Genomic DNA, 144,179 nt, shown 5'->3' with positions numbered 1-144,179 from the left:
CCAAGAATATATTCATAGACATTTAGCTGTTGGTAAATTAGTCTAAGATGTTAGTATTATCTAACATAATTAAGCAAGGGAGAAGTTTAATTCAACAGCAATATAAGAGGAAGTTTTAAAATGAAGTTTCTTTTTCCCATTGGGGTTACAGGAATGAAACATTACTATATATCTTGTATGAGTATAGTGCATACTTTACTTGGTGTATCATATAAAGGCTCAAATGTTGAAAAATAAAATTGGTTAGCTAAGCACATGATGGAACCACATGACTTGCTAAACAGAAAAATCCTTGTTACTTTTAATGGGGTTTCAAAGAACCGAAATAATTAAGTTTGATAATGAAGAATTGGTCAGATAATGAAGATTGGGCATTTCTTTGTGGTTTGGGAATGTTACTGTTTTCCATAGGCTTTACAGTATTGAGAATGAGTCCAGTAATTTAACTTCTAAAAAACTAGAAGCATCTTGATAATTCTGAAAGCTGATAAGACTCTTCCCTTGATATAGTTGACAAGCAGTGTAAGGAGCTATAACAAGGAGAGATTCAAGCTAGAAATAAGGAGGAATTTTCTGAAAGTGACAACAATCAACCCATGGAACAGCTTGCCTTCAGAAGTTGTGGGAGCAGAAGTGGTATTCAGCAGGGTCTGACCAGTTCTGGAGAACCAGTAGCAGAAATTTTGAGTAGTTCGAAGAACTGGCAAATACCACGCTAACTGGCCCCACCCCCATCTATTCTCTGCCTCCCGAGTCCCAGCTGATTGGCTGGGTCTTTTTTTGTTGCCCTGCACAGGAGAACGGAGCTGGAAAGCAGGTTAGTGAGGTGGGGAGGGGCTTTTGCAGTAACCTTCCCCCAGAAGTGGGGAGGGAATGGAGATTTTACAGTATCCTTCCCCTGCCACACACACCAAGCCACCCCCGCAGAACTGGTAGTAAATTTTTTTGAATCCCACCACTGTGTGGGAGCTTCATCAATGGAGGCTTTGATGAAGAGACTGGACTTCCATCTGACAGAAATGGTGCAGGGTCTCCTGCTTGGGTGCGGGGGTTGGACTAGATGACCTACAAGGTCCCTTCCAACTCTGTTAATCTGTTAAAGGTGCTATCTAGGATTTACATATTTATTTCTTCTTAGAAATCTATCCTGCAGGCAAAAAGTAGCAAATAACATTATAGTTTCCAGTGTGGACTCCTCCCGATTGACTTATTTTGGACGATCAAGGTTTCATTTTATGATGCAGAAGATTAAAATAGTGCTATCATCCAATGACTAATGTGTTATTTAGCTATAATGGATTTTTAACTATAATGTTTACTGGGCTGATTCCTAATATTTCATATTTACATTTTAAGACTCTTTCTGATTACTGTTAGAGAGATTTCATGCAGATGAGCACCAAGTAAATGGAAGATGAATGACTTGCTAGCTCCTGTCTTCATTTGTGCTTTCTGGTTTTGATGCTAGAAATACAGGTAACCCTTGACTTACGACCACAATTGAGCCCCAAATTCCTGTTGTTAAGCGAGATATTTGTTAAGTGAGTTTTGTCCCATTTTTATGACCTTGCTTGCCGCAGTTGTTAAGTGAACCACTGCGGTTACTAAGTTAGGAACACCATTGTTAAATGAATCTGGCTTCCCCCATTGACTTTGCTTGTCAGAAATTCGCAAAAGGTGAGCACATGACCCCTGGGACACGGCAATCACCATAAATATGAGTCAGTTGCCAACCTTCTGAATTTTGATCACTTGACCCTGGGGATGTTCCAGTGGTTGTAACTGTGAAAAACAGTCTTAAGTTACTTTTTTTCAGTGCCGTTGCAACTTTGAATGATTGCTAAATGAACTGTTGTAAGTTGAGGACTAGCTGTTAGTAATTCTGTGAGTTTCTTTACAGAGCTATTGTCTTCTTTCAGAAGCTGTAAATATGCGAGCTCCCGTCTAAAGAATTGGAACAAACCAGGTATGTTTTATTTCCAGGGGGAGCCTGATGGACACGGAGCAAGGAGCCCACCGTAGAGCATTAGCGTTGTCTTAATGGTTTGTCCCATTTGTTTGCATTTGCATTGTAGCAATTACATTGGAACTTGTCCCTTTGAGGTTGTAAGCGTGTCCTCCAGAACTGCCAGAGAATCTGGCCTCCTTCCAGTTGACATTCTTGAAATGAATTTCCTAATGAACAACTGGTTACAAGTTGCCTAAGAGTCCTTTATTCATCATGATATGTTTTTAAAGATGTATTTTTTTAAATTAAAAAAAGGAGATTAACTCATAGGCTTTAGTGGGATATCATATAATAGCTGGGAGGATACTTTGGAAGCCTGGTAACATGATTCAAAATCAGCACAGCCCTACCGTGGGATTTAAGGTATTTATTATCTCACGGTAATGTTTTCCATTCAAATACTGAAGTTAACACTGGGTTAAATTGTTATTCCCTCTGATACCCTTGTATCCCTAGTTCCTGTATGGGACTATTATTCAGTCATTTCTTTGCAAGAGAATGACTATTATTCAGTCATTTCTTTGCACCAATGCTTTAAAAAAACATGCATTCATTATTCATAATACCTTGATATGAAGGATTACTGTTTAAGTTAATTGTACAAAACTTTAAATCAAATCTCAATTTTAAGAGTTTTTGTTCAAAAGTCTTCCTCATAATCTAGGTGGATTATTTATAAAATCAAAGAAGGCTGGACTTCTATTTGGGGTTTTTAAACAGCAAACCTGTTTTCCGTGAGCAGGTTTGGATTTCTAGCAAGAAAAGGAGAAAAATTCCCTACTTTCATACTCCCAAGTAAGCCCCTAATCCAAAGTGGCCCCTGCAGTAGTCACTCCTGGAAAAAAAAAAACTTTGCACTTTGGGGTACATGGTTAACGTAATAGGAATATGTCTTGCTAATATTTTTAAATTTTTCATGTTTTAAATGCCTGGATTTGGACCAATGATGAGATTCATTTTTTTTACTACTGGTTCTGTGGGCATGGCTTGGTGGGTATAGCAGGGGAAGGATACTGTAAAATCTCCAGTCAGAGGTGGTATTTGCTGGTTCTCCGAACTACTTAAAATGTCCACTACTGGTTCTCCAGAATTGGTCAGAACCTGCTGAATATCACCTTTGGTTTGGGCCGAGAGATATCCACTGAAATATTATAACTGGCCATGGGATGTTCTGGCAGGTAAATCAAAAGTAATGAAGCAAATTACTTAGGCAATGAAAGAAAAGAGAGAATTGGTGCATATGAAGGAGCTAGAGCAGTGATGGCTAACCTTTTTGGCACCAAGTGACCAAAGCGCATGCATGCGCACTGTGCTGTCCAGCCAGAGTATGGGAATTGGATAGTTAGTTAGCAATTGTGAGCTGTCCCCTTAAGGGAATGCATCATGGTAAATGTAGTTAAGGTATCCTGGGAAATGTAGTCCACGTGACCACATCTGTAATCCTGATTGGTCACTAAATTTACCCTCGATGGGTTGGGGTTGTGGCTCTGAGGTTTGAGCCTGCATTGTTAGAGGACGAAGACTCAGACAATGGGGAAGAGGAGGATTTGGAAATGCCTTCCTCCCCAGGACCTTCCTCTTCGGCAATGCCTTCCTCCCTGATTGTGCCTCAGGTGTCGGCAGATAACTGAGAAGGAAAACCTGAGGCTAATCAGGAAAAGGAGGAGAGCATATCAGAGTCTCTAACTGAGAATCAAGCAGAGGAATGCTGGCTTGATGCGAGGCAGCGTCGCAGGCAAAAGTGTGAGCTGCAACACAGGAGGAAGGGACGAATCAGAGACTGAGCTGAGGGACTGACACACCCCACAGGGAATAAAAGTGGGTGTGTTCGCTCTGAGAGTTTCGTACAGGACAACGTGTGACTTATTCAGAGGAGCTTTGGATTATTCTGTGTTGTGATAGCTTGTGTGATTTATATTCCTGCTTTCTTGTTGGACTTGGCAGACAGCGTGTGTGAGACTGCCAAGAACTTTATCGGCTCAAGGAATTAACTCTATAATTACTGGATTTGCTTGCTTGTTTGTATTCAGTTGGAATTTGGACTTCTCACCTCCTTTGTAAAGGTGAGACATAACAGGTTGGGGGAGGTTTCTTCACTCTTGCCTAAACTCACGGACTCGTGGTAGCTGCTCTAACTCTACCGCTACGAGATGGAAGGGATAAGGAGATAACCATCTTTTTACCTACAAGACAGATATGCAAAGGATTGGACATTAAGAAGAACTTCATCACAAATATGAGCTTTGAGGATACCTGATGAACCAATAATAAAGACTTTGTATGAATGTTTGGTTGAGTTTATCTATCTGCATCTGTACAGAAGACAAAATCTACCACTGTACAGAATACAGAACACGCACCCCCAAAATGCAATGCATGTGCATCCCCTGTGCATGCACCCCACCCCGTGCATGCACGTGCCCCCTGCATATGCACGCACATCTATGCATGTTTGCATGCCTCCCGTTCATCCCCCATGCATGCATCCACCCCTTGTGCATGCACCCCCACCCTCATGCATGCACACATGTGTGGCAGAGCTGAGCTGGGGTGGTGGCTCGTGGACCCACAGAGAGGGCTCTGCGTGCCACCGGTGGCATGCTTGCCATAGGTTCACCATCACAGAGCTAAAGAAATAAGCCAGGCCACATAATGCTACTGGAAATCTGATAAAAATCCACAGTCCAAACAAGACAGGAGACAATGGTGGGAAAGAAAATACTGGAGCATCCGTGGGAATTGATTCCCCCAAAGAAGTGAACTTTTTTCTTAAAGCAAGCAAAATTAAAAACCCACACAGAATCTTTTGAGCTTTGCCAAGACAAAAGAGAATTGTTTTGTTGACTGATAGTTGGATGAAAAAATAAAACGGGAAAAACAAGGGCAAGAATGGGAGGAAAATTTTTGAGTTGAGTGCACTCCTGGTAATTACCCGAGTGGGATTATATTGTTTCCTTGACAAAAATATGGACTTGATTTGCCCTTCTGCCTGTCAAAATCTCTCCCCCTTCCCTATGTAGTCTACAGTCTTCCATCCAAGCTCTAAGGCTGTAATTAGTTTTTTGTTGTTGTTGTTAGTCTACTATTTTTAAGTCCAGGCAAGGTGGATTAGGAACCAGTGTAAAAGGATTAGAACATCCACTCCTGACTGACCAGGTTTTTTTTTTTATTAAAAAAAATAGAAATCTCACCTGTACCAGCCTAAGTTCAGACACCAATCAGGGAAAGCTGATTCAGAAAATGGCTATTTCTGTCTGCACCAATCTTTGGCATCCCTTGTTCCCTTTTTTGTTAAAAGGGTTTACGGTCAGATTAGCTGCTGAGGTGGGAGCCTGCTAAGCTTCCTCTAATGCTTTGTCTTTCTCCACTTACCTTCATAATTAAAACTTGGGAAGAGATGCCCAGTGACCAGCATCGGTATCACAAAAGCAAGTGGAAGAAAAAACAAAACCAAAAACAAAACTGAAGGTAAGAAATGAAAGGCTCGCTGTGCTTCTGAACTTCTCGCATGTATGAGAGAAGCGCCTGGATTTCATGATCGATAAAGTGTTGAAAAATAAGCCCTCTGTGGCAGTCGATGCTTAATCATCACAAGGAAGACATGCAAGGGCAAAGTATTTTGTTGAATGTTTATAATCTCAGTGTGAAAGCACCACGTTGGGATCAATCAGCCTTTATCTTGCAAGAGAGGCTGGTTGAAGGCAACACAGCAGCTAACCCAGGTGTGGCTGCCCTTCAGACCTTCTGTTAACTTCATTCTTTTTGTAGTTTGCCCACGGCTGAACCAACGGGAAAATTGTCCTGTTGCTGGCAGGACATTCAATTAATCTGTAGTGGTGAGTTTCATTCTGTTTAGGAAGTTATAAAGATGCCAGAACCTCTGTTATTCTTCACATCCATTCCTGCCTCGCGTTTGGGACACCTGCGTGCTTTTAATCCTCCTTACGTTTTGCAAGCATCAGCACCGATGATCAGTATAGTTTTCCGATACTGCTACAAAAGCAAAACTATTTGAATTAATTATGTCTTTCATGTAGTCCTCAACTTATAGTAGTTTGTTTAGTGACTGTTCAAAGTGACAATGGCACTGAAAAAAGTGACTTATGACCGTTTCTCATGATTACGACCATTGCAGCATCCCCATGGCCACATGATCAAAATTCAGAGGCTTGGCAACTGACTCATATTTATGACGGTTGCAGCGTCCCAGGGTCACATGATCCCCTATTTGCGACCTTCTGATAAGCAAAGTCTCAGTGGGGAAGCCAGATTCGCTTAACAACCAGGCAACTAACTTCACAACTGCAGTGATTGATTTAGCAACAGTGGCAATGAAGGTCATAAAGTGAGGCAAAAGTCACTTAGCAACCGTCAACAGAAATTTAGGGCTCGACTGTGGTCGTACGTTGAGGGCTATCTGTATTTCAAAGACTTTCGATTGCTTGATACTTCCTAAACATCCCAATACTTTAGGATGAAGAGAAACTACAAGTGACAGGAGTCTGTTCCTAGGATCTAGATCTAAAAAGCCTAAATTATCTGTCTAGCACAGGGATGTCAAATTTACAGCCCACGGGCCGGATGCATTACACGACGGCCACGCCCACCTCTGGTTTAGCAAAGCGGGGGGAAAAAATCATGATTCGTCACGTGATGACAACGGGATGCTGTGAGTTTGACACCCCTGCTCTTGCCCCTAGTTTCCACCCTTCCAATTTGGAAGGATTCTGGAGGAGTCTTGACTCTTTTTCCATCAGATTTCAGGATGAGTTGCAACACTGAGGGAGCATTGATTGCATTTGTTCATGACCAGTTGGTAGGCATGGAATGGGGACATTGCATCTATCAGGACCCTCCTTGTTTTCTTGGTGGCTTTTGGTATCATTGACCTCAAGGCCATTGACCACGTTCTGGACCTTTTCAGGGGGGGTGAGAAGCACAATATTAAGGTGGTTCTCTTCCTTGGTCCATGGCTGGTCCAATTTGGTATTGGTTGGTAGGGAGAAATCAAGCCCAATTAGTTTAGTTGGTTTACTTTATTATCATTGCACCTTGCACAATGAAATTAAATACCATCTTCCGTGTACATTATGACTATGAAAATAAACACATCCTTCACATTCTATACACTGAATTGAAAACCGCTGATATTACATTAATATTGCACTATGCAGTAGCATTCAATAGAATTACTGCCCTGAGATAGAAGCTGTTTTTCAGCCTATTTGTCCTTGTTTTTATTATTCTGTACCGTCTGCCAGATGGTAATAGTTCAAAAAAAGGGTGCCCAGGCTGAGATGGATCTTACAAAATGTTTTGAACTTTCTTAAGGCAACAGGATCTATAAAGCTCTTCCAAAGAGGGGAGAGGGCAACCAATGATCCTCTGGGCAATGATGTTAACCCTCTGGAACACTCTCCTATCTGCCATTATGCAGTTGGCAAACCATACACAAGTGCAGTAAGTTAAGATACTCTCTATGGTGCAGCAGTAGAAGATCACCAGTGAATGCTCTCACTTTACAGGGGTTTCTTAGGAGTATACTCTTTCCCCATCCTTTTAAACTCCAATATGCAGGAGACAATTAGGCTGAGCCCCAGGGCGGGATCAAATACATCATCAGTTTGGAGTGTTTACACCCACACAAAAGACTTAAGTCCAGCCTCCCTTGAAATCCTTTGATTCTTATCTGGCATCAATTCCCCTTGACCATTAGTAGTTCAGATTGCTGTGTATAGGTAGCCTGAAATAAACTTGTAGAACTTTTGAACTCAATCCTGGCTCCTGGTTTCTTGCACCTGACCACTGCTAAGAGTAGGCATCCACTCATATAGAGCAGTGGTTGCCAACCAGTGGCCCTCGGCCCACTGGTGGACCATGAGAAAATTTTGGTGCGCCACAGAGAAATCTCACCCCCAGAGCACCCCCCCCCCAAAGCTATTAATCCAGGCTGCACAGAAACACAAGGCTGTGCCACCCACATGGCCCGTAGGAACCCTCCCTGCCCACTCATTCCTTATCTGGCAAGCTTGCCTCCTAAATTGCTATTTTTCCTTTTTCTGGCCGTCAGCTGTTCTGCTGTGCCGGGAGATTTAGATTAGCTAGGAAGCAGGAAATGGTTGGATTTCTTGCTTTCTAGCTAGTCTCTAGCTAGCTTTTAAGCACAGTCGAATCTCCTGTAGGACTAAAGGTTCTATTATTCAGTGCAGACTCACGGCAAGCAAATTTGAGAGCTAGCCAATGGCAGATAGATAGATCATTGAATGATTCTGTGAGCAACTGAATCTGCCTGCCTGCCTTATCTAATTTTGGATAAAAGTTGCTCTTTTTTAAAATAAAAAATTCAATATTTACATGCATGGTGTGTTGTGAATTAATTTTATGAGTTTGCTTGCAAGCAAATTTTATATGACAGACTGAGCTAACCGATGGCAGATAGATAGATCTCTGAATGAATCTATGATTCTGTCAGCAACTCAATCTGCCTGCCTGCTTTGCCTGATTTTGGGTAAAAGTTGCTCTTTTTTATAAAAAGTTCAATATGTATATAAATATTTATATTTACATACAAGCCATACCCAGCCAGTCACATGACCACCAAGCCACACCCACAAATTAAGCCATGCCTACAGAACCAGTTAGTGGTCCCTGGGATTTAAAATTATGAGTTTGGTGGTCCCTGAGGTCCAAAAGGTAGGCAACCCCTGATATAGAGCAATTATATATCTCCAATATTGCACCAGTGAAGTGATGTTGTTGTGATTTCTGAGCTTTATCTCTGAAATCTGAGAGTTGATGCACAGTTTGAGGGGTCCTCTGGCCACAGGGCTCCTGCTTGAAGAAGAGCAGGGGGAAGCCATGACCAGGAGGGTCTTTGTGCAGATCTTATGTGCCAATTGTGCCTGTTCTTAGAACAAAAGGAGACCTTCCCCTCCATCCTCATCCTTGATTTGCCATGTTTGTTAGTTGTCAGGAAAAAAAGCCACCCTTGAGGTCCATCAGAGGGAAAGGGGGGAACTGTATCAAGGGTCCATTTTCTCTGTAGCAGACACTGGACAGAAGTTAATCTGGTCATTTGCAGAACACCATCCCAAGGCTGTCAGTATTGTGGAGAAATTCTAATTCCAACCCTAGTTACTCTGTTTTCCTGAAAATAAGACCTAGCACAGTTTTTTAAAGCGTGAGCCTAATATAAGTCCTACCACCAAAATAAGGCCTACTTAGGAATCTGCACAGTTGGCTTCCCACCCATTCTGTCTGGTTGCAGGCGGTGCCACGACCATGAGGCAAGGTGGAGGGTGGCGCCGCTCCACGCCCCCGTACCAGCTTACCTCAGTGCTCCCTCAGCCAGGCCATCCATGCCCTGACACCTGCCTCACAGTGGCAGCACTGGCAGCATGTGCAGCAGGAGTAAGCAGAAGAAGTGGGCCAGCAGCCACGAGGGGTTCTACTGGATGGGGCTGCTGGAGCTGCCATCATGAGGTGAGGTAGGTGTTAGGACATGGGTGGCCAGACTGCAGGGAACCTGAGGTAAGTCGATGCTGGGTGCATGGAGCAGCTCCACCCCCACCACCTCGCGATGATGGCACTAGTGTGCCACATGGCCTCCTGCCCCACCACGAGCAAGCAGAAATGGGCCTCCTTACATGGACAAAAAAGATAAGACACCCCACAAAATAAGCCCTAGTGCTTAATTTGGGGGCGCAAAAGAAAATAAGACCTGGTCTTATTTTCTTTTGGGGCTCCAAAATAAGACCTGGTTTTATTTTGGGGGAAATACAGGTAATTCCTAGATGTGGAAGGCACCACCATGTATGTTCTCTTCCAGCCCTGCTTTTCTTTTCTGCTTGACTCATGTTTTCTTTAATCCTCTGGCTTTAGTGCCTCAGCCATTGCTATTGTTACTGAGTCATTTGAACATCCTTGCGCAATCTAATCCTTATTTTCCAGTAAGGCATTTGCACAACATGGTGAATGTGAAACATTACGAAACCATCTCCTCTCCAATGGAAACCTGCTGCTCTGAGAGTAAAACGAGCAGTTTCACTTTGAAATGCTTCAAGCACGCTTTTGATAGTAGCCTGTTTCCTTTTCAGAATGACAGCAGTGCGCTCAAGGCTGCAAAAAACTCAAAAAAGTTTCCAGATGAGGCTGTTCTGCCCACCCTTATTCTGCATTCAGCCACAGCCTGCAGCTCCCAAATCCGTTCTTACCTGTCTTTGGATCTCTTTCCAGTTGTTTACTCATCACTGATTAATGTTTAATCCTATGCTTCTTAGGGACTCTAATCCAAACAAGTGAAAAATTTCCCCTTGTCTTTCAAGTGTCGGTCTGTAAGGACTTAGCAATTGAAATGCCACAAAGCAAGGCAGCTGGAGAGTTTACCACACAAGTGAATTACTTTATAGATGGCTGAAGAGTAGTAGGGATTGTAGAAGGAAAACTAATATACTGCACGAATCACTCATAGTTATTGCATCAGAATCAGGGATGAAATTCAAAATTTTTCCCTACCGGCTCTGTGGGCGTGGCTTGTTGGGACTCAGTCTCTAAAAAGAAGGCGGGTGGGCAGGGGCGGGGCCAACCGATTCAAATCCTCCTTACCGCCTCTCCCGAGGTGGTTGAATTTCACCCCTGATCAGAATCTAGGGCTCCCATTGGTTTTTATTTTTTGGTTAATTGAGTAACGAAGGGTCAAAGTGGTTTAAATGAGCTTTATTTGCTGAAGCCCATGTGTTTTTGAAAAGAATGAACACATACAAGGTGATTAGAGTTCTCGATTTATGACCACAATTGAGCCCAACATTTCTGTTGCTAAGTGAAACATTTCTTAAGTGAGTTTCGACCCATTTTTATGACCTTTCTTGCCACAGTTGTTCAATGAATCACTGCAGCTGTTAAGAGAGTAGCACGGTTGTTAAGTGAATCTGGCTCCCCCCATTGACTTTGCTTGTCACAGAAGGTCACAGAAGGTGATCACATAACCCGGGGACATTGCAACCACCATACATACATGCCAGTTGCCAGGTGCCCAAATTTTGATCACATGACTATAGAGATACCTCAGTGTGAAAAACAGTCATAAGTCACTTTTTTCAGCACTGTTTTAACTTTGAACTGAGTCAGTGAATAAACTGTTGTAAGTCAAGGACTACTTCTATATGTCCCAATCAGTAATATCACTTCCACTTTTTCCAGCCTTCTCAGAAATGTTTTTGTTCTACAATGTTATCACTACATACGTATAGGCATGCATAAAATGTTGACAAACTGTATAATATTTTAAGTGTAAGATACGATATTCAGATCACATCACCTTCAGATAACCTTTGTCTTACCGAAAAGAGCATTCAAGTGTTCATTTGTTTCCTTCTTTCAGTTTATTTGTGCTTTTTGTATAGGAATAAAAACCGCAGAGGATTTGCAGGATGTCTTCGTGTCAGATCAACTATTAGTTTGGGAATGAAGTATCATCAGAATTGATATTAATAAGTGCATCCATTGTTTTCTTTTCCTTTAGTTGCCTGTTTCAAAGTTCCTATTATTGCTCACGATAAAATATATTTCTGTGCCCCTCTCAGGATAATACTACTGTCTGATTAAGCAATTTGTGGTTCTGGTTTTATGTTAATGTAATTTGATTGGCTTTTATTGTATTGCTCTCTGCTTTTAAATTATCTTACCGTGTAATAAAAAATTGGTATCAAATCTAGGATGGGAGGGAGAGAGGAAGCTTATGCCATCATAAATGTGTTAGTTTACATTGTGTCACAAAGTTTTTTTGTTGTGCTTGTCCCATAGTTAAATTCCATTGCTGATGCAGCCTCATATATTCATCCCACTAACTATGAAATGATTGATTAGTTGGGATCAAAGGTGGTATTCAGCAGGTTCTGACCAGTTCTGGAGAACCGGTAGTGGAAATTTTGAGTAGTTTGGAGAACCGGTAAAAACCTCCTCTGACTGGCCCCGACCCCATCTATTCTCTGCCTCCCGAGTCCCAGCTGATTGGCTGGGTCTTCTTTTGTTGCTCTGCACAGGAAAACGGAGCTGGGAAGCAGGTTAGTGGGGTGGGGTGGGGGAAATGGGGATTTTACAGTATCCTTCCCCTGCCACGCCCACCAAGCCACGCCCACGGAATTGATAGTAATTTTTTTTGAATCACACCACTGTTTGGGATGAGCATCTGGAGGAAGAAAGCTCAGATTTTTGTTAATGGCATCTAACCATACATAACAAGTTGAAGATAGAAATATCAGAGGAATACTTAATCAACCCATATTAGGTCTTGTGAATCAAATACTGTTAATACAAGTAGTCCTCGGCTTATAACCATTTCTTTGGTGACTGTTCGATGTTACAACACCACTGAAAAATGATTGTTTTTCACATACCATTGCAGCATCCCCATGGTCACATGATCCAAATTTAGATGCTTGGCAACTGTTTCATGCTTACAACGGTTGCCCTGTCCTAAGGTCATGTGATCACCTTTTGCGACCTTCTAACAAGCAAAGTCAACGAGGGAAGCCATATTTACTTAACATCTGTGTTACCAAATTAACAACTGCAGTGACTCACTTAACAACAGTGGCAAAAAAGGTTGTAAAATGGGACAAAACTCACTCAACAACTGTCTCACTTAGCAACATGAATTTTGGGCTCTGCCAAACTATTAATTTCAGATTTCCAACTGAATTATAATGACTTTAACCCGGTCAATTATCAATTATCTCTACATTAGAACCGCTGTGGCACATTGGCTAGGATGCAGTGCTGCAGGCTAACTCACTGCTCACTCCAGGAGTTCAAGTATCACTAGGCTCAAGGTTGACTCAGCCTTCCGTCCTTCCGAGGTTGGTAAAATGAGGACCCAGATTGTTGGGGGGAAATATGCTGACTCTGTAAACCGCTTAGCACTGTGAAGTGGTACATAAGTCTAAATGCTGTGGCTATTGCTGTTTTCCATTTCTGAAATATAGCTTGCATTTTTAAAGAGCTCAAATTCTATATTTGAAATGCAAAACACCAGAACAAAACAATTTGATCCTCTTGGGAGTCAGTCAGATATGTTTTCTGGCTAAGCTATTATCATTCGGTTAGGAAAATAACAACAAGGAACCCAAGAATCTGCGGAGGGAATGAAATATGCATTGTCCAGCTCTGTGTTTTTCTGTTTTATCCCACAAACCTGACATTAGTAATGCTGCTTCTCCGCAGACTTAGTAGACCAAATGCCTTTTAGTTGTGAAAAGAAATGGTAAAAAATGTTGGTGGAAATCAGGTCATCTTTCTGTAGGTCAAGGGCTTTCTTTATCAGAGCTAGCAGTGACTGAAAAGGAAAGTGACCTCAAAGTAATGGTAAACATTACTTCACAAGGGAAGTGTCAACACACAGTGTGTATCTGCTGTAAAAAAAAGGCCAACACCATTATGGGGATAATAAGAAACATGATTGAAAATAGAGATGCCAGTATCATACGCCCTTACATAAGTCAAAGGCGTGATCACATCCGACATATTGTGTGCAGTCTTGGTCACCATGCCTTAAAAAGGATATAATGGAGCTATAGAAGATTCAGAAGAGGGCAATTAATAGGATGGAGAGGCATTTTCCTTATGAAAAAAAGGTTGCAACATTTGGGCTTTTTGGTCTGGAGGCAAATGAGAGGATAAGATTAAGTTGTACAAAATTATGCACAGTAGTGGTGGGATTCACATTTTTTTACTACCGGTGCTGTGGGTGTGGCTTGATGGGCGTGGCTTGGTGGGCGTGGCTTGGTGGGCGTGGCAGGAGAAAGTTAGTGCAAAATCCCCATTCCCTCCTCATCCCACTAACCTCTTTTCCAGCTCCGTTTTCCTGTGCAGGCAACAAAAGAAGACCCAGCCAATCAGCTGGGACTCAGGAGGCAGAGAATAGATGGGGGTGAGGCCAGTCAGAGGTGGTATTTGCTGGTTCTCCGAACTACTCAAAATTTCTGCTACCAGTTCTCCAGAACTGGCTAGAACCTGCTGAGTACCACCTCTGATGCACAGGGTGGATAAAGTGGACAAACAGAAGTTATTTTCCCCTTCCTAAAATACTAGAAATAGAGGTAACCCAGTGAAAAGGAACCTTCCAGGAATTAGATTAGATGATAGGAAGGGTTTTTTCATTTAATACAACCAAGTAATTCGACTTTCAAATTTGCTATCATGGGATACGTGAGCTTGACTGGAATGAAAAGAGTTGGACCAATTCATGGAAGTCTTGGGGATGAATGATATCTAGCTTTGATGGCAGAGTGTGACTGCCTCTGAGGGCCATCAACTGCTGAAGTTGTCCTTCTTATTGTAATTTTTTGGCCACTGTGAGAACAGACTGCTGAACTAGACAGGCCGGGGCATGTTCTTATATGTGGACCCTGGATGTTTACCAGCCACAGCATGGCACTCAGTAGCAAAATGCATGGCTATCACTTTATGTCAGGATTGAAAATAACCAAAACCACATGGGCAGGTAGGTCAATTAGCTACTTTATTTTTCTATGCCTATTATATAGGAATCTCCCCAGATTCCCATTCTCTCCCCACTCCACTAAGCTGCTTTCCAGCTCTGTTCTCCTATGCAGGGAAACAAAAGAAGACCCAGCCAATCAGCTGGGACTCAGGAGGCAAAGAATAGATGTGGGTGGGGCCAGTCAGAGGTGGTATTTGCCGGTTCTCCAAACTACTCAAAATTTCTGCTACTGGTTCTCCACAACTGGTCAGAACCTGCTGAATACCATCTCTGATATGTGTGTGTGTGTGTGTGTGTGTGTGTGTGTGTGTGTGTGTGTCAGACTCGCCCTCTTCTATTTACATAATGAGTCCATGCAAATTCCCCAGCTGGGATGGTTGCTCTCCCAAGATTTTGTATAATCTATGTGCCCTCTTTCCAGACCACTGTGAGAAACTAAAATTGTATTCCTGGTCCTAGAATTCCTGACAGATTGGCAATTGCCCAAGGATGCTAGATATCCTAGACCAACATGGCATTTTCCAATTTTGATTATTCCCTTATATCTGGATACATGTATCTATTCAGAGTTATGTTTTGTTAGTCACAGGTAGTTCTCAACTTATGACCACAATTGAGCTCAACATTTCTGTTGCCAAAGGAGACAGTTATTGAATGAATTCCCCCCCCCCTCTTTTTATGACCTTTCTTCCTATAGTTGTTAAGTGAATCACTGCACTTGTGAAACTAGTAGCATGGTTGTTAAATGAATCTGGCTCCCCCATTGACTTTGCTTGTCAGAGGGATCGCAAAAGGCGATCGTATGACCCCTGGACACTGCAACCGTCATAAATATGAGTCAGTTGCCAAGTGCCTGAATTTTGATCCTGTGACCGTGGAAATTCTGCAATGGTCCTAAGTGTGAAAAAAGGTCATAAGTCATTTTTTTCAATGCCATTGTAACTTTGAACAGTCGCTAAACGAATTGTTATAAGTTGAGGGCTACTTTTAGTTCCGGTGAAATGTGAAAAATGTTTTGAGTCTCTAAGCAATTTTGGGCTCTCATTTGAAGATTGACTGCCAAAGATGAAGTTTTTTTTCTCCTAGGCATTTTTGAAATGCAGATGAATTTTTTAATTCACTGAGCTGTTTTTCCGAGTCTGGGATGGAGAGCTTTTGGCTTCTCCCTCGCTTTTTCTTTTTTTTCATTCAAATGTTGTGTGCAGCCAAAGTTTTTTACCCTGTCCTATTATTTTTCTACCCCTCCCTTCATGTAAGGCCAAACAGCTTCTCTCAGTCTGCTTAACAACCTTGTAGATGGAAATGAGTCTCTCTCCTTGGAGATGAAGAGATTAGCTTTCAGGTTTCAGGGCAATCTAATTCATCCCTGGCATTATATTCAGAGTCCTCTGCCTTCATCCATCCTTATGGATGACCTTTTAGAACTGTGTAATTAGAATTAAGGAAACAAAATATTTGGCTCAGGCACCAGATGTGAAGCTAGGAACAAAAACAATTACGTTCATAAGGCACTTGGCAATTGACAAAGAGGACAGATTTAGCACAGATGTGCCACCCTTTTTCCTGGATTATAGGAAATCACATTGCGGGTGATTTTCGTCTGCTTTTAGCTGCAATGGATTAGAACTGGGATTCCTCCCAGTCTTGGGGGAAAAAACAACAACAACAGTTCTTGCTTCTTCTGGAAAGGCCCTGAAAGTAACTGAAATGTCAAAGCCAACAACACACTTTGAAACTGTCTGTACAACAGCTTCTTTTTAAGCATTTCGTTTGCCCTTTTTTGTGTTAACCCAAGTGTGAAAAGCTCTCTTTGGCCACAGGCATCTTCTGTTTGTGTGTGTAAATGGGAGTGAGCCATTTCTGAGAGTGAACCATTTTGTAATCAGGCAGGTGTGACTTAACATGCTGAGTGAAGAAAAAGCTATTTTTGCTGTCAGTGCTGATAGGCGGTAGAGCTTTCTGTCCGTCATCTGTCATGGAGTTGGATCCTGAGGCAAGGTCCATCATGTCAGATGATCATCTAAGGAGCAGAAGATGACGAGGCATGCCTGTCTTGAATTCAAGAGCTTATATTCCTCTCCATGGCATTATTTGGTTCTTTTGATTTTAAACTACATTTGATTTTCCTGGGCACCAGAGCCAAATCTAGGTACTCATGTTATAATTCTTTTACTTCGCTGTTATATTACAGGTAGTCCGTGACTTACTGCCACAACTGAGCCCCAACATTTCCAGGTCTAAACAAGACAATTATATAGGTATGTATATGTATATGTATATGTATATATATTTGGTTATTCGGGTTTTCTCCCACGTAAAATTGGAAGTATCTAGGCGACGTTTCGATGAAGTCTCATTCATCATCTTCAGGCTTGTGTCTTCGACTTTGTGCTTCTCAGAGTAATGTGAGCTTGCAGCTGCTTCTTCCTTTTAACTGCTAGTGGGGCTGTTACTTGATTGGGTGGGGGCTTGGCTGTGTTCTGATTGGGTGGGGGGTGTTCTCATTGGTTGGGGGTTTGGCTGTGTTCTGATTGGTTGAGGGGTTGGCTGTGTTCTGATTGGTTGAGGGGTTGGCTGTGTTCTGATTGGCTGGGGGTGTTTGATGCAGAGATGGAGCCAGGACCATCTGGGAGTGGGGTGCTGATTCTGGTGCCTCCAGAGTCTGGCAGCAGTGAGGCAGAAGAACAAGTGGAGCCTGTTCCTACTGCGGGTGTTCACAGAGCTGCTGGAAGGCAAGAGCAGCTAAGACCCTCCCCTTAGGTATAAAGAAGGTGCAAAGGTAGAGAAACATTTGCAGGAAGTAAAGTCGTTCGCTCTGTTTGGATTAAACCTTGAAGCTCTGTGTGGATTTTGTACTTCGGTTGGTTTTTTACAGTTAATTTGGCAGTTGTTGGCAGCAATTCAAAGGAGATAAAGGTGGGTGCTTATCTTGGGGGACTCATTATGTGAATCAACATAATTCCCAGCGTTGAAATAAAACAAGAGTTCTTTGGACTAAGTGCATGCTTAATTACAGTCTCAGGAAGCCTTGGTCAGAACAGTTTCCATCCATTGTTTCTTGTTTTCTTGCCTTCTGGTGCTTTGGAGAATAGGTTGACTCCCTCTTCTTTGTGGCAGCCCCTGAGATATTGGAACACTACAATGTCTGACCTCTCTGTTCAAGTCTCTGTTGACAGCTGGGGGATAATTTAACTGCAATTATGTATGCAGGAAACCTGGGGGAAATGTGAATTAGCCTGGTTCTGCTCAATGACGATTGCGGGACTAAAGCATGATGGACAGGCACTCCTCAGATCAATATTTTTTGGCAGGCGGCTCTGGGGTCTTGGAGATCGGAGCTGCCAAGAATCCCCTTTTGATGAAGTGGCAGGCAGCCTAACAAGGCTTGCAGGGGGCAGAGACAGGCCAGCGAGGTGTCTTGGAAAGGCATTACTTTCTGGATAAATAGGCACTCTGCGTGCCAGTACATTTTGTTTCCTCTTTGAAAGTTTGTTTCATTAGAAAGACTTTGCAGCTTATTTTTGGCAAAGCTGGGGCCGACTGATGTCGTAACTTCTGTAGACATTCGCATCTGGATAGGTCTCAAGGGGCGTCGCAGTGAACCCGGCTGTGCTGGGATTCCTTGAATAGGCAATGAGAAACAAAAGGCTAATGAGCCATAATGGAATGCAGATTTATTCTACTAGGAATTAATACAAATTTCTACTTTAAACCACAACAGTGATATTGTGCCAGCAACCACAGTGTCATCTTTCCTTTCCTTTCCTTTCCTTTCCTTTCCTTTCCTTTCCTTTCCTTTCCTTTCCTTTCCTTTCCTTTCCTTTCCTCTCCTCTCCTCTCCTCTCCTCTCCATTCCTTCTCTCACTTTTCGTTTCCTTCTTTACTTTTTTCATTTGATACTCGTTGAAGGCCAGGCCTCCTGTTGGGTATGATTTAAAAGCAATGAAAAACCCTCTTAAACAAAATAACATTGAAACCAATGGCTATTTTCAACCTAGATGTAAGAACAGCTTTAATGAGTGTGGAAATCTAATTGATAAAGAACTAGGGAATAAACGTGTGGCAGGAAGTTCATCCATGCATTTTCTGGGTTGTCTCATTAAAGCATTATATTATCTCCGTATTGTATTGTCTCTTCAGGAGGTTAATCTCTGCAAATGTTGCTGGACTTTAATGTTGCCCTGTTAGGTAGGGGATGCTCTAATTATTACCAGTGAAAATTGTCCTTGACACTATCTAGGAAAATTGCACATTTTATAAAGTTTAAACTGTTCAGTAATTTAGTTCTGTATGTCTGACTTTTACTATAATTCAATAAGTCAATCAATAAGTATGGACATTTTTGTGAATGCTGCAAATATTTTTCTTGTACAGGTAATCCCCGACTTACGGCCACAATTGACTGCAAAATTTCTGTTGTTAAGCAAGACATTTGCTCAGGGAATTTTGCCCCATTTTACAACCTTTCTTGCCATAGTTGTCAGTTTATATGCCATAGTTGTCCCTGCAGTTTGCACGTCAGTAACACGGTTGTTAAGTGAATCTGAATTCCCCATTGATTTTGCTGGTTCGAAGGTTGCAAAATCACATGACCTGGGGACACTAATTCAATATGAACCAATTGCCTAACATCTGAATGTTGATCACATGGCCATGGGGGTGCTACAAAGGTCGTAAGTGTGAAAAATGGTCATAAGTCACTTTTTTCAGTAACTTTGAACGATCACTAAATGAACTGTTGTAAGTTGAGGACTACCTGTATTTTCTGCCACAGAGTCGTCTGTGTCACATCAGGGCTAGATTCAGCAGTCTCATCTGCATTTAAAAGACTCAAGCCACTGTTTTGAAGACAACAAAATCCACATTTTGGACATAGGATCGCTGGTTTGAAAGAGGGGTTGAAGAGACCATCTATATCAAAATTGAGCAGCCCTCTTTCAACAGATGGGGAGGGATATGACCTCATTATAGATAATAGAGCCTCGGTGGCGCAGTGGTTAGAGTGCAGCACTGCAAGCTACTCCTACTGCAATTTGGCAGATCGAATCCCCTCAGGCTCAAGGTTGACTCAACCTTCCATCCTTCCGAGGTGGGTAAAATGGGGACCCAAATTGTTGGGGGCAATAGGCTGACTCTGTAAAGTGCTTTGAGAGGGCTGTAAAACACTGCGAAGTGGTATATAAGTCTGTTGCTATCATCTATCTCCAATCTACAACACAGTCCTTTCAACAGTTCCAAGAAGGCTCAATTCCAAGAATCCATTTGCACTACTCAGATAACCCTGATGACACAGGTAAACCTCCAGGTGACCTCAACAACCTGTTAAAAGGATGCAAATGTTCAGCTGTCTGCAAGGAGTATAAATCCTTCCATTCCCCACCATCCAGTCAGAACTGAAGAAGATTCTTGGATGAGAAGCAAAACGGCTTCAAAGAAAAACCAGAAAGTCCAGCTGCCTCCTGAAAAGGCACCTTTGGGACGACCATGACCTGGATGGCTGAGAATCTCTAAAGACAACCCCAGTTTATGATTTTCTTTTAATCCGGTGTATATTTCCAGTTTCCCAGCAAAAAATGCCCATTGCAGACATTGGATTTGTTTGGTGATTGCCATATTCACTTAATGACCATGTGATTCAATTAGCTACCGCTACAAAAAAAGTCATTAAAATCGGACACAGTCACATGGCATCCCAGTTACTGACCAGCAGGCTCAATTCGGGCCAGGTAGTCCTCAACATATGACCACAAAGAAGGCCGGCTTTTCTGTGGCTACGCAAGATGGTTGTTAAGTGAGTCAGGTCCCATTTTACAACCTTCCTTGCCATAGTTGTAAAGTAAATCACTGCAATCGTTAAGTTTGTAACATGGTTGTTAAGTGAATCTGGCTTCCCCCTTGACTGTGCTTGTCAGAAGTTCCCAAAATTGAATCACATGATCTTGGGACACTGCAACCGTCATAAATACATGCCAGTTGCCAGGCATCCTAACTGTGATCATGGAGATGCTGGCAACGGTTGTAAATGTGAAAAGCAGTCATAAGGCACTTTTTTCAGTTCCATTATAATTTCAGTCACTAAACGAATGATGGTTAAGTCGAGGACTACCAGTATCTGTACAGGATAATTTTTATAGCCTGGGGGCTGTTTTTAAAATATTTTTTTTAAAATCAGGGAGTTTAAATAAGAAAGAATATAAAAATGTTTCCATTCCCTCCCACTTCACATTTGCAAGAGATAATCTATCCAGAAAATCATGGGGAGAGGAATAAATCAGAACAAATATGATGTCTATGCAGGATTTTTTTCCCCATGACCTCACGACAATGCCAGTTGGGATTTTGATAATAAATCCAGCTGCTTGGAGTCAGCATTATTCCGAGTTTTTCTCTATGGATGCTGAACAGTGGACCAACTCCTAGTCAGACAAGCATTGTTTTATGTTACATGAACAATGAAACATTTTATGTCAAATATTTGCACTAGAAACCAGATGGTACTGAGCAACGGCCTCAAATTCTTTTGGGGCTGGTGAACACATTTGGGATTTTGAGCAAATGGAGTATCCCAAGATGGCTGCAAAGGTGGCCAAAGGTTAGGAGAGCCTCAAAATGATAATTATTTCAGAAAAAAAAACAATGGGAAGAGAATAGTAGAATAACAGAGCTGGAAGGACCTTGGAAGTAGAACATAGAACAATAGAATTGTAAGGGACCTTGGAGGTCATCTAGTCCAATCCTCTGCTCAAGCAGGAGAGCTTATGCCATCTCAGACAAATAGTTGTCTAGTCTTTTTTATGAAAGTCTCCAATGATGGAGCACCCACAACTTTCTGAAGGCAAGATATTCCATTGGTTACTCTAACCATTATGAATTTTCTCCTTAGTTCTAGGTTGCTTCTTTCCCTGTGTAGTTTCCATCCATTGTTTCTTGTCTTGCCATCTGGTGCTTTGGAAAATAGTTCAATCCCCTCATTTTTGTAGGAGTCCCTCAAATATTGGAATACTGCTATTATGTCTCCCTGGATCCTTCTTTTCATTAGACCAGACATACCCAATTTCTGTAACCATTCTTCGTATGTTTTAGCCTCCAGTTCCCTAATAATTCTTTTTTTTTGAAGATTTTTTATTGGTTTTTAAGACAAACATAGACAAACAAAACATAAAAACATCAAGCCATCTTCCATATATATACATACAATGTGCCGGTTGGTTTACAAATTGTTTTATGCTTCCATTTCGTAGTCTTCAATTACAATTACATTGTATATATTCTCATATTTTCAATCAAGTATTAAATACATTAATATCATTATTAATCAATCATTTGACTATACTTTTATTCATTCATGTTTCATGAAATAATCATATTTTACTTAATTTGTTTTATGACATATTATCATCTCAAATCTATCCTACAATCATTTTGTAGATATAACAAGAAAAGAATACATCTTTATATATTTATTATTTTCTAAGAATCTACATATTTCATTACCATGTTTTATTGTCTAACCATTGACAGAATAGATCCCAAATTTTATAAAATTGTTTATCATCTTGTTCTCTGATTTCAAATGTCAATCTACTCATTTCAGCACATTCTAACATTTTCTTCATAATTTCCTCCTGTGATGGTATTTTCTCATTTTTCCAGTTTTTGGCAAATACAATCCTAGCCACTGTTAATACATTTACAGTCAGATATTTCAATTTGTTACCATATATTTCAGGTAAAATTCCCAATAAAAATATCTCTGGTTTCAAATCTATATGCTTTTTTGTCATTTTTTCCAACCATGTGTGGATTTTAGTCCAATATTTTTTAATATCCGCACAAGTCCACCACATATGGTAATATGAGCCAGGTGTCTGATGACTTTTCCAACATTTATCCGATTTGTTCTTGAACATTCTTGCTATTCTTGTTGGGGGAAACTGCCACCTGTAAAACATCTTATACAAATTTTCTTTATATGCTATTGACATTGTCATTTTATAATTTTGAGACCACAGTTTTGTCATTTCTCTAGATCGATCCCATATCCAAAATTCTTCCCCCAAGCAATCATTGTTTCTTTAACTTGTTCTTCCTCTAGTTTAATTTCTAATAAATATCTATACAATTTTTTAATCACCTTTTCATCAGTACCTGTCAAAATCTTATCTAAATCATAGAAACCTTCTGTTTTAGAATCTTTATCATACCTTGAATGTATTTGTGCATATGAAAACCAATTCATCTTTATACCTTGTTCCTCTAATTTTTGTATAGATTTAAGTTCACCCTTTTCATTCAGTATTTCACCATATCTAACCGTTTGTTCCTTTTTATACATTATAGGATAAGAAAATGCTTCAATAGTCAATAGCCAGACTGGAATTTTCAAATAACATTGTCTTTTACTCTTCTCCCAATTTAACCACAGAGACTCCCGTATATAATGTCTTCTAAAATACCCCTGTGTTTTAGTTCCTTTATACCATAGAAAAGCATGCCACCTCAACAACAGATCATGTCCTTCTAATGTCAACAATCTAGTATTTCTTAATGTTATCCATTCCTTAACCCACATCAAATTTGTGGCTTGGTAATACAACTCCCAATTAGGCAAACCAAATCCTCCTCTTATTCTGGCATCTTGCAAAAGTTTTAACTTTATTCTCGCTTTCTTAACTTGCCATATATATTTCAACACAATTTTTTTTATATCTTCAAAGTAATCTTTTCCAAGCCTAATTGGAATTGTTTGGAACAAATATAAAATTCTGGGTAATATATTCATCTTGATTGTTGATATTCTCCCTATTAATGACAATTGTAAATTCTCCCATTTTGCCAAATCTAGCGTTATCTGTTGCTTAAGTTTGATACAATTATTCTCTTTTAGTGTACTGCATCTTGCTATCAAATGTATCCCCAAGTACTTGATCTTATTCGTGACCTGAATTTTCAATAGATCTGCCAGTTCTTCCTTTTGTCTTGATAGCATATTCTTTGTCAAGATCTTTGTCTTATCTTTATTTATTTTCAAACCAGCCACCTTTCCATATGCCTCTATCTTTTCTATCAATTTCATCTATCAGATCATCTATCAGATCATCTGCGAATGCTTGCAACTTAAATTCTTCCTTTTTAATTTTCATCCCTTTTATATCCTTTTCTTCTCTAATATTTCTGTTTAGAACTTCCAAAGAAATGATGGTGGGCACCCTTGTCTTGTTCCTTTTCTTATATCAATAGAGTCTGTCAGTTCTCCCTCTATCATTACCTTTGCCGTTTGCTTATGATATATAGCTTCTATTGCTTGAATAATTTTTTTACCAAAACCCATCTGTTCCAGCTGTAATAACATGAATCGCCAATTCACATTATCAAATGCCATCTAGAAATATCAAGGCCATTTGTTTTTCAGGGTGTGCCTCATAGTATTCCAAAGTATCCAAGATTACTCTCATATTATCTTTAATTTGTCTTTTTGGCAGAAATCCATTTTGATCAGGATGGATAAAATTGTTTAAGTATTTTTTAAGTCTTTCTGCCAATATTGAAGCAAAAATTTTATAATATGCATTTAGTAAGGAAATAGGTCTATAGTTCTTAATTTGTAATAGATCGGTCTCCTCTTTTGGGACAAGTGTAATATAAGCTTCTGACCATGATTTAGGTATCTTCTTCTTTAACATAAGTTCATTCATAACTTCTAGCAATGGAAGGTTCAACAATTCTTGTAGTGTTTTATAAAATTTTGCCGGAAGTCCATCTGGGCCTGGTGCCTTTCCATTATTTTGCTTCTTGAGTGCTTCAATTAACTCCATCATTGTTATATTGCTTTCTAACATTGTTTCAATCTCTTTTGGTATCTGGGGTAAATTAGCATTCTGTAAATACTGTTTAACTCTTTCCTCATCAATATTCTTGTGTGTATAGTTTCCCATAATAATCTCGTATGATTTCCTTCTTCTCTTTACTACAATAGCAAACTTGGCCTTGGTCATCTATTGATTGCAATATTTTCCTTGATTCTTTCTCCTTTCTCAATTTATATGCTAACCATCTACCTAGTTTATTTGCATCTTCAAAGTAGTTCTGTTTAGCACCTCTGATTTTCTGTGCTAATTCGTCTTTTTCTATTAGACCCATTTTATGTTTAATTATATCCATTTTTAACGTAATGTCCTTTTTCTGTGGCATTCTCTGTAGCTCTTTTTCAAGTGCTTTATACTCATCCTCTAATTCCTTAGAGGCTAGTCTTTTCATGGTATTTCTTTTCCTTGTATAGTCTATTATCAGGCCTCTAGCGTATGCCTTCATTGTATCCCATACGTTCTAGATTGATGTATCTTCTTTTTTGTTTTCTCTAAAGAAGAAAGCCATTTCTTTCTCCATCCACTGTGTGAAGTCTTTTTCCTTTAATAACGTATTATTTAACATCCATCTAGATCATCTTCTTTGTCCTTTCAATTTAATTGTCATTGGATTGTTTTCTGCCCAAGTACTTGTTTCAATATTTATTTCTTGAATATTAGCTAACAATTCTGTTGACATCCATATCATATCTCTTCTGGACCATGATAAATGTCTATTTGAATAGAAGTTATATTGTTTAGTCTTAGCATTTCTTTCCCTCCATGTATCTTTTAAATTTATTTTATCTATCATTTAAAAAAAAGATTTAGGGAGAGTCTTTCTGTTTTGCTTTATTGTTTTCTGTGCTGTATAATCCAGTTTATTATCTACAATTCCATTAAAATCTCCCATCATAACTATGTTAGCATAGTCCAGTTCAATTATTTTCATATGTAATTTTTTTATAAAATTCTTGATTGTCATTCGGGGCATAGATTGCAATCAGGAGTGTTTTCATATTATTGTCCATTGTTTCCGCTGTTAGTATTCTTCCATTGTCATCAGTATAGATCAATTTCGCTGGGATAATATCTTTAATATATAAGAACATTCCTCTTTTCTTGCATTGTGTCAAAGAAGTAAATATTTTCCCTAATTTTGGCTGTATCAACAATTGTTCATGTTGCTTTTTGATATGTACTTCTTGTAGGCAGATTATATCAAATTTTAATTTCTCTAATTTATGGAAAGTTTTCCTTCTTTTAACAGCTGAATTAAGTCCACTTATATTAATTGTAATTAGTTTGGTCTCTTCCATGGTTATATTTTGTAGTTAGGTTTAGCAGCTCCCGTAGATCTTGGTTCACATTGTTCTTTGGCTTCCACCTTTCCACCTACTGCACCTTCTTCTTTTCCAGTCACCATTTGCAGTCCTCTTGGAATTCAATTAGTGAGATTTCTTTTTCTGCCTCTTCTTCTTTCCCTCCAAAAAATTCTGTGTAAAATGATTCAGCTTTCTCAATTGAGTCAATTCTATGTCTCTGTTCTTGCCATGTGAACATTAAACCTTCAGGAATCAGCCATTTATAATTCACCTCTTTTTTAAGTAGCATTTTGGTCAGAAATCGGTCTTCTCTTCTCTTCTCTTCTCTTCTCTTCTCTTCTCTTCTCTTCTCTTCTCTTCTCTTCTCTTCTCTTCTCTCTCACTCTTCTGGGTACTTGTTTCAGGACCACAATCTCCTTGTCTTTGTATTTCAATGTTTTCTGTCTTGCCACTTGCAATATTTGCATTTTAATGGCTTTCTTTGTAAATCTGATGTGAACTTCTCTTGGTAGGCTATTTCTCATTGCATATGTTGTGAAGACTCAATAAATCTCATCTATTCCATCCATCATCTTCTCTTTAGTTATTTCCAAAGCTTCAGCCAAAATTCCTATCATTATCTCAGCTAGGTTTTGTCCCTTTTCTTCCTCTATGTTTTGGAATCTGAGATAAATTCTGATCTATCCATCTCCCATCTCAGCATCCCACTTTTATCTTGTTCAACCACGGTTAATCTGCTGTCAATATCTCCAATCTTCTTATCTCTTTGTTTGTCTTCTTCTTCAATTTTTTGGAATCTCTCATCATACTTCATCATCATTTGTTGAATGTTCTCCACCTTTTCATCAGTTTTCCCTGTTCTTTGTTCAATGCTCTCCGTTCTCTTTTCAATATTCTCTGTTCTTATTTGAATATTTTGAATTCCTTGCATAATCATCTGCAGGGTCTCTTTTTCTTGTTTTTTTTCTTGCTGTAACATTATCTGTATTGAACGTTGTCCTCCAGATGGTGAAGAGGAAGAAATAAAAGTTGAGGAAACAGGCTGTTAGTTTCCTGCTCATTTTGGACAATTCAAAATCTTCAGGTTCTTCTAGACCTTAATCCACTTGTAAAATAACCAATTGCAATTCCAAATAAAAATAGTAAGAAAAAAGAAACCAAATAGCAGCAATAATAATAATAATAAAAATTCTTCAGGTTCTTGTATACCTTAATCCAATTGGTTGGCTAGATAGCAGTAAAAACTTGAAAATGGAAGAAAAGACCATAAACACACAGAAAAAAGGAAAAATTGTAAAATCTTGAAAAAGGTGGAAAAGTAAAAAAGTAAAAAAGAGAAAAGGAAAGTTCTTCAGGTTCTTCAACACCTTAATCCAATTAAGAGGTCTCAGGTATAAAAAAATGCATAAGAAAAAAAAGAAAGCTACAAAAAAAAATACCCACGTCAATATGGAGGGTAAAATAAAAATACAAGGGAGGGAGAGAGAAAAAAGAAAAGAGACTACTCCCTTAAAAAGAAAAGGAAGGAAGTGATTAATACTAAAGCTTTTCCTTTAAAATAAAATGCAAAAGTAAAAAAATTTGACTTCAAAAGACAAAAAGAAAGACAAAAGCAAGTTCCAAAAGGCCAAAAATCCAAATAGCTATTACGAAAAGTAAACTAGTAAGGAGGGGGTTTGTTAAAGTAAGAAAAAGCGCAGCTTAAAAAAAATACAAAGAGCACACTGCACCTTGTTTGATTATCCAAGGCTTTTGTTAAAATTTATAACTTTCTTCTCCAGAGTCTTATCACCATTTTTTTTCTATAAGCTTCAACACCAGACTCCAGCTGTTGATAGAAACCCAGAAGAGCACCTGCAATAATACTCTCCCATGCTCTTCCCTCTATCTTATCAAATAGCAATGTCCTTGAAAAAGAGTCTCAGTTCTTTCTCAGCTTTGTCTGGTCAAGAAAAAGAAAGAATATTTCCAAGCCTCTAGTTGGCAGTGTTACAAAGTTTCTTTGCTTTCACTTTCCCCCTCCTTTTCCAAACAAAATATAATAAAAATTAATTAAAAAGGGAAAAAGATATTTAAAAAATGACTAAAAGGGAGTCTCTAGCCTAGAATATTATAAAGTCAAAAAGGAGAGAAAGAATAGGTGAAAAAAAAAACACTCCAGTTTCAAAATATAAAATCATGTGTAGAAAATCCAGAATGTATATGCACAAATGAAAACCAATTCATCCTTATATCTTGTTCATCTAATTCTTGTATAGATTTAAGTTCAGTAATAGTAATACAATCATACTATATGGGTAAATTTCCTTAGACTTAAGACAGAAGTGTGGCAATTCGGTGTTCAGCAGAGTGATGGCATGGGGGGGGACGGGAATCTGTCTCTGTCTCTGTGTCGAGTTGTTTTGGCATGCAATGCCCTGTGACAGTGTCCTGAGGGGAAGAGTAGAAATAGTTTATGTCCAGGATGTGAGAGGTTTTTAGATATTTTCTCAGCCCTCTTTCTGGTTGCAACTGACTTTTCTGAAATCTTAATTATCCGTTGAAATCTGTACCTGTCCTGTTTGGTTGCTGTATCAAACCAGTTATAGAAATGCAAATGACAGACTCAGTAATTCCTCTGTAGAATTGTGTCAGCAGCTACCTGGGCAGTCTGAGCTTTCTGAGTTGGCAAAGGAAGAACATTCTTTGTTGTGCCTTTTTAATGATCATGGTTCTAATGTAAGCTTTCCGTTTCAAATCTGCTCTTGAATGCAATGTCAATTTTTAGCTTCCTGGTGCAGATCAGAAAATTGGGCTCCCAGCTACTTTGCTTTGATGTCTACCTGTCCAACACTGTGAATCTGGATACTTTGGCTCCCTCTTTCCACTTGTTTTGGAGAACACAGTTACGGGGCTCTACTTGGAAAGATATAGGAATTGATCGGAAAACCTGGTAATAATACATTTATAAAAGTTTCCATTTATCTTGCTGGGGTAGCAGTGGTAATTGCCTTTTCTTAAGCGGGAGTTGGAATCTACATGTCATACTGTTATGTAACATGGGGTTTCTCTCCACCCTGTTCTAGCAAATAGTAGCTTAAGAAGTCATGCAGCAGTGGAACATGTGACCTCAATGCAACCTATGAAGGGCAAGCATTGTGCTAACAATGAGACTTGTTCTGCTATTCCTGGACAGGTCCTAAGTCAGCTGAGAAGTTTGTTGGACAGACCTCTTATTCACTTCCATAAGCATCTCTTCTAACCACACTTTATAGCGTGCTATCTCTATTTTACAAGGAGTTGCCATTGGTACCATCGCACGATACGCAATGCAAGTTCACATCCCAGCATTGTGGTATACACCCCTGTGTACCACCACTGTGGTTACTTCAAATTTTGCTCTGTTTTTCTCTGCCAAGTTGAGTTGCACTTATCCTGGGTGCAGTTCTTGCTTCCTTGGACTTCTTCTGTTCCATCAGGAGTGGCCCTGCTGCAGATGACAGTGCAAGGTGCAGACTTTCCATGAACAGGTGCAACGAATCAAAAATAGAGGGGCAGCAGAAAGAGAACATCTACAACACACAGTTTGCCACAGTTTGCAATCTTTCCTGCCACCGCGGTTAAGTGAATCACTGCAGTTGTTAAGATAGTAACATGGTGGTTAAGAAAATCTGGCTTCCCCACTGATTTTGTTTGTCAGAAGGTTGCAAAAGGGGATCACAAGACCCCGGGACACCGCAAAGTCCATATATATGAGCCAGTTTCCAAGCATCTGAATTTTGATAATGTGACTGTGGGGATGCTGCAATGGTTGTAAGTTGAAAAACAATCGTTTTTTTCAGTGCCTTTTTGAATGGTCACTAAATGAATGGCTACAAGTGGAGGATGACCTGCCCAAGATCAACAGTTTGTTGAATATGGAATTTGGGGGAAAATGGTGGGGAGGGGGGGAGGAAATCAATCTCCACCTACTTAAACTTCAACCTGCAGTCAGTACAAACAGGGGAGCCTCAGGCGTTAGTTGTGACAAGCGATATTTGAGTAGCACACTAGTTTTATCAACAGGCTGAAGCATGCTTACTCTCACTTTGTTTCCCATCATCTGAATGCCACCGTCTATGCCAAGGGTGTCAAACTCAATTTCATTGAGGGCTGCATCAGGGCTGTGGTTGACCTGTGGGGGGCTGGGTGGGAATGGCTGACTGGGTGATTGTGGCCAACTGGGTGGGCGTGGCCAGCTTGACACCACTCCCCAAACTGCTGGCCTGATGTTTCCTCTTCACATTGGATAGACCAGGCCGAAGTGATGCGGGCCAGCTCCTTACATTTTCCAGAATGGCCCCGCAGGTCGGGTCTGAGCACATCCGGCCCGCGGGCCTTGTGTTTGACATCCCTGGTCTATGCCAGTCACAATGGTTGGTGGGATGCAGCTGTGCTGAACTAGCTGTTTGACAGCCTGCAAAACTGCTAGCCCGCTCTCTCGAACTGTCAGAGTATATTCATGAACTGAAATAGAGCATGGTAACAAGGTCAGCCAATGAATAGGCATAACAACTAAGTCAGTCAATGGGGACTGTTTGGAAACTGAAACTAGAAGTAGCCTAGGTGTGGCTCTATATTAAGCTCTGCAACTCTGCAGCTATGTTAAGCTCTGAGTCTGTCTATTGAAGATGAAACAGACTTGCTTGCTTGCTTGCTTGCTTGCCTGCTGAATTAAAGTGAAACTGATGTCTGTTTCTCAGCTCCTGAGTTGCTACAGAAGTTACTGGCAACATATTTCTGTCTGAGTTTGCTCCATGTTGGAGAAATCTACAACTGGTTTGTAAAATCTACGTATTAAGTTTATAAAGATGTTAAATGAAGCATCAGCCATCTGTGTTTATTTTTCTGGCACTGAAATAACGCTGTAAAACTCTGAACATGAACCAGAAGGAAAAACAGAATGTATGATGAGAAAGGAACATTAGCAGACAAGTGTTTTCCCTTGGTCCTGTGCCTTCTGCCAACAATGTTCAAACAGAAACATTCACTTCACACCACACTTCTGCAGTGGTTAAAGAGGCAGATGTCATTGGCCCCTTGGTGCCCAGATGCCCGTTGAAGGACTGTGTAAGCTACACTTGCAGCAGATTAGCCAGTGTGAACTCAGAGAGTTTAAACACCATTGATCAGGACAGTGGAATTAATGCAAGCAGAAACTTTGAGTTCCACTGCCTCATGGAGGAAAGACAAGCTGAATGCAAAGCAGTTACATTCTTCTCCCAGTAACATCTGACCTCAACATTTGCACAACAGACCAAATGAACCCTTTAAAAAATCCCTGAAAATCCCTTCCAGTTTATCTCTGCGTATCCTTGCCCTGTAGGAGCAAAAATGTGGCAGGGATCCAGTTCCAAGAACATTGGAGAAACCCATCTATCTTAAGCCATTTATCATCTGTACCGAGAAGTTGAGTAATCTAGGGAAGGGCAATAATTTTTTGTGCAGACATAAACATTTTGAGTGGAGAAAATATTGATGCAAGAATAGTGAGGCATCTCTACTCCATTCAAAGTTAAGCTGTGCTGGATAGAGGAAAAGTGGAGACGAAATGGCTGGGCTGCCTTGTCAGCAAGATGGGGTGATAGAAGGCAGGTCTGAAATGCAACCCTTGAAAATTTTGTTTGGCGGGGATAAATGAGGACTATGGAAGAATTCAAACACCAGAGTTCTTAATCATTTTGATTCAAGATAGTATTGGCCAGGTAATTATAGTTTATATGACTGCAGTGCACTCTCCATTAGTGTCCCTTATCAGTCATGTGGTCCAGGTCTTCTGGAGAATAGGGGAGGGGGTAAATAAACCAAAGTGAAGCAGCAGATATTGTAACTCCTGCTTATTAATCTCTTTACTTGGACTAATAACACCATTCCAGGTTCTTTGTTCAGAGGATCAGAACAAGATGGTGGGAAAAACAGTGCCGTGAAAAGGCAATCACTTTGGTTTAGTGATCTAGGGGCTAAGGCACAAGGCTAGAAGCCAGGAAACTCTGTGTTCTAATCCTGCCTTGAGCATGTAAGCCATCTGGGTGACTTTCATCCAGTTACTCTCTTTCAGCCCCACTCACCACACAGGATTGCTTTTGTTGGAAAAATTGGAGGAGTATGGAGTATGGTATGTGTTTGCCACCCTTAGTTATTTATAAAAAGGTAGGATATAAATCAATCAATCAATAAACAATAAACCTCTCCCCACAATCATCACTCATGTCAGGACATGGGTGTGTGTATGCAGCATTAGCGAAGGGTTGCAACAGTTATGAGTCAGTCTTGCTAATGAATTCCTCATCTCCATAACAAGACACTTTCAATAACTATTCAGCAAACCCTGTCTTTACCATTTTTAAACTATCTGTTGATAACTTTTGACCATCAAAGAGTGAGCAACCTCCTGGTGGCCTTCTACACATCAGGGACAACTCAACATCGTACCAGGGTGAAAGTGATTGTAGGATTACTAAGTTCAGAGTAACGTGGGCAGCAATGCCTGATACATTTTGGGAAACATCAATTGCTGGGTCAAGGGCCATAGTGGGAAAGATTGCAGGGTTTGTGGGGAGTTAGGGGAAGGGGATGTTGAATAAAAAAAAAGAATGGGTAGTGGTAGGAAGGACATGGATCAGATAGTGATAGGAAGGAAATAAGTGGTGGGATTCCACATTTTTTCCGACCGGTTCTATGAGAGCGCACTTCACACATGTACTCACAAACTACTCCCTGTGTCAGTGCTAGTGAGGTGAGCTGTTTTTTTAGCTCAACTGAGATGCAGCAATCCTCTCTGCCGCGTGAATCAGCTGAGCTAAAAAACAAGGCAATATAGGCCAGAAAAGGGCAGAGGTAGGCGGGTGGGGCCAGTCAGAGGTGGTATTTGACGGTTCTCCACACTACTCAACATTTCTGCTACCAGTACACCATAACTGGTCTGAACCGGCTGAATACCGCCTCTGAAGGAAATGTCAGAAACCTCTGTTTTTCTTATGAAACACCCCTGCACCCCTCTTGTTCTTCCGATCTAACTTAATAATAACCAGCTGACACAGGGAAAAAAACACTCTAATAAATGCGAAGGGAAACCTGCTTGGAACATAAAATTGTCATCAGTGAGAACATCATGAGGCACTATAAGGCCAGCATGGGAAGAGAGCTGCAGTGAAACCAGCAGCCATCTGGAACTGCCCTCAAGCCATTAAAATGATTCAATGTGAAATAATTTACTTTGTGGGGAAGGATGCCAGAGGCAGCCAGGGGAGCAAAACAGGCAGGTTGTTTGAGGGCAATGCTGCACTCTGGAAAGTTCCCAAGGACTGATATTATCTGGAACGCAATAAACATTGTCATCCAATCATAGGCAGCATCAGCAGTGCATTTAGCGTTAACTAGGGGCAGGAATTGTTGGATTGCACTTGACTTCCAATCCTGAAGAGGCCAGTATCATCTTCTTATTCAGGATGGCACAGAATGTTCCTTCTAGGACTTGTAACTGGGAGATGCTTCTCATCTCCATTTGGACTGCTATCACTAGGAAGTCAGGAGAAAGAAAACTTATAGTAAACTTCAAACTTACAGTAAACTTCATTTACTGTAATAAATGAAGCAAAGTAGGACCCATGAGGAAACTTGAGTGAATCTTTCTTAATGAAGAAGCATGTTCTTTCAAAAGAGCTTTTGCCTCTTTATAGAATGGAAATGGTGTAGAATGGAAGAGTAACTATTTCTAATGAATGGATGGAGGGTGATGATGACAGCAGATATTCAAAACATTACATGTGGTAATCCTAACTCTTTTAGGAGCAGTAACACCAAACACTTCAGTGTGGGAGTTGCCTGAACAATGAAGAGCCTTGTTAACAATTAATTTTCCAGTACCTTGAAATGCAAAGTAAAGTCTAAAAAAGTGATTGTCCTGTGACCACCTTTTCTCTTTAATTTCCCCATTGTTCTTTTTGTTTCTGTTTAGTTTATGATTTATTTCTCTTCTCTGCACAGATGAACTCATGAGGCTTTGGATAGCTCCTATTGTTTCCTAGCAAGATTGTGATTTTCACTTTTTAAATGGGAGCTACTCAACAAAAAGCCTGCTGTGCAAGACCTACATTAACTATGAAGAAGCCTCGGGTTCCCCCTCCCGCCTTTAGTTCTCTTTCTTTAAAAAAATATGCAAGGTTTGATTTATATCTTACCTTCATCTTGGAACTCTCCCCATTGTTGATAATGAGCCCTCTTCTCATTTATATCTAATAGAAACCTTGGTCTTTCTAATCAATTAGGCCATTTTCTAGGTTTCTATGCTCAGCATCGTTCTACTTGAGGAACATCTCTCCAGGGAATGATTTGAATGAATGCATGTCATGTACCTGTTTGTGCTGAATCTGTAAATTTAAAAAAAGCAGCAGGATCATAATAAAGGGACATTATCTGATGTGGTAGCCCACTCATCCTACTAACTTCAGCTAATGTAATATTTAAACTAATGCAATCAAGGCCAGGACTGAAAAAAAATAATCAAATCATTCAAAATATGGATGGTGCAAAGAGGCAGAAGAAACAGTAGATAACATATTTAGCTTGTACAACAAGATTGCACAAACTGATTACAAACAACATAACACAGTCGCCAAAAGGATTCATTGGAACATCTGTCAAAATTATCGTGTGCCAGTAATGAAAAATTGGTGGGAACACAGTGTTGAAAAAGTAGTCAAGAATGAGCAGGTTGGAATATTGTGGGATTTCCAAATACAAATGGATAAAGTCTTGGTTCATAATATACCAGATATAACTGAGGTTGAAAAAAAAGAACGTGTGGATAATTTATGAGGTTATACCAGGACATATACAGATGACAAGGAATTGGAGAAAATCACAAAGGATCAAGATCTGAAAATCGAAGTTGAAGGATTTTGGCATAAACTGGCAGTGGTGGTCCCAGTGGTTATTGACACACTGGGTCACACCAAAAAATATTGGGTGGCACTTAGAAAATCTGCCCATTGACAAAATCTTCATCTCATTACAAAAGGTCCCATGTTTGCCCATCTGCACATATACTACACCAATACATTATGACATCTTAGGTTCTTGGGTTTTCTCAAGATGCTAAGTCCTAGGTTCTCAATACATATGTAAGCCAACAGCAGCTAGAAGAACTGGCAACTATGATTTCACATTTTTGTGATGATGATGATGGTGATGATGGTGATGATGATGATGACAGCAACAATAATAGCCAAATCTAGTTGAAACATGTAGCTATGTGACCAACCATTATAGTAGCAGAATAGTACAGAAGTGGGAAAGTCTGGCAAATAGAAGTAGAACGACTGTAGCAATAGAAAGCAACAATAATATCTATAATAATATCTTGGTTGCAATCCCAAAACAACTTGAGCACTACTTGGACACCATCGGCATTGACAAAATCACCTTCAGTCAATTGCAAAAGGCAGCTTTAGGTAGAATAGCTTACATACTGTGATGATATCTGTAACACCATCAAACAACAACATTCCTCTTTCCCAGGTCCTAGGGAAGGTGGACCAAAAAGCCAAATCTAAACATCTGGTGGACTTGGCAAACAACAACAATAGTAGAGAAATACTAAGTCCACTAAAAGAACTGGATGCTGGCCAAGAAGCTTCACTACTGCACAAAACCACTTTGAAGCTAAATTGTAAGCAACCATCAAATGGGAATCAAAAGTTATGTCAGTGGTCTGAACCAGGCGGTAAAATCAGCTCAATTTCGGGGTTGCAGTTTTTTAATGTGCAACTGCCCAGCTTCATTCATGCAATTTGGATGGGGTGGTAGATGTAGAGAACGGCATTTTCTGTTAGTAACCTTCCTGCATTTTCCATAGCCAATTGTGTGTTCCTATGATTCTGACTGGCAGCCGAGGTCTATTATCAGTGCCAAGGAAATTTATCATTGGTTTTTGATTTAACATTATGCATGTTTGGGGGAAGTTTAATCACCCATCAAACATTGTTGATTGAAGAAAAATGTTTAATTGACCTCCTAGACAGCTAGCCCCTTCCAGCTTTCCTTGGTGGGGGGAATATGTTGCCATCTCAGAATGAGTCGCATGATGTAGTGGACTTACGAAGCTCTAAATGAAGCAACAACCTCATAAAAAAGATGGATTACTGATGGCCTGTATATTTATGAAACCTCCCGTTACAAAACGGTGCTGGGAATACTGTAAATTTTGTGGATCACTGCTGCCAAGTTTGTGAAAGTTTACAACTTGAATCTCAGTTAGACAAACTTGACAGCGCATTAAAGAATTTATGGGAATGGAATTAAAATATCTCCATATTTAAATGCTGTCCATCACTCACATCATGGTGTCACAGGCAGAAGCTGGAAAGAGTTACAGCGCATCTGACAATTTTGTAAAATAGAGGCCAGATATCTTATTTCATAAAAAAATATTTGTTGTTGTTTGTGGGCCTGAACAACAATTTTTTGGGGGGGAGGGGAGAAAATACAAGAAAAGATAAGAAAAGATCCCTTGTGGTTCATCTCTTCAGAGAAACTCATTCCAGTTTCATATTATACAATTACATTATTATTAATTGGGTTGCCAGTCCTATCCAATCTAATTGTTATTCTTCGCTATCTTAAATTGTCAAAGAATTATGCTTTATTTTTATTGCAGTCTGCAGACAATGTGTACATCCCAATGAAATCACTTCTAATATGAACTCTGTTTTCATTAGTGATAGGGAAATAATATGTTCTTAAGAAATTATGTGCAGAAATGTGTGCTGCAAAAACATTTTTGCAGCATTTACTTCTAACAGTTTCTAGTTATGCCCGCAGATGCTGAATTCATTAGTGTCAGTGGCAAAATACATAAAGGAGAAAATACTGCAAAACATCTGTCTGTGTATTAGAAAATCATCTGATGATTTATACACTATTCTCTTTCTGTTAATTAAAAATGCCTTTTTGTTTGTTTGTTGTTTGGAAGATTCTGAATTCTTGTGCCTTGGGACTTGCTGCTGTTCAATTCTGGAGGACATCAATGGATAGCTATTTCTATCAGCATGTCATTTCCAAACAGGGTAGGGGGTATGTCTTTGCAGAAATTGCTGAGCTACAATTTTCTGACTGACTCACAAAAGATCACAACAGGGGCTGGTGACGACTGTCAGTCAACAAAATAAAGAAGGTCATGTGTCCCCCAACTCTGCAGTCAAGTACTCTACTCCAACATAAGCCATGGAAGGAGTATTAGGTATGTTCCCTGCTTTGATGTATTTATAATATAAATAAATAAATAAATAAATAAATTCAGATTTATTTGAAAGAGAGCCAACTGTTCTTTTAACAGGTTATGAAATCCAGTTTGCATCAAGGACAATTTTCACTGCTCCAGCATAGCAATAGCACTTAGACTTATATACTGCTTCACAGGGCTTTTACCGCCCTCTCTAAGCAGTTTACAGAGTCAGCTTATTGCCCCCAATAATCTGGGCCCTTATTTTACCAACCTCGGAAGGATGGAAGGCTGAGTCAATCTTGAGCCTAGTGAGATTTGAACTGCCAAATCGGTAGTCGGCACTCAGTAGAAGTAGCCTGCAGTACTGCACTCTAACCACTGTGCCACCACAGCTCTTCAAAAATGCTGACTTTGGGAGGGATTCTACTAAGCTAAGCCAAGCCAAGCAACTTCACAAATATTAATAGGCCAAAGTACTTGGAGGATAAAATAACATATATCTGGAAATATATAACATATTAGTCCAGAAATTGCAGGCTGAATAACACATTCTCTGCCCAAAACCACAGGCCGGAAGCACCAGTATGGTCTGAATGATGATGCTGAGAGGTGCCATTTATGGCAAGTCTCCTTGACTAATTTACTGAGACATTTAGAGCAGGCTAGAGAGTAGATTAGAAGCAGAGTATTCCAGGAATTAATTAATCTGAATCTTAAAACACAATTTCCAATTTTCTGCACTCTTTCACACTTCAAGCAAGTTTTATTTTGATTTTGCTGAAATGTATAGTTTATAACTTTCCTATCTCAAGACACTGATGATTTGATTAAGTACTGTCATTGTTGCCGACTCTTTTTAATGTTTCAATTAATAAATTTAATGTAATTAAAAAAGCAAAACACAAAAATAATAGTGAAGAGGATATATACATTGCAAAAGAGAAGGGAAAAAAACCCATAAAATTTGCTATAAAAATATATTCTCCTATATTCTATATTCTCCTGTATAGTTTATGGCTTTTCTATTTCAGACATGAGGGGGTTTATCTAGCAGACTTCTTTAAACCGGTTGGCACCTGTAATTCACAGGTTGGCATTCACAATATAATTAGGCATTGCTAGTAATGTTTTGTAACAGATACTTTAAAATCCCAGATGAAAACTGATAGTTTACGAGCACTATTAAAATCCTGCACAAATGTATCATGGTAGTTTTAAAAAAAAACATTTGCTCATCTTTGCTGGAAGATCTATTTTATATTTATATTTATATATTTTACAACTTTTTTTCCTTTTGTGCAAAGAACAAGTTTCACCCTTAACTATACAAAATCAGCATTTGGTACTGTGGGAGATATGTTCAGATTTATTTTCGATAGCTTTCTTTTGGGACTTCTTCCTAAGCTGCCGTGATGATTATCATTTTTTAAAAAGTGTTATAGATTTTAACCACAACATGTTAGATTTTGATCTGCTTTTTCTTCAGTATTATACTGGCAGGTTTGCTTTTCTAGACATTAATATGACTTTAAATTACTTCCTTCTCATATTCCAGTTTAGATTTTGTAATCATTAAGACTCTTATCTTCACAGATTGTTGTTGTTGTTGTTGTCCTCTACCACTTCTGTTTCTGGGTATGTTTCATTGGTGAATATTGGTGAATATCACTCCTCAAGCATGTGGTATATGACAGTCAGTCTCCTTGTTTTGTAATCAATCAGCTTGTGTTAAGTCAATTGTTTTTGCAGTATATCTAATTACAGGGACTGTCCATGTGTTTATTGCTTTAACAATATTTCCATTTTTTAGTTTAGATTTTAAAATTATCTGGGTTTGATTGATATGATTTGAACTAATAGATTTTCTTAACTTGGCATGAACTAAATCAGCTTCCATTAATTCTAAGTATTTGTAGCCTTCTTCAGGTACCAGATGTTTAATGACATTTCCATACATTAGCTGTAGCCCAGCCTCTCCTATAATCTAACCTTCTACAACTGCCAAATTAGCACATCTGTTCAGGCCAAATTTCATTTTTATATCTGTCCTGAATATGAGGACAGTGCCTAATGTGTCCAATAGTACCTAATTTCAGCTTTTGATGTATCATTTTAGATCATCCATGTAAAGCAAATTTGGGGGCTTTTTGGGGTGTGTGTGACTTGTTGCCCATAAAATACTTGGGGTGGAATTATACCAATACTAGAAGTGACAATAAGTTGTCTTTTTTTTGGCTTCACTTTATTTTTGCTTTCCCCAAATCTTTTCTACTTACTGTATCCTAAATTGGTTTTTGTTTTTTCCTGGAATGTACAGGCATTTCGAGAAATCTGCTAATATTCCTGCTTCTTTCAAAAAATTTCCAAGCATTTTGGAAGGCAACTATGCGGGAGTGAATCAAATGCTTTTTTTAAAAGACTCTATGCAGTCCATTAAATGATTCATTTTCGTATGTGTTTTTAAAGGATTGCTTTGTCAGTTAGTCACTGGTCTTTCATGCCATATGAACTTTTGCAATCCTCTTTTGCTCCCCTGGGAAATTTTCATTTTTCTTCAATTTTATTAAATTTGGTATAATTCCAATAAACTTATAACAAATTATAAGCATGGCAATTTTGATGCTTTGGAAAATAGATTGACTCCCACATTTTTGTAGGAGTCCCTCAAATTTCCTGACAGAATCAGTGGAACAACTTGCCTCCAGAACTTGTAAATTCTCCAACACTATACATTTTTAAGAAGAGCTTGGTTAACTATTTGCCTGAAGTAGTGTAGGATTTCCTGCCTAAGCAGGGGGATGGACTAGAAGACCTCCAAGGTCCCTTCCAACTCTGTTATCCTATTCTAAATATTGGAACAGTGCTATTCTATTGTGCTATTTTATTGTGAGTTGGACTAAGGAGAAATTTCCTAAGGGTGAGACCAATCAAGTTGGCCACACCCACCCAGTCACATGATCACCCAGCCACGCCCACCCAGTCATTAGGACAGAGAACTGGTTGTTAAATTATTTGAATCCCATCACTGAGCCTCACCCAATGATATTGTTTTATTTTTAGTCTGTTTCTTTGTCTAAATAGACAAATGTGCCCCTGCATATGTCATTTGGTGTCCATTTTAGCTGTGGGAGATGCTGTTTGAATACTTCTTTAGGGAGGAATGCATCCTTTTAGATGTTATCATGGAGAGTTATGTAGTAGTCTTGCATTGACCTATGAGTCACAATATAATTATGATGTATAAAGGATACTGAACACCATAAACAGCTGGAAAAATAATGTGGAAAAATAAAAGGAAATGAATTGTTTTGAGAAGAAACAAATAGCTTAATATGTTGGAATTAATCACTGGGTCTCAAACAGCCACCTGAAAATTTCCAAGGAAATGAGGCTACATAATCAGAAGTAGAAAGAATAAATTGGGTTAAAATGATGGAGTTAATGATCCACCAATGTTCAGAACAGCTCACAGGCAATGTAAAGTACTACCAACTAAATAAACAGGCTAGATTAAATACCATGGGTCATTCATTAGCTTTCTATTTAAATATACTCTTCACATTTGACTACAAAAAAGAATAGTGGGTTGGTATGTTCTCCTACAACAATAGCTGAATCAAATAAAATATGTTGGCAGAACAAAGCCTAATAGCAGGCCAATCAATAATCCAGAAGAAGCACTATAGTTTTTGAGAGATCTCAAGTTCTCCTTTAGTGGCTATCAAGTTATCAAACACACACGCACACACACACACTTTCATGAAGTGATATCAAGCTGATGTTGATTCTTAGTGACCACATCGCTTCAGAATCAAATAGATCACACAGGTTGATTTGCCTCAACCTGACCTTCTAGGTTACTCAAGGATGCAGTCGCTGTTCATTCATCTTTCTAGTGGTAATCCTTTCCCCCGCTTTTCCTGCTATATTTCCCAGCATTGTGCACTTCTCAAAGGAGCTTAACTATTTTTGCTTAATAGTTCCAAAGTCTGAGTCTAATCTTTGTGCCTCAAGTGAGATATTGGTATTGATTTGTTCTATTATCCATTTGTTTATTTGCTTTTGGCTATCTATGGCATTCTCAAGAATCTTCTCCAGCACCCAGGTCCAAAATCGTCAAGACACTTCTATCCTGTTCTTCAAAGTCCAACCTTTACTTCCATAGAAATTTTTTCAACAGGGAAAAAAGTTGCCTACAAGATCTATTTTTTCCAAATATAGATGTGTTACACTATCTGAATTTTTCCCCAGGGTCTTTTGTACCACCCTATCAAGCTCTAGTCTGAGGCATAGTTCTTGGTTGCTAGTTCATGTTTTACTGATAGTCAATTCCAAAAGGCAGAAGATATCCATTATTTCAGTGTCCTCGTTATCTATTTTAAGGCTGCTTGCTTTACCCATTATCACTACGGTAGTTTGGTTTTTATTTTTAATCTTAGTCCCATTTTTTGTTATGCTGCTTGATGCAGGATTTAGATTAGAGCGAGATCGAAGGTTCTATATCAGTTTAGCCACTCTATGAGGTGAGATGCAACTCATAAAAGCATATGTGATTTTAATTAAATGTGTCAGTTGGAAAAGGTACTACTAGGCTTCTTCTGATTATTTTTGCCACTATACACTGTAAGGCTGCCTTCTTCCTCCTAGGAAATTGCTTAGTGATTTAAAATTTCAGAATCTGAGCCAATTGCCTTGAAAACATATGCAATCCTCTAATTCAGAACCATTTCTAAGTGCTAGATAATGTTGGCCTTTTGATTAGATTATATGGCAGGGGTCTTCAAACTTGACAGCGTTAAGACTTGTGGACTTCAATTCCCAGAATTCCTCCTCCAGTCATGTTAGCTCAGGAATTCTGGGAGTTGAAGTCCACAAGTCTTAAACTTGCCAAGTTTGAAGGCCCTTGTTATATGGGATGGTTGACAGCACAAAGAAAAGAAAGAAGGCTGACTTCTGGCATGAGAAATATGCAAGAATATGAATAGATACGTGTGCAAATGTGTGTGTTTTTTAAGTACCTTCAAGTGAATCTTAACTCCCGCTGGCTGTCTAGGCTAGTCCTTGCAGTTTTCTTTACAAGATTTTGAAAGAGGTTTTCCAATGCCTTCTTCCTAGAATTGAAGAAGGGAGTCAATAACCCAAGGTCACCCAGCTGGCCTCATGCCTTATGAAGGGACTAGAACTCATAGGCTCCCAGTTTCCAGCTCAGCAACTTAAACTACTATAGCAGACTAGCACACATGCAATTAAACAGGCCTTTCAAAGAAATAGGGTTCCCCTGCTGAATTTTGTTGGTGAGCCAAAGTTTTTAATGATCTATTTATGTAAATTATTACTGGAAACGTTGATCATTTTCATTTTGCAAATGGTTCACAGTCATCATTTGAATAGCAGCAGCCATTCCATCAGTAGGTAAGCCAATAACTCTTTCTGAGACATGTTGACATAGTATAACAAGTCATCCTATGGAACTTTCAACAAAACCATTTCCTATTATGTTACAAGCCCAGCTATTGGATGAGTCAATAGACAGTGTTTGCTATAAAGTCTAAAGTCCTTCTGGAACAGAACCATTTTTTTGTATAAAGGTGCATCAACCCATAATTCTTCATGTGAGGCCAGGTCAAAGTTAAATAGGTGGCTAGAATGTTTTTATTTGTTATGTCACAGATGCAGAAAGTCATTCCTGGTTGCTGAAGTTGGTTGCTGAATGAACACTGTTTTCTATTTGGTCAGGCATTCTAGTAGGATTCAGTCCACTTCTGTTGGATTGCTGTGCATTACTCTGCAATGTTATAGTGTGGTTTCTGTCCAGTGTTATAATTTGATTTTAAATATATTGCTCAAATTTATTTCTATTGTATACTGCATGCAATTGTCTTGTGAATTCTGTTATGGACAGCTTATCATCTGACTAAAGAAAAAGAGAACAATTTTTAAAATAAAAAAAATTAAGAGATACCTTATGCCTACCCAGATCATTCTTCTCCAGGCTAATTATCTATGCAGATTCTCAGTCATCCAGGTCATGTTGGAGCATCTTTCACAATCTCAAACCAAGACAACATTAATCTGGAAGGCAAACAGCTGAAGAAGTGTGGCCCAGTTCAAGCTATTCTGTAGGAATCTTCATACTCAGAAGTTTTATCAAAGTAGCCTACATCGTGCTTACTGCTTTTCCTTTTTAATATTACACAATCTATAAATAATTCACAGACACTTCTAGGCAGCAGCTTCTGTCTTTCCTACAGCCCGACACCAGGTACCTGAATAAATAGGTAAGTCTAGGGATCAAAGCAAGGACCATTGTTTTCACTGAATATACACCCTGGGTGGTATAAGTAGAGAAGCACATTGAGGGTAACTATGGAGAGGGCTGATGAGAAGACGTTGCAGGTTTGAAATATGCAGGTACAAAGTTTCATTCCTGCTGCAACGAACACCTGCAGACCTCTAGTTATATAGGGGAGAAAGTGGTGAAGGTAGAGTATCATCAGCATGTGGCTTTTTCCAAAGTTTTGTTTTATTTAGTCATGTTTCTGGGCCAAAAAAGAACCACTGACAAAAACCAGACTAGCCTCAGATTTCTAAACATCTCCTGATGTACTCATTCTGCCTTAGAAATGAGAAATATGAGGCAGATAAGACTGTGGGAAGACAATTTTTAGAGAGTTGAATGTAAACTATGTGACACAATTTATTTATACAGGTTTAAAACAGGTACCTTCCTTAAAAGGTGCATCCAGATGTGGTCAGTTGCTGTGGGTAAATTTAAGAGATGACTCAATTTTTGTTTGAAACGCCACTTTCTTACCCTCACCAAAGGTTACTGAAAGTTTAATTTTTGTTTTGTTTTCCATATAAACAGGATGTGGCTACTTAAGCACTAAGTAGCCCCACAATCGGATCAGTCATGTCACCAAGTATAAAAACTCTGCACATGCGATCGGTCATGTCTCCAAGTATAAAAACTCTGCACATGCAGAGTTTGTCACCACTAGATTCTTAGGATTTGTTAGACCCGGTGCAGATTAACTGGGCCCATGAACGTTCTGTGAGCAAAGAAAGAGGCAGAAGGTCAAATCAATACTAAACATTTTCATAAATACACATTGTTCAGAACATGAAATGTGTATACTGTACCTCCGAGAATAATTACAATGTTGGTTGGCAATGTTCAGCCTTTCTTGGCCCATTTCTCCTGGTTGCTGTTCTTATCTTGCCTCCCTGCCATTGTCTCACCCAGTTAACCTAAGAGCCAAAACAGCAAACCACAAATTATCTTTCCTTTCTCTTGTTTATTTGCATCCTGCCTCTATTATTTTTACAAATAACTCAAGGCGGTGAACATATTCAATCAGTGGTGGGATTAATTTTTTTTTACTACTGGTTCTGTGGGCGTGGCTTGGTGGACATGGCTTGGTGAGCATGGCACGGGAAGGATACTCTAAAATCTCCATTCCCGCCCCACTCCTGGGGAAGGATACCTGCAAAAATCCCATTCCCTCCCCAACCCACTAATCTGCTTTCCAGCTCTGTTCTCCTGTGCAGGGCAACCAAAGAAGGCCCAGCTGATCAGCCGGGACTCAGGAGGCAGAGAATAGATGGGGCCGGGGCCAGTCAGAGGTGGTATATGCCGCTTCTCTGAACTACTCAAAATTTCTGCTACTGGTTCTCCAAAACTGGTCAGAACCTGCTGAATACCACCTCTGCATCCAACATATATTCCTCCTCCCATTTCCCCACAACAACCACCCTGTGAAGTGAGTTGGGGAGAGAGAGAGAGAGAGAGAGCCAAAGTCACCCAGTTTATTTTCATGGATCAGGCAGAACTGCAGCTCACATACGCCTGATTTCTAGCCTGCAGTTTTCAGCTTCTGTTCATTGCAATATAGAGAAGATCCTTTGCCAACTGAACTTACGATAGCCCTTATTTTAACATTCTAAACTTTACTTAAGTGATACCTTAGAGAATATCATGTGGTTTGTCTTAGTGTTATCACTCTTTGTTTTCAATATGGCTGTATTATTAAAATAACTTTTAGGCTGTAAGCTTCACCAAATATTATGACATTTACTTCTGAATAAGTCTGAATGGCTACATATTTAAATAGGTCTGAATGACTACAGATTTAAATACAGATACTAAATGTAAGATCACATTCCGGCTGCAATCATTCACTCTGCTTATCCATTGCTCTTCTTTTTAATGGCAGAATCAATACAATTACACAAAGGCCAAGTATAAATTACTTGGAAAATGCCCATGCAAGTACAACTAAGTAAGATCAATAGTTAAGTGGAAAGTAGTTACATAGATCTGCTTTAGCCATAGCAATAGTACTTAGACTTATATACCACTTCTCAGTGTTTTATAGCCCTCTGTAAGTGGTTTACAGAGTCAGTGCATTGCCCCCAGCAATCTGGATCCTCATTTTATTGACCTCAGGAGGATGGAAGGCTGAGTCAACCTTGAGCCAGTCAGGATTGAACTCCTGGGAAGAATTAGCCTGCAATACTGCTTTTTAACCACTGTGCTCTTTACTACCTAATTTCCATATGAATGGCCATTATATATCTAGAATCAATGAAAGAAATGTTTCTATAGTTCCCAGAGGCCTAATTACACAATAGAAGCTTCAATGACATGATATGCATAATGATGCAATTGGGCAAATGATACAAATAAATTAAAGGTAATTTATTTCTATTTATTACCGGTGCTTAGCAACCATTCAAAGTTACAATGGCCTTACTTTGGGGCCACTTACAATCCAAATTTGATGTGTTGACTGTCTTTCTCTCTCTCTCACACACACACACAGTCAAATGACTGAACTTCAGGGACTTGGCAACATGATCACATTTAAGGGTGTTTGCAGTATGCTGTTTTATTATGTTTTTTTGCCAAAATCTGGCATTTACTTCTGGTTTTCTGGCAAAAACCACACCCATGACAAAACACTGATCCACAACAAACATAATAAAATTGAGTCAGTCCCATTTTACAACTGTCATGACATGCTAGTGCTTGGCAGTCTCCATTTTAATCTTACGTTGAGCACTCCCTGAAGATAATTTGTATCATTTATGCAATGAAGTCATGACAGAATGGCATGCTTCCCCTTACACTTGTCCTTCCACCTACCTTTTTAAAATACCCGTCTTCTGGAATATAGAATGAAAGATGCAAAATAAAAATCTATTTTTAATTTTAAAAAAGGGAAAAAAAATCAAATTCTCTGTATCTTTGCAACAGGCGTGGAAAAACTTTGAAACAGGGAATTTCATGATCCTTTTTTGATGGATGGCTGCTAAAGCTACTCTTCAAACAACAACATGGCAGGTTCTCTGCTATTTCCCTCGGCTTCTGCCTCTCAGAGAAAGAGAAGAAAGGGAAGGAGGAGGAGGAGGAAGAAAAGAGAGAGATGGGTGGAGGAGATGCAAGAATATGGGACTTTTTAGGCTCGAAGGTAGCTGGTAAACATGGAGAAATATAACTCAGCACTTCTCATATGTATGTGGAAAGCTTAACTGAAATCTGAGTAAATTGTACCTCTGATTAAGCTACTCATTAAAGTACTGAGGAGAAATTTCAGTATATTTAGGAATATAGCAGGAGGCAGGTAGAAAATTATAGTAATTTGAACTGCATTTAAAAAGAGGATTGTGCATTACCCCATGTGTCCTGATCAGCACCTCTTACATTTAAACTAAGGAGCAAGGTTTTACCATGTCTATATTGTGACATACAGTACATCATTTGTGATTGGGGTTGTCAAATGTCAAAGGGACCCAGTTTTACTGATGACATCACCATTATGTCATGTGATCATCTCTCCTGGGAGATTTTTTTAATGCTTCCCTTAAGTCTCACTAAACAGATATTTCATGTTATTTTATATCACAAAACTGTCAACTTTACATAGTAATGGGAATTCTGGGGGTTGAAATCCACAGGTCTTAAAGTTGCCATGGTTGGGAAGCCTTGCTTTAAAAGCTCCTTCAACCTGCAGTGGAAGAATCAACGGCTGCATTAACTGGATGGAAGTAAAGTGTTAAGTCATCCCTGCCTTTTAAGGAAGATGTGTAGAAAGGGAAGAGAACTAGGGAAGAAAAATAAGGGTTACCAAGAGGCTGCCTGTTGGCATTTGGACAGAGGAAAACAGGAAGAGCAATAGGAGAGAGTGTAACCTACATGTAGCAAAGCAAAAGAGACACATATCAAATGGCCCTTCTGACGCATGTTATAATTATAGAATTGCAAAAGACTTTTCAATTGATGTACCTTTTTAATGAGAAGGAATTTATATCCTAATGTCTGTTATCTGTTGATCCACTAGGATTCATCTGTAGTTTTAATGAGAGAGAAAATATATCTCGATCAGAGAAAAAAAAAACCTGCAAGGAGAAAAAAAGAACCTCTTAATGTTATCATTCTGGAGGTAAGAGACAACCAGATCTTGAAGCACATTTGTTGAACCTAAAAATAAATGTAAGGAAAAAAATTGATGTCACCTTTGACCAAATAGATCTGATTTCACTGTGTATCTCCTGGTGCCCGCAGAAGATTATTGATCCGCTACACAACAAATGGATTTTACTGGCTGTTTCTCACTGTCTCTAATTCTCATCCCAAAGTATCTGATGGGGACTCTTTGTAAGAAGCAAAATGGGATGTGATTGGCATCATGTGTGCCACAACGCTCCTTGGGCAGGAAAATAGAAAAGAACAAATTTCAAAGCACTGTGTGGAAAATAACATGATGCTCTCCAGAAGAGCAGCCTGAATGCTGAGAGATCCACTGTGGGAGATGGTTTTAAGTACATTGCTTGGAGCAGAAAAGACTCAGCCTTGTCAATATTTGAGTCTTCCCGGTGAAATAAAGAACATTATCTGCCCTTTTAATGACAGTTGAACGTGCCAGCTTAGCTGTCATCCAGACGAGCTCCCACAGTTACTACAAACAGTGCAAATTATCTGATTTATTTATTTAATTTTTTCAACATTATGAACACACTAATTTTTCTCTTCGGCTTCCCCCCGCTGATTCAACTTTTCGTCCTAACAAACAACAGCCCTGAGTGACAGCCAAGGTGACCTTCAACTCTGGAGAGAGAGAGAGACAGAGAGAGAGAGATAAAATTAGTTAATGAAAAATAGAGAGAGACCATTTCCTTGAGTGCTCTGCTTTTGTCCCCCACCCTTTTTTACCTGCACTGTCACAAAACATAATGAAAAGAACAAGAATAACCTTAGTAACAATTGAAAGGTGTATGTGTTTGTGTGTACAATTGTGTGAACCTCCTAGATTAGCTCAACTTTGTTTTCCCTGTCAGAAACCTGTTTTTTTAGCAATGATGGCCACCAAGCACGGATTCTTATGTTAAGGTTTTCCCTGTTGAATCTGAGTCTATGGTGTGGTGCTTATCACCTGCCCAATAGCCATCCTAACAGTGAAGCACGATGGTGGCAGCATCATGCCGTGGGGGCGTTTTTTAGCAGCAGGGTCTGGGAGACTAGTTAGGGTTGAGAGACAGCTGAATGGAGCAAAATACAGGAATATCCTCAATGAAAACCGTTCCACAGTACTCAGGACCTCAGACTGGGCTGAAGATCCACTTTCCAGCATGACAATGATCCTAAGCCCATAGCCAAACAACACAGGAGTGGCTTAGGGACAACTCTGTGAATGTCCTAGAGTGGCCAAGTCAGAGCGCTGACATGAACCCTATTGAACATCTCTGGAGGGACCTGAAAATAGCTCTCCATTGATGGTAGCCATCCAACCTGACTAATCTTGAGAGGATTTGCAAGGAAGAATGGCCAAAAATCCCTCAATCCAGGTGTGCAAAGCTTGTCACGTCATACTCCAAAAGACTCAAGGCAGTAATTGCTGTCAAAGACAGCAATTCAACAAAGTACCAAGTGAAGGGTCTGAATACTTATGCCAATGTGATATTTCACTTTTTTCTTTTTAATAAATTTACAGACATTTCTAAAATGCTGTTTTCAGTTGTTTGTCATTGTGGGGTACTGAGTGTAGATCAATGAGGGGGAAAATAATTTCAACAAGTGTAGAATCAGGCTGCAGCATAACAAAATTGACAAAAGTGAAGGGGGTCTGAATACTTTCTGAATGCACTGTATGTCAGATTCTGGGGATTCCAAGGCCATGTCCTTCAGAGAAGATTAATCAAGAGTAATGGCCTTCAGTATTCATCCTCTCAAGGACAATAGGTACAAATCCTAATACAGTCCCCATAACAACAGAAGCAACTTTTAAAAGATGATGTCTATCTCTATTTATCAGATCGAATGTATCAGTCTGAGACATTTCAGTATTGCGAATTTGTGTTTGCAAGACTTGTGTGTGCAAGATCCATGGCAATTAAACTGTTACAAAACTGATACACAGCTATGATATAGATGTGCTGTCCACTATCATTCTTCTCTCTTGCATTTCAACCTGGAATTCCATTCTTGGTGGCTGCTAGCTCTGCACGGCCTTCTAATATTATTATTATTTTTTTAAAAAACCATTACATTTTAATCAAGATTTAAAAGGAATCTGGAATACAATGCACAATATGCAGCCGGAGTTTGCTCTGCATCGTACTGCTTATTTCCAAAAGAGAGAATTCTGTAATGTAGTGTATGTATATGTATATGTATATGTATATGTATATATATAATGTGACCAATATATTTGGTCTACTGTCTGCGCTCTCTCTCTCTCTCTCTTGTTGTATTCAGCTTTGTTCCGGTATTTTCTGTCATTATAGTTGTGCTTTTAAAGTTGTAGCAACGTTTCAGCAGAATCTCATCTGCCATCATCCGGCTTCTGTATTGTGTTCATCTGTGAGTACAGCTGTCCTGCCCTACATAAGAGGTACTACAGACAAAATCAGTAAGACACTACACAGGCATCACATCAAGACTGCCTTCAAAACAAACAGAAAAATAGCAGCCATCCTAAGAAACCCCAAAGATAAAATTGACCTGGAAAACCAAGGCATATATGAAGTCCCCTGTACATCATGCAAATATCAGACCTCTACAGGGAGGAAATAAACAGCCAGACCAAAACCTATGAGAAGCTGGAAGTTAAAAGAGCAGGAATACTATGTGACCTCAAATTCCTACGCAGGTGCAGAGACAACAATGCAACACCAACCTGCTTCAAACTAACATTTCATCACAGCACAGCAGCTACTAAATGTATCCTGAAAAGAACTGAAATGGCTCTACTCAGGAACGAGCTCCACAGAAAGAGATTCCAATTGGATCAGTTAAACAAAGATTTGCTAGCACTACACCTGGAATTGAGCAGCAAAATCCACCCTCTACTTTGGGACAAGATAAAACAACTTACAACTTGGAGAGCTGAAACTGAAACCACTTACAAAAATGACAAACTCTTGAAGAAACTAAAGAAATTAGAACACGACAAGAAAGCCCCCAACAACTCACAAGAACACCTGAAACAATTAGTATATAATGTTTCCAACAGAGAACTCACCAAAACAGAAACAGATGTCCTAACCAAAGGATTCAATTAAGCTATAGCACCCCCAAAATTCCCCACAGAATCTATCGTATGTGCAGTAGAATCCAGCCTAACTAAATTAAATACAGATGAAGCTGATAGAATAAGTCACGAAGTTACTAATATCCTATGCACAAGCAAACCACCCAAAAGTAACTTGTACAAAGAAGAACTAAAAGCCCTGCAAGCCCCAAAAAAGGATAGCAGCATAATCATACTTCCAGCAGACAACGGGAATGCCACAGTAGTAATGGATAGAAAAGACTACAAAACAAAATTGACAGACCTACTCCAAGACTCCACATACAAACCCATAAACACGGACCCAACCACATATCTGGAAAAAATAACCAAGAAGAAAATTATAACCAGCCACATGAGCAAAGAGATCCAATAGACGATCATCCCAAGAGAAAAATCTTCCAGATGCCCCAAACTATACGGCCTCCCAAAAATACACAAAGAAGGCATACCTCTCAGACCCATAGTCAGCTCCAGAGGAGCACCACTACAAAACCTAGCTAAACACTTAGCAAAACAGCTACAGCCCCATGCTGAAATAGCAGCTTCACATGTACAAAACTCATATCACTTCTTAGAAATGATCAAAGATCTACACATGGAACAAGAAGATCTGCTTGTAAGTTTCGACATGGTTTCACTATTCACTCAAGTCCCGATAAAAGAAACTCTTGAAATCATCAAAAATAAATACCAACCAGCTAAACACCTCACGGAACTAGCAGAACACTGCTTAACCAACACATGTTTCATATACAAAGGACAAAGATACAAGCAAATTGAAGGAGCCCCTATGGGATCACCACTGTCACCCGTCATTGCAAACCTGTTCATGGAAGAATTTGAATCCAGAGTCCTGGCTAACACCACCCACAAACCCAAACTATGGTTAAGATACATCGATGACACATTTGTGATTTGGCCCCATGGAAAAGAAAACCTAAACAATTTCCTAACACACCTAAACAGCACACACCCCAAAATCAAGTTCACCATGGAAATGGAAACAAACAAACAACTACCTTTCCTAGATGTACTAATCTACAAAGAAACAGATGGCACACTAGGACACAACATATACCAGAAGAAAACACACACCAACCGCTACCTCAACGCCCAATCCCACCACCACCCAGCACAGATAAACTCCATGGCCAAAACACTAATCGCCAGAACCAAATGCCTGGCAGGCAAGACACACATAAAGACTGAACTATGCACCCTGACTAAAGTACTGACAGCTAACGGCTTCCACAAAAGCAAACTCACTGGCTTGATCCACAAAAACACACTGAGACATAATGGAGACCTATGGAACAGCTGTCCTGCCCTACATAAGAGGCATCACATCAAGACTGCCTTCAAAACAGACGGAAAAATAGCAGCCATCCTTAGAAACCCCAAAGATAAAATTGACCTGGAAAACCAAGGCATATAGGAAGTCCCCTGTGCATCATGCCCCTCCGCATACATTGGACAGACCAATAAAAGAATAAGTACCCGCCTGGATGAACACAAAAATGCAGTAAAAAAGCTGGAACACACTTCCTCACTAGTCCAACACATGAAAGCCACAGGTCATAGCATCAACTTCAATGGCACCAAACCCTAGCCGCTATAGAAAACCCCAGCCACAGAATCAGAGAAGCCATAGAGATTTAAAAAAGACCTGAAAACATGAATAGAAGAGATGATTCCACCAGACTGTCAATTGTTTGGAAGCCTGCACTCACAAACAAAAAAATCTCCACACCACTAGCCAGGCAAACACCTGAGCACAAACAGATCCCCCCTGATACCTCCAGTTCAAACACACCCCAACCAGGCACCCAGATGAAACCTAACTTCCTAACAAATGATAGCCATCCATTTACTCGGAGCCAAGCTGCACTAAAAGCCTCCAATACAGGAACACAATGTTGCCAGCCAACCAAGACAAAAAAAGCCAGAAAACAGACAGAAGATATTAGAAACACCAATCAAGCAGAACACAGAAAACTCCAAGACCAATAAACACAGACTAAGACTCCCAACCAATCAGGATGAAGAAAAAAACCATTCCGGCACAGCAGTAGGCTAGCCCCAAATTTAAAACTGAAACAACTGTAAAAGTCTGACTCACAGACGAACACAATACAGAAGCCTGATGATGGCAGATGAGATTCTGCCAAAACGTCGCTACAACTTTAAAAGCACAACTATAATGACGTGGGAAAATACCCGAACAAAGCTGAATACCATATATATATATATATATATATATATATATATATATATATATATATATATATATATATATATAATATTATTATATTAATATATACACATATAAGATAATAACACTCATAGCAAATAATAGGGAGCCTACAAATGGTAGTAACCGACCTTAACTAAAACCCATGTAAATCTATTAAAACTTAAATGTAGTTAATATCATAATTTATAAACAACCTAATTTATAAATTACCAAAATCTTAATAAAACAATTTCTTAGTTTAGCAGCCACTTGGATGAAACCTCCCAGCTTCTCCAATGGCATATTATATAAGTGACTTATTTTTACCTTCATGATCAGCTATTGTTCCAGTCAAAATTCTTAACAATGCTTATAACATGTGACTGCCTTGTTTTCTTTCATTTGTGTTGTGATTGATCAACAATTTTTATCCCATGCAACAAGGCCTGTTTAGGAATTCAGATAGAGCTGGTTGGATTGTCTCTCACAAATAGAAGAAACCATATTTGTAGAATATACAGTATCTTACTTTCATTTACAAAATTTGTAGACCAGTCCCAGCTATGAGACTCTAGATCATATCAAGAAGATAGAAAAGCAAATTAAAACAATGCAGTACATAATACCATGATATCTGCCCAATCAATTAGGTCCAGAAGTATTACAGAATAACATTTTAATTGCTTTGATGAATGAAAAGAAAGAAATCTGTCGTATGTAACTTTGGGTAAAGCACGTTCCAGAGCAGTAGGGATTACTACATGAAAGGCTTTTTCCTTAACTCAAGTCCTGCATATTTCCCATGGTGGCTGGGAATGATGGGAGCAAAAATTCTGCAGCCACAAGTTTGAAATGGAAAGTTGTGGGTCTGGCTTTAAAAAAGAAATGATAAAGAAAAAGGAATTAATCCTGGATCATGTACTTGATGAGGCTACATATACAGGTCAAACATCCACACTGCTTCGATTGTGTGATCCAGATTGCTTCTTTTGAAGCAAATCTTCCTTGATGTGTTTTTACATTAGTTCTTTTGCTTAGGGGCTGAAGGTTTCTTCCACAGCTTTGCATGTTGCAATTTGCATCAGGTGCAAATTCTCTGGGGAAATTTGGAGATGTTGATTCAGTTTGATTTACAAGACACTTCCATTTAACTTCTGCCTTTTACCAAGATCTGATTCCTAGAGCTGCTTTGATCATTAGTGCCAAGGACTGTCTCAGGGACCCAAATTTTAAGTTGCCCTTGTTTGCAAAAGGCTCAGCATGTCTCAGCTTTCCATTTTTAATGTCTGAGTTGCCTCTCCCTAGTGTTGTTATCACAGTGGCATAGAGCCACTTGTCTATTTTAAAAAAACAACAACTCTGGTTTTAAGAGAAACAATTCAACTGCAAAGCACCTTAATAGGGAAATGGAAGCTTGATTTTATCTTGCAAAAATAAAATTTTGTAATGGCATAACATTAGCATAACATAATAGCATAGCACAACGTTAGGGGGTTCACATCTTGTCTGTTCTAGAAAATATGAAATATAGTTTGTATTTCATTTTGGCACTGTCTAATTTGTTCTTCATGGCTGTTAATGTTCCTTTTTTCATATTTTTGCATTTGTTCAGCAGCAGTTGGGAGGGGCTGTGAAGATTGAAGATCTGAATAGTGTAATAAAAAAAAACCAAGAAAGCCATAATGGGTTTAGTTCTAGTGTGGATTTTAATACACATGCACTTTACAGATGCAAATTAATCCATGTAAATCTGTATTTGAGAACAATGTAGAAATAGCCAAGAGGTTTCTTAGCACTATCATCATATCACAGTCCCCAGATTCTTTGAAAGCAATGATGTTTGAATTAATATAAACCAGATAATGTGTAGGTTAAAACTGTTCATATCTCCAAGGAAGATGAAGAAATTGGGTTTTTATTGACTCATAATCCATAGGCATGAAAAGGCATTAAAAGCAAACTTTTTTTGTTGCTTTTATATAGTTTGGGACAAGGAATCAGAAAACAAAAAGAATCAACAACCAGGATGGTCACCAAGCATCTAGCATACTTTAATAAATCACATTATGCCAACAATACCTGCTGGAAAGCTTCCATCATTTCAATACTCGTTGCTTCAGATCAGCAGTTACCTTAATCAACATTGGATATTAGCTTTTAACATTTAAATTCTCCAGATCATTGAAATTGCCTCTAACAAAATTTAGAACAGACTGTTACTGATATTTCCATCTGCACTGATTCTGAAGTAGGAATACAAAACCTGAGAATACTGCAGGATCCAATCAAGGGACCAGAGGTTCAGTCTTCCAAACTTTCAGACTCATGCTGGAGCCCAGCACGAGTCCAAAAGCTTGAAAGGCTAAACCTTTGACCTCAGTGACCAACCCTGATTGGATCCTGCATCATTATCCTGGGACATGAGCATACTGCTTAAAGAGAGTAGTGATATAAAGATTACAGTGATTTTGCTTTATAAAATTTAATTAGTATCTCTTAAATGACAGGTATTAAAAAAAATTTTTTTTGCAATATTTTAGTTTGAGGATATAATTAAGCCAACTGTAAATTCAAATTTGTCTTGCAGCTGAAGTGATCCAGTGCTTCCAAATCAGCTGATGAACTTATTTACTCCATTTGGAATAAATTAGAGAGTGTAATCTTTAGCTATTAGTAAAAAAGATTCATATTAAAATCTATTTAAAAGGTCAAGGGTTTTATTAAAAACAAACATGGGTCAGACTTAGAACAAGATTTAATGAATGTCGAAGAGAAAGGGGTACATGAGCAGCAACAGGTTACTGATAGGAGCCACAGCTAAAGACTTTGACAGATTGTTTTCCTGAGTATGGAGGAGAAAATTACAATTTGGAACATGCTTCTCAAAAGGGAAAGGTTATCCATTATTTTAAAAAGTTGAATCAAGATGCAATTTGTTTGTAGGAAACATGCATAAGGTCAAAAGATGTAAAATATTTGATATATAAATCTTTAGTGAGGAATTTAGATCAGCAGGTGTGAAAAAGATTGATGGCATTGTTTTCTATATTAAATCAGAGCTTAAAGTAGCCTAGAATTGCCTTGGTGAGATGGGAGACATAGAAGTTTAATAAATAAGCTACAGCTTTTATTGTCAAAAGAGCAAGGCAGATATGAAATACAGTAGAAGTAGAGATACAAGGCATCAAATCAATAATTGTTGGACTTTATATGCCAAATGATAAAAAAAAGGTTTTCCCCCCCCAATATATGGAAACTTGTAAAAAGAAGTTAAATTAATTTTTATAAGAATCTGGATAAAGAAAATTGTAATTTTCTTTAATTTCCACTGAAGTTGTAATGTGAAGCTATTTTATTCTATATAATTGGGAGTTAAACAAGAAATCTCAGAAAAAAATATAAATTATATTAGATGAAATTAAAAGGAAAGAAGAGGATTTATAGAAAGCACCTGAGTGTACTATTTTACATCCAATTAAACTCTTACAGAAGTAAAAAACCATGTTAATTGTAAGAGAAAAAGAGGCTAAATTAAACAATCTGAAACTGGCAAATGGTTGATTTATACATTGAAAAGGAAGAGAGAAAGGAAAATAATACTGAAGATTCAAGAAGGTAAGACTATATTAATCCTGTAATTATTCAGAAATACTTTTATGATTTTTATTCAAATCTATATAAAAACCATGAAGTTTCCCTAGAAAAGATTAATGATTATTTGAAAAAACACACCAATTTCTTAATTCTCTCAAGAAACAAAATATGAATAGTACTATAACAACTTTTGAAAAATCAGAGGCTATAAGAAACATCAAAATAGGATAGGCACCAGGCCCTGATGGATCACCAAGTTAATAAGCATTTTGAAGATCATCTTCTACAACTATTTAAATATGTATGAACTTTTTAGATGGGTCTCTTATGACAGAATCAAAGAAAGAAGTGAACATTTCTTTACTCCCAAAAGAGGGCAGAGGACTTGACTTAAACTGAAAATTATAGACCAATTTCATTGCTGAATTTAATAGATAGATAGATAGATAGATGATAGATAGATAGATAGATAGATAGATAGATAGATAGATAGATAGATAGACAGACATAAATAATGATTATAAAATATTTATAACAATACTGGCTGACATGGTAAAGAGGATTTTACAAGATTTTATTCATGAGGATCAGTGTGGACTTTTACCTAAAAGACAATTAAGAGACAATTGTGAGAACTAATCTGGTTACAATAAAATATTGCAACAAGGCAGCATTGATTTTTCTTGATGCAGAGAAGGCTTTTGATTGCTTGAATTGGACTTTTATGTTGAAAGTTTTGGAGGATATGGATTTTGGGGAGAATTTTATTTAAGGGATAAATCAATATATACACCATAAAAGGCACATATTATTGTCAATCATGAGTTAACTAAACTATGTGAAATTCAGAAGGGAGCATGTCCTGTCTCACTTCTACTTTTTATTTTAGTCTTAGAGGTTGTGTCTAGAGGCATTAAACAGGATGAGAAAATAGCAGGCTCGACAATTTAGAGAGACATAAATTGAAAGGTTTTAGTTACGACCTAACTCTGATTTTACAAGAACCTCAGAATGATATAGATTAGAACATTTAATAAACAAATTGAAACATTTTGAAGCATTAGATCGATTTAAAATAAACTGGCAAAAAAACAAAGATGGTTAAAAATATGAGCCCACAAGTTCAAGAGATTCTGACAAAAATATGTCTTTTAATATTGAGAAGAAAGTTAAAGTATTTGGGGATGATACTGACTAATATGAATTACGTACTGTTTCAGAATGATTGTTACAGTATAGATGTATGTAAAAAAGAATTTGCTAAAGTGAGATACAAACTTCTCACTATTTTTGACCAACATTCATTTCTTGTAAAGAGACTCATATCATTCACTACTTTTCTACCAACTTTTGCACATCTCAAAATTGTTCCATTTTCCATTCTTTATTAAATGTTATACCAAATGATTCAAATTAGTAAGTTTGCTCTATTTATTTTTTGCTTGCTGGTATAACCTGTAATTTTTCACTCAATCTCCTTTTGCAAATTACTTTGTCTTTAAATGCACTTAATATATTAATTTTCCAATCCATACTTATATAGCATGTCTGACAACCCCCTTGCCTGGCCACCCCCGCCAATACCCCAGTTGTACTCTTTTTTCAGAAAACATTCTATTATATATGTGTTTTTTTATTCACAGTCTCTCACTTCAACATTCCAACAAGTGTCCCCTTTTGTACTTTCAATTAGCATAATTCCATACACTTCTGTGGCATACCGTACCACCTTTGCACTTTGTTCCAATCAGGTTTCCTTATTCAATTTCCAGCATTCTCTTTGCATTCATTCTTTTTGGAGATTAATCCATCTTCTGACAATGTTTGTATAAGTCACATACTTTCCCTTTCTATCATCATTCTACTTTCACTCTTATTTCTTCACATTTTCCTTCTATGTTCACCAATCCATTTTCCTGTGATCCACTCTGTACACTACTGTCTATGTCACAATTAGAACCATTCAATAGATTCATAATTATCCCTACACCTTCTTTTATTTGCATATAGTCATCACAACCAGGTCATCTTGGTTCACATATATTATATCCTTTTCCTCTCTAGTCTGACACACACAGAATTCCTTATATATTCCAAGTTCTATATAACATATATATTCCTTATATATTCCAAGTCCATATAAAATATTACTATATAGTTCCATTGATGTTTTTCCATTGGTTATCACAGCTTTAAGATGCAAACATTTTATATCCATTAACCAGCCTTAGTTATACCTGTATAACATGCCGTATTACTGCTAAATTTGTATTTTGCAAGATTTGCTCACACTTTTCTGTGCAACTTAGCTTACTAAACTATAGACTCCTTTGAAGTCCATATCCTTCCAACGGGGAGGTCTATGCAGTGTATTGACACACACTCAGGAATCACACTGTGATTCTCCAATTTAATATTTTTAATATTTAATATGCCTTTAATATGCCTTTAATACTCCCAAGTCTTTAAATAAAAATAAACATATTAGTCAGAATGAATACTTGATTTTAAAATTGGCATTCTTGGGTTCCATATGCTTCCTTCATAATATCGCAAATGTCAATTCAGCCGGTGAATCTATCATTCCTAATAAAACATCTGGCTTTATTCTGATGGTACATGCAACTGATTAAATTGGTTTGGGTTTGGCCCACCAAAGAAGCCATAGCATTTGTTTTAATTATTGAGAAAGTTTTGCATTGATAATTCAATATATAGCAGCAGCATTCTTCTCTGGATCACTGAGACATCTGTGCAGTTCTCAGCTCCAGAATGTCTAAAAGTTCATGGACCATCCCATGACCAGACCTCTTTGGGATAAACTAATTGAGCTATTTAACAAGTTTTTAGAATTTTCCCCACTTGAGTGATATTGATGCAGGGACAGTGGGGACCCTCGGAAGATGGCAGCCAGAGATCTTCTTATTTTCAGAGAGCTGGGATCTTGACATCTTAATTATCGGAGGCAAGTTGGACTTTTTGGTTGGACCAAATGGTTTCTTTCTATCTCTGGGGTGAGGTTTTTTTCCGGACTCTTCATCCAGTTCTGGGAATGTCAGCTGCATCGTTTTCAGCTCTGACTCGGTGGTGCACACTATGCCCCTGTTCATCATCCGTGGTGTCATGGGCAGATTGCTGGGGAAGGTTAGAGTCTCCATCTCCTAAGAGTAAGTATAGAAAGGACCACCTAGATCATCCATGAAAGACACCATATTAAGAATCTAGTCGTATTGTAATTTTTCTTAGAAAATTGATTGCAATCTGCCACATCACAATTAGAGCTTAAATTACAGGTAGTCCTTGATTTACAATCATTTGTTTAGTGACCGTTCAAAGTTACAACAGCACTAAAAAGTGACTTATGACCCATTTTCACACTTATGACCATTGCAACATCTCCATGTTCACGTGATCCAAAATTCGGATGCTTGGCAATTGGCTCATATCTATGATGGTGATAGTGTCCTGGGGTCATGTGATCACCTTTTGAGACTTTCTGACAAGCTAAGTCAATGGGGAAGCTAGATTCATCTAACAATTGTGTTACTAATTGAACAACTGCAGTGAAGCATTGTGGCAAGGAAGGTTATAAAATAGGACAAAACTCACTTAACGTTTTGCTTAGCAATGGAAATTTTGGCTCAGTTGTGACCATAAATCGAAGGCTACCTGTAATTGCATGAATATAATTAATTGGAATGCCATACTGTGCTTTTTATTATGTAAAAGCAATAGCCAAGAAGCTTATTTTTCTTTTAAAATGCATATACTAGCTCTTGGGAAGTGATTTGTGTTGAAACCACAATAGGCAAAGAAAAAAACCCAGTTAAATACTCCCTTCCTTCATCTTTTCATTACCCCACAGCTGCTGAGTTTTCCCAAAGGCCATTCATTACAGTAAAATAAAACATGCATTGCATTTGTGCTCCTCAGAAATCTAGTCTGGCCTTAGATCTGGAATAAGACTGCGTGTGAGAAAGGGAGAGAATAGAAGGGTCATCATAAGCAAATTTATTTTCACATCCATTGGGAGTGAACTCAAACATCTAGCAGTTGATTCACCAGTGCAAATATTTGCAAAGAACAGTCTGTTTGTGAAAGCAGAATAATAATATCTGCCATTATCCCTCTTCTTTGTACTGTTAGGGCGGAAGTAGCAATTTTCCAGTTTTATGGAACCGGAACTGTAATTTAATGTGAGTTTGCAGATACAATATTATTTTGTTTTCACAGCTATATTTGATGAAGGCCTTGAACTACACATAATTCTGGTATCCCGGAAACTAGTGAGCTTTTAGCCTGTTGTTTCTTAACGAAAACTTTGTTTAGTGTGGGTTTGATTTGGTGTGACTTCCTAAGTAACCCTGGTTCATATTTTATCATAAGCATAATGTAAGGGTAGAAATATGTCAATTTGTGGTTATTAAATAACCACTGGTACGACCACACATGTAATTTTATCTTAATATGTAGGCTCAAACAGAAGGGCATACAGAGGAAAACTTAATTAATATAAAATAGAAAACTGTTGAATAGTTGCCTATAAGCATTAGGTTGCCTGCCCATGTTTTACGCACAGTTGTAGTCAGCGCATGAAAAGGTGAACAGGATGTTCCAAACTGATAAACCTTCTTGGTGTTAATTTCTCCAAAGACATGCCGACGGACTTTTCGCTTTGCTATTCTTTTCAGGAACCCTTCTTCCAGATTGTGTTTGAAAATACTCTGTGCGTGAAAATTAAAGAAACAGAGAACATTGATAAAAGTTGTATTCTGTTTTGCATGTTAGCTTCTAAGTGCCAGTAACTGAAAGACACCTGCATTATAAATGAAGCAGAAGGAGGTGACAGAATTATAAGGTAGTAAAGGACAGCACAGTAATCCTGGTAAAATGTATCTGGACACCTTAGGCATCAGATACTGAAGGATGGGGACAAAGAGAGCTGGATGTGATAAAACATAAAGTAGCCTTCAGAATTCCGGTAGGGTAAAGAAGGAAAGTTCAATTGCTCATCCATTGCAAGGATTATTTTGTCTCTTATTTCAGATAGCAAAATATCTTAGGTGGGTTCTGGTGGATAATCCCATATTACAATTACAGTGGTCAAATGCCACTTTCAAATGTTTTTGTACATAAAGATTGGTATTACCCATTCTACCACCTCAGAAAAGTTTCACTTAAATTCATTTTTCCATGTGTCAATTTGTTCTTTGGACTTCCACATTGGATACTTAGACTGGGAGCTCTAAGGATCTGTTATTTATTTACTTAGTGTATGGCGTAGAGTACCTGGATAACAATAGTAAAAAATAAATAAAAGGAGCACATAGTACTATGACACACATATGATGGAAGCATCTAGTCAATTGTGTAAGGTTTGAGGAATTCAAGAAGCTATGCATAAGTTATAGGTTGCATTTTGAAATAAGTTGGTTCATGAGAAAAGAATAAGTATTCTATATATTAATATTTAGGCCATTTATCCAATTAAGCGCAGTATTTGCTACTTAGAGAAAATCTGGTTTTCCGTATAAGCACTCAAATGGCAGCCAGTTGCTATATGATCCAGTGTCTGATGAGGAGCACCACAGTTACTTCACCACATGGGGAGAATTCTCTGCCCCATTTCAAGTGTCTTGACAGAGGCCTAGCAAGGCGTGAATCCTAGATAGGATCTTTGTATAGCAGGGGTCCCCAAACTTGGCAACTTTAAGACTTGTGGACTTCAATTCCCAGAATTCCTCAGCCAGCTATGCTGGGAATTGAAGTCCACAAGTCTTAAAGTTGCCAAGTTTGGGGACCCCTGCTATATAGCAAAGACAGAGAGTCTTTTGACAAACCGGACTTGAAAAGGGGTACAACAGGCATTCAGGGACATAAGCAGGTCTGATCAGTAGTTTTTGTAGAAAAGCTAATGAAACCATTATGAAATGATTTTATGAAATGATTTCAGCCATTGCTCTGTCTCAAATGCAAGTCCCGCTTGTGGTGCATTATAGTTAAGATTTATATTCGTGCAAGTCTTCACTTCAGTATAACTAGCTTAAAGGGTATTAAGTCCCATTGAAGTATTATTAAAACCAACCACCTCATTACATGAGTTGGGCCAAAGTCATGGTGAGCTTTAAAGGACAGGAACAGTATATATAAAACCCTCAAGTACATAATATCCATCCACCTCGGATATGCCATCTTTGGATCAAACAGTTAATAAAAACCTTCCTCACTTGAGCCTGTTTAATAACCAATGTTGGAATCTAAATCCCCTGATTTTGAAGTGAATTTTAATTTACAGTTGGGTTTGGCTTGGGTTTAGGGAAAATAATAATTTTAAAATTTTTATTTTCCATGTGATATACTATGCAATAAAGTTGTTTGCTTAGCATGGTATTTATTTATTTAACCAACTGATATGGTCACCCAATTCACAATTGTAACTCTGGATGGTGAATATAGTTTTTTTTTTTTTAAAAAAAAACCCTCTGGCACAGAAAAAAATGCTTCCTGGGTCCTGGTAGAACTGTGGTGGTCTTGGGATAGGGGTAGTACATCCATCTTGGCCCTTCTCTATCTCTTGGTAGTTTACGATATCATCAAATCATAGTATTTTTCTGGACTAATTCATCTCAAACTGATGCTTCCCATCACCTTTCTCTCCCTTTTAGCCCACTAGATATACCAGACCAGGAAACAAACTCTACTGGAAAGCTAAAACTCTTTTGGCTGAAAGTGGACATAATAACAGAATCTTGCAAGTCTAATTGTATTGTAGCTTCCCCACTTCTTATATTTCAGTGAATTAAGGAGGCATCTACCTGACCCCCTTCCAAAATTATCTCCTTTTTTGGACTGAAAATAAAAACCCTCAGTCCACCCCGCTCTTTGCCTACATATTTTGGTTAAGGTTATTTTCTTTACTTTTTATATTAGAGGCAATAAAAGTGGCACTTCTGCCTGTGATTTAAATGGCTAATCATTTTCCAGATCTCCAGGGCTGACTGGAGGAATTGAAAAAAAAGAAAAACAGAGTCATTGTGCTGGAATAATTAAAATTGCTCTATTTTGTTCTGCACTCTCAAGAAACTTACAGCAGGCAGAGTATTTTGTTCTGAGCTCAGAAGAGTCAAATGGTTTATTCCAAGATCAGAAAGCTTTCTCCATCCTTATCTCATGCTGTATCAACCCAATGTGGTAATAATGTTATTACCTCATGCTTCCTTTGAGCTAGGATGCTGTTTAACTGGGGTGTCATCAGCCAACTTTGTACCACATCTGCAGAAGGAGCCTGACTAGGAACTTGCTGCAGCTGAGCAATTCTGGGTAATTGAAGCTCTGAGAATGAAAAATAAACTCAGATAAGGTAGGATATCCTACAAACATACCCAGCTGATTTGAAGAACAGGTATAGCAACAGATCTCAAACAATTATTGGGAGGAAAATGGCCATCAGCATTGCCTGAAAGCATGGTTCTGTCCAGTGGTGGGATTCACCCTTTTTTTTTTACTATTAGTTCTATGAGAGTGTGCTTAGTGCAGGGATTTGTCATTTAAATAATCCTTAGAGGAAAGAAAATCATATCTAACTTGCGCAATGGCTTGGCTCCAACCAATGGGAAGTCATGGCAGGACATTTTGTGCTTAATGTGTGTGGAGGATCACTTGTTTTGGTTGATTAACCAATTATTGATTAGTCTTTCGTGCCAGCCAAGGGATATTTCTTATGCTTGTTACCTTGTTTATTTTTGGGGACTTCATTATATTGGCTTCAGGTGGGAAATTATTCACCAGGCTCTGGGTGTGAGTTAATATTGATTCAAGCTGTTAACAACCTAATTAAGGAAGGAAAATATCTTCTGTAACCTGCATGTAGAGAGATTCAGCTTGACCAATTTGTATTTTGTTTTGTGTCCACTGCCAATATCAATACAATCGCTATCCTCATAGGTTTGCTCCCCATGCATCTCTGCTATCGCTTATGGAAATTGGTATTAATTTGTAGCAGATATAATGGATCTCTTCTCTCATTCTTGGCCTTCCCTCTGCAAGAGGAAGGTAAGAATCTGATTTTTCCTCCTAGAATCCAGGTCCATAGATGTTTTATTACCTACAATTATTTTTCCAGAGTGGCTCAATGTATGAATGTCACTATTTTAGCAATAGCAATAGTAAAAGCACCTAGACTTATATACCACTTTATAATACTTTACAGCACTCTCTGAGGCATTAACAAATGTCAGGATTATTGCCCCCCAACAATCTGGGTCCTCATTTTACTGACCTCGGAAGGATGGAAGGCTAAGTCAACCTGCAAGCCCCATCAGGATCAAACTCCTGGCAGTGGGCAGTTTGCCTGCAATATAGCATTCTAACCACTGAGCCACCAGAGCTCTTGACCTTCATTGGCCTATGTTGTACCAATCCTAAATTATTTAAGATGTGGAGCCACCATGACATGGAATTGCTTCTGTCATAAAATCCAAGGCTTTGAGCTGTAATATCCGTGGATAGATATTAGGCATGTGGCAGATGTAATTGTTATGCTCCTTGTTGACCAGTGGCATAAAGGAAATCTCTAATGTGGGTTTTTATTTTAGGTTACCCAAATGCCTAATTTACAGAAAACAGTCCTATGTATATTATAAACCAACATCTGCTTTAAAGATACTGAAACATAAGCAGAAACAGCTGGGGTTTTAAAACTTTCCAACCATAGAGAGTGTTTGGGTAGCAGACTGAAACATTCAAGACTCTGATGAAGACTCTCAAGAGATGTTGAAATGCAATGATGGCACTGAAGACACTGCTGTGGTTTGACGAGGTGCTCATACAATGTCTGTGAGACCATGAAAACAGAAATTTTGGAGTCATTCCAATTAATTTCAGGCATTCTAAATTGCAAGGAGGTGTGGATATATGCTTGCCGAGTTGCTGAGAAGATAATAAAGATCTTGGTTTTTAGTGAACTGAACAGTTGTGAGGATTGGGGAGTGGGCATCCATGTTGTTATTGTTGTTGTTGTTTACAAGGGATGGTTTTCTTCCTGGCTGATCCTATCCATTATAAAAGTTTTTCTTGCCTGTTTGGTTGAATCCCACCACTTCCCTGATCTATCTCATTTTTCTATTTTATAAATTTTTAATGGAATAAAAAGAACATTGGTACCAAACAGAGCTTCATACCTGGTACGTTGCAACCCACAAGGCCTGCAAAGGAAGCCTCACACAGGTAGAACTGTTGGATTAAGGCAATGAGCTTTTTGCTCAACAGCTTTGAGCAATTTGACTGGATTATGGATCAACCTATGTTCATCATAGTGTTTTCTGGGAGACCCGTAAGACTAAATCTACGGTCTGGATACTTAGCTAGCATTCAGATTATTTTAGTCAGGAAAAAAACGAGCATCATGGAAATAAATGTCCGGCTGCCAGAGATAGGCAAACTGTGAATAGATGATTCATACTATTATTTCCTCTCCCCCTTTTTTTGAAAGACAAGCAGCAACTCATTCCCTAAGTGATGTTTGAAGATGAGATTTTGAAAGAGAAAATTATGCAGTGTATCTGTTTGAACAAAATCATTAAATATATTCCTTTTCATTTTTCATTTCAGACGTTTGCAATATGAAAGGAATATAAAACAGTGTGCTTAGTAGGGAGGAAAGGAACGTATCTGTTTGCACATGCAATTCACCAGCAGCATCAAATATGGTTCATTAAAAAATTTGCAGTAATATTTCTTTGAGCAGCATAGGTTTTGCTAATGACGTAATTATGCCAACAACCCTGGTTTCTGTTGCATGTAGCAGTTTGTTCAACTGGGCCACTGAACTGACAGTGTTCACTCGACACGTTTGAGATATGGAGCACAATATCAAGATGAAAGACGTTCTGCAAAACACCAAAAGTCAAGACAGAGTCCTGTTCGTACATGTTTTTTTAATTACAAACATGCAACGACTTCAGATGCATGCCTTGACCCTTTTCCATTATCTTGCCAGAAACAGAAAGCCTGCATTTCCAGTTTTTAAACAAAGCAATAATGCCATGCAATATTTTCCCTACATTCTGAAGACTCAAAATGGATTGCAGCAGGGCAGCTGTGTTAGTCTATAGTAGCATGCAAGAGTAGCCTGCCAGGAACCTATGAAAGTAGCCCTATCATTTTCCATGATGCTTTCTATGGAACTTCTGAACTGAAACGGAAGAGGTATAACATCTCTTCAGAATCAAAGTCTGTAGACCAGTGATGGCTAACCTTTTCCATGTTGTATGCCAAAAGTGCATGCGCGACTGCCCCCGCCCCCCCTGTGCCTGCGCGTGTGACCCCCTGCATGTGCATCATGCACCTCTGCGCATGCGTGCATGCCCCCTGCACTGCACACCTCTGTGCATGTGCACACAAACCCCCTGCACGCCGCATGCCTCTGCGCATGTGCACGCATCTCCTACGTGTGTGTCTCCCCATGCATATGCACAGCAAATACCTAACAATCGGCTGACAGGGGCGCACGTGCATGTGCAGTAGAGCTCTCCAGGGTGACCTCTAACATGCCAACAGAAGTGGCTCTGCATGCCATCACGTCTATAGAGTATACATGTAGCCCTTGACTTATGACACAATTGAGCAACATCACTTTTGCTGCTAAGGGCTTATTAAGTGCATTTTGCCCTATTTTACGACCTTTCTTGTCACAGTTGTTAAGAGAATCACCGCAGTTGTTAAGCTAGTGACACAGTTGTAAGGTGAATCTGGCTTCCCCATTGACTTTGCTTGTCAGAAAGTCACCAAAGGTGATCACTTGACCCTGGGACACTACAACTGTCATAAATAGCATCCTATCTTTGTTCTTGTGACCACAGCGAAGCTGCAACATTCGTAAGTGTGAAAAATGGTCATAAGACACTTTTTTCAGTGCCGTTGTAACTTTGAACAGCACTAAATGAAGATTTTAAGTTGAGGACTACCTGAAGTTCCATTGAGGCCCATATTGTGGTGCTATTATTTTTTTAAACTATAGTTGGATTTTAGAATTTCAAAGCACACGGCAGGTGTTCATGATGGAACATATTCAAATCCAATTATTTCATGCCAATGGACAAAAAGTAATAGGAATTGCTCTAGAAACAGTAATGACTCACTATTAACCTAGGAAGAAAATGTCCTTGGGCACCAAGAGAGGCTTCTCTTCTTTTTTTGAATTAATACCAGGAAGATCAAACTGGTTTATCCATTTTGGTCATGATTGAAAGCAGCTCCTTCAAATGTAATATTAATTAGTTTCTCTATGCTTGATATTAATCTACACAATATATGCCAATTTCATGCACAGTTTCATGAACTTCAAGTACTGCACTGAGTGTTAATTTGGAAGCTGAGGGTCACATGCATACACTTTAGCTCATATATACACATCTAGCATTCATATCCATTCACACATAATGCAAAACTACAGTACCTTCATCGCCCTCCAATTTTAATTTTGCCTTCTGATTCTGTTATTCTGCTATTCTTTTCAGAAATCCCTCACAAAGCCTTACTAGGAAAGAGGACATGAAAAAGTTCTTCCCCATGCTTGTAACCCTGCTTGCAGATTTTGGAGTTTCTAATAGCAATAGACTTATATACCGCTTCACAGTGCTTTACAGCCCCCTCTAAGCTGTTTACAGAGTCAGCCTATTGCCCCCAACAATCTGGGTCCTTATTTTGCCCACCTTGGAAGGATGGAAGGCTGAGTTGACCTTGAGCCGGTCAGGATCGAACTCCTGGCAGTGAGCAATACTGCATTCTAACTGCGTCACCACAGCTCTAATGCAGGAAACTACCAGTTAGCCCACAGTAGAAAGTTACTTTGCCCGCCCCAAATACACTGAAGTCCTGGCTTCCCCCCACCCCAGCACTAGGATAGGATGAAGGAACTCCCTGTCAGATGCTTGACTTGGTGCCAGATTCTGTTTTTTAATGCATTTGGCTTTTATAGTATTTTATGCTGTTTTAAATTTTGATTGGGAGCTGGCTAGCATTTGTTATAAGGTAGACAGCTACGTGGATGTTTTAAAGAAATAATAAATAAATAATTCTTGTCAGCTCAAGGTTGATGGAAAAAGCACATCCTGAGGGCTTTCCAGAGGCAAAAAGCAATGGGGCTAATTTCACCTCAGGGAAACAATGTTCCATAGAGTGAGGAAACTCCCTGGATCTGATAGAATGAGTGGATGTAAGCAGGTGGTCCTTCATATAACTTGGTCATATTTGCAATGCTAAGCTTATTGTCTGGGATTGTTAAATTTAATGTTAACCCAGGGGTGGGATTCAAATATTTTAACAACCAGTTCTGTGGGTGTGGCTAGGTGGGTGTGGCTAGGTGGGCATGGCCATGTGACTGGATGGGCATGGCTTCTTCTTTTTTGCAGCCCCCCTGGTTTTTTGACCTCCTGGGCCTCAGGGAAGCCTCCTGGCAGGCATTTTTGCTCCCAGAAGGCTTTCCTGGGGCCCAGGAAGGCAAAAAATGGAGCGCGGGTGTGTGTGCGCAGCTTCCCCCTATGCACTCCCCCCTATGCACCCCAGCCAGGGGGACGATTTTTCGGTTCTCCAAACTGCATAGAATCATAACAACCGGTTCTATAGAACCAGTCCGAATCGATAGAATCCCACCCCTGTTAACCCTGTACTCTTTACAATTTGGATAGATGACTTATTCATATTGCCACCCTCCTGCAAAATATCTCCTCCCCCACCCATGAAAAAGATTATGATAATGACTTTGAGATTACATTTTAGAAATTACCTACTGCCTGCTACTTAGATGTCTTTTTTCATTTCTTAAGTATACGTTAAGGAATCTTTGACTTTCAAACCTGTATATACTTAAGTAACTTTGCAATTCTGTGTCCACCAAAATGGATGAGTTTGCTCTCTTAATTGTTGCCTTCTCACCGCTGTGGGTTTCACATAAACAGCCACAAAGCATAATGCTTACGTTTTCCTCTCCTTTGAGGTCAGGCCCCAGAGTACTGTAACCAGTTTGGAAAATGAATGAAATGTCTCTTGTGCAGGAATGTGTTCTGAGCAATCAAAGGCTTGATCATCTAGGTTATTCTTGCTTAATTTGCTATCTTATACCTGAAATTTAAGGTCAAAGTGAGCCTGGCATGCACAATACAACATAAGCTTCCTGGATTCTCTTCTCTAGGAATTAATTAGAAACTTCATCTGGCTGCTTTGAAGATCACAAAATTAATAATCAGGGAAAGGATATGCAAAGCTTCAATCTTTGCCTCTCCTCAGATTAATAATCTGGGAAAGCATATGCAAAGCTTCAATCTTTGCCTCTTCTCAGATTTAAATATGCAAGTAGTCCTTTACTTATGACTATAATTGACCCCAAAAGTTCTGTTCACTTGCACTACTGAACCAACTGCTAGTTGTCTAAACACACTCCCAATAGATATGAAAATACATTTGCTTGTGATGACCTCCTCTCTTCTCTGACTCTGTCATGTAGACAATCTGAGTCATCAGTTACTTGTTCTAGGCCAGACTAGACGTTTTAGCAGCACAAATGCAAAACATGTGCCTGCTTTATTTGATTGTAAAGAACACCCTTTGGGAAAACTCAGCAGCTGTAGGGTAATGAAAAGGGGAATGAAGGGAATATTTAACTGGGTTGTTTGGGTTTTTTTGCCTATTGGAGTTTCAACATAAATCATCTCTCAAGAGATTCTACGTACATCTTAAAAGAAAATTGAGCTTCCTGGTTGTTGCTATGTACATAATAAAAAGCACAACACAGCATTCCTGTTAATTGAATGGATAGTCTTCAATTTAGGACCACAATTGAGGCCAAAAATTATGGTGCTAAGCAAGACAGTTAAGTGAACTGTGCCTCACTGCAGTTTTTAAGTCAGTAACATGGTTTTAAAGTGAATCTGGCTTCCCCGTTGACTTTGCTTGTCAGAAGGTTGCAAAAGGTGAGCAATGACCCCCGGGACATTGCAACCGTCATAAATATGAGCCAGTTGCCAAGCATCTGAATTTTGATCATATGACCACAGAGATGCTGCAGTGTAAAAAAAAGCAATGGTCATAATTCACTTTTTTTCAGGGCTATTGTAACTTTGAATGGTCATTAAACGAAAGAGTGTAAGTTGAAGACTACTTGTATCAGCTCTTTCCTGAAAGAGCATTTGTGTGTGTGTGTGTGTGTGCATGTGTGTTACAAAGGAAAGAAGAACAGAGCATCATTTCTCCCATTCCACATGATGGAATTGCCAACGTTTTCTTTAGTCCTGTTTTGTATTGCAGTGGTTAAAGCAAAATCTATTTCTCCTCCAAACCATTCTTTTATTCCAGTAAGAGTTCAGAAACCAAAACCTACAAGTTAATAACTTTTTATATCTTTTGTTTTGTTATGAAGTCATGACACCAATGGAAAAATGACTATCCATCTCAGTTTGACTGACATTCTTTCAAGGACAGGAGACATTTAAAAAAAACAGCAACCCAAAAAAACCCTCATACTGAATGTTTTGGAATAGTTTCTGTTAGGAAAACAAATTCAGACTTGGACCAGCCCTTTAATGTTCAAAATGATAGGAGAGTAACAGCTGAGCACAACAGAAACATTTTACAATACAATTTGCTGACTCCCATCATGCAAAGCCAGACATGGAAAAGGTTTGTACAGCCAGCACGATTTGCTTCTGAGAGTAGAAGAGGGAAGACCTGGTTGATATCCCTCCAAACAGCACTGTGGATGTTACGCTACTTTGTATTTTAAATATGTGTACGAGGGCTGCGTTTCTGGCCAGGATTCTAAATATGAACTATAGCCAGGTGACTCAGAGGCTTGGAAAGTTTTAGCTAGGGAGTGGGTTGGAAAGGAGAAGAAAAAAGAAAAGAAAAGAAGAACTTGGCCTCTGCTTTTGTATAAAATATATGCATGCTTGCTAAAAATACCTCTCACGTATTTCCTAGAACTCAGCTTTTTTAATTCTTGGACTGTCTCTTGCCTATGAGATGGGAAGTTACATAAATTAGACAAATAAATAAACTGCTTTAAACAGAAATCTGTTCTGCTGAGAATTATGATTATAATTTGGGGAGTATGAGGAGGGGGATACAGGAGCTCAAGTTTATCCTATCTGGGTATTCTCTGGATTTAGGTGCTTCATCTGTATCCTCCAGTAAATTGAAAGTGATGGTGTTCTATTCATTTCTTATTTCATTTCATTTCTATGCTGTTGAGCAGCTAACATGCATTGGCACCAAATGCACAGCTCAACTACACAACAGAATAAAAATTATAATGATCAGTCCCTTCCAAGCCAAAATGTGAATGCCTCAGGGCTGTTTCACCATTAACTTAGGCCAAACGCTTCAGCTCATCAACCACCTCATGAAGTTTCAGATTGTTCATCATCCCCCAAACGTGTATTCTATGAAAATAATTTAATAATTTAATTTAATAAATACTATTTCAACTAAAACTGCTATGAACAACAACAGCCCAACTCTGACTTCTTGGATAGTCAATCCTTGGGGGTGGTAGTAGGGTCCATGTTGGCCACTTTGGGGAATCTTGCCTTAAGAAAACCTAAGAAACTTTTATTTCTAGCTTCTCAGCTATCCTGGGAATAAAACTTTAAACACTTAACTTTTTAATAAAACTTTCAAGCTTCAACCATTTTCAACTTAAAAAAACAAAAAAAAACTTTAGAACTGGTTGAATCTCTCTTAGCAGGGATTTTAGAACTAGTTGAATCTCTCTTAGCGGGGATTTTCTGCAGGAGGGTTTCTAAAGAAAAGTTTCCAGGCTTTTTCAGCGGGAAGTCATGCTCTGAAATAAATAAATTGGCATAGAATTGATAAAAGCTGCTAGGATGCATTTATACCCCACGTATCACTTTGGTCTGAGGTTTCTGCTGCCTTTGAATAGTCTGTACCGAAATACAATCCTCCTGTCATTCAGTGAGTTTTCACGAGCTTCTTGTTAAGATTCTGAAGGCACTGGGTTCGAACACAGCTCTCTTTTTCTTTTTATTTAACCCACAAGCTCCCTCAACTCAATTCTTTACTGTATATGAAAGATGTTCAATAGTTTGAGAGTTCATTAATAATTCTCTTTGGATTTTATTTCCCTCTCGTATCATAAGAGAATCACACTCAGCAGACAACTTCGCAAAGAGGCATTTTGAGGTTCCTAATTCCTTTACAATGCAAGAATGGAGCTAGATTTATTGGATTACAATTCCCATCATTCTTGACGAGCATACCCAACGGTCTAGATGCTGCTATTTGATAACATTTGGAGAACCTTTTGCACTGTAATAACTCTGAGCGAGCGGCAGAAAGGTCTGACCATTTAATTCTTAATAACTCTAATTTATCACTCAAGTATACACTCCTCCACTATAAGCATAAAAAAGTGAATTGCCATGTTAAGAATTACCACATTAAGATTAAATACTGAGAGAGGCAGAGATATTTTATTTGCATTTGGAACAGCTGTGTCCCCCATTATGTTCTATAATTATGACATATGCAAGTTCTAAACGGATGCATTGCTTCCATTAAAAAAAAAATCACATTGGGAAAAGGGAGAACATTTTCTCGTTTTCATGAATATCAAATGCAGATCACCATCTGTGCTCTTTACTTCATGCCCATCTTCAAATAAGCTGCTTAACTCTGCTCTTTTCTTTCCTCACCTAGCTCTCTTTTTAATGCCCAATTTAGCTCTTCACCTCTTCAGGCTCATCATTGTCTTAAAAATGATGGCTACATGACATGCCCGTGTAGTATTCTTGGCAGTGACTTTCCTTTCTTCTCTACGTTTTTTCCAACTTCCCAATCTATTCTACATATCCTGATATCTCACATCCAAGTATTAAACAAGTTTTATTTCAAATAGGTTTTTTTTCTTGAAACTGAAGTGGCTAAGTGACATCATTGCTTACTTAGTAGCTGGTATGACAGAGTTTTATGTGATTTTCTTTTATAACGAATGTTTAATTCCTTGTTTAATTTCATGTTTACTTTATTTATCTGATAATATGGTGGCGTGATGCCATTTGAGCATTTCTGAAGCTTACCTTTGCTCCGCCAAACCCATGAAAAACTTCTCTGCTTCTGCTCTGTAGAGACCCCTTAATTAATCCAATAAAAATAATTGAAAATAGGGGTAGAAGTAGGTTTACTTCTAAGGCCTAGAACCATTTGCGCAGGTATGCACAGATGGCTACTCAATTACTAATTTATACACCCTCTTAGGATTTTGCCTGGAGGATTTCAGAATGCTGGATTCCCCTTTTCTCCTAGCTGCTATATAAAGATGAATATCTGCCCTCTACATCTCCTGGTTAGGAATTTTACTGAGCAGTTTTTCTTCGTTCCTTGATGTTTGTTTAATTGGATTGGCCAGAAGGCTTTGGCAGCATACATGGAAATTTCGATTATGTATGAATATTATTAGTGGAGCTTCTAGTAATTGATGACTATGGTGCTTCACATGAAATTTGCATTTCTGGAGATTTCATTGTGCCAAGTGACCCCCAACCTCCCATTTTTTCCTGCAGCTGTGCATTCCTTAAGTGAAATTGGAAGTCCAGCTCCAGTTTGCCTTTTGATATTACCAATATGTCAGCGCTTTGCAGTCCGTTGAAGGGTTTGGCATTAAGCATGAAGCTGACTGCCTGTTGGAACCATCTGTTGCTAACTCCCACCCTGGTCTGAAATCCTATCGTTTAATATGTCTAATATTTCAAATATTTGCCTGTTGGTTGTATGCGGATTTTGCATTCTTTACTCTTAATGTCATTGGGAGCTGCCACTTCCTGTTTTTTTTTTTTTTTTTGAGGCTCTTGTCAGAACAGCTATTTTTCTAATGTGGAAAAAAATTGAAGCAACATTTGGGCTGGGTAACATTTATTCTTCCACCTGAGAAATTTATTTTGAACCATTCAAATGAAATAATTATTCCTTTTGTTATTCCTTTTGTTTTATAAGTTTATTATATTGTATTTTTTTTTATTATGCTTGATTTTACTGTGCACTATTCAGAGTCAGTTTGAAGTTGGGTGGTACTTCAAATGAAGAAATTGAACAAATTGTTTATGGAATTTGATCAATTTGTACACAAAAGATTTTATTATATTGTTCATGAAGAGTACATGTTGTAAGGTATGCATGGTGATTATGGAAAACAACAGTTTCTCATCAAAACTCCAAAAATATAGCAGGGTTCAACATAAACTTTTTAAAAGATGTAAACTTATTGTAGGTATTATAAATCTTTTCTTATAATCCTTGTTTTTGTCTTCATTCAAGAAGTCAGTCTGTAAATTCTATTTGTAGTTTCAGTGAATCATTGTTTCTTTGATATAAAGTTTTCAGTTCTCTGATGAATTGAAGTGTATATTGTCAAATGCTTTTTTTGCTTTCCTCTGTCTCTGCAACATGTTTTGCATCCACTGGTAGATATTTTACTACTGGCTAATAGGTAGGAGTGGAGGGCATTAAGGTTTTTAAAATATATTGTAATGATGTAGAGTCACACTTACCAGTTGGATAACCACATAAATGAAGGGTCCTTGATGTTCTGTGAGCTGGGTGGGTGTTGTTTTTTTTGCAAATGTTTCATTACCTAGCTAGGTAACATCATTAGTACTAGAAGGAAATGGAGTCTACTGTTATTTTAATACCAATGGCTTGCTCTGTCAGTATTAATAGAAGTGTTTTTGGTGGTTCTGTGATTAGGTTGTTGTTTGCTGTTAGCTTATAACACTAGCACTGATGATGTTACCTAAATTGGTAATGAAATGTCTACAAAACCACCAAGCTCAGAGAGCACCAAGGACTCCACTGTTCAATCCCAAGCCACTAATATTCTCTTCTACTGATACCATATAAATATGTTTAATAAATAAATAAATAAATAAATTTAGTGTGAGGGAAAGGACAGAAAGTCTGCCTTTAAACCTGTGCTTAAAAATAGCTTGCAAAACATCTGATGGGCATAGGTGTCTGAAGTTGAATGGTGAAGAGGGTGAAAATTTCCCTGCTATATTGTGCAAATGTCCTTCTAGGTGTTAGCTCTTCCTCAGGCTACTTTTAAACAGGGGTTCAGATGAACTCTGAAAAAGCAGTAAAGCCATGTTCAAAAGCAGCCTGAAAACTGATTTAGCATGATTTCCATACTGTAAAAACTTCTGCCTCTAATTAGAGCTGACTTGGAAAACAACTGATAGACAGGAGAGAAGTGATGGTTATGTGGTGGCCGGAGAACTTCCCAGTGTCCCGTTCCTCTTATTTGCTTTATTTTGGGAGGGGGCTGGTTGTTAACAGTTGACAGTTTTCTACTTTTCAAGGGAGCTGTCACAAACCCATAGACAAGGGGTCCCACACCTTGGCAACTTTAAGACTTGCAGACTTCAACACCCAGATTTCCTCAGCCAGCAAAGAATTGAAGTCCGCAAGTCTTAAAGTTGCCAAGGTGGAGACCCTTGCCATAGATCAGATCAGCTACTGATCTGGGGGGTGAGAAGGCTGATCAGTAAAACAGGAGATCCTCTCCTAGGTTTTATTTACCAGTCTTCACACACCGAGCTGATCAGCTGCCTTGGAGGTCGGCCATCTGTCAAAGCTTGCCCCCTCCTTAAACTTCATTCCATGTTTAGATAAATGATTGGGGAATATTTCCCCAGCAGCTGACAATATTTGGTAGGAGGGAAGGGAAACAAAGATGGGGAAACCCAGTCACCTTTTGCAGACAGAGTGACTAAGGCAGAGTAGCATTTGGCAATGGGGACAGCAAAATTTATACTGGTGTAGTTTGATGCTGACTCAGTGATGGTTGGAGGGCAATAAATCTTATGCAGGCTAAAGAGCCGTAACTCAGTCTTCCTATATCTGATGCTCCCCAGAGAATTTAAAAGCAACCATTGGCATGCTGACTGCAGATATGGAAGAAACCAAGTTGGTGAATGTTCTTAATCTTCTGGGAAAGACTTTAGACATGAGTGTTTACTTACCCTGTTGTGGCTGGTCCTTGGATTGCACAATGTTGTCTTGTATGCTGTCACCACTACTTTTGTGCTTTGCTGTCTCAACAGTCTCCTGCTTTGTACTTTTGAGAGGTTCACTGGGATTGAAGGGTTGATCTTTCTCAACCCATGTCTGCTTGGCTGACACCTTCTTCTTTGCATTCTCTTTTCTTTCTCCTCGGATATGATTCCACGAGTTTCTAATTCAATGAGAAATATATTCACAACTGGTAATAAGAATTTTACAAAATATGTAAAATGAGTTTTGGGAATTTTGTTATTCCTCAGCATCCATTCTCAAACCTAGTGATCTCTAAAAGTCAAAGATTACAGCTCCTATGATTTACTTACTATACTAGCTGAAAATTAGGAAATATAAAATAAAACATCTCGGAGAATCTAAATAAGTAAAGGTGACACCAGAAATCTATGTAAGCATTCCAAAAATTATTTGAAGACTAGAAGTATGAAAATTACTGGTTTGTATGAATGAACTTGGGTACAAAGAATTCAGTCAGGGGTGGGCTTCAAAAATGTTAGTAATGGGTTCTCTGCCTGGTTGCTGGGTGGACATGGCCATGATGGGCATGGCCTACTCAGCTTCCTGTACCACAGCAGGGTGGTGGTGGTTTAGCCCTCCCAAGGCTGCAGAGGCTTTCCTCAAGCTTCTGGGAGGGTGAAAATGGCTTCCCCAGGCTCTGGACGTTCTCTTGAAGCTGGAAATGGGCCCATTTCCAGCCTTCCCAAACTTCCAGAGGACCGTTTTTCGCCTTTCCCGAGCCTCAGTGCGCACCCTGCACTTACCTGCATCCACAACGGACCATGTGGGGACTCCAGGCAGGGGAGGGGCAGAATGGGCGAGGCCAGCCAGGAGTGGGATTTGGGGGTTCTCCAAACTGCATAGAATCTTAGCTAGGGGCCCGCACAAACCCCTGCAAACCCCCAGCAGCCCACCCTTGACTACAGCTAAATGTGAATGCCATGAAAGAAGTGTGTCTTTAGCTAAGAGTCAGAATCAAACTAATTGTAAAAGTGAAGAATCTAGTAAAAGCAACATAACAAATGCTTTTAACATTTTTTTGTAGCACTGCATTTTAAGAGAAGCAAAAAAAAAATTGCAAAAACAAACACTGTTTTAACAAAAATGCCATAAGAATGAACCATTCTCTCATAGCCCTAGCCAACACGATGAAATTTGAACTACTAGACAACACCTGACCTGTTGGCTCATCATTTCAGAGATATTTTCTTACCTAAACTGAGAAAAGAATGTCCAGAGGAGAGCAAAAAAGCACCGGGAGCAGGAGCAACTTCTAATTTCTGCTGCCTTCCAAATTGACTTTCCTTGTGGGAAGCTGGCAGGGAGCATTGGCAATAATAAACACAAGACCGTGGCTGAGTCGGGCAACATGGGGGTGTGGCAGCATGGTTGCATGGCAGTGGCCATAACTTTGCCAAATTTCAATTCCATGGCCTAAATTTTGGATGCATTCTGTAAGTTAGCCCATGTGATGTGTGATGATTCAAAAATTGTTATCCTACGTTAGCCTGTTCTGTTAACTGAAGATTACAAGCAGACAAACTGGAGAGTTTTAGTAGCATATAGATTTCAGCTATTTTGTGGTTCAAGATGATGCACTTTAATTATCAGTTTTGTACATTTCTGTTTTATATACATTTTGTTTGCTTGTAATGCTTATCTTTTTAACATGTCTCCCTCTTCTATAGTTTTAGTCTAATTTTTGTGTATATATGTATGTATGTATGTATGTATGTATGTATGTATGTATGTATGTATGTTGTGGCTCCGGGCTTGGATTCAGCTCCTGTGATTGATATGAGTTCAAGTGAAGAGGTCATGGCAGAACAATATGAGCCGGCCTGGCTTAGTGATTGGACTGACAACCAGGATGAGGAGATGGACGTGACAAAGGACGACAGACCTGATATATTAGAATTGTCAGGACCTTTGACCTCCTCTGGTTCCTTATCTGATCAACAGCCGGGAATGGCTGACAGGGAAGTTTTGAGAGAGTCTTCTAGTGGAGATGAGAACTTGGAAAATTTGTGGTTAAATGTAAAAAATAGAAGACGGTTGAAAAGGCAAAATCAGCTGGAGCGAATGAGAAGAGCAAGTCAGTAAATTAGCATGTTGCCTCAATGACTATAAAAGGACACAGCTGGGCTGGTACATTTTGCCAGGAACAAAATAACTATTTGAGTGAAGATGTTACAGCAAGAAGCTCTGAGGCTGGAGATTTATTGCCAGGACTGGTTTGCTGGACAGAGTAAAGATTTATGCTGTGGTTTCTGCCAGCCGTTATCTTGTAAGACTTCTTTCCGTTTGATTTAATTGTGAAATGGCTGCTTTCTGTTTTGTATGTTTGAATTTCAAAGGGGAGTCATAACACACACACACACACACACACACACACACACACACATATATGTATATGTATATGTATATGTATATGTATATGTATGTATGTATGTATGTATATGTATATGTATATATATATATATATATATATATATATATATATATATATATATTTTCTGAGGTTCTCGCGGGTATTTGTATGTGGATCTTTGGTTGTTCGGGTTTTCTCCCGCGTAAGATTCGAAGTATCTAGGCAACGTTTCGATGAAGTCTCATTCATCATCTTCAGGCTTCTGTCTCCGGCTCTGTGCTTCTCAGAGTAATGGAGATTGCAGCTGCTTCCTCCTTTTAACTGCCAGTGGGGTGGGACTTGATTGGGTGGGGGCTTGGCTGTGTTCTGATTGGGTGGGGTGTGTTCTCATTGGTAGGGGTTTGGCTGTGTTCTGATTGGTTGGGGGTTGGTCGTGTTCTGATTGGTTGGAGGCGTGTTCTGTTCAGGTGGGGGCTTGGTTGTGCTGAGGTTAGTCTTAGTTGCTGGGGGATTTGAGCTGGAGAGTTGTGATCTTGCTGTTTGGCTTCTAGTTCGTGGTCCTGCTGCATCTTCATAGTGGGTGTCGGTTTGCTTCATGTATGGCTCAGAGGGGTTTGAAGTGGGTAGTGATGCAGCTGCAGTGCAGCTTCTGGTCCATGGTCGTTTCTCATTTTCTGAATGGGTGGGAGTCTGTTTTCTACATGGAAGTGTGGTGGTGGCATCTTGTGTGGCTCTCATGGGTGTGGGTCCGGTGTCCTTCTTCATATTAGGTACTCGTCTGTTCATGAGGGCGGGTTTCCAAATGGCTGGAAGGCGGGAGGTGTCATCTCGTTTGTTCATGCTGTGTGGGCGTTTTTCTATCTCTATGGCTTCTTTGATTATTCTGCTGTTGAAGTGTTCGGTTTTGGCGATAGTTCTGGTATTTTTAAAATCAATTTCATGTCCTGTGGCTTTGAGGTGTTGGACCAGGGAAGAGGTCGTTTCTTCTTTTTTGATTGAGTTCTTATGTTCTTCAATGCGTGCACTTATTCTTCTGCAGAATCCATCAACTCACACGTAAGAAACTCATTCCAATTCATCGAGATCATAAAGAAACAAAACTTACAACCTAGCGACCTACTAGTAAGCTTCGATGTCATATCCCTCTTCACCCAAGTGCCAATAAAAGAAGCCTTGACAGCCATCCAAAACAAATACAACCCCCCCAAGCACATCCTAGATCTAACCAACAACTGCCTATCCAATACTTACTTCACCTACAATGGACAAAAATACAAACAAATAGAAGGAGCACCCATGGGATCACCCCTCTCACCTGTCATCGCAAACCTCTACATGGAACACTTTGAAACACAAGCTCTAGAAAAATACGACCACAAACCCAAACTCTGGCTCAGATACGTAGATGACACCTTCATAATCTGGCCACACGGGAAAGAAAAACTGAACAACTTCCTCACATACCTCAACAGCCTACACCCCAAAATATAATTCACCATGGAAACAGAAGCCAACAATCAACTTCCCTTCCTAGATGTCTTGGTATACAAAAGATCCAATGGCTCCCTAGGACACACCATCTACCAGAAGAAAACACATACCAACCACTATCTACATGCACTCTCACACCACCACCCAGCACAGATCAATTCCGTAGCCAAGACACTCATCTCCAGAACAAAATGCTTAGCCGATGAACAACACCAAAAAACCGAACTACACACTCTCACCAACGTACTTACAGCCAATGGATTCCAAAGAAAGAAGATTACCCACCTAATCCAAAAAGAAACCCCAACCAAAATCCAAGACAGAGAACAAGAAAACGGCAAAGCCCTCCTCCCATATATAAAAGGCACTACAGACAAAATTAGCAAGATCCTCCAAAAACACAACATCAAAACAGCATTCTGCACAAACAGAAAAATATCCACCATCCTAAGAAACCCCAAAGACAAAATCGAATTAGAAAACCAAGGAGTATACAAAATCCCCTGCACTGCCTGCCCTACCACATACATTGGACAAACTAACAGAAGAATAAGTGCACGCATTGAAGAACATAAGAACTCAATCAAAAAAGAAGAAACGACCTCTTCCCTGGTCCAACACCTCAAAGCCACAGGACATGAAATTGATTTTAAAAAATACCAGAACTATCGCCAAAACCGAACACTTCAACAGCAGAATAATCAGAGAAGCCATAGAGATAGAAAAACGCCCACACAGCATGAACAAACGAGATGACACCTCCCGCCTTCCAGCCATTTGGAAACCCGCCCTCATGAACAGACGAGTACCTAATATGAAGAAGGACACCGGACCCACACCCATGAGAGCCACACAAGATGCCACCACCACACTTCCATGTAGAAAACAGACTCCCACCCATTCAGAAAATGAGAAACGACCATGGACCAGAAGCTGCACTGCAGCTGCATCACTACCCACTTCAAACCCCTCTGAGCCATACATGAAGCAAACCGACACCCACTATGAAGATGCAGCAGGACCACGAACTAGAAGCCAAACAGCAAGATCACAACTCTCCAGCTCAAATCCCCCAGCAACTAAGACTAACCTCAGCACAACCAAGCCCCCACCTGAACAGAACACGCCTCCAACCAATCAGAACACGACCAACCCCCCAACCAATCAGAACACAGCCAAACCCCCTACCAATGAGAACACACCCCCACCCAATCAGAACACAGCCAAGCCCCCACCCAATCAAGTCCCACCCCCACTGGCAGTTAAAAGGAGGAAGCAGCTGCAATCTCCATTACTCTGAGAAGCACAGAGCCGGAGACAGAAGCCTGAAGATGATGAATGAGACTTCATCGAAACGTTGCCTAGATACTTCGAATCTTACGCGGGAGAAAACCCGAACAACCAAAGATCCATATATATATATATATATATATATATATAAAATATTTGATCTGATCTGACCTGGCATTAAAACATTGATTGAGCCTTATACAGTATAATGTTATTCTGAGCACAACTTAAAAAAAAGAGCAATGTTAGTCAATCCTTTTCCTTTGTAATCCCTTGGACAATCTTTGCTTGTGTTTGAAAAGTCAGCATTATTTACATCCTTTTCTTCAGCCTCAGACAAATTCAGTTCCACCCAGTCAGTGGATTTTTTTCCTTCTCCTTCTTTGTTTCTGTAATGTAATCACTTAAGATGGAGCCAAACTGGCACAGTGCCACTGAATTCATTTGGGTTTTAGCAAACCATCCTCTCTTGTGGTGATTAGTTTGGTTCCATGATACAGTTATAAATTTTGGAGGAAATCTGTGGTTTCTCTTTGGTACTTTATGATTTGAGCTTCTGGCAGGAGATTAAAAATGAGAGATTTTTTCCCCTTTTGTATCATATAGTTTCTCCTAATTTATATAAGCTAGGTCCAGATGGTTCTCTTGTATTACAATCAGATATCATTGGTTATTAAAAATAAGATAGACAAATTATAGACACTTTAACTGTGCAGTTGCTCTGCCTCATTCAAGAAAATTTATAGAAGGTCCTGACTTCATATTCTGCTTATGTTCCTACCCTGCTTTTTCAACTTTTCCTTCAAATTTATTAATAGCAATAGCACTTAGACTTAAATACCACTTTATAGTGCTCTCTAAGCAGTTAACAGAGTCAGCATATTGCCCCCAACAATCTGGATCCTTCAAATCTATTAAGCAGGAAAAGATGGAATAATTGCACAATTCCTTTTAATGGCTAACACTAGTAGTTATAAATTAGTTTGGTGTTATTAAATCTTCTCTTTTATTGAATACTATCATACCTCCTTATGAAATTTAGCAGTTTAATAAACAAACAAATAAAACATACATTTTGAGAGAACTGTAATTTTAATAGAAATATGATATATGTCACTATAAAGAGAAAGGATGATCTGTATGTTTGCTGCTGACAAGGAACAACAGTGCCCTGGTTTTCTTATGGCTCTTTTACTCATATTTAAAGTTACAGTTGAACATAAGTTAAAACAGAGCAGAGGTCAGAAACTTGTGTTCCTCAAGATATTCCCAAAATGGGAGCTCTCGTTTTCCCAATCAACATTGTCAATGGCAAGAGATGCTACACATTTGATCTCAACAATATATGAAGAACTGTAATCCCCATTTTTTAAAACTGAGGGTTGCTTTCCCTACAAAATGACACACAGTCATTTCTTAAGGTGAGCATCTTATAATATGGAAAAGTACTGAAATATGTATGCAGGTACTGTATGTTTCATAAGTTGAATTATGAATTATACATTGAAGTTTCCTAATTGAGTTTTGATCATGCAGAATGTAACACATGGAATAGGTTTCATTCCATAAATAATTGTTTCTGTACTCAACTCTAAATGTTATTCAGAGAGAAAGTTGCTGTGAGCACAAATTGATAAATGCATTGGACAGCAGAGGCTTGAGGTTAAATCCCAGTTCAATTACAGAGACACTTGATAACGCTGCCCATGTCATCATTTTTCAGCCTCAATTACCAATCTATCAAATGGGAATAATTATAGTCTAGCTTAAAGGCATTTTGTGAAGATGAATTGTACAGAGACATAGAGTGCTGGGGTTTATAGTGGATAATAATTGTCATGGAGTAAAATATGTAAAACATTAAACTCTTCCGTTTATAGTAACACTGGAGTATTGAGTAATGAAATAAATGACATTTGGAATTTGAATTCATTTCCTATTTAATTTTTATATGTGTGTTTATGAAAAAATAAAAACATAATTATTAGTGTGGTTTAACATTATCCTAAAGTATGGAAAGACATTTGGGCAAATGAAAATGAAATATAAATTGTAACACCACAGAATGATATAAATCAGTGAAATAATCTCCATATCTCTAAATTTCTTAAAGATGTATGTCTTGATTGCTTTCCTTGAGAAAAAAAATTGAAAATATGATTCATGATCTGCAAACAAGATGCTGCAAGATTTATTAAGTTTATCTGGCAGCAGATTTTGAAATCATTATATCCAGAGAGAACTTACTGCCTGTTATATGGGCAGATTTAAAGAACTCAGATTGGTTTTGGACATGTCTGTAAAATGTATCTTCTTCTTATCCTCATATAAGGAAGGAATAGGAATTGAACAAAAGTTTAATTTGCCAAATAAACTTCAATGAAAAAAAGAATTGATTTCTCTCTGCCTTTCCTTCCTTCCTTCCTTCCTTCCTTCCTTCCTTCCTTCCTCCCTCCCTCCCTCCCTCCCTCTCTGGTTCTCTTCCTTATACTGACTTTTTACTTTGTGAACATATGGTGCTATTTCTCCTCAATTATTAATTTTGTGGAAAAGAACATAAAATATGTTAGAATAATAGGTCTTAGTTTACTGACACTACAAATGTAACATCTTGTTTGTTTTCATAAACACAATACTCTTATGTAAATAAACAAGTTGGAATTGGAACTTGGTCTTAAACATCAGCAAAATACAGATGTTCAAAATGTTTCTGAAGCATCTTGATAGTCCACTTGGAGCTTCCCCTCTGAGTCAAATGAAGTTAAGAAATAGAGGAATACTTCAGTTAAGAATTTAAAAAGCCATTCTTGGCGCATATACTTGGTTAAAATATTCTACAACCTAATAATGTTATTTTGCTGGATTCAGATGTATTTTTCTCTTAGCTATCATGACTGGATTTATTCTTTATCATTTCCAGATACTAAGCATGGATCAAGAGACGGTGGTGAACAGAATTAATTTAATATAAGTGACCAATCACAGCTAAGGGCAATTTAATTCTGCAGTTTTCTTATGCATTATGAATATAATAGTCATAAATTTTCATGGTACTCCTGAGAATTCTATCCCTGTCAAAATAGAAGAGTCATCCTCCGGTTACATAATTCTTCACTGGGTCTGCCCGTGTTGGAAATATAGCAGCCATACAGTAAAAGGAATTTAACTTAGAAGATGGTTGAATTTTGCTGGGAATTCCTGGCAATGTTCTTTCTGGGACCTTCTGCAATCTCCCAAAAGCTTCCCCTGAAGGCTAATGGATATAGCAGGATCGAGACATGTAGTAATCTTACAAAAGAAGAAAAAAATGTTTTTCTGCTCATGTCAAGTATCTCTGGATCCAATCCAAGGCATGCAATAATGGAATGGATATCTGAAGAAACCTCCAGGGAAAGCAAACGTACCTGAAATGTGGAAATGCTGGTGGATGTTTTAAATTCCATCTCTTTTCCTGCCCAAAGGTCCTCGCTACTTTCACTTCTGTGGTGCAGTGTTTGGCCTTTCGGTCAGATGGATCATTGAAGATGAAGGAATCTGACCCAAACATGAGGTGTTTGACATCAAAAGAACAAAGTAAAGGAAGCTTCACCTGTATTTCCAGGAAAGAAGAGTGGAATATACAGATTAAGATATCTTAGGTGTTCACCTGGTTTTCAATATGAGTACAAATTTGCTTACTTTCTTTTAAAATTGCTCTGTATGCCAAATCCAATCTGAACATCTGGCTGATTGTGCGACCAACCTTAATTAATAAGAATAATTAATAAGATAATAATAACAATAACAACAGCAACAGCAACAACAGTAAAATATGTAACAGTGGTACCCATTGTCATTGGGGCACTTGGTACCAAGTCCAGGAATTTTACAAAACACATCAAGAAATTGCAGCTTCCTGTAATAACAGCGGAACTGAAAAAAAACCCTGCACTACTCAGAACATCGTATATCTTAAGAAGGTACTTGGTTGATATCTAGGACACTTGCAACATCCCTTATCAACCATCAGTGCCAGTCAATGATATTTGTGATACATTTTTAAATGTTCAGTTGACTGAGTTTTATGTTTAATGAATAAAAGAGGTGATGATTGATGCGTTGCGGGTCCCAGTGCCAGGATGAATCAGCTGACGACCTGCACCCAGGCAGACTGTCTGGGCGGGCTCCTCTTGATGGCAAAGATGACAGCGACACAAAGGTTTCTTTTGGTGAGAGGAAGCACAGATAGTACTACGCACCTCTCTTTTATTGTGCAGCAAGCGGGGGGGTGGTTAGGTTACACATGAGGTTAGACAGGAATAGGGAATATTGCCATATATGGCTAATCCTTATGCTATAGCCAACTCAGGTTTTACACGTTGCTGTTCCTATAGTGTCGCCCTATATGTGTATTGTATGTGTATTGGGTTTTCTGTGTACATGACTTCCTACTGATGTGTCATGATATTGCAACATCTCCTCTTTTTTTTATTATTTTGAGGCCACTCTGTTCTTTATGCTGCAGGATCTAGTCCTCTTCCGAGTCCAAGTCCTGCCGGCATATTAGAATGCGAGGGCCGTCTCCTTTATCTGGGTATTCATCTTCGTTCTCCTCCGAGTCCGAAGTGAATGCCAATAGAGACCTTTTTTCTGCTGGAGTGTTGATCTCAGACCTTATTCTTACAAGCATGTTTATGTTGGTAATCTCAGTATCAATAATGGCCAGTCGTTTTTTGAGGAATTGCATTATTTTCCCAAATACACAAGGGCCCATGGCACACAGCAATAGGAGCAATATTAATGGTTTGAGTACCTTGTGACCAACGACAAGATGAAGGTGATCTTTGGGCAGTGAAATTGGTGCTGCTACCAACGGCCTCATAGTAAGGGGGGCCTGCATTAAGACACAGCCAACAATCATTGGTAATTGCAGGGTTGCTGGCATTGAGGAGGAGGTAACTAGAGTTTATTAACCGTAGCAAAGGTTGGGGAACTGTATGGCCTGGACGATATTCTACCAGGGATATGTTTCTATTGGGACCTACTTGGATAGCGGGCCGCTCAATGATGAGTTTTATAGTAAAGGTATTGCCATAGTCGTACCCATCAGCATAAATCCGGATTCCCCAGGTAAGACCCGCCTCCCACCGTGTAGTCAGCCTTTTCCCTCCCGCTGAAAACAGAATATACATGGGATTACATGGAGTCCATATGCCCCCTGAGGGGCAATCAGCTTGATGCCAAGAATCATTTTGGAAGGCAAAGATATAATCGTCTTTGATCGGTGGCGACCAGGAGATAGAACCGGTGGAGAGACATGACCAAGCGGCACAGAAGGCGTCTGCGGGGCCTCCGCAAACGCGAATATTCTCGCGAGTCTGCTTATGTCCAGGGCAAATATAAAATCGATAGCGATGGACGAATCCTGGAGAAGGTGTGGGTGTCTCGGTCGTGCTGGTGTAGGCGGTGAGGCCTACCAATATCTGTCCGATGTCAGCTTTGAGGGTAGGCCACCAGGTGTATGGGTGAGTGGTGTTGCTGATGGAAAATAAAACACGATCGTAGGCATCATATATTGTCCAAGTTTGTTTCACTGGCTGGTGTAGATTGAGGGGGTTTGCAGGCAATGTTTGTAGGAAAAAGGAAGAAAATAATGCAGTGAAGAAGAGGAGGCAGTTATTCATCATGAAGCTTCAGCCAGTGGAGATCCAGAGGGTCTGCGTTGGGTTGTGGCTGATCAGGTGGGGAGGTGTGGCAAGGGTGCACACAGCGACCAGGAATCCAGAGAACTTTTTCAGGTAACTGAATCGCAGCGTAGCCTCGCCCCCAGGTGATAACTTCAGCAGGACCCTTCCAAGCTGGATCTGGGAGTTGCCTGTAATAGACAAGTGGTCTTGCAGTGGGGAGAGAGGGTTTAGTGAAATGACGAGACACAGCAGACGAGGGAGGGTTTCCAGTGAGGTTAAGGAAATTAAGAGTATACAAACAGACATTTAACAGATTTTGCAGTGTCGGGAGGTTGGGGGGGCTAATCCCTTTTGACCCCGTGTACCGATCAAGGGCTTGTTTAAGCGTTTGGTTTGCCCTTTCTACAATAGCTTGCCCTTGGCTATTGAAAGGGATTCCAAATTTGTGGTTAATGGACCAATGATGGCAAAACTCCGAAAAAGCAGAGCTTGTGTAGGCAGGTCCATTATCCGTTTTTAGTATTTTGGACATCCCAACACTGAAAAGGTTCGAATACAGTGGTTGATTACCTGTTTTGCATTTTCGCCCCTTTGGGGCGTGGCCAATATGAATCCTGAATAAGTATCAATAGTAACATGAAGATATTTCCATGGGGCAAAAGGAGGGTATTGAGTAACATCCATTTGCCACGTATCACATGCCTGAAGTCCCCTGGGGTTAACCCCTTGAGGGATAGCTTTCGCTTGGAGACTGCATGTGGGGCATTGTTGGATGATAGCAATTGCTTCAGCCATGGTAATGCCAAATTGTTTGACCAGAGCCTTTTTATTTTGGTGAAAATAAGCATGACTTTCTCCTGCTGTTAAGGGGGCAGGTTGTGTTTGAGCAGCAAAAACCTGTTGGCAAGCAGTATCAGCTCTGACATTTCCCTTGGAGAGGTAACCCGGGAGGTGCTAAAAGGGAAGTCTCCACGGAGGGGGAAAGATAAGAGCCATATATGTGAAATACTACTTGAGTGACATACAAGCTATCAGAGATAAGATTGATTGGGATGTGAGGAAATTTTTCCAAGGCTAAAATGACGGCTGCTTATTCTGCTTTTTGGGCTGAGGTCTGAAGAGTTGTACGACAGGAATGCCATACTTAGAAGCAGCAGTTTTTAATTCCTTTAACAAAGACCACTCCAATGGAGTATAATGAGGGACAGGATTACCCCCAGCTGCGGGGGTTTGAAGAATCATAGGGAAACAAGAAAGATCATCTGCAGATAGCTTTCCTTCTGCCAAAGCCGATTGAAAGGCATTACGGACAGGAGGATCTGTTGCCGTGGAGGAAGGAGGCAACAGAGAAGAGTCAAGGGGTGGGGGGGAGTAGGGTGGAGGTGCCGAGGCAGCAACAGGACAGAGTTCAGCAGAAGGTGGGTCTGAGGAAGACTGGATAGAATCATCAGGAAAGAGAATATTAAGGGCAGCCATAATGGCACGCCAAGAACAAATAATCTGAGGTGGAGCCCTAGGTGGCTCATGCATCCATTTCCCCATCCGTTCCCAAGAGGAATGTTTAAGAGTGCCTTCCGCGGGATACGCGGGGCAGTGTTGTTGAACATAACTCAAAAAATCATTCAAATACTTTTTTGACAGAGGATATACATTGTGCCGTTAGCCTTTTGCAAATAATTTGCCTTCTTCACTAAAGAGAGAAGTTCAACCCTATGCTTAAGCTGAACTTGAGAAAGTGAGGAGCCCATACTTGCGATGCGCAAGCCTATTCCAGGTGCGTAGTACAGGAGTGAAGGAAGCGTATTCCTAGACAAGAATCACGCTTTGTCGGGGACGTATCGTTGAGACGATCACGTCGGGGTCACCAGTTGATGCGTTGCGGGTCCCAGTGCCAGGATGAATCAGCTGACGACCTGCACCCAGGCAGACTGTCTGGGCGGGCTCCTCTTGATGGCAAAGATGACAGCGACACAAAGGTTTCTTTTGGTGAGAGGAAGCACAGATAGTACTACGCACCTCTCTTTTATTGTGCAGCAAGCGGGGGGGGGGGTTAGGTTACACATGAGGTTAGACAGGAATAGGGAATATTGCCATATATGGCTAATCCTTATGCTATAGCCAACTCAGGTTTTACACGTTGCTGTTCCTATAGTGTCGCCCTATATGTGTATTGTATGTGTATTGGGTTTTCTGTGTACGTGACTTCCTACTGATGTGTCATGATATTGCAACAATGATGATGATGATGATGATGATGATGATGATAATAATAATAATATGTAGCAAAGAACTGGTGGGATCATAAGCCTGAAAAAGTGGTTGAAAATGAGCATGCAAAACTACTGTGGGACTTCCGAATACAGACTGATAAAGTTTTGAAACACAACACCCCAGATATCATGATTATGGAGAAGAAGAACAATCGTCGACATTGCCATACTTGGTGACAGCAGAATCAATGAGAAACAACTTGAAAAAAATCACCAGATATCAGGACTTGAGAATCGAACTGCAGAGACTCTGGCATAAACCAGTGCAGGTTGTTCCAGTGGTACTCGGCATACTGGGTGCTGTGCCTAAAGACCTAGGCAAGCACTTCAAAACAATTGGTGCTGACAAGATCACCATTGGTCAGCTGCAGAAGGCCACCTTACTGGGATCTGTTCACATAATCCACTAATATATCACGCAGTCCTAAACACTTGGAAAGTGTTCGACTAGTGTTCGACTAGTGATTTGTGATACAAAACCAGCATAGTTATCTCATCTGCTGTGTATACTGTCATTTTTATGAATAATAATGATGATGATGATGATGATGATGATGATGATGATGATGTTGAATCTGGAGACAGCAGAATAGAAGAGAAAATCACAATATATACAGACTTGAAAATAGAAGTAGAATGATTGTGTCAAAACAAAGCAAAGATAGTATCAATAGTAATAGTGAAATCCCTAAACATCTGGAGCACCATTGAACACCATTGGCACTGAAAAAAATTCACCATCAGTCAATTGCAAAAGGTAGCTTTACTTGGAACACGTTATATCCTGTGCTAATACCCTTAATAAATAATAACACCTACCTATCCCAGGTCATTGGGAAGGACTTGGTAGGTAGATAAAAATGCCAAATCCAATCTAAACATCTGGCTGACTATGTGATGGACCATAATAATAATTTATAGAATTAGATTTTTTCCACCATTCTATGAAAAATGCTGACAGCCTGTAGTCAACTTTAATATAAAAGATAGTATAAACTTAGTAAGATATAAGCAGTTTTAAATTTAAACCATAACTATCAGCCAAAGACATTTCACTAATGGCAACTGTTTTGGAAAAAAAAGAGGGAAATTTTTTTTCCTACTAGATCTTAGTCAAGAACCTAAAGAATTAATTAAATTAAAAAAAAAACACACCACTAAACCAAATGTTTTCAGTTGCCATAAAACTTAAAATGACAAAACAACACAGCAGAACTTTCAAAATCACTGTGTTTTTACACAAGAGTTCAGGAGAGTCATCATCTTCTTGTAATTTATTCATCTTTGTGCTCTCTGAGTTTGGTTGGTTGCTTGCAGATGTTTCATTATCTAAGTAATATCATCATTGTGGAGTAAGATTGTTCATCTTATTCTTGGCCCCATGACATTGTATGAAATTGCATAATTGACTTTAAAAATCTGATTGTGCTTCTCCAGAAAATATTGAAATAGAATTTTTGGTTTGGCAAATCTCTAAGAAGAAAGGAATCCTATGTTTAAGGAGCAACGTGAATATGTATTTTATATATCCAATATGGAATTTATTTAAGAACTAAAATTTATGGTGGAAATTTGAACTTGTCTTGAATCCTATTGATCCAATACCTATCAATCAAAAGTTGTTACAATTAAAGCAAAACAAACTTGAAATAAAAAAAATGCAGTGCAGCTGATGGCCAATTTATTTCCATGGGCTGGTTTTTTTAAAAAGTCAACATGGTAAATTTCTTCAAATGATATTTGACACAAATAATCATATTTGTCAACTTTCCCTGATGTAGGCTTCTCCAGATCTGTGTTGTTCCAGCTCCAGAATTCACATTTGTATTGTGAGTCTCAAGACATCAAGGAACACAGGGTTTGAAAATTTTCTGAGGTGTTGTACAACTTTTCAAAATGGGTTTAAATAGAGAGCACTGTACTCAATTGTTGATTTACTTATCCAATGAAATTGACAAATAGGCTTCAAAATAGCAAAACCATGCTTGGTAGAGGAAGATACAAACTGAGTTCACATGCTACAGTAGACTACGTTTTGAAGTATAAAATATTTGATTAACACAACATAGTAAGTCATTAAACAGGGCTGTTGTTTGTTTTTAATGAAATAATTCAACATCCATCAGGGAAAACTGCATTATGTCAGCATCTACCAGAGGAGAGGAAGAAGAAAATAACTTTTGAAAAGCTATTGCTTGTACAGTATGGGTGGCTCCTGGTGAAATTATCCTAGCAGAATTATTGTTTTTAAGGTGCAGCACTAGGAAAATACTTAGTCCAGATCAATATTTAATTGAAGCTAGAACTTTTCCTTTCAGGATTAATGGATAAAGAGCTAAAAAAGAGCTGTGGAAAATTATTTTAGAATTTGATTACAACAGCAAGATTATTGCATGCCTGGAGATTAAAAGATCCAACTCTGCCCACTGGAATGGTGAAATTGACAGATTTTGCTGAAATGGATAAATTAACTTTTTTGATTAGAGGAAAGACATTACCTACATTTATTGCTGATTAGAAGCCTCTTGTGAATTTTTGTATAAAAATGAAGAAAATGAACTTGTGACTTATAGTTTTGATGGTCAGACAGATTATAGGAAAAAAGAGTAACATGATGTAGCCACTCTCTCTAGGGAGGTTAAAATATATTTATGTTTATAACTGGTATGATGCTTATTCAGAAGCTATTTCTTTATACCTTTTTCTTTCTTTTGTTTCCCCACATTCCTGTGCATCTTTTGCTTTTTCTTTGCTTTCTTTTTTTCTTTCTAACTTTCTACGGTTTGGTTTACTTTCTCGTGTTAAAATTTTAATCGTGAGGTGCTTGATGTTCTCTGAGCTTGGTGGTTTTATTACAGATATTTCATTACCAAGGTAGCTAATAGGGAGTGGGGTTTGCTTTCATTTTATATTCTAGGTCTAGAATATTAATAGAAATATTAATAGAAATGTATATCTAGAATATACAATATGTAAAGCCCATTCCCTATTAACATTGATGATGTTACCTGCTGTAGTTTGGTAATGAAATATCAGCAAAAAACCACCAAGCTCAGAGAGCATTTCTATTTTGAGTTACTAATATTCTCTTTTAAATGTTTAATTATATGTATGTTATACTACCTAGTCCTAAGGAATGCAGAAATGCCAATCTCAGTGATAATTCTTTTTCTAGAGTGTATAATATCAGGAGCTCTGTCACTTTATCTCCATGACAATGATTGACTTCCGTAAACTTTTCCCCTCCAAATTTAAATTTTTAAATAACAGTGATTGAAATAATGAAACAAAATGTTCTCTTCACTCATTTCCTATTTCCTCCCTCATGGCACCATTGCAGGATCCAAAGATTTAAAAAAAAAAAAATTCTGGAATTTACTGGGCTATTGTTGTGCATTGGACTCACCAGATTTTTCAATAATAACTGGATTCAGTTGAAAATCTCCATAAGAGTAAGCTCTGATGATCATTAATGGAAAAAGTACTGCAAAGATATATCAATTTCTTTCCAGTTTCTACAAACTTGAGCCTCTGGACCAACGGACTCTTCCTAGTATATCAGACAACTGGCTGGAACCTTCCGGAACCTTCCCAACAAGCTTCTGTGATGTAGCATATAAGCATGATGTATTCTTCTACCATGCCTCTATAATTTTGTAGTTCAGTGCAGATATGAACATACAACATAAATGTGGGTGCTAAAGCATATATTTTAAAAAATCTCTTAATACTGAAAAGCCATTTCTGAATATAGTTTATCTCTTAGTGCCAATTTTTTTTGTTTATATTCCAGTTTGAGGTATCTAAATATATGCTATACATTCTCTTTCAACATGTCTGACAAGCCAAATGTACATCTGCTTTACTCAGTTGTATACAGAATATTATACTAACTATATCAACTTGCATTGACACGTGACCTTGCAAAAGTGGTGTAGAGCTCCAGAATGTCTTGTCTGTAGGATGTGAATAATACTGATTAATACGGCCAATATTAGTGAAATTATATTACTAGATGCTGTAGAATAAACAGCTGGTAGGTTTTTGGTGGGTAGTAAAATTCTGTACACTAATATCTATCTGAAACTTTCCCCAGAATGAAGGAAATTTTCAAAGCTATATTGTTACTGAAGTTAGTAGGGATGCTATTGGCAAGGGGTGCATTTCTGCTTATCCACAATTGTCATGATCAAAGGAACAATAGGTTGGAAAGCCCCACAAGCCTAATATGTGACTCTGAGAAGCAAAAATGGGAAATTCTTAGATAATTATGAGGGTAAATTTACAAATGTTCACCGAGAAACCATGATGATGGAAAATATGTCGTCCTTGCTCAAATTATGTGAAATATATAATTTGCATCATTGATACAACAATGATATAATAGATGTATCATCACTTGTTCATACTAACAACCATGAGTAGAGTATTGATTTGTGCTGTATCTACTTTTCAAGTTTCTCAATAAGCATAAAGTTGTTTGCAGTCTTGGTGGGCCATGATTCCACCCATGTATCTTCTCTCTAGAACTAAGAATGGCATATAAAAAGATACTCTTTAAATTCTAATCAAGTTGGCTTCATTGTGGTAGAAAAGCTCTTTTCTTGAAAGTAACAACCTTTCCACCAAACAGTGACACAGACCAGTGAACATGGTATCTTGAGTGAGAGGTATTCTGGAATAGTTTCTCCCTTATGCCAAGATTTTATTTTATTTATTATTTTGGGAACCTAATGGCTATTTGGTGGAGCTATGCTAAGGAACAAAGCTCAAAATATACTGGCATTATAATCAGTGGTGGGATTCAATTTTTTTTACTACCAGTTCTATTGGTGTGGCTTGGTGGCCGTGGTGTAGTTTGGTGGCCGTGGCTTGGTGGGCATGGCAGGGGAAGGATACTGCAAAAACTTCTTTCCCATCCCACTCCAGGGGAAGGATGCTGCAAAATCACCATTCCAATCCCACTCCGGGAGGAAGGATACTGCGAAATCCCCATTCCCTCCCCACCCCATTAACCTGCTTTACAGCTCCATTCTCCTGTGCAGGGCAACAAAAGAAGACCCAGCTGATCAACTGGGACTCAGGAGGTGGGGCCAGTCAGAGGTGGTATTCCGAACTACTCAAAATTTCCGCTACCGGTTCTCCAGAACTGGTCAGAACTTGCTGAATGCCACCTCTGATTATAATAGAACAATTTTTGATATGCCCAGTGTGATTGAAAATTTCCTAACAAATAAAAGGCATATGAAAGCACACCTGTGTTTCACCAACTGCATTTATCAAACTGTACTTCTTCATAAGTCATGGTATAGTGATGCAGTCCCTATGAAAAGGTGCCCTGCTGTTTCAGGTTGCTTTGCTCTTTTAAAGTCTCATAACACAGTAGAGCCGACACTATTGGTTTAATATAAAGATTTAATAAGCCATAAACCACAATATAATGCTATAAATATGGGGAAAGTGGGAACTCTTGTGGCTGTTTTTAGATTTGCATATTTGCATTTAAAATCTGGTTATAGCATGAATACTGTGTACAAGTGTGCAGTAAAAATTATAGATCAACCATGGATCGCTTTGTCAGTTTTGGTAGGGCTTGGATTCTAAGGCTGGGAAGTTGTAGAAATCTGCAAGAGAGGAACAATTCATTTTGATATTCGGTATTTAAAATCATTAGCAAAATCATGCAAAGCTCAATACCTTGCACATATTGTATTTAATAGGTTCAAATACTATGATACTGTCAGGATTTATTTCCCATTTTTATTGCTACATTTGTAAAAGATGTATGTCTTATGCTAAACAGTCTTTTCTTTTTCATTTTCAGACAGCATTTCAGCATGTAGGATAAATACTAATTATTTTGCCAATGTATTTCCATCCTTGCAAACATAATGAATGTTTGTAAAATGATTTGAAGCTGAAAAGAAGATATGTTCGAGGCTGTAGATATTTCATGAAATCAGTTTGCAATGCCCTCTGATCCTGAAACCTAAGGAAAGCAAAATTTCTTCAATTCTGAACTTACTGTAGTACCATCTTTTAAGATTAATTCCATTAAAACTCTTTTCAAGCAATTAAGTGGCTCTATTAAACATGTGATGTATAGATGCCTGGAATCATATGTTGGTATGTCGATGGCCACTTCTGCATTTCTTCTTGTATTTTGAAGGGGTCTTACAAATCTAAATCCAGTACTACCCACAACTTCCCAGTTTCTCATCCAGCTTCTTCACACCACACCAGTCTTTTTACATGTACTGATTTTTCTGTGCAATACTCTTTATTAGGAATTCAGAATTCATCTGACAACCACTTTTACCCAGTAAAACTATCTTCCTCTTTCTCTGATGGATCAATTATCATCATCATCATCATCATCATCACATTATAGCATAACAGAGTTGGAAGGGACCTTGAAGTTCTTCTAATCCGATCTCCTACTCAAATAGGAAACCTTATATGAAGGGCAAGAAGACTCTTCAGTTGCTTTCCAGCTGTTTCAACACTCTACAACTCATTTCCATTTAATACGTGTTAACTGAGTTTACATCATCTATTCAGAATTTCTTTGGGCGTTTTCTGGATGTTTTAAGGTCAATTAATATCCAGTTGAGGATTGTTGTCCAACACTGATTCCACACATCACATATTTCTATTTGTTTGTTAAGTCTATACATTTATTTTCCAGACATTCTACTGTTTAAGGTATTACCTTCTTCTTCTTTTTTTTCTTCAGCGTTTGTCTCGCGCTCGGGCGAGGTCCGCTAATGTCCTTAAGTACTGCTTCCACACCTCTCTGTCTACCACGTATGTCGGGTCTGCCTTCGCGATCTCTAGATCGGCCTTGATCGTGTCCATCCAGTTTAAGGTATTACCATTTACTTTAATCTCTCTTTCAATTAATTCTCTTGTTTGAATCTTTCCTCCAGGCTTGGATCATCTTGTCAAACATCCGTCTGTCTGTCTGTCTGTCTGTCTGTCTGTCTGTCTCTCTCTCTGTATTTCAAGATGCTGCTGCAAGATTCCTCCATATCTTGTCTCTGCAGGTGTGATAGACTGCAGTTGAGAAGGGGGATTCCCAGGAGGGAGGGGCTGCATTCCAGAGGAGTAAGAGGCAACTCAGTCCAGATGTTATGTGTGAGAGAAAGAGGGCAAAGACAGTACCTCCCTAGTAGTTCACAAAGAATATTGTAGATTCCGACGCAGGTAGTCTAGCCTTTAATCTGACAAGATTTTATCTATGGATGTGAAGAACTCAGCTTGGAAGAGTCGCCATATGTCATTCTTGGTTTTTAGACCTGACAGTAGGACATTAAATATAATGCTCAATTTAACAGAGTCAATTTTTCAAAGGTGATGAAAGCTAGGCGAAGTGGTATCTTGTGAACTTCATGATACTTGATAATTTGTTGAATGACTAATTTATTTGCCGCCCATCTCTTCGTGAGAAGACTAATTCTCCCCTGTTCTTTTTCATCTCTTGACAACACCTTATACTTCCCCCTCTTCTGTTTGTCTTTTGTTACTCTTCTTCCTCTAACAAAAATAGCCTTCCCATAAAAAATAAAAATAAAAATTGAGGCACATGGAGACCCAAACTCTGCATCCAGGCCAGTTGAATGTTCACGTCAACCTCAAAAGCAATGTTAATCTGCTGTTGTCTTTGGCTGTTCTAGCATGACCTATCCCATTGTGGAAGTTATTTTCCCCAGTGTTGATGTTCTTAACATTTCAGAGAATAGATTGCAGCATTTATGTTTTGCTGTATATTGAAGAATCAAATCCAGGAAAACCAACAGGCTATAAAAACCTTTGACATCATGAAATTAAAGTGTATTCCCATCGCTGCCCACGTTTTAAATAACACTACGCTCCTATTCACTCTCCACACACTTTCCACTGCTAATGGAAATCATGTGTTTGACCATGGTAAAGAACCTTGGCACTAAACAATGCTTTGGATGAGTGTGAAAATGGAACAGTGAGTCAATGGATAGCCAGATCTGTTGGTGCAGAGCGTTATATCAAAATAAGCTTGATCTGCTCTGTTACAGCCATAGTACATGGATTGGCCAAGTAAGAGAGAGAGAGGTGGAGGATTGCATTAAAATCTAAGAAAAGGAGATGTGAAAAAGAATAGTGACAATTAAGTAATATAAACAGCAGGGTTTATATTTTGGCTAGGTGAGGGGGAGAGCACCCCTGTCAGCTGCCACCTCACACTTGTGCTTTGCAGTTTGAGCTGCCATGAACCCAAGGGGAGCTGGATGGGAGGGGGATGCTTTGAGGAAAATGAAAGTTCACAGTATCTCTCCAAGATGAGCTTCAAGGACAAGCAGCTACCCGAAGAGACCTTTCTGAAAACATCTTGTTTGAATTTGATTGAGGGTCCAGTAATGGGCGGGGGCTAAGGTAGGGAAAAGTTAGAACTTGGGCGTTTTGATGCATGATTCTCAGTTCTGGCTATGCATTATTGTAATTCACTAGTAAACTATACCTTTCTCGATAAATGGAGTTAAGGATCGTTCTTACTTAGAGGTTCAAGCTGAGGCAGGTCTGACACTGGCTGAGATAGAAGTGTTTAATTGTAGGTTATTGGCCTTGAAAGTTTCTGATGCATTCATCATGACCTCGATGCAAATCATCCTTTCCCTACCCGATGAGAAATTCCCCCCTTGGATTTCTGAGAATCTCCTCAGTATTTCTTGTCCTCTTGCCAACCCTCCAACCCCACATCCATAAAATAAGAAATGGGCGTGCCCAGTGTAGCCAAACACGACATGGTATAAAACCAAACCACAGCTTGAACTCAGTAACTTGAAGAAGAAGAAAAAAGGAGGATTTTAATATAGTGCCCTAATTTGACATCTGGATGAATTGGCAGCAAACAAATGTGGTGTTTGCATTGAAAGGAAAGGATAGCTGTGAATCAAATGTCCTACTTCATGCCATAAAAGGCCAGATATCTGTCAATAAATTTGGAATGTTTTGCCTTCTGAAGTAGATTTCAAAGGTATGACGGACTTTATTCAGCCAAGTGGGGGATACATAAAAAAATGAACAGACGCTAATTAAGATTGTGCAAAGACCACAAAATTAATCTCCAGCAAATAATGACAAATAAAAGAATGACAAATTTGTGACCTCTCAGGTCTTATGTTAAAGTAAATTTAGGTACATACAGTACAGGCAGTCTTCGAGTTATGAATGTAATAGAGTCTGCCCTTTCCATTTGTAACCCAAGGATTCATGGGAGTATTCATATCTTGAACGGGATCACTGCATCCTTTTACCGGCATATTCACTAATAGAATATGAGGTTCTTTAAGTGCACATGAGGTATTTCAGGATAGGAAAGGCCATGGGGAGCCTACTGATGGAACAGGCCACCAACCTAAGGCCACCCAAGGCCTCCCCAACCCACTGAAATTCCCACAATTGGTTTCCTCTCCCAACCTGCTGTGCCAGGTCATTAACTTTGTGAAGATCTAGCAAGCAGTCTCCTCTCAGTCACATGCGACTCTCTGCAGTTCCATTCAGGCCTCCACAGGCCTTGCCCAGCAAGTTGCTTGCTGAATGGAGCTTCTGAGGGGCGAATCCAGTCCTCTAATGCAGGGGTCCCCAACCACCGGGCCGCGGACCGGTACCGGTCCATGAATGATTTTGTACCGGACCTCAAAGAAAATAAAAATAAAATAAAAATGGCGGCTTTCTTTGCCTTCGGTGAATGCTGCTGGGATCAGGGATCAAGGACACAAATGAAAGAAGGGGAGGGAGGAAGCAACCAAAGCCTGTCCTGCTCTCCGGCTCAGTGGCGTCGGTTTCCTCCCGTCTCGTTCCTCTCTCAGTCGCTCTCTCGCTCCTCCACCACCCCTTCAAAGAAGCTGGCAGGGTGGCTTTTCCTATTGGCGCAGCTCCTCCAAAGCGCCCGTTCAACCCCACCCCGCCGCCCGCGGTTCAATCCAGTACTCCGTTCTGCCTGCCTGCCTGGTTGTTTCTGGTTGTTTCGGAGCAGCTTTGGCTGAGAATAATAACTATTCATCTCTTTTACTCAGCCGAAGCTGCTCCGAAACAACCAGAAACGAAGGCAGGCAGGCAGGCAGGCAGAACAGAGCACTGGATTGAACCGCGGGCGGCGGGGTGGGGTGAACGGGCACTTCGAGGAGCTGCGCTGACAGGAAAGCCACCCTGCCGGCTTCTTTGAAGCAGTTTCTTCCTGGGCTGATGGAGGACCGAGAGAGCGACTGAGAGAGGAACGAGGCAGACACCTGAGGGATGAGGCTGAGAGAGGCAGGGCTGAGAGGCGGGGCTTCTCAGCCATCCTGCAGGGACTTGTCCTGAGACTCCCTGAACTTGGTGGTTTGCGAGCAGACGTTTTATTACCCGACTAGGTAACAACATCAGATGTTATCTAGTCAAGTAATGAAACGTCTGCAAGCAAGCCACCAAACTTGGACTCCTCCCCCCCACCCCCCTCCTTGAAAAAGTGTTTCTGGGTGAAACTGGTCCCTGGTACAAAAAAGGTTGGGGACCACTGCTCTAACGCACCGTTCAGTCCACCGCAGGCCTCTCCCAGCCCCTGGAAACACCATTTGGCCTGTAACGAGCCAGGGGAGGCCTGTGGAGGGCTGAATGGAGCTCGGAGGGCCAGCTCCGCCCCTCAGAAGCTCCATTTCAACCGGCAACGTGCAGGATGAATGTTGCAGAGCCTTTGTGGTTGTTTGTAAGGGTTAATAACTGCCGTGGTGCTGCAAGATTGGTAGGGGGCACTTATTGTGTCAGTTCGAACGTTCTCTCGTAACCTGGGAATTAGCTGTGCATATCAAATAAAATGCAAATATATTGGCTATTAGCATGTAACAAATGGAAGTAAGAGTAAGAAAAAAAATGTCTTAGCTGTAGGAAGTTTTAGATGCATTCAATATAATCCCCCCAATTCACTACAGGTAGTCCTTTAGTTATGACTTTTCTTTTCTAGTTTCATCTGAATATTAATATTTAAAATTCTTTCTATCATATGTATTGTATTCAATATTTTGTTGTTTTTTCTCAAGCCCACCCTGCATGGTAAAATGATTCTTCAGGTAAATAATCATTTTCAACCTTTATACATCTTAGATAATTTCTCTGGGGTCATATACCAATGGACTTTGGGTCACATTTTTGATCTTTCATCCTAAATTATTGCACATGACTGTTGAGGATAAAATAATATCACTGTACATGCCTTCTATGGTAAGTATAGAGTAAAGAAATGAAGTCATAAGTCTGAGTATTCCTGATAATCAAACGCAAAAAGACTTTCCTCTCTGAAATATACAGGAGGTCCAATAAAAAAATTTTTTTACAGAGTTCTTTCACTCTTTTGAAACAGAATATGCAAAACACTTGAGCGATCCTTGCTTTTTAAATGACGAGCCAGCACAGTGCAGTGATTGAGGTTTTGAACTAAGATAATGAGAAGCGTGAGGAGAAAAATAATAAAAATGAATCATGTGCTTCATCCACACAGTGACGTTGACAGAGTCCACTTAACAAAGAACAGTAGTGGGCATGGAATATTGCTAGTAAATCAGACAGTTGAAGAAGAAAAAGAGGCATTAGAAGGATAGCTGAAGTCCTGTGAAGGAGATGCGTGGAAGCTGGTACATGAAGGTTTCTTGGGGAGACCAAACTGGCCTATAAGGCCAATGCAGTGGTTAGAGTATAGTGCTACAGGCTAATTCTGCTGCCTGCTGGCTGCCTGCAATTTGGCAGTTCAAATCCCACCAGGCTCAAGGTTGACTCAGCCTTCCATCCTTCCGAGGTTGATAAAATGAGGACCCAGATTGTTGGGGGCAATAGGCTGATTCTGTAAACCGCTTAGAGAAGGCTGAAAGGCACTGTAAAGCAGTATATAAGTCTAAATGATATTGCTACGAGAAAGACCAGATTAAGAATAGAAAAGAGACATGGCAAGGCAAAGTATTACATGATTACATGATCAGTACATAAAAAATAGCAGACAAAGCAAATAACAACAAGCCCTGGCAATGGCTAAGAGTAGGAAAGTTGAAGATAGGGACAGAGGGGCTATTTCTGGCTGCACAAGGCCAGACCTTAAGAATAAATGTATACAAAGCCAGAATTTAGAAGACAGTAACAGACAGCAAATGAAACAGTGGACCACCTAGTAAGCTGCTGCAAGAAGATTGCACAAGCTGGCTATAAACAATGGCATAACAAAGTATCAATAATGGTGCATTGTTTGCCTGCAAACAAGAACAGGAAAGATAATAAAATAGAGAAAGTCACACAAAATGAAGAAGCTAAATTGCTCTGGTACTTTAGAATTTAAACAGACAAGCATCTGCCACATAACACTCCCGACTTAACAACTGTTGATAAGAAAATCTGGATAGTGGAAATTGCATCTCTTTATAATTTCACAAAGGATATATTGGATATGTTATGTATATCAAAGAGACAGCATTTTGCTGGATTTTAGACTTGACAAGAAAAGTTGATATGAAGAATATGACTTTTTATAGTTCATTTTAAATAACCATAAAATCTAATTGCATTTAGTTTTAAGAGGGCATCAAAAACACACTTATAAGTTGAAGTAGGTTTATTGTGCTTTGTTATGGTTAAAACATTCTAATTTGGATTTTACTTTTTTATTAAACTGGATCTGTACTATGTTTTACATACTTGACATTTACTTGTTGACGGCATGTACTGTGGCAGGAACATATTTCACAACTTAAAGAGCCCCTGGTGTTCAGAGGAAAAAAAATTATATAATATTGACTATTTATACTTCTAACCAGAAGAGGGAGCTCCAATATAAGGAATTACTTAAAAATGTTAAAGGACAAAATAAACAAACAAAAAAAACCCAAATCAAAAAATATATATTGGAATATATTAAATCTGACAATGAACAATGCCAACAGCTGATGGGAAGAAGCTACAGGAGACCAATAGTCCATTAGGTAACCAAGCACAATGCAAAGAAAAGGCTTTACATACATCAGTACCTTGAATTGCTCCAAGAAGATCACACTGCACTGTGCGCAGCTCACACAGCAGAGAGGTCATATAGGCTTACCAGGGCATTGTAACTGTAAGGCAACAGTTAACCAATGTGACTCACAAAGTGGAGGTGTAACAGGAATATATTGTGGCATGCCCATAGCTGCACATATTGCCACATTCTGGACCAACTGAAGATTCCAAGGGGCCTTCAAGGACAGCCCCACAGAGAACACATGACAAAAATCCACAAAGTTCCCACAGTGTGGGTGATTGCTCCAACAAATAAGACCTATTGATGCACAGGAAGAATCTATGCAAAGCTTTCCTGGCTACAGCTGCCACTTGTTCCTCATTAAGAAGCTGAGCGTTCAGGAGGGCCCTTGAACAGTTCTATCTGATGAAGTGCAATTCATTCAGAAGTAAAGATGGATAGGATACCCCACTCCCTTCTAGCACTGAGGTTGTTACCTGGTAGGATAATCAAACATCTGCAAGAAAACAACCAAGCTCAGAGAGTACCAAGGACCCCACTGATCTAAGTCCTTTGACATGCCATTTACATCTAACCATTTAATATAGCTCAGTAGTACTGTTGTGATTTTATAGTTGACTCCTATGCAGAGGAACATTCTTAGAAATCTAGCAAGAAGGAAGCTTAGTAAGCTAGCAAGAATTTATTGGTTACTTTCTTTTTGTTGCTTCCTCATATTCCTTTAGTTACGTTTTAGAGCAATATTATAATTAGGGCTACAAATTAAGTGTGCAGTCTGAGAAGTTTAGGAGTGGTTTTTCTTTCTCCAAGGACTTAATTATTCAGAATCCATTTTCATGCATAACAGTGCCTTATGAAAAAAGGGAGAAGAAAGCTATCTAACCTCTAATCCTGGAATTTGCTCCTATGAAAATCAGAAGAACACAGATGAGTGCTAGTACAGTAGTACAGTTTACTTTGAAACTCATCAGATTTGGTACTCAACATGTTTTGACATGAAAATTTTGTTTTGGTATTCATTGTTTGGTACTCAATACACAAGCTAGAACTTGTTGATGTCATCTGCCTTGTGACTCACCACTATATTATTCCTTATGGGAAAAATGTGTTTGGCGTCCATCATTTTTGGTGCTTCCCAGAACCAATTAACAATGACTACTGAGGTACCACTGTATCCTACTGTTAGTATTTTCAATCTGCAACCATCTTGTTGATCTGGAAAGGCAGTGGAGCATATGGGAGGAATCAGTGATGGGATCCAGCCAGTTTGCACAGTGGGATCCAGCCGGTTTGTCAAATAAATTCCCCCCACCACCACCACCACTATCAAAGTGAATCCTGGGCACTGTGCTGCAATGGAGAAATGGGCAACGGAGCAGTTGGCACAAAGAAAGAAGGCTGCTTTCCCTCTTTGTTCTCCTTGCTCTTCCTCCTTCCCTTGAACTGGCCGCTCCATTGCCCATTCCACCATTGCAGCGCAATGCCCAGGATCCACTTTGATAGTGGTGGTGGGGAGTTTAACAACTGGTTCATCCAGGGATTCAAATAATTTAACAATCGGTTCACCCAGGGGCAGGTTGGGCCACGCCTCCTACAACAGCCAACCTGACCCTAGGTGAACCGGTTGTTAAATTATTTGAATCCCACCACTTGGAGGAATTCTCTTTTGTGCCAATCACAGTTTTTTAAAGTGTAAACTACGTTAAAGCTTTGTGTGACTTCTGAATTGAACGAACAGTTCAGTAGTTTTATCTCCAAAAGCAGGAAAGGAAGAATAAAAAGCTAAAGGAAAAGTCTCCTCCCCCACAACATCAAAGTAATTTGAGATAAAGCTCTGGCGAGACTGAGTTTTTCCAAAATAGCACAATATGTCAACTGTGCAGGAAGGCAGTAGCTTTTGTTGCAACTTGAGTGAGGTTCAGCTCTTTCCTGAGCAGGATTTAAGCTCAGGTGGTCAATTCCAGGGATCTGTACAGGAGCTATTTTTCCTTTGAGTCAAACATTTCTTTTCTCATATGGACAATGCGGATAATTATGACTTTGCGTTTTGGGCTCAAATCAAATGGACTGCTAAAGACCACTCTGGACTTCCAAAGAGATGCACAGTCCATCTACAGGAAACCAATGGTGTCATGCCTTGAACCACATATACGGATAAGCTTGCACAGTCGGGTCTTAATTGTGCTTCATCGTGCCAGCACTATAGTTGAAAGTGGAGTTAAGAAATTATAAATAATATAATTTAAAATATATAATCTTACAGCAAAACTGATGGACATTACAGGTAGTCCTTGATTTATGATCGTAATTGAGGCCAAAATTTATGTTGCTAAGTGAGACATTTGTTGAGTTTTATCCCATTTTATGACTTTTCTTGCTGCTGTTGTTAAGTGAATCAATGCAGTTGATAAGTTCGGAACCTGGTTGTTAAGTGAATCTGACTTCCCCATTGACTTTGTTCATCCGAAGTTCGCAAAAGTTGATCAAATGACCCTGGGATACTGCCACCATCATAAATATGAAGCAGTTGCCAAGCATCCGAATTTTGATCATACGATCATGGGGATATTTATTACTTTCAGAGTCATAACTGTGAAAAACGGTCATAAGTCACTTTTTTCAGTGCTGTTTTAACTTTGAATTGTCAATAAATGCACTGTTGTAAGTCAAGGACTACCTGTATATATCAGCATTAAAGCCATTTTGAAGGGTAAATTTAAAGAGTGTTTATAAAAATAGAGACGAGATCAGTTGCAATGTCAAAGGGGCTTGTACCAGGTGTCAGTGCTATACCTTACCTTCCTGGTTCCCCTCCACCTATCCTTTTAATTTCATATATATATATATATATATATATATATATATATATATATATATATATAGATAGATAGATAGATAGATAGATAGATAGATAGATAGATATAGATATAGATATATATAGATATAGATATAGATATATTAGTGTTTATTTTTATTGTATTGTTATTGTTCCATTTTTGATAGTTTTTCTTCTTATTGTTATAAGCTGTCTAGATTGGCTGTCTACCTGGTGAGATGGGCAGCAAAAAAATGTAACAAATAAATACATTAATTAATACATAAATAATTCGGGGTGACTACTTATTCTTCCAATCAACTTAGTAATATCTATATTTATCCATTCAGACACACTATTACTGAACTATCTACTGAAGATGCATGAACAAATGCACTCCTAGATTGTTTGTATGCCTACTTTTTTTTAAAAAAGGGGGTTTATTGTACATTTGAAGTAAAGGATTCAGTGATTAGGTAGGGGTGGGAAGAAAATGTTGGAGAAAAAAACTGTACCATATGCATTTGTTCATTATTTTTAGTTAATCCAACTCTGAGGTTTGCACATGTTTCAAAAGCAAGCAACTGACACATATTTTGTTGGCACTTCACACTGGTTCAAACTATCATATCAAAGTTATATTTCTTCCTGTACTGCAATGTCCAGTATAAATCAAAATTATGGTTAAAAAAAGTTACATGTGGGTGGATGATGCAGACTGGGCTGTCTGGTGCTTAGGCTTCCATTCCTGATGCAAGTAGCAAAGTTTCAGGTTTTGTATCATGAAGGACAAGTAGTCATCGCTTAAACAAACAAAAGTCATACCAGAGTTCTCCAGAGCTATTTATGACCTAGTTCTGGAGTTCTGACAGTCACACTTCCAGTGGCTATGTGATTGCATTTAGGGTACCTGGCAATTGATTCCTCGTTTATGGCCATTTACAATATTCCATGATCACAATTTTTAGCACTTTGAGCTGGTTTCCAATGTTTGCCAAAAACGCTAATTGAAGAAATTGGCTGAGCTTAATGATTGCTATATTCCCTTAATGACCGTTGCATTCACTTAATGACTACTACAAAAAAAATTAAAATCAGGTGCCATTACATAGTGATCGGCTTAATGACCAGCACAGTTTACATCCATAATTCCAGGCTCAATTATGGTCGTAACTCAAGAACTTATGTTCTCCTTGGACACCTATCTATCCATGCCAATTTCTTGTTAATAGCTTGGCAATGATTTAAAAAACAATAAATATCTAACAAGGTTAATCAATGTACAATAGAGTCTCGGTTGTCCTTTCCTTCTCCCCATCTCTTTTTGGCCATCATTTAAGACCTTTTTTAAAGCGTGCTTTTACATTTTGCCAATTTCCAGCAGCTTGAAAGAGAACACAAGGCAGAGAATAAAATCCTTCCACTGTTCTCAATATAAGGGATTTTCAGTAGAGTCAGATGTTCCCTTTAATACAGGAACAGACAACTTCCAAAAGAAAATACACATTTTTATGGAATTCTGTTTATTTTCCAGAATGGGCATGGTAGCCACGTTTAAATACTGTATATACATACATTTACCAGCAGTGATTCAATTTTTTAAATTATTGGTTCTGTGTACATGGCTTGTTGGGCATGGCAGGGGAAGGATACTGTAAAATCTCCAGTCAGAGGTGGTATTTGCTGGTTCTCCAAACTACTCAAAATTTCCACTACCAGTTCTCCAGAACTGGTCAGAACCTGCTGAATATCACCCCTGGTATATACAGACATACATGCATACATACATACATACATAGCAGTAGTGGCTCAGTGGTTAGAATCTAACACTGCAGGCTATTTCTGCTGACTGCCAGCTGCCAGCAGTTTGACAATTTGAGTCTCACCGGTTCAAGGTTGACTTAGTCTTCCATCTTTCCAAGATCGGTAAAATGAGGACCCAGTTGTTGGCGGAATAGGCTGATTCTGTAAACTGCTTAGAATGGATTGTAAAGCATTGTGAAGTGGGATATGAGTCTAAGGGCTGTTGAGATATATATATATATATATATATATTTGTTTTCTGAGGTTCTCGCGGGTATTTATATGTGGATCTTTGGTTGTTCGGGTTTTCTCCCGCGTAAGATTCAAGTATCTAGGCAACGTTTCGATGAAGTCTCATTCATCATCTTCAGGCTTCTGGCCCGGCTCTGTGCTTTTCAGAGTAATGTGAGATTGCAGCTGCTTCCTCCTTTTAACTGCCAGTGGGGGTGGGACTTGATTGGGTGGGGGCTTGGCTGTGTTCTGATTGGGTGGGGGTGTGTTCTCATTGGTAGGGGTTTGGTTGTGTTCTGATTGGTTGGGGGTTAGGAGGAAGCAGCTGCAATCTCACATTACTCTGAAAAGCACAGAGCCGGAGCCAGAAGCCTGAAGATGATGAATGAGACTTCATCGAAACGTTGCTCTAGATACTTGAATCTTACGGAGAAAACCCGAACAACCAAAGATCCATATATATATATATATATATATATATATATATATATATATATATATGGCATTCGGCTTTGCTCAGGTATTTTCCCACGTTATAGTAGTTGTGCTTTTAAAGTTGTAGCGACGTTTCAGCAGAATCTCATCTGCCATCATCTGTCTTCGGCTCTTGCTTCTCAGAGTGATGTGAGATTGCAGCTGCTTCTTCCTTTTAACTGCTAGTGGGGTGGGACTTGATTGGGTGGGGCTTGGCTGTGTTCTGATTGGGTGGGGTGTGTTCTCATTGGTAGGGGTTTGGCTGTATTCTGATTGGTTGGGGGTTGGCCGTGTTCTGATTGGTTGGAGGCGTGTTCTGTTCAGGTGGGGGCTTGGTTGTGCTCAGGTTAGTCTTAGTTGCTGGGGGATTTGAGCTGGTGAGTTGTGATCTTGCTGTTTGGCTTCGAGTTCGTGGTCCTTCTGCATCTTCATAGTGGGTGTCGGTTTGCTTCATGTATGGCTCGGAGAGGTTTGAAGTGGGTAGTGATGCAGCTGCCGTGCAGCTTCTGGTCCATGGTCGTGTCTCATCTTCTGAGTGGGTGGGAGTCTGTTTTCTACATGGAAGTGTGGTGGTGGCATCTTGTGTGGCTCTCATGGGTGTGGGTCTGGTGTCCTTCTTCATGTTAGGTACTCGTCTGTTCATGAGGGCGGGTTTCCAAATGGCTGGAAGGTGGGAGGTGTCATCTCGTTTGTTCATGCTGTGTGGGCATTTTTCTATCTCTATGGCTTCTCTGATTATTCTGCTGTTGAAGTGTTCAGTTTTGGCGATAGTTCTGGTATTTTTAAAGTCAATTTCATGTCCTGTGGCTTTGAGGTGTTGGACCAGGGAAGAGGTCACTTCTTCTTTTTTGATTGAGTTCTTATGTTCTTCAATGCGTTCCCTGGTCCAACAACCAAAGATCCACATACAAATACCCGCGAAAACCTCAGAAAACACACACACACACACACACATATATATGTGTACATATATATATATATGTACACCACAGTCAAATCAGAGTAAAGGACATGAGATCATACACACTATCTCCTAATACCCATATTCCATCTATCACCTACTACTACTATTCCCTATTATTTAATGAGGAAGAGAGAACATACCAATCTAATGGTAGAGATGGAGAGTGAACCATTATTTGGATGAGAAGGAAACACAAGGTGTAATGTTGAAAGGCAACTGTGACGAAGAAGGCTACACTTTGCTCTAAGGCACGTTTTACTTATTTGTGGTTTGCTGGAGAGTCCTGACTAATTACTTGATTCAGCATAGATATTAGAGATTGTGACTCAACAGGGCATTGTTCTAATAATTTTACTGCTTGTTTCAACAAAAGACATATTTTAGATTGCAGCACCGTAGCTAGCCATAACTAGAGCCCAGGAATAGCAGAGACAACAACTCCCAAGGTTTTGAATTATACTTAGTTGGGTTACAGGATACAGATTTTGGGTTAGGGACTTCTGGGAGAGATATGGCAAATTGAAGACAGTAATGAAAGCAGAATCAATGATTGCAGCAATGGCCAAGGACCCAGTGAATAGACCAGTCCTTTAGAACATCTCTAGTTAAGGAGAGGGCTGAGATTACCCACATGTACTCCAGACAGCTGCTTCTCATAAGGCAACAACAGATAACAGATAATCAGAGTTGAAAGGGACCTTGTAGGTCATCTAGTCCAATCCCCTGCCCAAGCAGGAGACCCTACACCATTTCTGACAAATGGCAGTCCAATCTCTTCTTGAAAGTCTCAAGTGATGACGCTCCCACAACTTCCGAGGGCAAGCTGTTCCATTGGTTGATTGTTCTCCCTGTCAGAAAGTTTCTCCTTATTTCCAGGTTAAATCTCTCATTGTTCAGTTTCCATCCATTATTCCTTGTCTGGCCTACAGGCGCTTTAGAAAATAGCTTGACCCCCTCCTTTCTGTGGCAGCCCCTCAAATATTGGAAGACTGCTATCATGTCTCCCCTGGTCCTTTTCTTCACTAGACTAGCCAAGCCCAGTTCCTATAACCTGTACAAGAACTGTAGAGTTCCTGTAACAGCACAGTTCTTTTCTGCAGTTTTGAGTCTGAGGGGAAAATGGGATTATCTATTTTGCTAATGGCTTTTAAATTTGCAAAACTCACTTTGCAATTATTTTTGGAAATTGTTCATTGCCTACTTCTAAAACCTTAGAGACTTTCAGACTGACAAGTTTGAAAACACTGGGTGAATTTGCCTTCAATTGTGAATGAAAGAAAAGTTTAATTAAGCTTAAGAATGTAAAGAAATTAAAAGCAAAGCTATTTTGCCAACTGTTGCAGTTCCCCAGTATTCTCTTGTTACATCTTGAAGGAGGATTGTGTGTTCATTTTTGATGTTGAGTTTGAAATTTATGGTGCAAACAATGAACAAGTTTTTTATAGAAGTTAGAATAATAGAATAAAACATCTACCTCCACAATTAATTTTGAGAAGGAGAACCTACAAATGAGAGAATTGTAATAGATACATGGCTTTCTGGATACAATTCTTTAAACAGTGTCATGCTGGCTATTTTAATCATCAGAGAAAGGTGCTTCACTATACTAACATGCTTTACAAAGCGCTTTTTGAACTCTCAATTATTTTGAGTAACAATTCACTTGGGAATATGTTTCTATTCCTGACTTTTCCTTCTGACCTGTTGGTTCCTGAAGCAAAGCAACGGGATTATTGATCCAAGAAATGCTCAACTGGAACATTTAAACATCCAATGTCATAAATGGATAGAGTTGCCTTAGGCTAGGCGGGTATATCTGGATTCATTGAAGAGTTACTTGAACTCTCTGATTCTCTGTATCCTTGTGTAGTGTAGTCATTTCACAGACTTGTATTACTGCATTCCTATTGGACAGATACCATCGCTGGCTGATTGGTCAATAACAACAAACCTGATTGGCCACCTAAGCGGCGGGAAGTTTAAATAAACGCCATTGGTTGCGAGCCACGAGCAGCCACTATAAAAAGGGCTGCTGCAGCTCAACTTTAGTTGAAGTTACTTGGTTTTTGAATAAAGAGCTGAACTCAACTCAGGTCTCAAGTCTGCTTTGTTCGAGCGATAGAACACCTTGGACCTATACTTTTTTCTTTGCTTTATTGCCTGTCACTCAGTTGACTATTGGGTGAAATATGAATGATATCAGGGACAGGACATCTCAGAAAATTTTTACTGTTTCTTCTCATTGCTGTCTAGCTAAGAAACAAAATAATAAAAGCCTGCATGACTGCTACACTCTATACTCTAGCAGTATAATTTCATCAGTTTAGAGAAATATACTGTATACAAGCATAGATCATTGCTTCATTCTGTTCAAATGAAATGGTTTACAGTATCTTTCCTGCATAGCTCTAGTAACACAGAGTATTGCGTAATAAAACAGAAAGGGGAGGGGAATTGCTGTGTTTAACTTGTGCATCCACTGCAGTGTGCTCAGTGTCAAGATCTCTCTGCAGGCCCCTTTCTGATTTCAATTGGATTTTAAAATGCAGAAACCATGCATAAGGCAAAGAAGCGTGTGTCAGCGGACTGTTGTGATCTTATGGAAAAATGTAATGTTGAAGTGGAGAATGAGAATGCAGAGTTTTCAGGCAAGTATACGCCATTAAATGAGGTTTTAAAAGGAGCTCCAGTTCTGTTTGTTCTCTTCTGGTTTTCTCCCTGGCTTTTTAAAGAGAAAGTCAAGGAAATGGCTACAGTGGGAATAAGAATACCTCACTTTGTATTCATTGCTCTACATGGTTATTAAAAGGCATTGTTTGGGATTCTTTAAAGTTATCCATCTGTTTATCCTTTGGTGCTTTCTTTTATTCCAAACAAGAGAGATTCTAGTTCAAAACAGTTACACAGAAGTCCAAAGTGTCAACAATTTATGGGAAAGCATCCTATTTTCTTCCTGCCTTTTTCTGTTTATGCAGACCTTAACATATGGATAAAAAGAGTACAGATAGTCCTGAATTTACAACTAGTCACTTAATGACCATTCAAAGCTGCAATGAGCTTCAAAAAAGATACTTATCATGCATCCTTAAAATTGCAATTACTGCCGACATCATACTGTCAAGCTGTGAGTTTGATCCTAGGTAGAAGACTGATATTTGGAATAGACTCTTCCTCCAATTCTGTTATTCTATGATCTAAGTGATTGCATTTAGGGTGCTTGGCAATGATCCCCATTTTATGACCATTTGCAGTGCCCTACAGTCATATGACCACAACTTGCAATGTTTCTTGCTGACAGAAAATGATCATTGGTTATTGTTGAGGTATTTCCCCATTAGGAGAATGAGCGCATACAGGGAGATATATTTGAGAGTAGTGTTTGAATAATACACACAGAGCACACAGATACACTGTACAGTAAATGTAGTTTTTTACTTTCAGAAACATTAAGCAAAGTTCAAACACTGTTCAAAGTCATTCACAGGTAAGATCAGTTAGTTTTTAGTCCAGGGATAATCCAATAACGAACTCCAGTGTCAAAAACAGTTCAGTACCAGACTTACATCAAATCTTAGAATATCAGTCAGTTAGAAGAATGGCAATACTTTCCAACAGAAGGAAACAGAGATTCACTGAGACACACTCTCTTCTGAGACTAAGACTAAGACTAAACAACCCAGGTTTCTCGCTCCATCTTATAGCCATTTGAGAAACCACATCCAGTTACAGTTTTGCATTTTCTTAAAGATACAGAATTAAAATGTCTATTCTGGTTTATATATTTCCAACCCAAATAGCTGTTAGGTGACTTACATTCCTAACATTCTCCCCTTTTGGGTAGGACAATATATATAACCTTACATTCAAAGTCCATAATCTTCACAGCTAGCCTTATGCTTTATAGAGCCTTGGGCCTTTGTAAAATGATCTGCTATATTGTTTTCCGACATACAGTATTCCAGCTTAATCATTTTACTTTGCACACATTGTCTCACATTTAAATATCTTAAATCTGTGGGTTTTGTTCTTGTCTTAACAGCAATATTTGAAGCCATCTGTATTGCTGATTGGTATCTTCGTAAACAATAGAATCTGTTACATTAATTCCCATATCAATTAATAATTGCTTATACAAAACTAAATCTGTACATAGTAAAGACAAACATGAGAATTCCGCCTCCGTTGTTGACAAACTTAGATGTTTCTGTCTAATAGACCTCCATCCAATCAATGCTTTTTCCAATAATACTACACTACCTGATGTAGATTTTCATGTATTTATGTCTGTAGCAAAACTTGCATCAGCATATGCAGTTAAACTCAGTTCATCTTTTGGCTCCAAATACAATGCATAATGCATTATTTGTTTCAGATATCTTAACACACGTTTAGCAGCTTGCCGGTGTCTTTCGGTTGGCTCAGTGTTAAATCTCGCTAATTGATTAATACTGTATGCGATATCTGGCCTTGACCAATTACTGAGATTAGATAAACTACCAGTCAAGGACTGATAAATGTTCTTATCAAAAATAGGACTTTGAACATCACTATTGCTAAACTCCTGGCTCATTGGTGTTTTAGCCGGTTTACAAAGTTCCATTTTAAAACTTTTTAGTGATTGGTTAATTTTATCTGCCTGTGAGATTTTGTATCCTCCCCTAGTTCTATCTATCTTTAAACCAAGATATTGTTTGATTTCTCCTAACTGTTTTATCTTAAATTTCTTCTCTAACAGTGAGATTATTTTAGTAGCTTCTTGTTCAGTTTTGGTGATTAATGCTATGTCATCAGTAAATAATAGCAATAATGACATTACACCATTATTTTCTTTTTTAAACAAACATGGATCAGCCATGCCAGCTACAAAACCTATCCTAGTTAATTCTTTAACTATACATTGGTTCCACTCATATCCTGATTGCTTTAAACCATAAAGACTCTTTTTTAATCTTCAGCAATCAGTTATATTATCATTTTTGAGACCTAAAGGTTTCTTTAAATATATAGTGTGTTGCAATGGTGCATGCAGATATGCCGTCTCTACATCCAAATGATTTACAATGTATTTCTCCTTAGCTGCCCACACTAATGCTGCCCTTCATGTAGTAGCCTTCAGACTAGGTGCAAACACCTCATCCTAGTCATTTGCTGTCTGATTGAATCCTTGTGCTACTAACCTGGCTTTATGGGTAACAGTCCCACCTACACCTGTCTTTAGTTTATAAATCCATTTACAACCTATGGCATATTTACCTGGTGGTAACTTAACGTTTTCATATACTGTTGAGGTAATTCCCCATTAGGATGATGAGCGCATACAGGGAGACGTATTTGAGAGAAGTGTTTGAATAATACACACACAGTATACAGATACACTGTACAGTAAATGTAGGTTTTTACTTCCAGAAACGTTAAGCAAAGTCCAAACAAGCAATCCAGTCATTCACAGGTAAGATCAATCAGTTTTCAATCCAGGGATAATTCAATAACAAATTCCAGTGTCAAAAACAGTTCAGTAACAAACTTACATCAAATCCAGAAATAGCAGTCAATTAGAAGAAATGGAGGAATGGCAATACTTTCCAACAGAAGGAAACAGAGATACACTTACACTCTCTTCTGAGACTCAGACTAAAACAATCAAGGTTTCTGGCTCCATCTTATGGCCGTTTGAAAAACCACACCCAATTGCAGTTTTTGCAATCTCTTAAAGACATAGTACTAAAATGTTTATCCTGGTTTATATATTTCCAACCCAAATAGCTGTTAAGTGACTTACATTCCTTACAGTTATGCTAAATTTGCTCAGCAACTGCATGATTTGCTGAATGAGTGTGGTGAATTGCTTTTACAAGATCATAAAAATCGTCATAAAATCAAGTCCAATCACATTTGAGATTTGACCTCTCCCTTAGGCTCAGCCTGGTCATCTCCAAAAGTTTTCATTCTGAGTTGTTAATGCTATATATTAATTCCCCAACATTATGCTTCCAAGCCCATTAATAATATTATATTATTACCTTACTAAGATGTATTTCTGATTTGTGATCTCTAGAAAAGGTTCTTGTCATTGGCTCTTCTCTTTACAATAATATTAATGGCAATGATAATATATAATGAGCCTCCTCAAGAAGTACCTTTAGCCATCCTTAGGAAACTTTCCTTGAATGTTACTGGACTTAAAATTGCTTATACTCCAAATACCATGTTTGCAAGAGAAATAATGGACAAAATAGAAAAAATATCTATCCTGAAAGGTATACCTATCTTTTCTTCAAGACATTTGTTTCTGCAGGAAAAGTATTTTGCTATCAATGAGTTATTTTCAAAGCAGATTATAACCTATCAGCATTTTTCTTAGGATTTAAGGATTGTATAAATTACTTAGCTTTTTTAAACACCGTTTTCCAAGATTGCTTTTCTATTCCAACTTAACTGTGCCAAAAATAAAAATGAGTGAAGTAGAAAGGGTTCTAAACTCAAATTATACTGTGCTGGGAATATATTTCCATTTGTAATTGAAACTATGGGTATTCAAAAATATTAATTTCTTCCTTTTGATGACTCTCAAATCTCAAAATTAAAGGGCAATCAGTCAAAGTTTAATGTAATTCTGTGGGTGTGGCTTGGTGGGCGTGGCAGGGGAAGGATACTGTAAAATCTTCGGTCAGAGGTGGTGTTTGCCGGTTCTCGAACTACTCGAAATTTCTGCTACCAGTTCTCCAGACCTGGTCAGAACCTGCTGAATACCACCTCTGCCCTGGACCATCCACCACCACAGAAGCATTCATTTAGATACATTGCCCTAGCCTTGCTCAAACTCCCTAACCACCAGCAAGAAAGATAATAATATTTTACCTAAAGAAACAAAGTCGTAAGTCTCTGTGTGCCTGAGATACATTAAGCAAACTACAAATAGATTTTTCCCCTCTGAAATATACAGGAGATCCAATAATTTTTTTACAGAGTTGTTTCACTCTTTTGAGACAGAATATGCAAAATAATTGAGCTATCCTTGTTTATTAAATGATGATACAGATACAGATAATCAGAGTTGGAAGGGACCTTGTAGGTCATCTAGTCCAACCCCCCAACCAAGCGGGAGACCCTACACCATTCCTGAGAAAATGGCAGTCCAATTTCTTCTTGAAAGTCTCAAGTGATGGCACTCCCACAACTTCCGAGGGCAAGCTGTTTCATTGGTTGATTGTTCTCACTGTCAGAACGTTTCTCCTTATTTCCAGGTTAAATCTCCCCTTGTTCAGTTTCCATCCATTATTCCTTGTCTGGCCAACAGGCACTTTAGAAAATAGCTTGACCCCTTCCTCCCTGTGGCAGCCCCTCAAATATTGGAAGACCACTTTCGTGTCTCCCCTGGTCCTTCTCTTTACTAGACTAGCCAAGCCCAGTTCCTGCAACAGTTCATTGTATGTTTTGGCCCCCAGTCCGTAATCATCCTGGTTGCTCTTCTCTGTACTTTTTCTAGAATCTCAACATCTTTTTTAGAATGTGGTGAACAAAACTGGATGCAGTACTCTAGGTGTGGTCTTACTAAGGCTTTATAGAGTGGTATTAGTACTTCCCTTGATCTTGACTGTATCCCTTTGTTAATACAATTTAGGATTGCATTTGCATTTTTGGCTGCTGCTGCACAGTGCTGGCTCATATTTAGCTGATTGTCCACTAAGACTCCAAGATCCCTCTCACAGCTACTGCTATTGAGCCTGGTTTCACCCAGTCTATAGGTGTACTTTTAGTATTTCTTGCCTAAGTGTAGGACTTTACTTTTCTCTACATTGAATTTCATTTTATTAGATATGGCCCAGTGTTCTAGTCTGTCAAGATCCATCTGGATCTTGAGCCTATCTTGTTGGGTATTAGTTATTCCCGCCAGCTTAGTATCATCTGCAAATTTAGTAAATTCCCCTTCTATTCCCTCATGAGTCAATGCTGTTCAGTGATTGAGGTTTTGAACTAAGGTAGGGAGAAATGTGAGGAGAAAAATAATAAAAATGAATCATGTGCTTCATTCACACAGTGACGTTGACAGAGTCCACTTAACAAAGAGCATTAGTGGGCATGGAATATTGCTAGTAAACCAGACAGTTGAAGAAGAAAAAGAGGCATTAGAAGGATAGCTGAAGTCCTGTGAAGGAGATGCATGGAAGTTGGTACACTATGAAGGTTTCCTGGAGAGACCAAACTGGCCTACAAGAAAGACCAGATGAAGAATAGAAAACAGTCATGGCAAGGCAAATATTACATGAGCAGTACATTAAAAAAAAATAGCAGACAAAGCAACCCTGGCAATGGCTAAGAGTACAACAACCCTGGCAATGGCTAAGAGTAGGAAAGTTGAAGAAAGGGACAGAGGGACTAATTCTGGCTGCACAAGACCAGGCCTTAAAAATAAATGCATATAAAGCCAGTAACAGACAGCAACTGCTGTCTCTGAAAGAAAGCCAAAGAAACAGTGGACCACCTTGTGGGAACTATGATTCTTTGTTCTTTGTGTACGTGCTAGGACAACGGAGCCTTCTGGTAGTTGGCTGGAACAGGAAGCAAGGAGCAAAGACAAATTGTTGCCATTTCTTAACCAGAACTGTAGCAAACTTAAACTCTGCAGCCTTGTATGCTTTATGCGAATGATCAGTGCATGTTTTGTGATGTAATGCATTTGTGATAGGACATTAACAAAATTGCTACGTTAACAAAGATTGCTTCTAATAAAAGAGGGTTTCGGAGTTCTCTCTGCGCTCTCATCCCAAGACAACTTTGCGAAGTGTCTTCTTTTCATGAGAGACCACCACAACTGGTGACCCCGACGTGATCCACTCAAAAGAGATACGCCTTTGGCACACCCATTCTCATCGTCTGGAATAGACTTGTTGCACCTCATCCACTTGAATCGCTGGCGACAACGGATCCCTCGTGAGTATGGGTGGTAGATTCTCTAAGGAGCAGGCAGCTCACATTCAGGAAATCAGAGAATTGACCAAACGAAATTTTTTTACCTTTAAAAAGGGGGGCTCCCTTCATGCCCCCCTCCCAAAAACCTCTATTGAGGAACTCCTAGAATACATTTGGCAACACTGCCCTTCTTATCCGGCTAAAGGCAGTATCAAAACTACAGTATGGAAGGAGATTGGAAAATACCTTAATCTATATTAATTGCTTGGAGGGTGGTTTTTGAGTCTCTCTCCTCTCTAGAGCAACCCCTACTTGGCCCCCTTTCTGGACCCCTTCCCCATGTGAATCCTGCTGTACAACTCTTGCCCCCTACTGTGGCGCCTGTGTCTCTTAAACCGACTGCCCCCCCGGAGGCAAATGAGGTCGGTAAACCTCCCCTCCTTCTCCTGACCCCCCCTCACCCAATCCCTCTTCTTCTTCTCTTGCTCTCCCTTCTGTGCCTTCCTCTCCTGCCTTACCCCCTCCTATGGGTGCGGTTCATGCCGCCATTGCTGCGGGAGTTAGAACTGGTGAGTTAGATCACTCTGACTGCCCATCGGCGTTCCTGTTAGTTTATGCGCAGAACGCGCAGGGACAAAACGTCCCACACTGGGAACCCATCCCTGTTAAATCAATCAAGGATATCAAACAAGCTGTACAAATGTATGGTATTCAGGCTCCATTTACGATGGGATTATTTAGAATGATGGCTAATGCCCATATAATGATCCCAGCTGATTGGCATAGCCTTTTTCATATGACTCTAACAGGGACTCAGTTTGTTGTATGGCAATCGGAGTTTCTCCATCATTGTCGCCTATTGGCAGCTCAAAATCCGAATCTTACTGCAAATGAATTGGCAGGAGAGGGTGCCTTTGCTGCTCCTGCAGCTCAATATAATAGCCCTATTAATGCTCTTAACCTTTCTGCACAAGCCGCTCTGCTTGCTCTCTCTCGCTTGGATGACCCTCATACCTCCGCACAATCTTTTGCAAAAATTCTACAAAATTCCAATGAACCCTATGCCAATTTTATTGAACGCCTCCAAACGGCCCTACAAAGGCAAATTACAAATGAGGCGGCTCGGCAGGAAATTCTTCTTAAATTGGCATATGAGAACGCTAATGCAGACTGTAAAACCTTGCTTACTCCCTTGATTAATTCTCCAGATGCCACTCTAGCCCAATTCCTACAAGCCTGCAGGGTGGTGGGAACACACCAATACACTTCCGAAATGATGGCTGCAGCTATCACCAGAGGTAATAAGCCATCTGGTAATTGTTACAATTGTGGGAAGCCTGGCCATTTTAAATCACAATGTCGAGCCCCCGGTGGGGGGGCAGCAAAGCCCTCCACCAGTAGAGATGTTCGACCAAAACAATCTGCCCAAAATGTAAGAAAGGCTATCATTGGGCTAATCAATGTCAATCAAAAATTGAACCTTCGGGAAACGAGTAGAGGGGACGGCAGCTAGCCCCTCTCCCAAGGCTGCCCATATACCATCCACTGTGTATGAATTATCAGTGGCAGAAGATGTGCTCATATCCTTTCCCCATCTACCACTCTCTGTCAGCTCACAGCTTCCTCCTTCTGCCTCCTTCTCCTCCGATAAAACTGCTCTTATACAATCTCACCCTCATGCCTTCCTCAAAGGAATCTCTGTGGTTCCCGATCTGCTTTATCCTTCCTCAAAACTCTCAGCCATTAACCTTTCTGTGCTATCCACTCTTCCAACAAAGTTACAAAAGGGTGACATCGTAGCAAAAATGATCATGGTACTGCAAATTCCCTCTGATGTGCTTGCCCTCACTAGATCTATCACCGAAACTAAGCCCACACTCTTGGCTTTAATCAAGGGTCGCCGCTTCACCGGTCTTCTGGACTCTGGTGCTGACGTCTCGGTGATACGCTCTGACAAGTGGCCTACAGACTGGGAAACAGAGACCTCCCCATCAGTAAGACATGTAGGAGGGATTCAAACGGCTTGCATCAGTAAGTTTTGGCTCCCTGTGACTTCTGAAAACCTCACAGGGACTGCACAAATAAAGCCCGTCATCCTCCCCTTCACATGAATTTGTGGGGGAGGGACTTACTCTCTCAATTTGGTGCTAAATTGCAGCTAGAATGACTCACCCTCTTCCCCTTCGCTTGACCTTAACCACAGACATTCCTGTTTGGGTTGATCAATGGCCGTTGCCAGCAAATAAATTGCTTGCATTGCAGCAATTAACAGCCACATCCGCTGCTACTATTCTATCCGCTTTCTCTCTTTCTCCCCTAACCCCTTGGGATAGTCATAACTATTTTCATCAAAATAAAAGGGCTCTTATTAAGGAATTCCAAATCACCACCCAAGAGGCTGCTGCAATTATTCAACAATGCCCTACTTGCAGCAAGCAAGCCCCTGCCCTGCCAATGGGAGTAAATCCCAGAGGCTTAAAAGCCTGCCAAATTTGGCAAATGGATGTAACCCAGTATGCGCCTTTTGCACCATGGAAATATATCCATGTTTCAGTGGACACATACTCAGGGTTCATCATGGCCTCCCCGCAAAGAGGAGAGACTACAAAACATGTCATTAACCACTGCATCCGGTCATTTGCGTGCCTGGGAAAGCCCTTGGAATTAAAAACTGATAATGGCCCCGCCTATACTAGTACCAACTTTGCTACCTTTTGTAAACAATGGGGCATTTTCCACAAATTTGGCATTCCATACAATTCTCAAGGGCAGGCCATAGTAGAAAGAGCCAAGCTGACCCTAAAGAATGCTCTTGACAAAGTTCAAAACTCGATGGGAAAACTCACCCAAGGGCTACCCACACTGCAAAACAAGCTTAACTTGTGCTTATTTACACCGAATTTCCTGAATGAGTCTGGCACACCTGCTTCTTCTGCTGCCTCTCGACACTTTTGCTCTCCATCCAAGGATGCTCCTAGACCTCCAGTCTACTTCCAACAGTTGCCAGATCCCACATGGCATGGGCCAGCTGAACTTATAACCTGGGGACAAGGGTACGCGGCTGTTTCCTACAACAGTGCCACCACCTGGGTCCCCGGACGACAAGTGAGGCCTTTTCTACCCAAACCAGCCTTGCCTACATCAGCATCATGAAGCTGCCCGCTGCATTGATCATTTGTCTCCTGGGTTTCCACATCGTTCCTGCTGATACGACAGCCACCCCATCCTCCTGCGACGCCTGCATCAAAACTACTCGCAGCGGAACGAAAACCCAATCCACCCTGATCTATCATACCTTGAAGCCTGAGTGCAACTCCACGATGGTCTCCCCTCGTCTGCATAACAACACTCAATATGCACGATGTTACACTGCTGAAGGCATTCAATGCTATGAGCCCAAGGCAGTGGGACACATTACAGCATCCCTATATGTCTATGCATACAAAGGTGGCTCCAGTTCTGATCTTGCAGGAATGTTCTCTACCAGTCAAACAAAAAATGGGTACATAACCCATAATGTCACTCGGGGGGGGGGGGGTACCAACACCTCAGTATGCTTTGATGCTTGCCTTGCCATCAGCAAAGGTCAAGGTCCTAACGACGCTGCAGGAGTTACCTGCGGCTCACACAGCTGGCAGAGATCTTATCTACAGGAAAATAAATATCTCTTTCAAAAGGTGTCCGGGATTAACGTGGGGGCCACCACTGTTTACAACTACTGGTACACCCCACCTATTGACTCTGCTCAAGTAAGAGGCCCTTAAAATATTAATATCACTGTTAAATCAAGCTCTACTTCATGTACCACTGACAAATGTAATCCCATTTGCTTGTACACTCACTTACCTGAATCTAAGGGGGCACAATATCGTTTTTTAGGTCTTGATTTTAGAGACATGTTTGGATCCTGGTTCCCAAAATTGCCTGGTTTGCAAGCTATTATAGCGCTCATTGGTATGATTGCTGCGGGATGTGTTGTATTGCCTTGTGTATTACCCATCTTTGTACGCACTATTTCTAACAGTTTATCCCTCTTGGCTGAGAAAAAAGCCACTGCGCAGGTAATGGCTCTCTGGAATCAGCAAATAACTAACAGATATGAACCACTGCCACCCGAAGATGAGATAGGAGAGCCAACCTGTGACGACCCAGACGAGGACAAGATATTTGTGATGGTTGAAGTCACGAACGCCATGGATAACATCAGCATGCACAGCACTCTTGCCTACGTGCCTGACAAAGACTGTTATTGGGACTAAAACACTCCCTGTCTCTTAAAAAGGAAAAACAGGGGAGATGTGGGAACTATGATTCTTTGTGTACGTGCTAGGACAACGGAGCCTTCTGGTAGTTGGCTGGAACAGGAAGCAAGGAGCAAAGACAAATTGTTGCCATTTCTTAACAGAACTGTAGCAAACTTAAACTCTGCAGCCTTGTATGCTTTATGCGAATGATAAGTGCATCTTGTGTGATGTAATGCATTTGTGATAGGACATTAACAAAATTACAACGTTAACAAAGATTGCTTCTAATAAAAGAGGGTTTCGGAGTTCTCTCTGCGCTCTCATCCCAAGACAACTTTGCAAAGTGTCTTCTTTTCATGAGAGACCACCACACCACCTAGTAAGCTGCTGCAAGAAAAATCTGTATAATGACCCTGCCCATTACAGAAAACTCAGAACCCCAGTGAGTACAATTTTTAGCAAATTTGATAGGATGAAAAATTATATAAAAGTGCGTGTGTTTTATTCAGGGATATAATTTTTTAAACTTTTATTTACTTTGGCAATCTTTGCCCAACCCTTCAAACAGGTTCTCAGTATGATTTTAAAAATCACAAATACGTCTACAAAGACAAATTACACACTGAAAGCTGCTGCAGAATTTAAAGGCAACATGAAAAAGCTTCAGCTGAGTGTTTTTATTTATTTTGTTTTCATACTGCTGGAAATCACAAAAGAAAGGCTGGCTATAAATCATTTAATTGAACAAATAAACATTGTTTTTCCATCCATTGTCCAGATATCATCAGTAGGGGTCAGACTATGAAAAGTCTTTGAAAACACAGCCTTATTGCTCAGACTTTATGTAGCTGTGCAAAATTCAGTAGCAAGAGCCAATATTATTAGAAATTGTTCCTCTTCTGTGTAACTTAAGAAATGAACAAATCCTTTATGACTTTTGGGGGGATTTTTGCTTTCCACTAAAAATAAATGCAGTTTTTCAAGAATGAATGTGTTATCCAAGGACAACTGAAGAAACACTAGTTTGTTCATGTATGTGCACTAGGGAACTGGTGTTCTGGACAGAACATCCTTTTTACATGACCTTTCAGCCAGTACAGCAAAACTGTGAAGTTCATAACCCCATTTAAATTCTTTTTCTGTTCCTTCTCTTCTTGACGTCCCTTTTTGAAGAGAAATCGTTCATCAGAAACCCTTTGCGTGTCTTCTGAATTGAATGAACAGTTCAGTAGTTTTACCTCCAAAAACAGGAAAAGAAGAATAAAAAGCTAATGGAGATTCCCCCCCACCCGACCCCCAACATCAAAGTCATTTGTAATAAAACTCTGGCGAGACTGAGTTATAGTACTCCAAAGTAGCACAATACGTAAATCGTGCTTTTCTCTGTGTCTTTCAACTCTTTCCTGAGCCACATTTGAGGGGATGCTGCAACCTTCATGTGAAATACGGTCATAAGTCACTTTTTTCAATGCTGTTGTAACTTTGTAAACAAACATATTGGCATTAAAACTATTTTGAAGGGTAAATTTAAAGACAACCATACTGGACTTAATTCTTACAAACAGAGAAGAAGTGATAGAGGGAGTTGAAACCACAGGATCCTTGGGTGAGAGTGACCATGTCATACTAGAATTCAACATAATGCAAACACAAGCAATAGAACGCCTTAGATTTTAAAATAGCTGATTTTAATAAACTCAGAGAGAAAGATTCCTTGGATGAAAATCCTAAAGGGGAAAATAATTCAAGAATCTTGGGAAACTCTGGAAAGTATGATCATAAAAGCCCAGACCAGCACAATACAACTGAGAAAGAAAAACAAGAAATCCAAGAAGAAACCAAAATGGCTGCAGAAAGATCTCTCTGACAAATTGAAAGACAAAAAGGACAAGTACAAAAAATGGAAAGAGGGACACACAACTAAGGCAGAATATCAGCAGATAGCCAGAATCTGCAAAGACAAAGTCAGGAAAGCAAAGGCTCAGAACAAAGACTTGCAACAAAAGTCAAAGATAATTTTTAAAAAGTTTCTTCCAACTTATAAATAAGAAAAAAAATCAAGGAAACAATTGGCCCACTAAAGAGAGAAGACAGCAAGAAAGTAACAGGCAACAGAGAGAAAGTAGAACTGCTTAACACATTTTTTGCATTGGTCTTCACGCAAAAAGAAACCATAGCCCAACCTACCAAGACCATAACTCAACTGGAACTGGGTGAGGTGATTTTCAACTTCTACACTAGAGATTAAACCCCAAAGAAAAGAAACTCTGAAAAAGATAGACTCTCTAAAATGTAAAAAAGCGGCAAACAGATACGTAGAGAAAAATTACAGACCAGAAAGAAAGTGAACGCTAAGTGAGAATATAAAAATTTTAAAATACAGAAAGACTGGATTTAAATATTTTATTGGTAATATTTTAAAAAGGCATTTTAAAATGCTGGAAACATTTGATTGATTATTGGAAGAAACTGAAGATTGGAATAGATTCTCAGCTGCTAGATTGGGTACAATGTTGAAATTTTCGGTAATAGTGCCATCTACTGGTGAAAGAATATATATATAAAATTTTTCAAGGCTTGAAATATCTTTGAAAATATTGGAGGAGTGACAATACAGAGTGGAGATAAATAATACCTGGAAGATTGTTTTTTCTTTTCTCTCTACATAATATCTGACACCTATTTGTTCCACGGCTAAGGACGAAAAATTCTGAGACTTTGAACGATTGTTAAGTAGAATGGCTTATAGATACCTGGAATTATCATTGAAGTTAAAGAGTTGAGTATGTGGCTTATGAAAACCTGTTGGACTATCTATTTGTCTGACAACTGCATAAAGACTAAAGAAGGAAAATTGGAAAAAGAAAAAAGAAAGATACCTATTGAAAAAATTGGAAGGAGTAAACTGACTGGTGGAGGATTACAAAGGACTATAAATATTGTGCATCCTGAGGAATAATTCTGGGACTGAGTGAATTGTTGTAATATTGGCTTTTTGATGTTACAAACAACTGAGACTTTGGGACTGGGAGGAACAAGTGTATTTCAAAAAGAAATAGTATTGATGTTTCAAAATATTCATGACACTATAATAAAAGATCACAGAGATGAAGGATTTGATACATGATATAGTTGTGAGACCAGAAAATGCTCAGTAAATGATAACAAAAAATAAACAGGAAATAGAAGAGGAAAAAAAAAGAGGAAAGGATAGAGCAGATAAAGGAACAAATGAATCCAAAAGACAAGGAGAAGGAAGAGATAATTAAAATGGATGAAATAGATCAAGCAGATTATAGATTAAGAGATTAAAACATTGAACAGGATAAAAAGAAAGACATTTTTGAAGTGAGGATAGAGACACTGATAGATGTAGGGAAGGTCTGGCAGTGAGAGGTAGAGACAGAAGAAACATTTAGATCAAATGATGCATGGAGATACAAAATCCCAAGGATTATGGAAAACATGCCAAAAAATCAAAAAGGACTGAAATATTAAAATGAGTAAGAGATGATGGATGGAAATAGAATATCTACTAATGTAAGATTTATGTCATTAAGATTTAGAATAGGGGTAGAAATTAGAAAGAGGGAAAATATTATTATGCATACTTTGCTATAATACTTTAAAATTAGTATGTAGATGAAAGGACCAGAAATTGAAAGAGGGTTGTATTACAGTATGTACACTTAAACAAGATTATTATGGTCATTAGTATTGTGTATTAAAATACTGAATAATTAAATGATGAAGGATTATATACATGGTGGAGCAAATACTAATGTTAACAACTTTAATTGTAAGAATTATGTTATTACAATGATGTGAATATGATTAATTTTATTAATATAAAATCCCAAGGGAGGAGTATGAAAACATGCTAAAACTTAACAAGAATTGAAGTATTAAAATAAACAGAAGATGATGGACAGAAATAAAATATGTATTAATATAAGATTTGAGCTATTAAGATTTAGAATAGGTAGAAATTAGTAGGGGAAAATATTATTATGCAAATTCTTATATAATATTTTTAGATTAGTATGTTCATGAAAGGACCAAAAGTTGAAAAATGTTTGTATTATCTACAATCATAATGTACAATCAATGTTATCATAATGATGTGACTATGATTAATGTAATTAAGACTACTAAAATGGTTAATATTACTACGACTTGGTATCAAAATTGACAATATCCATATTTCACACTGTTCATGTATTCAACACTTATATATATATTTATATAAAAAATAAAAAAAACTATACAAAAAATAAATCAAAATTATGGTTTAAAAAATTACACGTGGGTGGATGATGCCTACTCGACTGCTTGGTGCTTAGGCTTCTATTTCTGATGCAAGTAGCGAAGTTTCAGGCTTTGCATCATGAAGGACAAGTAGCCACTGCTTAACCATTCGGAATTGTGACAAAGAGCTACTCATGACCTATTTGCACTACTCAGGTGATCCTGAGGACATAGATAAACCTCCAAGTGGCCTCAATGACTCTAAAAGAATACAAATGACCAGCTATCTGCAAGGAATATAAATCCTTTCATTCCCCACCATCCAGTCAGAGCTGAAGAAGCTTTTTGGATGAGAAAGAAAACGTCTTCAAAAAAACCCCCAGAAAGTCCAGTTTCTTTTTGAAAAAGCACCTTTGGGATAACCATGACTTGGATGACTGAGAATCTCCATAGCCTTTTACTGATGACCTGGTTCTGGAGCTTTGAGAGTCACACCCCCAATGGTCATGTGATTCCATTTGGGGCAGTTGGCAATTGATTCCTCATTTATGGCCATTTACGGCATCCCATGATTGCAATTTTCAGCAGTTTTGGCCGGTTTCGGGTGTTTTCTTCCAGATTCTTGGGGAAAAAAAGAAAAAAAGAAGAAGCTAATTGAAGAAACTGGCTGTTCTTAATGATTATTGTGTTCCTTTAATAATAATTGCATTCACTTAATGACCACTGCAAAAAAAGGTATTAAAATTGGGTGCATTAACATGGTAATGGCTTAATGACCAGCACAATTTACATCCATAATTTCAGGCTCAATTATGGTCATAACTCAAGAAATTATGTGTCCCTTGGACACCTATCTATCCATGCCAATTTCTTGTGAATAGCTTGGCAATGATTAAAAACCAATAAATATCTAACATGTTAATCAATGTACAATACAGTCTTGATTGCACATAGTATTCCCTTTCTCTCTTTCTGGCCATCATTTCTGTTAGATACTCCTCGCAAAGGTGGTGGGCCCAAAAAAAACGAGCAAAACATTTTTCAAAAACAGGAGAAAGGGGGGTGGGGGGGCCCCGCCTCCCCTAAGGGGGAGGGGGGGAGCACGAGGAAAGGCAGGACCGAGGTCAGCAGAGGAGCGGCGGGGCGTACAACAGCCGCAGGCAGGAGAGCGGGGGGGCAGTAAGCTCCGCGGCGAGCGCGCAACCAACAGACGCTGGAGCTACAGCCCTTGGTTTTGGCGCCCGCCCGCCCTCCCTCCCCCCTCGCCGGGGAGGGCTACAGCCGACCTCCCCATGGCAACTTAGACTGTGTCTTTAAATTTTGCCAATTCCCAGCAGCTAGAAAGAGAAGATAAAGCAGAGAATAAAATCCTTCCATTATTCTCAATGCAAAAGACTCTCAGCAGTCTCAGATATTCCCTTTAATTCAGCAGTAGACAACTTCCATAGAAAACACACAAGCAAGGAATATAATCCAGGAACTCTTATGGAATTCTGTTTATTTTCCAGAATGGTCATAGTAGCCAAATCACAGTAAAGGACATCAGGTCCCATATCCCCATCTATCCAACTACTATTGCCTATTATTTAATGAGGAAGAGAGAACATACCCAACGTAGAGTCCTGTCTGATTACTTGTTTAAGAATAGATATTGGAAATTGTGACTCAACTGAGCATTGTTCTAATAGTTTACTGCTCATTTCAACAAAAGACACACAGTATTTTAGAGTGCTGCATCTTGCTAGCCCTAGCTAGAGCCAGGGATGGGATTCTACCAGTTCGCACCCATTCACTAGAACGATTGTTAACATTCTAAGCAGGTCAGAGAACCAGTTGTTAGAAGAAATTACTGGCCTACTCCTGTAAGGAAGGCAGGAAGGAAACATTCTGGTGTTGCTTACAGAAACTGCCTCTCCGTTAACCCTTAATATATTCTTGGCAGAACTAGACTTCCTGTCTCAGGAACTTCTCTGGGTTTTTTTCCCCTCCTTTGCTGGTACTTTGCTTGTGTGGAGTGACCATTCAAAGTTACAATGGCACTGAAAAAAGTGACTTATGACCATTTTTCACACTTACAACTGTTGCAGCATCCCCAAAGTCATGAGAGGCCAGGCAAGGAGATGTGTGCCTCGATGTGAATGATATTGAGTTGGCCACACCCAGACAATAACATGACCACCAAGCCATGCCCACCAACTAAGCCATGGCCACAGAACCAGTTGTTAAAAAATTTGAATCTCACCCCTTGCTAGAGCCCAAGAATAGCAGAGACAACTACTCCCAAGATTTTGCACTATACTTAATAAGGTTACAGGACAGAGATTTAAGGTTAGGGACTTCCGGGAGAGGTATACCATAAGATTTTAGTTTTAGGAGTAGTTTGTCTGGCAGACAGTACAGGACAACAAAAACAAGAACAAATAGACTGAAAAACAGCTTCTATCCCAAAGCAGTAACTATGTAGAATGCTACTGTATAGTGCAATATTAATGAAGTGTCAGAGGTTTTCAATTCAATTGAGGTGCAATGATAATAAAGTAAACTAAACTGTTGGTGTTTCTGTCCCAGGTGAAAGATAATGCCTATTTGTCTTTTTCTGAATAAACAAATGATAGATATATATCTGTATGTGTGTTTGTGCGTATTATATATACACTCTGTGTGTATACACACACACACATATACATACATATACACGTATATATGTATACACACACATATAAATGTCTTTCTGTCTCTCTCCTTCTCTTTATTTAGAAACCAGTTATCATTGTCCCCAACTTGTGCAAAGAGTACAGATATGGGAAGGCTTGTTCTACTTCATGTTTCAAAAGGCAGCAGAAGAGAAAATTGGCTACCAAAAGCATTTCTTTTTGTGTTAAAAAAGGTAAGACATCCCTCAAATGTATTTAACTTAATAATTAGCAGCCATTTGATGAGAGAAGGCCATGCCTCTTTGCTTTGAACCCTACTTCTTAGGAAAATAAAAAAAAAATAACTGAGATTCCTTAAAGCAGCATATATAATACATTTTTTAGCTATATTTTAATAGCAATAGTTTCTTTGCAGGAGAAATATTAGGTCTTCTGGGACCAAATGGTGCTGGTAAAAGTACAACAATTAGCATGATAATGGGAGATGTGGATCCAACTGCTGGGCAGGTACGTGTAACTTTTACTTTAGAAAGAAAAGCATATTATATTTATGTTATTTATTATTGTATGGTAACACTGAGGATCCAGTTTAGGAAGGCAATGGCAATATAATTGCTTTAAATAATATTACTGTAATTTATCAGAGAATAGACAAAGAAAAGACAGACCCATTGAAAAAAATCTATTTATTAATTTATCACAGGAGTAATAATTGGAGGGAAAACTTTCTGCGGAGCTTCCTATGTTGCCTTCATTGCAATTTAGTTATCCACAGTCCTTATGATCTGCCATATTGCCTGCTTCTGCATTATTCATATACCGTATTTCCCCATGTATAAGCCACCCCTTTTTTCCAAAATTTTCAAGCCCAAAAAGTAGGGGGGTGGCATATACAAAGCAGGTACACTTTTTATACGTGAAAAATGCATAAAATAATAAAGTAGGAATAAACTGGTTTTCCAGCAGTATGCTATACTTTTTTGTAAAAATTGTACGTGATGATACGATTACGAGTGCGAGTACGTGATAGAAATGCATACGCTAGGCATCGGCCTGAATGCTTCGTTCCTACTCGCTCCGATGCATAGATTGCTAGCGTCGCCGCACCGCTTCGCGTCATGACCGAAGTTGTAGATCTAGACGTCGAATTTTGTTTCTTTGTAAATTTTCTTTCTTCATAACTTGTTTCTCTAATAAAATATTTTTTTCAAAACTTCACAGTCCAAAAATTGGGGGTGGCTTATACAAAGGGGGTGCTTATACATGGGGAAATACGGTATTGTGCTAGGTCTCCTCTTCCTTCTTGGATAACATTAAGTTCTTAAATAAACTTACTGATTTAATATAAATGAAAGTCCTTGTTGATCAGAAATGTTCCTTGTCACCTTACTGATATTTCAAAATATATTCTTACATTGGACCAAAACAAATGGAATTCTTATGCTACCTATTTGGATCAGGTGCAGATTAAAGGAGCTGATGAAGCTGTGGCAGAGGAAAATGCTGCTCTTGGCTACTGTCCTCAAGAGAATGCGCTCTGGTCCAACTTGACCATGAAAGAACATTTGGAGATTTTTGCAGCCATAAAAGGGATCAGGAAGGACGATGCTACGATGGCCATTAATCGGTACTGAGAGCCCAAGGTATTGTTTTTATTATAAAATGTATTTCTCAAGATTTTTCTTTCTTAGGAGTTGAATTTCTCAGGCTGCATGTCTGAAATTAACAATACTCTGGAAAGTATGAAATTGCTTTCGGAGTAATTAGCAAACAACAGGTATTTTTATGTATCTGAATAACTAACATACATACATACATACATATATACATACATATCCATTCGTGTTATTTTATTGCAGTGTGCTCTGTTTTGCAATTGTCATACAAAGAGCCTCACATAGAGATTAAAACAGCAAAATTTCTGCTTTTTTCAGAATAGCTCGAGTTCTAGTCCTCAAAGAGCATTTTAAAAAGACAACTAAGACATCATCTGCCAGATTAAGTCGAAAAGTAAGCTCTGTGATTCTCTATATTTTAGCTACAGGTCTTGTGATACCATATCCAGCTGTGCTTTGACATTCCTCCTTTTAAACTTCTTCCTCAATGCAGTTTTTGTCCAGCTTGTCTGCTCTCTGAAAGTATTTCCTTAAAATAAAAAAATGAAGTTGAGAAAAGAAGAGACGGGGCTGAAGATAAGGGAGGAGGCCCTTTGGCACGAGGAGCCATGCTAGGACACCATGGATATCTGCATTTTATGCTGGCAACACCATGCATAACTAGAATTAGTGTGATGTGCTCCTTGCTTAAAAAATATGTCGCTCTTTCACCTGACTAAAGGAAAGGAGACCATGCTAAAGAATGACACACTAGCATGTTCCCGAGTACTCAAGCCCAAAAACCTCTAAACTGACTTATTTCTTTACATAGCATTGTGATTCATTGCATTCCTCAACCGTTTTCTGAAATTCTGTTATATTGCTGTAGGAATCATGTAGCATATTAAGATTCTTAAATAAGACACCTTAAAAATCTGAGCACATAGACAACCATATAGAACAAAACTGTACATGGTTAAGAATAAATGGGTAGTGATTTTTAATGTCCTGATTTACATTATGCAGTTCAGTTTGTAAAGGCTGCATTTTCATGTTTTGTTGGTGGGCTGCAATACCTGGAAGCTCTATGGAATTATAAATTAAGCCTTCACTAATTTACCCCAAGAGACTTTGCTGTAATTGAATAACTTTCCTGATAATTGAGGGTTTAATATAATTTCCCGCATTTCAGTTGTGCTTTGCTCTGAGCATGTGGAGTAATCCTACCGTGTGGCTACTAGATGAACCAACCACTGGCCTGGATCCCAAAGGAAAACACCAAGTGTGGTAAGTGACCTGTGCATTGAACTTTTAGGAGTAGGTTTGCACACTTACAATTGTAATAAAAATGCATTGCCAAACTCTTATCTTTTATATCTCAACAATCAAGTATGTATTGTTTGAATTAATGAAAAGTTTTTGACAAAATTCCATGGGGAGGTGATTTCCACTCATACCTCTTGTAGCTTCTTAATGTGCTGTTAGAAAATGTTATTTTTGTATCTGTGTTTGTGATGAATCTCAGGCTTTCTAGAGACACCCAGCTGTCTTGTATTTATTCATGATTCCAGGGATTAAAAGAGAGTGTTGCAGGGCTTTCAGTGTCCTCCTTTTCCAATGGAAATGCATTAGGCTATTTCTCATTGAAACTGCCAAGTCATATAAAATAAAATAAAATATAAAATAATAAAATAAAATATAACCAGCCAATCTTGAGATTTATGAAATGCCCATTGATATCATGCCAGTGAAATGGAAGGAGATAAGACAATTAGCTATTTGTCTATCTTCACCATTCCATTTGAAGAAAATGTCTCTTTCAGAGGTCCTTAAATCTAGAGAGTCTCCAGGAATAGCACAGACCTGATACTAATTTTAGTTTATTTATTTACCAACTTTCTATGCAGACTATCATTCTTGCATACTTGCATGACTCTTTCCAATTGCATTTGAAATTATTTTAAGAGCTAGGAATTGTTACATATCCTATGGATCTAGTACTGCTTTGTTCACGTTCCTGATACATCCATGAAATACTGACTAAAATGCATTAATCTTAATCTTGCCTGTTTTAAAAATATACAATCTAACCAATACGGAAAAGAAGCAAGTTTTACCATATTCCATACGAGTGATGCACAAGCTGAGGCACTTGTTCTGATTTCTCATCCACCTCTTTATACCTCTTTATATTATGCTCATTCAGATTTATTGGGATTAGATTCAGGCATTCTAGTGTTCTGGCTAGGATGTTCCACTCATCAATTAAAGCTGAATCATAGCAGAATTCGGGTTTCCTTCATTTTCATCAGCTGAATGGTTTCTTTCGGAGAGCAATTCACACTATGCTGCAGGAGAAGGAAGAAGGAGTCATTTTGACAACTCACCACATGGAGGAAGCAGAGGCAGTGTGCGACGGAGTAGCTATCGTGGTGTCTGGACAGCTCAGGTAGGTTTTCCAGTGCATGGTTTCTTTGTTGAGCACATATGACTTTCTTGTACTTTTCCTCTTCTTGGTTATGATGGATGAAGTTCAAACTCTGAAACAGAGTAAGCAATAATGGAGTTCTTGAATACCACAACACTTTTAAGCATTACTTGGAAGAGAGTTATGGTAATGCACTTAGTAATTTATATTTATATTTTATTACTATTTCATCTTAAATCGTATTTTGTCCAGATTCCATTTTAAATTGTATTTTATCAAGTTCCATTTTAAATAGTATTTTATCAAATTTCATTTTGAATTGCTTTTATTAAATTTTAATAACAAATTGTTGCTGGAACTTTGTACTTTGGTATGGCCCAAGGGCTAATCAATAAAGACTTATTATTATTATTATTATTTATACGAGAAACCTTTTATGTGCACTGATTCTCATATGTGAATAATTTCTGCATGAAAAAAGGATACAGACTTTACTGTATGTGTCCTCTGATGTTAACTTTGAAGATTACTCAGAAGTTGTAGTTAGTGGAAAGTGCAGCAGTGTACAAAGAATATGTTATCACAGATGACCTCTTGCTGTGTGGTCTGATGGATACTCTTCTCCTATTTTGCTGATTAATCAAAAACAAACTTCAAATATTCTACTGAAGAACAGATGTTAGCTTGCTTCATTGGAACATTGCCCCAAAATGAGTTACGCAAGTTAAATTTGTTGTGACAACTATCTGCTGATATCCCCATTTAGGAAAAAAAGAAAGAAATAAGCCCCTTTCCCACTTAATATTTAGGTAGCTAAATTGTGCATACCATAGCTAAAAAGAATTCTACTTTCCTTAACCCTATGGTGGACAATTTAGCAGTGCTTTTTTATGCTGATGATGTGACTGTTTTTTCTTTGACTCACATTGGTCTTAGAAAAAATCTTTAAGCCCTAGTGATACATTGTAGGAAGTTAAGATACACAAAACTACACCAAAACCAAAATAATGGGATTTGTTGTTACGGAAAAGAACTTGAACAATACAAACTTTAATGGAAGATAAACAAAAATATTATAGTCCAAGTATCATGCTTCAAATACCTTAGTATAGAATTTTAACTTTTTGGTATCTGGTGTGAACAAATTTAATCTATTTCTGATGAGGCTAACAATAGTGCTAAAGCCAGTCTACATTCCTAAGGGTGCTGTTTTGTGTTTTGTGTTACTCTTCAACCTTAACAATCAATTTTGAAACTGGGATGATCCTGCTGGAATGTGAAAATCAGCTCTATATCTGGCTTAAGCTTCATCTTTCCAGTGATTCCCTATCCATCATAAATCTTTTTGACACTTTTTCTTTTTCTAGGAAAACTAGAATCCACAATGATCTATGCCAATGCAACTTCTAGTGTCAAGCTCTGTTGGATATGAGACTATTAAGAGTCATACTCCAGCACCCTATGATCAGTACATCTTTGCAAATAGATCAAAGTGTTCTAAATAATACTGGAGGGATATAAACAGGAACCCTTCTCTCCATCAAATTACTTATGTTGTGCTATCTATCCTACACACAGTAGAGTCTCTTTCTTTGGCCTGCTTTCATGGCTTGACCTTTGTGATATTGGAGAGAAGGTGTTTTGCTCTGTTTTTGCAGAGCAAACCTGTTACTGTGATCTGGAGAAACTAGAGCCCCTACTCCAGATATTCCTCCCATCTCTTATTTGTACAATGTGGATCCCACCGTTACAACCCCTGCACATGTTTATTTGTTTGTTAAATTTATTTGCCAGCTATCTCACTATGAGGCTACTTATACGGGTTACGTTGCACATGTTCCAATCAGGTTTTTATTTGTTTTATGTCATTGTAATGAAATCTTAACATCTCCAACTTCTTCCAAATTTCTTGCAGCTGCCATTGCTTCACACAGGAGCATTCTGTTGTTATTCTGCAGATTTATAACTGCAGAAAAATGTGTTTATACTGTTGGTTTATGTCCTTTTGTCATGTATGATTAGTAGTAAAATATATATTCAATCTGTTTTATTTTAAATCCTCATATTTTTTCAACTAAAATTTCTTACAGTACATTCAACTTACTGGAATATCTCTCTTGACATTCTTAATTCTCACTTCCACATAATAATGAAGGCTTCGGAATGTTCTTACTACTTTTAGTATTAAGAGTGAATCCCAGCCTGTCAACTTTCAGCAAACCATCTTTTAGCTAGGAAATTCCTGTAAATTTGCAAGGCAAGCTGTCAGACTTATTTATTCCACGTCACTCAAAACAGAGAGTTCTTAGATGTGAATTGGATTGAAAAGGTAAGGGAAAAACATATCAAAATATAACAGGATTCCAAATATCAGATATAACATGGATTGAGGCACATGAGAATGCAATGGAAAATAGGGTATGACTTAAAGGCATTTCTCCTAGCCTCTCTCCATTTGCAATTGTTGCCTGTCAGCCCAAATGATAGAAGATCTGATAGAAGAGAATATTTGTTGTTCAGGTTTGAACTGAAGGGTTTTTGACTCTCTATGAGCTTTGTTGTTTTCTTGAAGATATTTCATTACCGAACTACGTATCATCATCAGTGGTTACAGAAGAGCACAAGGTCCCATGCTCCTTGTACACTTAATCCTTTCTCCTCTCTACATGAATTTAGCAATGCCATTGAAAGCTCAATGGCCTGATATCTTTTAAAATCAGCCTGTGGGGCATGGATCAGAATAGTGCTACCCAATAACAATGTGATGCCATACATTGTATGCTGATATTTTGTTTTGGCAGGTGTCTGGGTTCAATTCAGTACCTGAAAAGCAAATTTGGAAAAAATTATTTGCTGCAAATAAAAGTAAAGGGAGTAGAACAAGGAGATCTTGTGAATACTCAGATTCTAAAAATTTTCCCACAAGCAGCTTGTCAAGAAAGGTAACAGCAACATTTATCTACAACTGGAGTGAATGCTTAAAATTGTTTGAAATGGAAATCCTTGTGCTTTTGGGATGGTTTAACTGAAGAATAAAATTCCTTTTCTAAAAAATTAATCTCCTTTTAGGAAGATTTTGCTTCTGAGGACAAATTCATTCCCTTGATCCAGATGATCATGCTGTATGTTTTGCCAATTAATGCCATATTGTGGCAAAGATGGAGATGTACAGTATATAATGTGGAAAGCCAGTTTGGTCTTCAGGCTAGAAAGTCAAAGACTGAGTTCTAGTCCTGCCTTAGCCATAAACGCCAGCTGGGTGACTTTGGGCCAATCGCTCATTTTCAGCCCAACCTACCTCACTGTTTTTGTGGGGAAAATAGGAGGAGGAAAGTGTGTTGGTTATGTTCAACACCTTGAGTTATTTGTTAAAATTAAAAAGGTGGGATACAAATAAATAAAATCTTTGTTACTCCTCCCTGAACAAACTGCACCTTTATTTTTAAAGTTTCTATATATACAAATTGGGTCGCTCTGCCCAATAGTCAATAGGTCAGAATTATCAGTGATGCAGATTATTGTTTATTATTGTATAGTATCTTGATTTTAATTGCCTTCTAGAAAGTTTTAATTTTTATTGATCATTAAATTGATTTGCCACCATCTTGTTTTAAAGCCACTCTTGGCATCTTACAGCATCAAAACATTAAAAACATCAGGGATAAAATGAAAGTACAATCAAAGTAGTTACAAGATGGAGAAGAATGCGGGGAGATGGGAGGAGCTTGCGCCGTGGCGATACGGTCTGCAATCGAGCTCCTCGATTGCAGCCGATATCTCCGCCACTGGCCGGTCCACGGACCTACGCTGTCCCGTAGGGACAGCCATCGTGAAGAGCATATCCTGAGGATTCCGGGGATACCGCAAAATCCCTGGAGAGCCCGGGTGAAGCTCTTCTTGCCAGCGGCGGAGAGGCAGCCCCCATGCTGCTGAGGCCGGGCGACTCCAGACGGAAAGAGTTTGAGAAAGAGTTTGTCGGTTGGGTGAGAACTTCTTTTTTTATTTAATTTTTTGAATTTGGAAAGTTTACTCTAATTATCTGAAGAAACCTGTGTGATTTTTGTTTTGTTTTTTGACAAAATTGATTTAGCGGCGTTTTTTTTAGGGAAACGTCAAAGAGAGAATCCATTTTTTTCTTTTCTTTGCTTCCGGACTCTATTGTTACTTATTGGATAACTGGACTGTTTTCTTTTTCTATATATTCATATGTTTTATTCTTCTTCTGGACTTTTTATTTTTTTTTTTTTCTGGGCTAGAGGCTTCTCTTGATTTTGTTTGATTTCTCGGTTTCTGTTTTGTGTATTGCAAGCCGGCTTTCCCTTAAGAGAGGAGGGGGAAAGTGAGAACTATGATACTTTGTAACACTGCCACCTAGAGGCTCGGAAATATTTAAAAAAAAAAATAGACTCTTCTTCTCAAGGACATCCCTGATAAGATAGAGGAAAGCACTTTGTGGAATATTATTACAGGTGTCTTTCTGGATATACATGGCTCAGCTTTGAAGCTTGTGGGAAAGAGAAGGGAGTTATAATTAGAGCCTTGGATAATTAAATAGAGTGCAGTGTTGTTGTTTTTTTGAGTTCTGCCAACCCCTTCACTAACATCAAGGTCCTGACTTTTAAGCTTGATTTATTTGCAAAGGAAGCCTCTGAATTTCTTTTTCTACTTATATTTTATTTTGATTTAACTGATTTTATTTTTTTCTTTTGCCTATTTGGATCCTGTTTTCTCTTTTTTCCTTTTTTTTTTTTTTTTTTTTAATGTACATTAGCGGACTATTTCTTTTTCCTTTTTTAATTGAGGTTTTTTCTTTTTTTTTTTTTTTTTTTTCTGGCTGGACTAAGGTGTGGAATCTGAAGAAACTTATTTTTCTTGGTTTTTGTTTTGTTTTTTGTTTTTTCTCTTTTTCTTCTTCCCTTCTTCCTTTTGGCTTTGTCTTGTTTATTATTATTATTGGGTTTTTATTTTTACTGTTACTTTTTTTATGGTTTTTTTTTTTTTTTTTATTGGACTAAGGTCAGGAAGAATTTGAAGAATTTTTTTCTTTTTTTCTTTTTTTCTCTCACTTTTGGCTTTTTTATTGTTGGCCTTTTTACCTTGGATTAAAATTTCATATTTTTTTTTTTTTTTTTGTGGATTAAAATTTGAAAAAACTTGAAGAGTTGGAACCACTTAAAATGAGTAAGAAATTTATATCTTCGGGTGCCTCTATGTCTGCTTCTGCCTCCCACCATCTGGACAGCGTTCAATTCAGACATTGTTAAAGCAAGATAAAGAGAAAGAAAAAGAACAAGAAAGAGTATCCTTCCAGATGATTATGCAAGGAATTCAAGATCTTAAGGTAAAAATGGATACTATTGAACAAAGAACAGGTAGGATGGAACAGATGATGGAAAAATATGAAGAGAGACTCCAAAATGTTGAAGAGGGAGGCAAACAAAGAGAGGAGAAAATTGGAAATATCGACAATAGATTAACAGCGATTGAACAAGAAAAAAAGTGAGATGTTGAAGTGGGAGTTGGATAGAGCAGAATTTTATCTTAGATTCCAAAATATAGAAGAAGAAAAAGGACAAGATTTGGTTGCGATAATGGTAGGAATCTTGGCGGAGGCGCTCGAGATAACAGAAGAGAAGATGATGGATGGAATTGATGAGATATATCGAGTTTTTACAAGATATGCGATGAGAAATAACCTACCCAGAGAAGTTCATATTAGATTTATTAAAAAATCTTTGAAGACACAAATATTGCAAGTAGCAAGAGAGAAGCCACTGAAATACAAAAGTAAAGAAATTTTGGTTTTAAAACAAATACCTAGAAGAGTGAGAGAGATGAGAAGAGAATACCGATTCCTGACTAAAAGGTTATTGGAAAAAGAGGTGTCTTACAGGTGGTTGATTCCAGAAGGATTGATGTTTACGTGGCAGGAACAGAGACATAGAATTGATTCAATTGAGAAAGCAGAACTGTTTTGCGCAGAGGTTTTGGAGGCAGAGAAGGAGGAGCAGGAAAGGAGGTCCCATCAATTGAATCTCAAGAGGAACAAATGGAGGTTGGAAAAGAAGAAGGTGCAGTAGGTGGACAAGTGGATATTAAAGATCAACGTGAGGCAAGACCCACGAGAGTGGTTAAATCTAAATATAAAGCATAATTATGGAAGAAAAAAAATTGATTACAATGAATATAAATGGACTGAACTCAGCTGCTAAGAGAAGGAAGATTTTCCATAAATTAATGAAATTAAGGTTCGACATAATTTGTTTACAAGAAGTTCATATTAAAAAGCAACATGAACAATTGTTATTACAACCAAAATTAGGGAAATTGTTTACCTCTTTGACACAATCCAAGAAAAGAGGGGTGGTTTTATATATTAAAGAGGCCATTCCAGCAAAAATGATTTATACAGATGATGATGGGAGAATATTAATGGTAGAAATAATGGACAATAATAGAAAGATACTTTTGATTGCAATTTATGCACCGAATGATAAACAGGAAGAATTCTATAGAAAATTACATACTAAGACTGCCGAACTTGACTATGCTAATGTAATTATGATGGGAGACTTTAATGGAATTGTGGATAATAGACTTGACTATATTGCAACAACAGTAAAGCATAACAGGAAAATTCTTCCTAAATCCTTTTTAAAATGATAGATGAATTAACTTTAAAAGACATATGGAGAGAAAGAAATGATAAATCTAAGCAATTTACGTTCTATTCAAATAGGCATCTATCATGGTCCAGACTGGATATGATTTGGATCTCAACAGATTTAATGTCTAGTATTCAAGAAGTAAATATTGAAACAAGTTCTTGGGCTGACCATAACCCATTGACAATTGAATGGAAGGGACAAAGGAAAAGATCGAGATGGACATTAAATAATTCTATTTTAAAGGATAAGGAATTTATACAATGGATGGAGAAAGAATTGGCCTTCTTCTTTAAAGAGAACAGAAAAGAAGACACCTCAATACAGAATGTTTGGGACACAATGAAGGCCTATGTTAGAGGCTTGATAATAGACTATACAAGAAAAAGAACAACAGGAAAAGGCGAACTCTTAAAGCCTTGGATGATGAATATAAGGGACTTGAAAAAGAATTACAGAAAATGCCACACAGAAAGATGTTAAAATGAAACTGGATATAACTAAACATAAAATGGATTTAATAGAGAAAGAAGAACTGGCACAGAAAATTAGGAATGCTAAACAGAATTATTTTGAGGATGCAAATAAGCCAGGTAGATGGCTAGCGTACAAATTGAGAAAGGAGAAAGAGTCGAGGAAAATACCGCAGTTAATAGACGACCAAGGTAAAATTTGTTATGGCAGCAAAGAAAAAAAGAGATTATTTATGATTTTTATAAGCATTTGTATAAGAAAGAAGACATTGATGAGGAGAAAGTTAAACAATACCTACAGAATGCAAATCTACCTAAGATACCTAAAGAGATTGAAGAAATGCTAGAAAGTAATATAACAATGATGGAGTTAAGTCAAGCACTTAAGAAACAAAATAATGGAAAGGCACCAGGTCCAGACGGGTTTCCTGTAGAATTTTATAAAATCTTTCAAGAATCACTGTGTATTCCACTGTTAGAAGTTATGAATGAAGTTATGTTAAAAAGATGATACCTAAAACATGGTCAGAGGCTTACATTACACTTATTCCAAAAGAGGAGGCGGACCTACTGCAAATCAAGAATTATAGACCGATTTCTTTATTAAATGCAGATTATAAAATTTTTGCTTCAATATTAGCAGAAAGACTTAAAAAGTACTTGAATAACTTTATCCACCCAGACCAAAATGGGTTTTTGCCAAAGCGACAAATCAGAGACAATATGAGAGTAATTCTGGACACCCTGGAATACTATGAGGCACATCCTGAAAAGCAAATGGCTTTGATATTTTTAGATGCTCAAAAGGCATTTGATAACGTGAATTGGAGATTTATGTTACTTTTAATGGAACAGATGGGCTTTGCTAGAAGATTTATTCAGGCAATAGAAGCAATTTATAATGAACAAACAGCTAAGGTAATGATGGAGGGAGAATTTACAGATCCTATTAATATAAGAAAAGGCACAAGACAAGGTTGTCCTCTTTCTCCTTGATATTTGTATTGACTTTGGAAGTGTTGAACAGAAATATCAGAGAAGATAAAACTATAAAAGGAATGAAAATTAAAAAGGAAGAATTTAAACTACAAGCCTTTGCAGATGACCTAGTCTTTATCTTGGAAGACCCTATAGAAACAGCCTCGAAACTGTTGGAAAAGATAGAGGTCTATGGGGAGGTGGCTGGTTTGAAAATAAATAGAGATAAAACAAAGATTTTGTCAAAGAATATGTTGCTGAAACAAAGGGAAGAGTTGGCAGAACTGTTAAAAATTCAAGTTACAAACAAGGTTAAGTATCTGGGGATATATTTGACATCAAGATGTAGTACATTGAAGGAGAATAATTATATTAAACTTAAACAACAGATAGCTCAAGACTTGAAAAAATGGGAGAACTTACAATTGTCATTAATAGGAAGGATTTCAACAATTAAGATGAACATTTTACCCAGAGTCTTATTTTTGTTTCAAACAATACCAATTAGGCTTGGAAAAGAATATTTTGAGGATTTAAATAAAATTGTTTTGAAGTATATATGGCAAGGTAAGAAAGCAAGAATAAAGTTAAAGCTTTTACAGGATGCTAGATTTAGAGGAGGGTTTGGACTGCCTAATTGGGAGTTGTACTACCAAGCTGCAAACTTGACGTGGGTTAAAGAATGGATAACATTAAGGAAAACCAGATTGTTGACATTAGAAGGTCATGATTTGTTGTTGGGCTGGCATGCTTTTTTATGGTACAAGGGAACTAAAACACAGGGGTATTTTAGAAGGCATTATATACGGAGTCTCTGTGGTTGAATTGGGAGAAGATAAAAACAGTGTTATTTGAAAATTCCAGTTTGGTTATCGACGATAGAAGCGTTTTCTTATCCTATAATCTATAAAAAGGAACAAACAGTTAACTATGGGGAATTATTAGATGAAAAGGGTGAACTTAAATCGATGCAAAAATTGGAAGAACAAGGTATACGGATGAATTGGTTTTCATATTTGCAAATATATTCAAAGTACTATGAGGATTCCAAAGCAGAGGGATTTTATGATAAGCAAACTGACTTGGATAAGATTTTGATGGGTACTGATGAAAAGGTGATTAAAAAATTGTATGGTTATTTATTGCAAATTAAGCTTGAGGAAGAACAAGTTAAAGAAACTATGATTGCGTGGGGGAGGAATTTTGGATATGGGATTGATTTAGAGAAATGGCAGAAATTATGGTCGCAAAATTATAAAATGACAATGTCTACAGCCTATAAAGAAAACTTGTATAAGATGTTTTACAGGTGGCATTTTCCCCCCGACAAGGATAGCAAGAATGTTTAAGAACAAATCCGAAAAATGCTGGAAATGTCATCAGAAACCTGGTTCATACTATCACATGTGGTGGACTTGTGAGGATGCTAGAAAATATTGGACTAAAATCCACATGTGGCTGGAAAAAATGACAAAGAAGCATATAGACTTGAAACCGGAGTTTTTTCTATTGGGAATACTACCAGATACTTATAGTAAAGAGTTGAAATATTTGATTGTAAATGTATTGACTGCTGCTAGGATTGTATTTGCAAAAATTGGAAAAATGAGAAAATTCCATTGCAAGAAGAAGTTGTAAAGAAAATTTTGGAATGTGCTGAGATGAGTAGATTGACTTTTGAAATTAGAGAGCAAGAAGATAAACAATTTTATTTAGTTTGGGATCTTTTCTATCAATGGTTGAATGATGAAATATTAAAATATAAAAGTTAGATAATAAGGAATAATAATGACTTTATTTTCCCTTTCCTTTTATTGGTTTTTGATACTATATTTATATAATAGTTTTCTTTGTTTCTTTCTTTTTCATATTTGGGATAGAATTGGTATGATTATAAGATTTGTTTTAGAATAAAATATTTAAAATATAGTTATCTCATAAAGGCATGACCGAATAAAAGTTTAGTCAAATTTTTTTTTTTTTTTCTTTAATAGAGATACTAGGATTTATAAATTTGTATTGATAAGAGTATTATATAAAGTAACTGTAATTGTGACTATGAGGTGAATGCACAAAACCGATGGACCAACCGACTTACGGTGTGTACAAAAATATGGGGGAGCTGATACTTTTATGTTTTGTTGTTGTGTTTTTTATGTTAAAAAAATAATAAAAATTTATATAAAAAAAAAAAAAGATGGAGAAGAATGCAGCTGGATGGGGGAAGGTGGGATTGGGTCTTAATTAATCAACCTCCTCCAGTGTGATATTTCCCCATTATCACTGAAAAAGCTAAAGTGGTTTCCAGGAGCAGGCTATTCCATAATATTGAGGCCCACACAGAGACACACTTTTTAATAGACTCAACCCCTCTCTTTCCAGAAAGTGGGGAACCACCGATAATTTTGCCAAGGAAGATCAGTTTGAATGGGCTGACTCAAGTTGGAACAAGCAGCCCCGGAGGTGGCATTATTATTTCTCCTCCCCTTAGGATACTTATGGTTTCACCTATTTTTAGGATATCCACTTTGTTGGCCTACAAGATTCCAATGGAAGATGCACTGCCTCTCTCTAAAGCTTTTTCCATGCTAGAAAAAGGTAAGTCTCAAAGTATTATGAAATGTGAAAACATAAACTTCAAATTAGATGGCATCATCTGATCCTTTCCTTGCATGAAGGAAAATAATTTTCTCACCTACCAGGTATTTTTTTCTAAAAAATCTTTAGTATTTCTGGACATCCATCAACAGCGTGAAATTTGAATTTTTTTATTTGCAATCATCATAAATACATGGCAGCTGTCAATGTCTGAATTTTCATCATGTGACCATGAAGATGCTGCTATGGTCCAAAGGGTGAAAAACATTCATAAGTCACATTTTTTGCAATGCCATTGTAACTTCAAATGGTCACTAAACAAATGGTTGTAACTTGAAGATGACCTGTAATTACTTAAGAAGCAGTCCAGAACTGCAGGTCTAAGTTCACCATTCATGATCAAAGTCAGGAACTAGTTATTTTTCTCCTTATTTATGAATTCCGGTATCATCCGCCATTCGGGAATATGATATTTGTTTAAACTGATGGAAAATTAAGAAGAGATGATAATATTTTAAAAGAACCATATATTTTTTCCACCCAAACTTCCCATCTTCTTATATGATTTACTCAATGGAAACCTGTCTCTCTTTGAACGAC

General features: G+C 38.7%; 2 protein-coding genes across 4 annotated transcripts; one reads left to right on the top strand and one right to left on the bottom strand.

Annotated features, from left to right (window-relative positions):
* Positions 1 to 56,837: 56,837 nt before the first annotated feature.
* LOC113443096 (uncharacterized) lies at positions 56,838 to 135,625 on the bottom strand. Of its 3 annotated transcripts, XM_087925028.1 has the most exons (6): positions 132,555 to 132,756; positions 84,956 to 85,140; positions 76,348 to 76,559; positions 63,528 to 63,652; positions 60,898 to 61,044; positions 56,838 to 59,481 (listed from the first exon to the last, which is right to left on the bottom strand). In XM_087925028.1, the coding sequence occupies exons 1-6, from the start codon at positions 132,555 to 132,557 to the stop codon at positions 59,167 to 59,169; spliced, it is 987 nt and encodes a 328-aa protein (XP_087781154.1). In that variant the 5' UTR covers positions 132,558 to 132,756; the 3' UTR covers positions 56,838 to 59,166. The 3 variants fall into 3 exon arrangements, 1 of the variants encoding a protein (XP_087781154.1); XR_015741866.1 differs by lacking the exons at positions 56,838 to 59,481; positions 60,898 to 61,044; positions 63,528 to 63,652; positions 76,348 to 76,559; positions 84,956 to 85,140 and adding exons at positions 130,466 to 130,987; positions 134,970 to 135,625 and having other exon boundaries at positions 132,555 to 132,977; XR_015741867.1 differs by lacking the exons at positions 56,838 to 59,481; positions 60,898 to 61,044; positions 63,528 to 63,652; ... (1 more) ...; positions 84,956 to 85,140; positions 132,555 to 132,756 and adding exons at positions 130,466 to 130,987; positions 132,825 to 132,977; positions 134,970 to 135,618.
* On the top strand, positions 130,360 to 143,583 carry LOC113453655 (uncharacterized). Its single transcript, XM_087925029.1, has 6 exons — positions 130,360 to 130,469; positions 130,777 to 130,852; positions 131,630 to 131,724; positions 132,750 to 132,886; positions 135,667 to 135,807; positions 143,500 to 143,583. Exons 3-6 carry the CDS (start codon positions 131,679 to 131,681, stop codon positions 143,554 to 143,556), a joined length of 381 nt encoding a protein of 126 aa, XP_087781155.1. The 5' UTR covers positions 130,360 to 130,469; positions 130,777 to 130,852; positions 131,630 to 131,678; the 3' UTR covers positions 143,557 to 143,583.
* The last annotated feature ends 596 nt before the right edge of the window (positions 143,584 to 144,179 follow it).

The sequence above is a fragment of the Pseudonaja textilis genome, chromosome 2, assembly GCF_049901715.1.
Source record: "Pseudonaja textilis isolate UNSWEBS1 chromosome 2, rPseTex1.2, whole genome shotgun sequence".
Taxonomy (NCBI): Eukaryota; Metazoa; Chordata; class Lepidosauria; order Squamata; family Elapidae; genus Pseudonaja; species Pseudonaja textilis.
The sequence above is the reverse complement of the archived record's forward strand: the minus strand, read 5'-3'. Positions and strand labels throughout refer to the sequence as shown.

Excerpts from the sequence above, each read along its gene's own strand:
- LOC113453655 (XM_087925029.1), top strand. The coding sequence starts at position 131,679 with ATGAACCAACCACTGGCCTGGATCCCAAAGGAAAACACCAAGTGTG. Across the intron at positions 131,725-132,749 it reads AAAGGAAAACACCAAGTGTG|CTGAATGGTTTCTTTCGGAG; the intron begins GTAAGTGACCTG and ends CATTTTCATCAG. Across the intron at positions 135,808-143,499 it reads CAAGCAGCTTGTCAAGAAAG|GATATCCACTTTGTTGGCCT; the intron begins GTAACAGCAACA and ends ACCTATTTTTAG.
- LOC113443096 (XM_087925028.1), bottom strand. Across the intron at positions 61,045-63,527 it reads TAGCTCAAAGGAAGCATGAG|AGTATTTTCAAACACAATCT; the intron begins GTAATAACATTA and ends TTTCACGCACAG. Across the intron at positions 59,482-60,897 it reads TTCATGCGCTGACTACAACT|GAGATGGAGACTCTAACCTT; the intron begins GTGCGTAAAACA and ends ACTTACTCTTAG.